Here is a 121,896-nt window from a genome sequence, read left to right as displayed (position 1 = left end):
GGTATTTATTAAGTACTTAATATGTGCCAGGCACTGTTCTAAGCACTGGGGTAGATACAAGATAATTGGTTTGGACACAGTCCCTGTACCACACAGGGCTCACAGTTTTAATCCCCATTTTACAGAAGAGGGAACTGAGACATAGAGAATTTGAGTGAATTGCACAGGGTCACCCAGCAGACAAGTGGCGGAGCCAGGATTAGAAGGTGTGACCTTCTGACTCTCAGGCCCATCCTATTTCCACTAGGCCATACTGATGTCAATTAACATAAAGAAAGAAGGAGAAGTAATAAGGCTTTATAAATAACATGAGTGATTCCTTATTCAGCACATTTAAAGAACAACGAGAAGCATACATTTTGTTCCCTACACTATTTCCTTCAGATAGAAATTGGCATTTAATGGATCTTCCCTTCAGTGCTTTTGAATGCTTTGAGAACCGGGTTATCCTCTGCTTTTAAGATTGAAGCCCCACCCATTATCATGACCTTGCATTTCAGAGGCTGCAAGTATGCTCACTGCTTTGGAGTTCACTGGACAGGGACAGTAGGTAAGAAAAGTATGGAACAATGGCTGATTCCTGCAAGCTATATTTAAAAGGTCCTGAACCTTCTTATTTTGCATGTGGAGTGAGGCCCAAAAAATGCACATTCAGTTGTTGAGATAGGAAGGAAGTCCAATTCTTTCTTCTTTTCTGCTTTCTTTCCTTTATTCTTTCTTTCTCCCATTTTTCTTTCTTCCCCCCTTTTTAATACCATTAAAGTACTGCATGCAAAGGAAAAAGTTTGTTAATGGCTTGCCAGGAAAAGCCAGATCTTGAAAAGAAAGCACTGTTCCAGGAAACTTGTGAACTTTCCTTGTTCTCAGAGTTCTTTCTTACTCTCTTCTTTTTCCTCAAACCATCTTGCTCTTTCTTATTTAGTCACTTGCTTTCACTTACTGCTCACAGTAGGTTCCTGGGAGCAAATTTCAATGGCTGACCCACAGCTGCCAGAGCAGAGAGGCTTTTGAATTCCTAGGAGAAAACAGAATCGTTAAGCCCAGAAGCCTCTTGGTTGGAAACCCATGTTCCAGATGGCAGGGTCGCAGCCTTCTGCCGTCCCACTGGACCCATTTGAGAAATTTAACTCTTCTTCATTCTTGATTTGCCAAAAATTTCAAGTCAGAGCACATTTTACTAACAGTAACCATTTTAAATATAGAAAGTTGGAGAAAGAAGCCTTTATTGTTTTCCTTTTAGAGCATAACATTTGCAAAGGCGTTTCTACTTCATGTCATCTTTCCTAACAGTAAATGTGGACCATTTCCCTCTTGAAAGGAACAGATTGCAGGAGGGAAATCCTTCCATCCATCTCTGAGGAGAAAGGAATTCACTCTAGGAGTAAACTGGTTCAGCCTGGGTCTGGATTAATGCAGGGGCTTTGGGGGCTGCAGCCCAGAATCCTGGGCTAAGGCTAGAGGTGCAGGGCCCTTCAGCCTTACAAGAGCCATGACCACCAGTGACCACAGAAGGCCTAGCCCCAGCCAACCTGGCTCCAGAGACCCCTGCCACCACTTCTGACTGGAAGCTCCTAAGTGCTAAATATCTCCCTTGGCCTCCCCACTCTGAGCTTGCTGTAGGCAGGGAACAGTGTGCACTGCACACAGTAAGTGATCAATAAACACGATTGAGTGATTGATCCTGGAAATTTGGAAAGGGGGGAGCACCCTCAGACCTACAGGGAGCAAAGCTTGATGGAGGATTTCCCCCTCACCACCCTCCCCATATGTTCCCCATCCCCAAATCCCTGAGGTCTGACGGAAGACTCAGTCGGTGGGCTCTGCAGGGAGCCATCACACCCAATCGGAGCCGCCACTGACAACAAACCTGGTGTGAAGTAGAGCAAACTTGGACCCGGAAGCTGATGGGGAGGGAGACAGAGACCCCTCTACTTTCCTCCCCTAACTGGTATATCCTTCATCAAGCAACTGACCAGGTCAGAGCCACTCCTTGAATCTGCCAGTGGCTGGGGCAGCGGTGGCATTCTAATCCACATGTCTCACAAGGGTCTCACCTCCTGTGGTCCTGGCACAGATCAATGGCAATAGCCAGCCTCCCGGTGTTGGACTGGGAGAGAGGTGGTGGGGAGTCAGCAAGGGGGTGGGTAAATCTTAGGTTCTCTGACTTCCTCGAGATCTCCTCCAAACTTCCTGTATATCTCCTCAGGCTCTGTTCTTCTTCTGTCATTCTGAACTCTTGCTCCCAGCCAGCTCATTTGGCTGCAGCTGATCTAGCTGGTGTACAAACTCACAGCCCTGGTCTCCATGGACATAAACCCCGCTCTCCTTTTCTTGTCACCATTATTCCCCACCTCTAACCCCCACCTGGCCTGCCAACCTCATCTAGGCCAAAGGCCTCCTCATTCTGTTCCTGCTCCCCAGGCTCCACCATTTGATTGTCTCTCTCTATTGCTGTATTGTACTTTCTCAAGCACTTAATACAGTGCTCTGCAAATAGTAAGCACTCAATAAATACAATTGAATGAATGAATTTCCCCTTTCAGGGAATGTGCCCCCAAAAATATAGGCCCAGTTCTTGGATATCAGGCCATCACTGAGGTCACTGTTATGTAATTAATGATGTAACATATAGTGCTATATGTCAAGGACTTTACTAAGCATTAAGCATACAAGAACCTCGCAGCACTTGTGTACATATTCTTAAGTTATATAAGTGACTTATTTATTCACATGCCAGTCTCCCCCTCTAAACTGTAAGATCATTAAGGACAAGGAATGTGTTTGATAATTCTGTCATATTGTACTCTCCCAAGCACTTGGTATAGTGCTCTGCACTAATAAGTGCTCAGTAAATACCAGTGATTGATTGATTGACTGCTAACCAGCTTGGAAACAGTCCCTGTTCCTACATGGGACTCAAAGTAGAACGAATCTTCACTCCCCATTTTACAGAGGAGGAAACTAAGGCACAGAGAAATTGAGTGACTTATGCCAGGCCATAGAGCAGGCAAGTGGCAGAGCTGGGTCTAGAGTCCAGACTTTCTGACTTCCAGGCCCATGCCCTTTCCACTAAACCAGGCTAGCTGCTTCCCAACAAGTCCGACTCAGTCAGAGTTGCAGCCAGGCAGTGGTGTTTATTGAGTCGTTACCATGTTCAGAGCCCTCACCTTGTACTCAGTGCTTGGGAGAGCATAATACAATTGGCAGACACATCCCTGCCTGATAAGTTTACAGATTCAGAAATTACAGAGATCTCTGAAGTGCTCATTCAGCTTGCCCCACTAGATCACTGTGTCAACCTCCTTGCTGACCTCCCAACCTCCTACCTCTTCCCACTCCAGTCCATACTTCACTCCGCTGCCCGGATCATCTTTCTTCAGAAACTTTCAGGACACGTCAGCCTCCTCCTCAAAAATCTCCAGTGGCTGCCTATCCACCTCTGCAAAAACTCCTCATCAATGGCTTTGAAGCACTCTATCACCTCTTCCCCTCTTACCTCACCTCGCTTCTCTCCTTCTACAACCCAGTCCGCTCATTTCACTCCTCTGGTCCTAACCTTCTCGCTGTGCCTCGATGTGGCCTGTCTCACTGCTGATCCCGGCCCACTTCCTATTCTGGACTGGAACGCCCTCCCTCCTCAAATCTGCCAGACAATAACTCTCCCCTTCTTCAAAGTCTTACTGAAGGCACATCTCCTCGAGGCCTTCATCTCCCACTCCCCTCTGTGTCGCCTTAACTTGGTCCCTTTGTTCTTCCCCTTCTCCCCGCCCCATAGCACTTATGTATATATCTGTAATTTTATTTATTTATATTCATGTCTGTTTATTTGTATTGATATCTGTCTCTCCCTTCCTAGACTGTGAGCTTGTTGTGGGCAGGGATTTTTCTCTATTGCTGTACTGTACTTTCCCAAGTGCTTAGTACCAGTGCTCTGCACACAGTAAGAGCTCAATACAATTGAATGAACAAATCTTACCTCACTGACTTTCATCAGTCAGTCGTATTTATTAAGTGCTTACAGTTTACAGAACATTGTATTAAGTGCTTGGGAGAGTACAATATAAAAATTTAACAAACACATTCCCTGCCCACAACGAGTTTACAGCCTCCTCCTACAGCCCAGTCTGCACATTCCGCTCCTCTAGCACCAGATTACTCACTGTGCCTGGATCTTGTCCATCTCACCACCGAACCCTCTCCCATGCCCTTCCCCTAGCCTCGAACTCCCTTTCCCTCCGTAGATACCAGACTACCATCCTACCCACCTTCAAAGCAACGGTAAAGTCACATCTCCTCCAAGAGGCCCTTCCCAATTAAGCTCTCTTTTCCCCGGCTCGCTCTCCCTTGTGTGTCATCTATGCACTTAAATCTGTGACCTTTAGATATTTGATATTCACCTCACCCTGAACCCCACAGTACTTTTGTACATATCTTTAAATTGTAAATTATTTACTCATAGCAATAATCTGTCTCCCCCGCTAGAGTGTGAGCTCATGAGGGCAGGGAACGTATCTGCTAATTCTGTTATGCTGCTCTGCACATAGTAAGCAATCAATAAATACCATTGATAGATTGACTGATTGACTTCAGGAGGAGACTAAAACTTAGAGAGAAGAGATACCAAGAGAGTGAGGCCCTGAAAGGAGAGAAGAGAATCAGACAGATGGATCTAGAAAGGAGAAAAATTAAATAGACACCAAGAACAGATAACAGAGACTGGGTGAATACAGAGAGAAATAAGGAATGACAGAGACAGGCAGATATGGACTGAGATTAAGACTAAGCCAAAGTTTTATCTTGGGTCCATTGCCATGTCTACCCTGGAATTGGGAAGGGTCTTACCTGGCATCATTTTCAATGGAGGGAACTGATCCCACTGTAGCCACAAAGAGCCTCAAATTCTGCTTCTCTAGCCACAGTGTCCTCACCTTCTTGCAAATACTATTGTCCTTGTTTTTCATATTGCTTTCATTGTTTCATCCTTCCTTATGTGTTCATCGCCCAACTCCTCTCTCCCCTCCCTGATTTTTAGCTTGTGAATTCCTTGAGGGTTAGGGATGGTGCTTAACTTTCCCCTATGTATTTTTGGCCAGTGCTTAGTATAATGCTCTGCACCAAGTGCTTAAAAAGTAATATTACTTTTACTAACACTCTCTGTAGTTCTGACTAGGCAGGCTTTCCACAGGCTTTTTGGTAGGGGGAGGGGAAGGGCTGGAGGACAGACAGGCTGCTGTTGCCCTGAGTGGGCAGAAAAGTGAGCCAGAGCTTATTCCAGCTCCCATGCCACCTCCCTTCCAGAAGCCAAAGGTGGATCATGTCAGGTCAAAGATTTCTCCTACAAATTACTGATCCTAGAAAATGATTGGCTCTGGAGTGCCATGAATTTGGTGCCCCAGGCATATCATTCATTCAAGTTATATTTATTGAGTGCTCACTGTGTCCAAAACACTGAACTAAATGCTTGGGAAAGTACATATAACAATAAGCAGATTCCCTGCCCATAATAAGCTTACAGTCTAGGGCAGCTGGTTATAGTGCAGGATTCAAGCTCCCCAACAATTTATGCTTTGGTGACAAAGTTGGAAAGCAGTTTGGGACAGTTTTGCAAGATTCTAAACTATATAACTCCATTGTCTTCCCCATTCCTGAAAACACCTTACTTGGGCCCTGAATGTGCTCAGAAAGGAGAATCAATCAACCAATGATATTTATTCACTGCTATGTGCACAGCTCTGTAGGAAGAGCTTGGGAGAGAACAATACAACAGAGTCAAATCCAGCTCCGTAGCTCCTAACGGCATCCTCACCTCCGTGACTGAGTCTGTTACCTTATCTGACCTTTTCCCTCCAGAGAGGGCCTAGTCATGCTGAATTAGGAAAGAACTGATTCTCCTCCAGGAAGATCGCGAGTCAATTATTTGTAGACTGTGCTCAGAAGCCACTGGAAAATGCCAAGATGGAAGCATAACACCAAGAGCAATCAATCTTGCTTCCAAGCTGTCATCTTAACCCCCGATCCTTGATCTAGAACAGTGATTCCCCAGCAGGGGCCTGGTGCCAAGTGAGACCAGTCATTGCAGTGAGTGCAGCCAGAAGCATGATAATAAAAATATTTAAAATCAATGGCCTCACTGAACATTTCACTCTTTGTGTATTTATGCCTCCGTACTTTTGATTTAAAAGCATTCGTCATCGTTACCTTAATTTTGATAAATGCAGTGACGGAGATGTTGTGGTAGCCAGTGGCTGAAGAGTTCATTTTGGACAGGGATTGCATCTACCAGCTCTGACGTACTGTACTTTCCCAAGCGCTTAGTACAAGCTCATTGTTGGTAGGGAATGTGTCCATTAACTCTGCTGTAGTGTACTTGCCTGTGTGCTTAGTACAGTGCTCAGCACACTATAAGCACTCAATAAATATCGTTGATTGATTGTTATGGGCCATGCCAAAATACTGTTTGAGAGCAGCCCTCAAGTTTCTTCTCCTTGATAAAACTTTAGAACCCGAACTCACTTCTGTTTCTGCCTTTAATATTCTTAACAAAAAATACATTAAGAGAAATCTTTGGAAATGGCATAGCAACTGGCAACACAAACACAACAAATTGGTTGGGAATATGGCACTAAAGCCTAATTTCTGCTTTAGCGGCTGTGTTTCATCTTCTGTAATTTTCTAATCTGTGAGCAAGGGCAACCACTAAATCTGCCGTTCTTTGTGCTTTCCTTTTGTTTAAAATCTTGCCTAATCATTGCATTCTGAAAATGACCCAGTTGAAACGTCCTTTACTTTCCACATTTTCATAAAATCTGATCCAAACTTCTCTCCTATAATCCACTGGAAAATAGTTTCAATTTGTAACGCAAACTGAGATGCCTAGAATTGGCACTTTTCTCAGCTAAAATCTCCATAAATCAAGTTTTCTGTGGCTAAGGTGGTTTAGTATTTGATACAGAGTGACTGGCTATGTCATTTTAGAAAGCCTTTCTAATGTTGTTTCAGCTGCTTATGTAAAAATATTAAGCTATCTCACCATTAGAGCGCTTGATTTACTGATGTTTAAAATGACTAAATTCCCTTTTCTAGACATCTGATTCAAACTTTTAATATACTGTACCTGGCTTAAGCCTCAAAAGCCATGTTTTAACTGCATCAGTAGCGGAGACTGAATGAAAATATTCCTTTAATCTGGCTGAGACTCCAAAAAAAAAAAAAAAAACCTGCAGAGAGTGTCATAAATAATTTTGCTTAAGTGAATGCTGAAATTAGGCAAGGCACCACATTGCTTGGCTCAGAGCGGCCTATTTGCAGCCAGATATGTAGAGAGAGTACCCCGTGGCCCAAGCCTAGCCTTTTCAGAAATGGAAAGCAGGAAAAACAATATGATCTTCTTTTAAAGTAGCATGTTGGAAGGGTCCCCAGGGATAAATATACCAAGACATTACTTAGAGCTGCAGCTTTAGCTGACCTCAGAAGAAAACAGTGTTTATAAGGACCCAGGAGCTAGGAAAGGCAATAGATAATGAATGAGATGTACTCATGTATTGCTGGCAAGCTCCCTGGATGGCACAGGGAAGTTAATTGAATTACCATATTACTTTTTATTACAGTGACCAAAAATTACGGAAGTCAACTGCACCCATTCCAAACACCCCTTTTAAGAAGGGACACTTTCTATTTTTATTCGAATACTGTTTTTGTACTCTCTCTCAAAAGCTTTCCTAATTTATCTGGGGTCAGAGATGACTTTTAGGGGATCAGAGATGCTTTTTCCCCTGAGAGAGAGAGAGAGAGTGTGTGAGTGTGTGGGTGGGTGGGTGTGTGAGAGAGAAAGAGAGAGAGAGAGAAAGAGAGAGAGAAAGAGAGAGAGAGATATGACTGTTCTGAAGTATGAAAGGAATGGTCCTATTTTCCCCCCACCACAGTCAGGTTAGTGTGTAGTTTGTGGCCCAGCACAGAACAGTTCTCTCTCAGATTAAATAAAGGAAATCTCTCTTCCACGTAGAGTTGGGGGCTCACCCAACCAAGTTTGCCAATTCCAGTAAAACCAGAGATGAGGAAGTGCACATATTTCTAAATGAATAAAAGACATAGGGAGGAACGGGTTCTAAAATGAAAAGGGAAACATATTCTGCCCTCTCTTCTTTCTACATAAGAAAATGCTGCAGTCTGAGCCTCCCAAACAGAAAGCAATCCCATATTTAGGATTACAAGAGGAAGTGACATACAGGAATAGGGATTATATTCTACCTCTAAGGATTCATTTTTGGAAACTATTTGCAGTGCATCATCTATACATATTTATAATACACAGACTTAGCAGTAGAAGGTATCGCTCTCTTCTAAAGCTATAATAGGGCCAGACCTAATACACACCCAGCAGACCACCAAGAGAGATAGAAGAGACAGAGAAATGAGCGGATACATCAGCGTCTGTCAGCTTCCAATCCAAGTCAGTCAACCCATAGTTAGAATGGCCGTGACAGCCCTCACCCATACCAGACGTTCATTGATATTTACTGAGTGTTTACTGTGTGCAAAGCACCATACTAAGCACTTGGGAGAGTACACCATAACAATAAACAGGCACATTCTTGCCTACAACAAGCTTCCATGGAGGTTTACAGTCACACACAGAATGCCAGGACATATGGTATAGGGCTATGATGTTATGGGTTCCATTTTCTGGAAGAATGCACAGTCCACATGTTTCAAGACTCTCCTGGGTGGTTGGGCGGAGGGGGGAGAATCCCCTGAACCCTCAATTTGTTCCAAAACTTTGACATTCCCCACTGAGGTCCAAGTGAAGTCCAGAGCAGCATCTGAGCAGTGGAGTATGGTGGCAGGAGCTGCAGCAGAAGGCCTGGCACCAGAAATTTAATGACAGAGAGAAATCAGTCTGTTTCCAGATCAATTCCAGGCAAAGGAAAACCAGCTGAAAACTGGACTGCTTAGTTTAAGTCTGGGCAAATGGACACCTCTCCCACAGGGTGCTTAGAGCATTCGTTCAGTGACACGCAGAGACAAGAGGGAGCAAGGAAGCCTGGTGGAAGAACCCCCTCATCACAACTGCAATGACTAGTGACTCCTTGCAAGATGGTGTCAATCTTAGCAAAATCCAGCTCCCAAGAAGTCCCTCGTCCATAAAACTCCACCCTGTGGACTGGCATTGATGGAATCTGCCTAGCCTCCTGGGCAAGAGGTCATGTGACCAGGTTCCCAGTAAAGTACCCAGCTGTTTCTAAAGAACTGGCACATGGAGTGCCTCTGCGGACTAGGAAGTAGAAGGTAATACAAGGCATTTAGCAAAAGCAATTCTTTAGGCGTCTCCTTCCATCCAAGTGTTTTTCTTCCAGTAGCAGTGTACCTCATTACCACAGCCATGAAGACCACTATTCAGAGAGACAGACTGATCAACAACTGCTGGGCCAAAAAAAACTGACATAAAAGACAGATAGAGATTGATAAACTAGCCAGTTCATAAAAAATCTGAAACACAAAAATCTTAGTGTCAATTTGGACCCAAATTGGAGATGGAAACAATCCTTCTGAAACCTTTATATTTTTAAAAATGGTGTTTGTATTTTATTATTTTCATTTTAATGGTATTCTTCCTGAAAGTTATATGATTGCAGCTTCAGCCAGGTTCATTTTTTTCATTTGACATCCAGGATCTGTTCTATAATTCAGCGATAAGCTCAAGAACAGTGCTAGTCTTTGGCTCATTTCAGCTGTGTGATAAAATGTGTGAAACCAGTGATATTCCCTGGGAAAAAAAAACATATTGAGCCTCCACAATACAAACCACCAAACACTCTTCCCTAGGCTAATAGTTATGAGCAGTTACTTTATGCAGAGCACAACACTAAGCGTACGGGGGAAAAAACAAGAGAGTTAATAGACATTATCCCTTCCTTCATGGAGTGAATAATCTAAATAAATGTCAGGTAAACTGAAATAGTGGTGTTTAAAGATATGTACATAAATGCTATGGTATAGAGGTGGGAGTGACTATTGATCAGGGGCAGGGAGAGCATTTTAATGTCATGTAGTCAGAACAGCATGTTTTAGTGGATAGAACATGGTCTAGGGATCAGAAGGACCTGGGTTTTAATTCCACTCGGCCACTTGTCAGCTGTGTGACCTTGGGCAAGTCACTTAACTTCTCAGTGCCTCTTACCTCATCTGTAAAAGGGGATTAAGACTGTGAGCATCACGTGGAACAACCTGATTACCTTTTATCTACTCCAGCGCTTAAAACAGTGCTCAGCACATAGTAAGCGCTTAAATACCAAAATTATTATTATTATTAGGAGCTCTGCAGTAGCTGGGAGATTTTAGGGTGTCAGATCCCACCCCTCAACATCTGTAGGCATCACCTCTGCCCCTTGAGCTCCTATACCCCACTGCCTCCACAGCTTCTGGGTGGATAGTGAGCTATTTCAACACAGCTGGCTTGAGCTGCATTTCCAAGATGTATCTTAAACCTTTTCAATACCAGTATTTTTTTTTTTAAGTGAGACATCAAAAAGGCATGCTGAGCCCACCCAGGGCTGAGAAGCACCATGGTCTAGTAGTGAATAGAGCATGGGCCTGGGACTCCAAAGGACCTGAGTTCTAATCTCTGCTCCGCCACTTCTCTGCAGTGTGACTTTGAGCAACTCACTTAACTTCTCTGTGCTTCATTTACTTCATTTGTTAAATGGGGATTAAGACTGTGAGCCCCACTTGGGACATGGACTGTGTCCAACCTGAGTAGCTTGAATCTACTCCAGTACTTAGAGTGCCTGAAATATATGCATTTAAATATCATAAAAAAGCCCAGATTGCTATAATTTTTGTACTTACTAGCTAGAGAAGCAGCATGGCTCAGTGGAAAGTTTACTACCTCAGGAAGTCTGTGTTTGTGACTGGCTGCTATTTATGTCTGTCTACTTGTTTGGTTTTGTTGTCTGTCTCCCCCTTCTAGACTGTGAGCCCATTGTTTGGTAGGGATTGTCTCTATTGCCGAATTGTACTTTCAAAGCACTTAGTACAGTGTTCTGAACACAGTAAGTTCTCAGTAAATTCGATCAAATGAATGAATGACTGACTTTGGGTGGCCACAGGAACCCTTCACCATCTGACCTGCTGAACTCTCCATATTTTGTTGTTTTCAGGCTACTGTTTTCATCTTTCCAAAAGTGTCTTTACCAAATCCTGATGCAATTTATTCTAGACTGAGAGCACCCGGAGGGGCAGGGCCAATGCTTAGTAGTTATTATTATTATGATTGTATTTGATTGCTATGTGCCAAGCACTGGAATAGGTACAAAATAATCAGGACGGACACAGTCCCTGTCCCACATGAGGCTCACAGTCTCAAGGAGAGGGAGAACAGATATTGAATTCCCTGTTTAAAGATAAGGACCCTTGATGTATAGAGAATTATAATAATAATGGTACTTGTTAAGGTCTATGTGCCAAGCACTGTTCTAAGTGCTGGAGTAGATACAAGTCAGTCAGGTTGGACACAGTCCCTGTTCCACATTGGGCTCATACTCTTAATCGCCATTTTATAGATGAGGTAACCAAGGCCCAGAGAAGTGAAGTGCCTTGCCCAAGGTCACACAGCAGACATGTAGTGGAGCCAGGATTAGAGCTCACATCCTTCTGACTCCCAGGTCCATGTTCTATCCCTTAGGCCATGCTGCTTCTCTAAAATGAAATAGTCACACATTGCTTTTGAAGGGTTGTTGCCCCATTTAAAGATTTGGGATTTGGCATACAACTTATTTTCACAAACCCTTATACTCTATTACCCCTATCTGTAATTTATTTTCATGCCTGTCTCCCACTGTAGATTGTAAATTCCTTGTGAGAACATAGTATGGTGCTCTATACACAGTTTAAGCTCTCAGATAGCATTAACTGAATGGTGTATGACTGATCTTTTCTCATATTTCAAGAAGGATATAACTACAGTGCATACTAAAGTTCTGGTGAAAACAAGGGAAGTAGCATGGGCTAGTGGAAAAACCATGGGCCTGGGAGTCGGAGGACCTGGATTCTAATCCTGTATCTTCCATGTATCTGCTGTGCTACTGTAGGCAAATCACTTAACTTCTCTGGACCTCAGTTCCTTCATCTGCAAAAATGTGGATTCAATTCTTGTTCTCCCTCCTACTTAGGCTGTGAGCCCCATGTGGATCCTGATTATTTTGCATCTACCCCAGAACTTAGTATAAACTTGGCACACAGTATTTAAATACCACAGTTATTATTAACAGTCATGTCTGATGAGAAAAAATGAGGTGAATCCTATAACAGCATTCCTCAGTTTTATACATATATAAAAGTGGGAGTCATCCCAATCATCTCTGACTGGCTTGGAGGGGACTCCCAGCGGGCAAAATGGCTGAAAGGTGTTTGTCAATAGGAGGACAGAGAAGAAGCTATTCAAAACAAAACACTAACTCAAAGTCCAGTGAAACAAACCAAATGAGTCTACCGTAACCATTAGTATGGTTTGGCATCTGAAACATATTGGTCCAAAGCACAGTATTCAACCCCAGCACAGAATCAGCAGCATGGCTCAGTGGAAGTAATTCAGAGCTGGACTGGGAGTCAGGAAACTTGGGTTCCCATCCTGGATCTGCCATTTGCCTGCTGTGTGATCCTGGATAAATCACTTCAATTACCTGTGGGGCAATTTCCTCATCTGTAAAATGGTGATTCCATTTTTTTCCTCCCCCTTAGACTGTGAGGCCCACGTGGAACAGGGACTAGAGGGGATTTGATTGTATTTTTTATGGTATTCATTAAGTGCTAACTATGTGCCAGTCACTTTACCAAGCGTTGAGGATAGATACAAGCTTATCAGGTTAGACACAATCCCTGTCCCACATGGGGTCCCGGTCTTAACCCTCATTTTCAGATGAGGTAATTGAGGCACAGAGAAGTTAAGTGACCTGTTCAAGGTCACACAGCAGACAAGTGGCAAAGCCGGGCTTAGAACCCAGGTCCTGACTCCCAGGCCAATGGGCTGTCTACTAGGCCATGCTGCTTATCTATATAGATTCCATTATATCTCCCAGGGCTTGGCACATAGTATGTGCTTAGTAAATACCACAAATCCTATTATTATTCGGGAAAAGCATCACCCCAATTTTTGGAGAAAACTACCTGGACAGATTGAAAAATTAACAGTCTAAACTGAGCAAGGATCCCACAATGAAACCCTTTTCTGACTTTGCATAGAGAACTTTTTTCTTGAATTATGCATCGTTCTGAATATTTGAATTATGAATGTATGAATTATTCATTATTTGCAGGATGACTAAGCCTTTAGGCACCCAGGTGTTAGAAGAACCACTTCTGAGCTGCCCGAGACCTGGCAGGGTTAAAGAGAAGGGTTTCAAAGCAGGCCTGGAGTTTGGGATTCCCTTGGGGGACCTCCAGGGAACCAGTCAACCACATACAGCTAGAGAAGGGAAGGGCATATTAGACAGTTAGGAGCCTCCTGTGTGACCTCTCATTCCCTAAAAAAGTCCCCACTGTCTTCTCTCCCTCTCCTCCGATCTGTAACAGCTGCTGCCCACTGGCACCACCTACATTTTAAACCAGCTGGAGACAGAGTTCTATGTGATAAGCCTGATGTATGTGCAGTGTAAGCAGGGAACACCTAATGATTTGGCTCCCGAACGATTCCCGGACTGGCCCCTGACCAGCAATAAAAGTTCATTCTGGCAAACTAAAAAAAAAAAAAAAAATGTAAAAGATCCTTTATAAAACCTCATTCTGGAAAAAAAAAAAGCTTTTAAAATATTCTTGGGTTAAGAGTATCAAAGTGACCATTCAAGCACTGGCCACTGAAAAGCAGAAGCAGCTTGGCCTACTGGAAAGACCGTGGGCCTGGGAGTCACAAGACCTGGGTTCTAATCCCAGCTCCACTAGTTGCCTACTATGCGACTCTGAGAGCAAGTCTTTAAAATTCTCTGTGACTCAGTTTCCTCATCTGTAAAATGGGGATTTAATTACCTGTTCTGCCTTCCACTTAGACTGTGAGCCCCACGTGGGACAGGAATGGTGATTAATCTACTTCAATTCTATCTTCCTCAGGACTTAATACAGTAGTTGGTGCATAGAAAACTCTTACTAAATACCACAGTTATTACTGTTAGAAACTGGTAGACTCCCAGGATAACCAATATTAACCAAGGAAAAGCAAAAGATAGAGAAGGTGTGAGTGTTGGGCATGTGGAGTGATTGTGTTCAGTCAATCAACCCAGTCACAGAGTCTTCCTGGGGAAAGCATTTATACTTTATTCATGATCATTGTTTCCTGTTTCAGAGGGAAATACAACTCCAAGAGCAGTGTCATGAGGGTTGTTAGTGATATGAAAACAAAGAACTTAGAGCAAGATTGAAACAACTGAAGTCAGCAACAGGTCATATTTTAAAAGACGAAAAGGGAAAGGTAGAAGAGAGCTAAAGAGAAGCAGCCCCTCCCAAAGACAAAAGAAAGACACCCTGATGGATGGGGGGAGGGGAGAATTGCAGAATCAGGACACTTTGATTGGGAAAGAGAACAATAAAAAGCAAAATTAAACCCTAATGAGGAAATTTTTAATTAAACAGCAGCAGCATAGGGCTTTTGCTGTAAATGGGGGAAAAAAAAATTACTGGACTAAATGTGTACTGTCACAGTGGTTTTTACTTTTTTTCAGGACCACCTGAATTAATCAGATCCCTGGCAATTAAAACAAGTTACAGACTTTGCCGCAACCGCCACAAAACCCTTTTGCTTCACAGTAACTCTGGACACACACTCTAGTAGTGAACAGGGCAGATCAGTATGCAGAGGGTTTGTTTGGTTGCCCGGGACCTAGGAGCCATAGCAATACAGCGCAGGCTCAGTTCCCTGAGGGGAAATTGAACCATACACAGAGTCAGCAGGGCATGAAAAGGAGACCTGGCAAAGGATAAATATACAGAGGAGCAGAGAGTCAGGGACTTAGTGGGTGTTGTGGGCACTCACCATTTGCCAGGAAAGGCCCTCTCCTGGGTAGCTATTCAAAACAGCCAGCTATAACGTAACCCCTTCAATCTCTGCTGATCTGAAGTGTCATGTTCTCACTGTCTGGGAGATAGAATTTCATCCCTGATTCTGAATTTGCCTTTGTGGATTAAGTTGGAGGACAATCTGAGCAGAATGGACTTTTTGTTTGCTTCTTTTGTTGCAGTGGAATTCTATTCTATCCCTATAGTTTAAAATCCCTCCAGCACCAGTTGTAGCTTCTCGAGAGACCACACTGGTTTCAGACCCTGGAAATATATTTGAACACCTCTTCCAGAGTGAATAGTAAGATAGAATGGCATATGGGCTCCACTCCAAGTTCAGCTGAATGTCCGAAAAGAATCCAAATTTGGCCAAATTAACGTAGTCTGATGAAATTCCAACTTCCTTCTCTGCTCTCCCACTTTCTCACCTCCACTCTCCAACCCTACAGTCTGCACATGGTTTGGGGCTGAAAAGCTTGAATGGAAAAAAACCGTGGGTGAAGAAAGCCTGAGGCTCCTGCGCTGTGTTGATAGATATCCTGGGTTCTGGGAACCATGTTACCTCAGTATGTCTTGCTACTGTCCTGGTGGGGGTAGAGGGAGTGGTGGGCACTAGATCCTGGAGAATTCTGCAGGTAGTAGTAATAAATTGAAATTTGAGCCCTTACTGTGTGCAGAGCATTGTACTTAGCACTGTATTCTCCTAAGCACAGTATAACAATGAACAGACACAGTCCCTGCCCACAATGAGCTTACAATAATATTAATAATAATGATGGTATTTATTAAGCACTTACTATGTGCACAGCACTGTTCTAAGCACTGGGGGGCTACAAGGTGATCAGGTTGTCCCACAAGGGGCTCACAGTCTTCATCCCCATTTTACAGATGAGGTAACAGGCACAGAGAAGTTGTTACTTGCCCAAAGTCACATAGCTGACAAGTGGCGGAGCTGGGATTAGAACCCAGGACCTCTGACTCCCAAGCCTGTGCTCTTTCCATTAAGCCATGCTGCTTCTCCCCAACAGAGGTGTAGTGTTGGTATGGTACATACCCCATTCTATGCAAACACTGCTACCCAACATTAATTCAGGAGAATGGAAATTTGGAGACTTTTGCTAAGTAAAAACAATGATGATAATAATGATTTCAATTCATATGGGCTTTTTCCAAAATGTCCAAAGCATCTCCACATCATTCTTTCATTACAACATTCCTTGGAGGGAAGGAAGTGGGGTGGGAAGGTAGGAAGAGGAGAGAGGGGGACAAGGGAGAGAGGGAGGGAGTATCCATGGGCATGTGAGCAAAGAAGGTTCATAGACTAATTGGGGCAAGACTATTGTTCTACTCTGTATTTTGGAGGAGAGGTAAATCTGAGGATTGTCCCCTATATCTGCCGCTCTCCTCTCTCCCTTCTCCACTCTATGCCATATCAATCCATCAGTGGTATTTAGTCTGTAACTCACTGTGGGCATGGAAAGTGTGTAACAACTCTATTGCATTGTGCTCTCCCAAATGCTTACCACAGTGCTCTGCACACAGTAAATGCTCAGGAAATATCATTGATTGATTTACTGCAGAGTTACCTTTTTTAAAAATGGTATTTATTAAGCACTTACTATGTGCCAGGCACTGTACTAAGTGCTGGGGTAGATACAAACTACCCAGGCTAGACACAATGTCCCATGTGGGATTTACAGTCTTAATCCCCAATTTACAGGTGAGTTAACTGAGGAACAGAGAAATTAAGTAACCTGCCCACGGTCACCCAGCGGACAAGTGGCAGGGCCAGGATTAGAACCCTGGTTCTCTGATTCCCAGGCCCATACTCTTTCCACAAGGCCACTCTGCTTCCCATGCAGAACACTGCACTAAGCACTTGACACAGTAAAATAGAGCTGATAGATAGGATCCGTGCCCTTATGAGTCTTATACAATTTAGAAGGGAGACCTCCGTTCTTTCTTGGCTCTGCCCTCAGGCAAAGCCACTGCTGCCCTCTTCTCCTGCTTCTCCCAGCAGGTTAAGGGCAGAAACAGAACCCAGCTTTCTCCAGGCTGCCAAACCAGCCACTGGCTCCCCAATCATTCATTCATTCAATAGTATTTATTGAGCCCTTACTATGTGCAAAGCACTGTACTAAGTTCTTGGAATGTACAAATTGGTAACAGATAGAGCCAGTCCCTGCCCTTTGACGGGCTTACAGTCTAATCAGTCCACCATAAAGGGCTCCAGACATACTGGCTCTCTCTGATGTTGATGGGGACAGGAACCAGATAGGGAAATATACTTCAAGGCAGTGGGTCTCACAGAGCCCACATCCGACCAACATTTGCCCTTCCCTGAAATATCCCTCTTCCTTCCACCTTTGCAATTCCCAGTGGTCCTCACTATGGGCAGGCAGGAGCCTGGCAACAATTACATCGATACATGTTGTCCCATGTGGCTTCCCTGGATGGCAGCTGTTCCCCCTCACCAATCCTGTTCCCCTCTCCCCCGTCACCCTCCCACCCCCCTTCCCTTCCATCATTCAAAGTTTCCTCTCCTCTACCCAACATCCTCCACTACTTATACTTTTTCAGTTTTGATGAAGCCCCGTAAGTGCTCCCCAACATGCCCCTGAATCTTCCTCTTTTCCCTGCAGTGTCCCTGCTATCTTCCTCTTCCTCCATGCCATCCAGATTCACTTATAAACATTTTTTGGCCTTGTTTCACTTCCACACCCACCTTGTGGTCTGGGCCCACCAAAGTCACTTGAGTCCATCAGGCCTAGAAGGGAATTGCCTGGCTGTCCCCAAACACACATCCAGGCTGGCCACATCCCCATGGCTTTGGCCAGCTCAGAAGAAGAGGATGCAATTTAGGAAAGCGGTCAACTGCTGTAGCTAGAGAGCGAAGAGGACAGGCTCAGGAGGACCTGGGAGAAATGGAGAGTGCTGGTTATGCAGGGAAATGGGGAAAAAGTTTTTAAGAGTACAGTTGCAAGGGGTGGATAAGTTTTAAGAACCATGGGATAATGTGAGAATGGATGGAAGGGATGAAGAGGGGGAGAGTAAGAGTGGGGGTTTCTTGGACACCACCTAAGGATGCCAGTTTAAGACATTATTACCAATTTACTTTGTGCATTTAAAGTTGCCATGTTGTGGTGAAATCGTGCTCTAAGGAGAAAGGGACCCAGCTCAAAGGGTATAGTGGCAAGAGATGGTCAAACTTTTCATCCTGTAAAATCTCCACCAACTACAGAAATGCTCACCAAGACAACCACCAATTTCCTTTGGCTTCTTGGCTAAACAAAGTATGTTCAAAACTTACTGATTCCCAAAGAGCACAGTGAACAAAGATATGCAAGTATCCTAAGAACTAGATGAAAACTAGCCTCTTATTCTAAAGCAATCCATTCTGCTAAATCACTGCTATAAACTTAAAATTCAAGTGCTCGCTCTGCTGAAATCAAACTCATAATAATTAATAATAATTATGGTATTTGTTAAACGCTTACTCTGTGCTGAGCACTGTTCTAAGCGCTGGGGTAGATACAGGGTAATCAGACTGTCCCATGTGGGGCTCACATTTTTTAATCCCCATTTTTATAGATGAAGTAACTGAGGCACAGAGAAGTTAAGTGACTTACCCAAGGTCACACAGCAGACAAGTGGCGGAGCCGGAATTAGAACCCATGACTTCTGACTCCCAAGCCCGTGCTCTTTCCACTAAGCCACGCTGCTTCTCTAACACTCTCACTCTAGGTTTCAAGGCTTTCCATCACCTTGCCCCTTCCTACTTCTCCTCCCTTCTCTCTTTCTACTGCCCACCCCGCACACTCCGCTCCTCTGCCTCCCACCTCCTCACCGTCCCCCATTCTTGCCTGTCCCGCCGTCGACCTCTGGGCCACATCCTCCCGCGGTCCTGGAACGCCCTCCCTCCTCACCTCCGCCAAACTCATTCTCTTCCCCTCTTCAAAACCCTACTTAAAGCTCATCTCCTCCAAAAGGCCTTCCCAGACTGAGCTCCCCTTTTCCCTCTGCTCCCCCTCTAACCCCCCTTCACCTCTCCTCAGCTAAGCCCTCTTTTCCCCCCTTTCCCTCTGCTCCTCCCCCTCTCCCTTCCCCTCCCCTCAGCACTGTACTCGTCCGCTCAACTGTATACATTTTCATTACCCTATTTATTTTGTTAGTGAGATGTACATCACCTTGATTCTATTTATTGCTATTGTTTTTGTCTGTCTCCCCCGATTAGACTGTAAGCCCATCAAAGGGCAGGGACTATCCCTATCTGTTACCGATTTGTACATTCCAAGCGCTTAGTACAGTGCTCTGCACATAGTAAGTGCTCAATAAATCCTATTGAATGAATAAAGGAGGTATACACAGGAAAAATTTTCAGAAAAATTCACTTTGTTGCCCATGTGAAAAGGGCTCTTTGCAAGTGACCAAACCTATTTGCCCAGCTCTCCTACAATGCAGGGATTGCATTCTTGCAGAACTTCACATAAAGACTCATACTGCAGTACCCCCATGCCCAGCCCTGTACAAATGTGCACTTCCACACTGTTAAGCAATATGCAAACATACATCTGTAGCCAAAAGAATATTCTCTCATTTTCCCATTTTGTTCTAGCCGGAATGGGTTCTGAAACATGTGGTATGGCAGTACTGAGCATACTTGCCTTGTACATGTCCACTGGCTCAACCTCAGAGCCTTTTTTTTTAATGCATCAAGGAAAATGGAGAAAATGTAAGCCTGTATCTGCAATCAAGTAATGAAGCATGCAATTGCATTTTCAACCTAATTAGATGTTTAATTGCATTCCTCAAACTGAGTAGGGACACTTGCATATGCAAGTGATTATGGCTTATGCAACAGATCTATATAGAACTTCTGCTCCTTGATTTCCTCCAAATATACTTTCTGATTTCCTTCTGGAAGACTGTTCAATGAATGAAACAGAGCTTAACTTTTACTTGAAATGTTTAGAAACTGACAAAGATAACCATTCGGGAATCAGCAATTGAACTCTGGCTGAACACAGTGGAAAAAAAAAAAGAGAACTGATTGAATAAGAGGGAAAAGAAAACATTATCAGCCTGAGGAACTGTACAAATGAAAGGAACTTAACGCCGAAGACTCTAACTTTCGGTTGTTCTCAGGGTTTAAATGAATACCACAAATCTGTGAGAACCCTTCCTCATATCACACATGCTTTCTCTTCCACATCGGTTAGAGAGAGTCTGAGCTGATCAAGAAGAAAGTATTTTTATTTTAAATAATTTTGATGGATAGCGATTTCCGAGGTGAAGATTCAGAAACTGGCAAAAGTATCTGTGAGGATCTTAAAGGGAATTTGCTCAAAGAAAATTAATAGTAGAGTTATCTAACATTTCTGTAAAATTTGGCTTCCTCCAGCTACTGCTGTTGATTTTGGTTTGAGGCCAATTTTTCTTTGGATAAAAGGAGACATGAACTGTTTGAAGTCATTTTATAGTGCAAATAGGAAGGACATTTGAATTAATAACTAAGAAGCTGGTCAGCCATGAGCAATTGCTAACGTAATCTCTCCCTGACTTTTCTTGTAAAGCTAATATTTTGCAAATCCGTGCTCAGTCAAAAATACCTCAACATATGCAGAAGTTCCATCTTGCATTTATATTTGTTATTCAAATCACCCTGAGGAAAATATTTTTAACTGCTGAGTACCTAATGCAGTTTATATGGAACCTTTCAAAATTTATCATTAGACCTCTTTAAGAGTAAGAGGGAAAGTTTATTTTTGCTATGATAGATGTGCATTTCCTTTTATATAGATTGGATTGATCTATGTATAACCAGAAATTATATATAGATTATTATGTAGAGTAAAAAATCCTTGGGGGCAGGAATTTTGTCTATCAACTTTGTTGTACTGTAGTTTCCCAAGCAGTTAGTACGGTGCTCGTTCCACAGCAAGTGCTTAATAAATCCACTGATTGGAGATATTTTTCCCCCCCTTTAACATTTTTATGATTTGCACAGCTTTCCTCCCTTTTGTCATATTTCTAAGTGGCTATGCCATTGAGCCTGGATCAGATGTCCACACTTGGACCCATAATGACCAAGAATTAGATCAGTTACTAAATATACATTCACAGTTCATATAACTTACTAGCTGATGCCATGCAGAGCACTACCTTGGGAATCAGGAGACCTGGATTCCAGTCCAGGTCAACCAGTAGGGGCTTTTGCCATGAGAGGTGAATTTTGACTGAAGAACCACCTAGAGACTTCATGTGAAGGGGACAGCCCCAGGAGGAATCCTGAAAAATCTCAGAGTAACATCGGCAGCAAAAGATCAGAGCAGCTACCAAGGCAATTGACTGCCAGGTCAGAGCACTGCAGCACAGCATCGGATTTTAATGAGATCACTTTGGCCATTAAAAAGCCTGTTGTTGGGCAGGGATTGTCTCTATCTGTTGCTGAATTGTACATTCCAAGAGCTTAGTACACTGCTCTGCACACAGTAAGCACTCAGTCAATACAATTAAATGAATAAGCTACATCCTGCCCACCTATAATTACACCTGTAGTATTAGTTAAGTGTTTACTTCACCTCAAGCACAATACTAACTACCAGGGTAGATGCAAGATAGTTGGGTCACACAGTCCCAGGCCCAGACGGGCCTCACATTCTAAGAGGGAGAACAGGTACTGAATCCCCATTTTACAGATTAGGAAATGGAAACACAGAGAAGTTAAGTGATTTGCCCAAGGTCACAAAACAGGCGAGTGGCAGAACCAGCATTAGAACCCAGGTCCACTGATCCCCAGGCCCAAGCTCTTTCTCCAGCTTGCACTCCGTGCCCCAGTGGGAACAGATAGCCACTGGTGCTGTGAAAGCCACTTTTACTGGAATTAATTCCTCTATAGGATTTCTTCATCCTGAAGTTTCAGAATTAAGACTCAGCTACTGCTCTGGCTAGGTGACTCCACCACCATCATCATCATGAAGATTCACAAGCCTTGAGCAATAGATGTCAATCCAGATAAATTAAATATTTTACAGATTCATAAGTGAAGAATACCAGCCCAAGTGTGTTTCCAATCTTTCCTGCCTTCAAACTTAATTCACACTTCTACTGAAAAAAGGGAAATTTCAACAGCTTCCAACAGATCTTCATCTGATAACCCTTTCATCCTTCTGTTATCAGATTAATATCCCAAAGAGCTACCCTGCTAATATTATCTGAGGATGAGGGTGATATTAGATCTGTCGTTTGAGTGTTCCATATTCACTAAGCACTCGATAAATAACCATTGATTGATTGGGAGCCTTGCTGTTGATCCACTGGAAGGAGCCCAGTTCTGGTTCTGAGCTCCTTCTGGTGCTGCCTGAGCAGGGAGTACCATAAATGGCGAAGGTGTCTGACCAAAGAGCCTGGGCAGTTCCATGACATGACCACGCCCAATGGTATTCTTGAACATATTTGGCTAACATGGCCACCGAAGACGGTAGCAGCTACTGAGGTAACCATCTTCTGGGCTACGGCATGATTTCGACTCGAGACCGCAGTCACTTAGACCATAAATGTTTCCTGGATGTAAAATGATTTGTGATGTGCTGTGCCCCTCCTCTCCCACTACTCTCCATGACCCAGTAGGAGAAACAGCTTGGCCTATGGTTAGAGAATGGGTTTAGGAGTCTTAAAGACCTGGATTCTAATCCTGGCTCTGCCACTTGCCTTTTGTGTGACCTTGGGCAAGTAACCTAACCTCTCTGTACCGCAGTTTCCTCATATGTAAAATGGAGATTATGACAATAAGCCCACTATGGACAGGGACTGTGTCCAACCTGATTAGCTTCTAAATACCCCAGTGCATAGTACAGTGGCTAGCCTTGTAGATTAACTCCTGCTCGTAAGTTTTCAGAACTGAAGTCTCAGAACCAAGGCTCATCTGGGAAATACCATCACCACATGTATTATATTAATGTCTATCTCCTCCTCTAGGCTGTAAACTAATTTTGGCCAGGGAATGTGTCTGTTCATTGTTGTACTTTTCCAAGCACTTAGTACAGTGCTCTGCACAGAGTAGGCATTCAATAAATATGATTGACTAACTGAAGCAGTGTGGCCTATTGGATAAAGCACATGCCTGGGAGCCAGAGGATCTGGATTTTTATCCCAGCTCTGCCACTTGCTGTCTGACCTTTGACAAGTCACTCAATTTCTGTGCCTCAGTTTCAACTATAATATGGGGATTCAATACCTGTTCTCCCTCCTAATTAGACTGCGATCCTCACATGGGACAGAGCCTGTATCTGGCTTGATTAAATTGTATCTGCTCAAGAGCTTAGAACTGTGCTTGACACAAAGTAAGCGCTTAATAGATACCATTAAAAAAACTTTATTTCTGGAACTGCAAATGGTTGCTTTAAAAAAAAAAATCATTTTTTAACTATTTCATGAAGAGTATTGAGTCTTCTAGTTCATTCAGTCACAGATCAATCATAGAACCAAAGGGCTAAAAGAGGCCTCAAGAGGTTTACTGCTTCAGGATAGAGCCTGCATCTAGTACAGTGTTTATATTGTAAGATCATACATGACAGCTGCTGAAACTTCCTTCAGTGAAATACATGGTATGAGGCGCCCTATGTAAATTATCTGGGTAAGTGAAACCTAAACTATGTTGTGGCTTGAATCATCCTGATATTTCAAGTCCCCAAAACTTTTTCCTAAAACTATTAAGTGATGAAGCCAAACTATATTACAAGGCTGAAATTATCTGGATAATTTGCATAAGATGATTTCCACTTTGAAGCATTAACTTGGTCTGTCTTGAGGGTCATGGTGATTCAGTGAAAACGTGGATGTTTGCCTAATAACCCCCAGGGTGACTGGATTTTTCTGGCAGGAGAAAAGAAATAATGAAAGAAAGAAAGTATAATAAGAAAAGAAATAAAGCGCCTTTCTTCCCCACCCCTAGCCCCACCCCCAGGGATGTCACATGATATGTCATCAATCCCCTAATAGCTCGCTCCACAAGTTCTGCCAAGAAGCCCAAACTTGACCAGCCTGTTGAGAGGAGGTAGTCCCACCCTGCCTTTTCCCTCCTCCAGCCAAACTGCCACTATTTCCAAATTTAAGTCTCTGTTGGAAATTGAAGATGCACTGCCAGGAACAAATTAATAAGGACCTAATCAAATGCACACTTTAGCAGTATAGAGGACTGAACATGAAAGGGATGTTTGACAAATAAAAATGTGTGTTTGATCTACTTTGGATTGACCTGAACAGCAGCAAATGAAAGCTTCAGTAACTAGACCTGGGTATACCCAACCACAATTACTCAAACAATTCAGATGAAAATGACTGAATTACTGCTGAGAAGATCCAATCTTTAAAAAAAAAAAAAAAAAGAGGTGAAAGCTCCTTCATCCCACTATTAATCCCCTGAGCCTTCCAGCAGCCCAGAACAATTTCCTTTGAAAAATAAGTATGGTTTCCACTGCCTTGTGTTGACTATATAAGTGCAGCCCTATTTCCTGTCAAGGCAGCTTATCGGAAGGAAACCTCTTTACTCAGAGAGGCTTGATTCTGTTCAGGTCTTATGTGACGCAGCTAAAAACCATCTTCATTTGAGGATTTTATCGTTCCTATTCAAAAAAACACAGTGCCTCATAGAGGTTTGTCAAAGTGCATGGCCAATTCATAGTGATAAACTATGGACTCACCCTAATCTGTTGTCAAGCTGAAAATAGAAATAAGTGGGGTAAATAGCCCTGAGACAGCCTAAAAGGATTACCTCACTCTACCTTACTGGTTGGGGAATGCCCCTATGTTATTGACTGATACTCAGCTGTAAATGCATTTCTCCTTCTAAAAGTCAAGTGATACTTAAAAAAAGGATTTGTTAGGTACCTTAGAGGCAATATTTATTTTTCTATTTCTGGTGAGGTCCAAAGATTTCATTGTTAGCCACATAAATATCCTGGACTTCATGCTTCCAAACTGGCAAAAATAGGGACGCTATTACAAACACAAGGCTTGAGACAAGAAAATATCCTGAATCCTACAGGCAGAAACTCCAACAGGGTTCGGTGACCAGAGACTCTTGAATCAGTAAAATAGGCAGGAAGGAGAATCTAGGTCTTCTGACACTTTGTAGCCTCAGAAACCACGTGTTTTAATAAAATCATGAAGGCAAAAGCTGCTCTTGAACAGCAAGACCTTAACTGTATTCTAAATCAGCTAGCCTAGCCAGATCATTTGTTTATCCTATCAGGGAGCCTTGTGACAATTCTAATTTTGAATTTAGATAAGTGCAGATTGCTCAGAAAAGCCCATGCTTTCTGGGTCAGGCTAAGCCCTGCCACAGGGCCTGGTCTGAACTTCTGAGACACAGACTGGAGATCCAGGAGATGACCTTTGGTTGGCCCTGGAGTGGTTACAGTGTGGTTGGGTTGGGCTTACAAGAGATGAGTATGCTCAATAGTAGTAGAGATAAGAATAGTGGTATTTATTCAGTATTTTAGTGAGTGTAATGCTCTGTGCACTTGGGAAAATACAACAGAAGTATGACATTTCCTGTCCACAAAGAGCTTACACTCTAACGGGGCAGAATGACATAAAAGTATTTACCAACAATGGAATCAGAAAAAGCTGAATTTTCACTTGAATATCTGGACATAAATAAATACCTGAGTCCTAGAGGTGGGAGTTGGGTTGGTCTGATTCAGGGAGTTGGGAATTAATTGGGGAAGGCTAGTTGGAAGAGGTGGGGTTTTAGAAGGCTGATGTTTGGCAGATTTGTGTGGGAAAAGGGAGTTGCAGACCAGGAATCTGAGGCCAGTGTGAACAAGAGGTTGGAGGCTGGTGACATGAAATGGGACACAGGAAGTAGGCTTGGGAAGAGCAAAGAGGTTGATCAGGGAAATAGTTGGTGAGGACAGCTGATCTGTAAGATAGAGCTAATGGTAAGTAGAATTTTGGAGTGGAGAGAGATGGGAAACCACTAGAAGTTTTGTTTTGGGGTTTTTTTCTTCTTTTTCTTTTTTTTGAGTGGGGAAGAAAATGTACTGAGCTACGATTTAGGAACATGATGCAGGTAGCAAGGGGGAGCATGGACTGAAGCAAGAGAGAGACAGGAGGTGGGGAAAACATCAAAATGACAGATACAGTGGTCTAGCTGGGATATGAGTGCTTATACCAGGGTGCCCACTGTATGGGTGGAGAAAAGAGATAGATGATGATGATATTTGGTTAGCACTTATGAGGTGCTAAGCACTGTACTAAGCAATAGAGCAGATACAAGATAATCAGGCAGAAACTGACCCCTTCCTACATTGCCCTCAGTCTAAACAGGAGGGAGAACAGGTATTTAATTCCCATTTTACAGATAAGGAAACAGAGGCCAGAGAGTTAAATGACTTGCTTAAGTTTACCCAGCAGGCAAGTGGCAGAGCCAAGATTAAAACACAGTTTCACTTGATTCCTAGGTTGGGGCTCTTTCCAGCAGGCCAAGCTACTTCATGATGCAGTGGAAGTGCTGGGGAGAAAATAGAGAGTAAATTTTTCTTAATGCAGGGTATATAACACCCACATTAAAGAAAGATGGGCCAAACCCCAATCATTCAGCCTTACAGGGCCAAACCCCAATTCCCAAGGTTTATCTAAAGCCTGTAGGCAGACATATAGTATTAATAGCTAGAACTCACTCCGCTCACTCTAGCTGCAAAAACCAACTGAACCAATGTTGGACCAGGCTGGGGTGGGTTGGAATTCTTCTCCAATAAAATGTAGAGTCCCTGAACAGCCGTACCAGTATGAAAATTGTCCCACCACCACGTCGGCAGTGACAGCCCCCACAGCCAGAGGAAGGCTGTAACAAGCCCCACCCCTAGTCCCTCCTGTCTCTGGGTCACCAGCAACCAGAGCTAGACTCTGAGTCCAGAGTTGGAGAAGCAGCATGGTGTAATGGATAGAGCATGGGCCTGGGAGTCAGAAGGTCATGGGTTCTAATCCCCGCTCCACCACTCATCTGCTGTGTGACCTTGGGCAAGTCACTTCACTTCTCTGGGCCTCACTTACCTCATCTGTAAAATGGAGATTGAGACTGTGAGCCCCACTGAGGACAGGAACTGGGGTCCAACCTGATTTGCTTGTATCCATCCCAGTGCTTAGTACAGTGCCTTGCAAATAGTAAACCCTTAAATACCATAATTATCATCATCACCTGGAGGCAGGAAATGGCAATAGACTTGATACAACCAACACTTCCTTGGATATCCATAAGGAGGGAACACCACTAGGATTAAAACCAGCACAACTCAGAATGACCAACATAGCCAACCCAGTGCTTATGCCACTCCCAGATCCCTACCACATGCCGAATCTGGTTTCTAGGAAAAGAGGCGACAGTGGCCCACTCGCTCATTTTCTCCTATCTCCTTGCCCTCTGCCCACCATGGGAGCTGGAACCAGGGTGGGGTGTTTCAAGGAGGAGGAAGGAGACTTCAGATCAGAGCAGGAAGGGAGGAGCCAGCCCAACCCAATAGCCACAGTGCAGTCCTAACTGATGACCCTGCTCCCTCCAGGCTAATGGTTGAACCACCAGGGAGCAGATGGACAGAGAGGAAAGGGGTATTTCCAGGGTGTTTCTGTCCCCTGTTTAACAATTGGAAGGGTGGTGGGAGGGTAGGGGGGCTGGGACACCCAGCCGTTGACCAAGCATCAAACATGACTCTGCGTGCACAATGGAACTTGAATTACATCATGGGTGTTGTGATGAAATTCTTTTTCTTTTAGTTTCAGCACTGATTGCAACTAAAAAATAAAAAAGGATCAATTTAGCTGGACCAGGCTGAACCTGGACCTGAATCTTAACTTCCCTGATTTACCCCAAGGATCCAAGTCATGGAGACAGGTTAGACATTGAGGCGGCAGAGAAGATACTGGCCAATCAGACCTGGCTCCAGGGTCCCAAGCTAAAAATAACCAAAGAGTTGACAAAGGTTGGCCAGTCCTGGAGATGACTGAGCAAATGAGACCATTTGTATGCACCCATTTTGGCCTACAGGCCCACTTGTAGCCATTCTGGGAAAATGTCTCTTTACTTCCATTTGCCAGATTCATTACACCTTCAGGAATCAGAGCGGAAGATTTAAGTGTTTCAGAGGATTTTTTTTTTTTTGCCAACTCCTGATGGTGTGAAGTGACGAGAGATTACAATTAGGAGGTATTACTTTCTAACCAACGCTCCTATCCTGTCTACTTTCCGTCACTTTCTGAGTGAAAACTTGCTCCAAACCATATTTGAGATAGGAACTTTTTCTGGTGCATTTTTCAGATAAGTTTAAAACCTGCATTTGGCAAGAAAGTGATCCAGTCTTCATTTCATTTTTTAAAAGAAGAAACTCTTTCTCCTAGTGAGTTTTCAAAAAACTAGTGTGTTGATCTTAGAAACTTCATGAGATTTGAATGCAATAAAAGCATGCCTAAAAGTAGCTATAATACGTTTACTTCCCTCCACATGGCAAAATTCAAATATTTGAAAAAGGCAAATACCTGCAAAAATATTTCAGCTTAAACACTGGCGGCTTTAAAATCGGTTTTCAAATTAATTCAGTTGGCAACCACTGTTTCAACACTGTCAGTGAAGAAATATGATGTGCACAAAATTAAGTGAAAAGAGAAGTGAGGATGGACTATAGAAGTCTAACAACCATGTGAGCTTGGTAAAGATGACTAGGATAACTACATATTTTGCTGACAAATGACTTATAAGCAGTTTATGAATTTGTTATTCCCAGAGGTAAAAGATCAGACAACCTTTTGTCATTTAGAATTTCTGTTTTTCTTCACAGTACTCTCAGTGGAATCTAATAAGATTCACTTTATATGCCAAGCAATATAGTTGGACATATACCCTGACTATGGGAAGAATCTGTCTTTGAAAGATAATGACATATGTACTTGGCTATCAAACTATGCTTGGACTCAAGTTGTTTATATTCAACAAGATTAGGTTGGGCTTTTTTTTTTGACAGTCCTCTTGATTTTGACCAGTTAACCATTTGATTCCTATCACCTCTATGTAGATGTCTCCCCAAATCTCTCTTGCTAACTCCTGGCCTCTTGTCTTCTTCAGAATCTTGCACTTCCTCTTGTCTCCAGGACATCTCCACAAAGGTGTCCTCTTTATCCTTAAGATTAACATGTCAAAAACTCCACATTTTCCCTCCCAAATCCTCTCCATCTAGCTTTCCCATCCTAGTTGAGAACACAACTATCCCCCATGCCTCTGAAGCCAACCACTTTGATATCATTTTTGACACCTATCTCTTTTTTTAAATTCTCATATTCCGTCTGTTTCTAGATGCTGTTAGTTTTACCTCCATCATATTTCCTAGCTCTACCCATTCTTCTCCAAATAGCTACCCTTTTGCTCCAGGGACTCATCACATCCCATTTAGACTGCTGGTCTTTCTAGATTCTTCACTGGACTCCCTGCAACCAGTCTATACTTCACCCTGCTGCCCAGCTCATTTTTCTAAAATGTTGCTCTGAGCACATTGCCTCATTTCAAAAAATCTCCTCTTTTCTGCACCGAGGAGAAACTCCTGACCATTTTTGCCTTTAAGACAGTCCGTTCTCTCCCTCTAACTTATCCACTCTCTTCATGCACTACACCCCAGCTTGTACTCTTCATCCTCCCACACTAACCTACCCACTATGCCTTGACCTTAACCCTCCCACCTCCGACTCCTTGTTCACACTCTTCCATCTGCCTGAAATTCCCTTCCCCTTCGAATCTGCCAAACCACAATTTTTCCCCAACTTCAAAGCCCTTCTGAAATCCCACATCCTTCGAGAGGCTCTCCACAATTTAGTTTTTCTTTTCCCCAGGTTATATCCTCCCAGTTACAACCTCAGCACATTTGCACTCACAACCATCTGTAGCATTTTTGTACATATAGAATTACATTTTCTGCTATCTAAGCACTTAGTCACATATCCATCTTTCTATTCTCCCACAACTATCAGCTTCTTTTCTGTAAAATTATTCTGTTTTTATTTTGCTTTTGTCTCCTTTGCTATACTGTAAACTCCTTAATGGCAGAGATCATGTTTTCTAAGACAGCGGTTCTTTCCCAAGCTTTTAGCATAGTGCTATTCCCAAGGTGGGTGTTCAATTTACCTTATTTATTGACTGGAATTGCATGGAACATCAATTTCCACTCCACGTCCAGGAAAGGGCCTCTTACCATGAGATGAGGAGACATCTTACATCAAGTAGGAGAGTCACACTCTTTTGGGGTTCTGACTCTCAGCTGAAAAGCCCGAAACAAACTGGCCCCTTCCACATCATTGACAGAGATTTATGGCACAACCAGAAACATGTGTCTTTCAGCCACACTGGAAACTCCCTTCCACAGCTCAGAAGGGCCAGTTTTGATGTGACTGGGCAGCTGCAGCTTCTGCCATTTGCTACTATCTGACACCTGGATGTGAGTGGCTGCTCCTAGCCCCCCACCCCTCCTAGAGCAGATTGAATTCTTAGCAATGGATGACAGGACTTACAGGTAGTAGAGGCAGCAGTAAACCAGTAACAGAAAAGGGGAAAGTATTCTACCAGCTCAACCCTCTACCCTTTTTCAGGTTTTTTTCCCCTATTTCCCCCTTCTCCCCCTGTTTCTCTCTTCTTACTGTCTAACCCATCTCCATTCTCACAACTCTTTTTCCCTTCCCCTTTTTGCTCTTTCGCCTCTTTTTTCCTTTTCTCTGCCCCACTCTCCAAGTAGATCTTCTTTCTGAAACCCTTTTCAGACCTTCCTGGACCCACCCCACCCCATCAAAAAATACTATATATTTTTTGCTAACAATCACGGCACAAGGCTCAGAAAGAGAGCCAAGGTGTCCTTCTAGACTGTAGGAACCTACTGGGCAGGGAATGCGTTAACCAATCCTGTTGTATTGTGCTCTCCCAAGCACATAACACAGGACTCTGCATACAGTATGCACTCAATAAATACCATTAATGATTCCTCAGGAGGTGTTCCTATAACCAAGAGCAAAATTAGATCTACCTTTAGCCCTAACTTTGGCCCAAAGTTACCCATTTCTGCTTATCTACTTCCACCTGAGTCTTGAGTCACAAAAGGACTAGGGTATTATGGGAAAAGGTGCCCCAAAAGTGCTTTTCTCTACACTTTTAGGAGTGACTGGGGTCAAAAGGCCAATAAGGTCCATTCTTCAAAGTCTTAAGCCACAAAATAATAATAATAATAATAATAATTAAAGTGTTTACTATGTGCCAGGCACTGTTCTAAGCACTGTACAAGCAAATTGGGTAGGACACAGTCCCTCTCCATGTAGTGCTCACAGTCTTAATCCCCATTTTACAGATGAGGTAACTGAGGCCCAGAGAAGTGATATCTGAGCTCGAGATACCCACACCACAGAGAGCCCTAGGAAGGTGGAAATGGTAGAGCCCCACTACTTGGTGGGTAACCCCCATACACCAAGTCCCAGACTAAGCCCCTAGTTTTCTCTACCCCTCCTCCCCACCACCCCTATTCCAACACTCTGCTCTACCCCCTTCCCCTCCCCACAGCACTTGCGCATATTTGTACATATTTCTCTATTTTATTAATGTGTATATATCTACAAAAGGAGTCAGAGGTGGGAGGGTTAAGGTCAAGGCATTGTGGATAGGTTAGTGTGGGAGGATGAAGAGAGTGGATAAGTTAGAGGGAGAGAGCGGACTGCCTTAAAGGCAAAAATGGTCAGGAGTTTCTCCTTGGTGCAGAAAAGAGAACATTTTTGAAGTGAGGCGATGTGCTCAGAGCAACATTTTACAAAAATGAGCTGGGCAGCTGGGTGAAGTAGAGACTGGTTGCAGGGAGTCCAGTGAAGAATCTAGAAAGACTCGTGGGCTAGTTTGGGATGTGATGAGCCCCTGGAGCAAAAGGGTGGCTATTTGGAGAAGAATGGGTAGAGCTGGGAAATGTGATGGAGGTAAAACTGACAGCATCTAAAAACAGACTGAATGTGAGAATTTTAAAAAGGAGATAGGAGTCGAGAATGATATCAAAGTGGTGGGCTTCAGAGACATGGAGGATAGTTGTGTTCTCAACTAGGATGGGAAAGTTAGATGGAGGTGGTAGGAATCGAATGGTTAACTGGTCAAAATTTTGATGCTATTGATGCCTGTCTACTTGTTTTGTTGTCTGTCTCCCCCTTCTAGACTGTGACCCTGTGGTTGGGTAGGGATTGTCTCCATCTGTTGCTGAATTGTACTTTCAAGCATTTAATACAGTGCTCTGCACACAGTAAGCACTCAATAAATACAATTGAATGAATGAATGGCACAGAGTGGGACTCCTACCTTCCCACCGGCTCCAAAGTGGCAAACTTTTTCTGTCTGAGTTTTAAGACTCCCCTGAAACCAGAAGACTCCCTCAGTATCACACCTGAAGAGTTTCCAGCACTCTATCGGGCTCAACTTCAGGAGGGAGAGTCAAGCAGAGGCCTACCCATTCCATTCCTAGCTTGAGCAGTGGCTAACGAGTGGAAGGCAGTCTGCTACAAGTCAAAACTCATCTGTGCTGGGCAGCCGCGGCTTGGGAGAGAGTTGAGGGTGGAGACAGGTTTACACTGCCCAGAAGAAGACAATGGTAAACCACTTCCGTATTTTTAACAAAGAAAACTCTATGGATACACTATCAGAATGATTGCAGATGGAGGTGGGGCATTCAGGGAGAGACGTGTCCATGGAGTTGCTATGGATCAGAGATGATTCAACAGCATAAGACAAAACTAGACCAAAAGACTGGCAACAGTGGTGCAGACTCAGTCCGTTGGGGCTGAGCTGATGGGGAGCCAGTAGCCATCCTGCATCTGCACAGTTCCGGGATTGAGATCTTTGCTGCTGTTGCCTCTCTACCTCAGAGAGGGCACTGGACAACTCTCTGGAGGTTACAGACTGCAAAGCGTCATTTATTCAATCGTATTTATTGGGTGCTTACTGTGTGCAGAACTCTGTACTGAGCGCTTGGGAGAGTACAATGCAACAATAAACAGACACATTCCATGCCCACAATGAGCTTACAATCTAAAAGGGGCCCATCTTGGCCTGGTGCCTGAAGTAGTTGTCCTATTCATTTCCCCCTCACCCCAGTCATCGAAGTATCTTCTTCCCTTGGCTTCTCCTCCCTGCCCTTATGAAGGCATAACAGCAAGGATGGACCCAAGATTACCCCATGTTCTGAGAAGTGTCTTTGCCATCTTGCAAGAAAACCATTTCAGTGTCCCAGTGACTACATGGATCTCTCATTTAATCAATCCACTCACTTTATGTTTAACTGAATGGCAATTTTTTTATTCATAAGATTAAACTACATATGAAGGGATGTTTCATGTCTCATTCTGCTGTTTTCTTTCACCAGTGGTCACAGGTTGCATTTTCCACTCTACTTTCCTGTCTGAACTTTCTCTCTCAACAGTATAATATTCAGGAAATTTCCGGAAAGGTTGAAGAGTAATTAATAACTGGAATGTCAGTTTTTCCTTATACAAATCAATCCCCACTTTTCACCAAAGTCACAGTATTTCCTGCTTTGTCAAGTTGGCTGTTTAATATGTGGCTGTCAATATTTTTGAAGTTGTTCATATGATCACTATATCACTTTAAATTTGTGGCCAGTGTGTAACATCTCCTGCCTTTCTTCAGACTCAAGCAGTCATTACTTTGATATTTCTTTCCTCATGAGAATAAGCACCATACCACAGATAGCTCTGAAATCACCCATCTCATATGCTCAATTCATGACTAAACCTTCTAGAGTACTGGAATTTTCTCATGACTTCCCAAGTGAATTTCATACACCACTTTTCTCCGTGTGCTATCTTGATGTAGAATTTCTGCTTTTTCTCTAGTACCATAGACTTCTAAATACTTTTACCCATATAATATTCAACCAAGGCTCCCAATTTGAATATACTTCATCATATACTCTCGATAATCATTAAATATTTCCCGAGAGCATAACGACGACTTCATATCCTACAACTTTTCAGACAGATTTATGGGCAATGGGTAATGGGAGGGAAAAAGTTGGGAGGGTTGGAAATTGCTTCCATAAAGCTGCAGTTGACTATCAAGGAAAGCTATCATTACATTAGTCCTCTAAGCACCCTTTAGAATCATCTTCAGTGATAGAATGCTAGCCTAGAAGAACCTATTGATCAAAGTATCTCATGTTTCAATATATTGATGGTATTTATTGAGCACTTACTACATGCAGAGCATTGTACTAAGTGCTTGGGAGAGTACAACAGTATTAGACAAGTTCCTTACTCATAATGATTTAACAATCTGTTCCCAAAAGGACTGGAAAAACAAGCCCCTGTACTTAAAGAGATGTGCCCCACACATTATTTTGTCAATCCTTACCAGCCCATTCAGATGAGTAGGGCCTGATAAGCCCTGAAGATAGAGACTTTCTGACCAACAGAGGTCAGAAGTATAGGACAGGATGCAGTCCCTAATGCTGGCCCCGAACCCTCAGGCCTTCCCCAAATAGTAGAGAAGGAGCCTCACCTGTAGCATCAGTTCTTCCAGGCCTCACATTTTCAGTTGCCTCGGCCCCTCTGCAGTCAAGTTCCTCATGGGTGACAGGATGTCCTAATAGAAAGGACACAAGAGAGTAGATTATAGACTCCCTGAGGGCAGGGATCACATCTACCCAATATTGTTTTGTACTTTCTTCTAGGCCATAAGCTTTTTGTGAGTTAGGAATGGGTCTACCCTCTGTTGTACCGTACTCTTCCAAGTACTTATAATACAGTGCTCTGCACACACTAAGCACTCAATAAATACCACTGATGATGATACTGAGTGATTAATACAGTTCCTTCCTCAGTAAATACCAGAGAGAGAGAGAGAGAGAGAGAGAAAGGTCCTCTGACTCCCAGGCCCATGCTCTTTCCACGAGGCCATACTGCTTCTTGTGGACTAGTGGAAAGAGTTCCTTGGAATTCAGAAAAAAAAGTCTGGGTGGACAGGAGAAGGAAGAATCGACCAACCATATTTATTGCATGCTTACTGTGTGCAGAGCACCATACTAAGAATTTGGGAGTTTACAGTACAACTGAATTGGCAGACATGTTCCCTGCCTACAGGGAGCTTACAGTCTAGCAGGGGAAACAGATGATTAAATAAATTACAAATATGGACAAAAAAGTCCTGTGGGGCTGAGGGTGAGGTGAATGAAGGAAGAAGGGAGTGAGAGCAGAGTGGGAGGGGAGAAGAGGGAGAAGTTGGGGGATGGGCTGTAATCAAATGAGGCCTCTCCTGTATAGCTTTAAGGTATCCTTCCTGTTATTTGCAAACGCACACAACAGTCCTAAGTCTTTCTGGCTCCAGTCCATTCCCCACTCCATAACTGCAGGTTTACCAGCAGTGCTTTGTGTTCATTTCAAAACCACCATTTCACTTGGCCATTGGAATTTACCAAAAAGTAGGAGCGACCCTCCCACCCCTATATAAAAAAAGGAGAAACTGTTTGTGCTTGTTGTGTGTCAGAGCATCTTAAAAATAATCAACTTCTGATTCATAATGAAAACTCAGGAGCTAATGCAACTTTTTCCTGAAATCTGCTTGTGTACACACAAAGCTTTAGTATCTGTGAGTGCAGTCGTGAAAGATTGACAAGACAAATAGCTACCAGCTTTGCCCTTTGCTTTTTCCTGATTTAAACAAACAGATCTGGACTATAGGGAACCCCTTTCTGGTCCCACACTTTTGCCAGACATGGTTGTGATTATACCCCAGATATGTTTCTACTTAAAGATATCTATCTACCACATAACTTGTTCTGGTTCAACAATCCAGGAATGACTTTCAAGTGATCTCTTTTTCACAAGTTGCCTAGACCAGTCTATGAACTGTGACTAGTGTTACAAGAGACAGAACTTACCCTCTCCCTCTCCACTACCCCTACAATGGAGGAGGGGGGAGGGGAGAAGGGAATAAGGCAGGCCGCTGTAAACCATGGCTGGATGCCAAGATGTTCCTCTCATGTTTTACTCCAAGGGAGATTAGATTTCCTCTCCTCCCAAGCTCTGGAAGAGTGGCTCCACGCAAAAAATCTCACTTCTCTAGTGGGTTGGGAAGGCATTTATTGGTACAACTGGGTGGCAGGATCTTAAAGTCAGAACTGGACAAAGGACTTGGATTGGCTGCCAGAAGAGCCCTTCCTCTATGGGCTTCCCCTTTCTCTTTATCTTGAATTGTAGCCCCACAACTCTGACTATGCCCCAAGGGCCCCAGAATTCCCCTGGGCTCTTGGTACATGGGTCAGTGTATTATGCATTTCTGTGACCTACACACCAGCTTGCTCTGTGGCTTCCATCAAAGGCTTCTGAGCGAGAAGTTGCTACATAAATACAGGAATCCTCACCAGTTGCTCACATCCTCCTTCTGGCCTGGAACTCCCTCCCTCTTCATAGATATCTGAAGATATCTGTCTTCATAGACAGATCACCACTTTCCCCACCTTTAAGGCCTTACTATCCCCTATTCTCTCCCCTTCTGTGTCACCTATGCACTTGGATCTTTATCAGTGGTATTTACTGAGCACTCACTGTGCTTGGGAAACCAGTCAATCATATTTACTGATTGCTTAGTGTGTGCAGAGCACTGTACTAAACACTTGGGAGAGTACAATATAACAGACACATTCCCGGCCCACAGTGAGATTACAGTCTAGAGGGGAGGCAGATAGTATAAATAAAATTACAGATATGTAGTAAGTGTAATAAGTGCAGTAGGGCTGGGAGTGGGGAATGAACAAAGGGAGCAATTAGGGCAATGCAGAAGGAAGTTGGAGAAGAGGAAAGGATGGCTTAGGGAAGACCTCTTGGAGATTTGCCTTCAGTAAGGCTTTGAAGGGGGAGAGAGGGGAGAATAATTGTCTGTCAGATACGAAGAGGGGAGGCGTTCCAGTTTAGAGGCAGGACATGAAGGAGAAGTCAGCGGCGAGATAGCCAAGACTGAGGTGCAGTGAGAAGGCTACAATTAGAGAAGCAAAATGTGTGCACTGGGTTGGAGTAGGTGAGTAGCAAGGTGAGATCACAAGGGTCAAGGTGATTGAGTGCTTTAAAGTAGATGGTAAGGAGTTTCTGTTTGATGTGGAGGTGAATGGGCAACCCCTGGAGGTTCTTGAAGAGTGGAGAAACATGGCCTGAGTGTTTTTAGAGAAAATGGTCCAGGCAGTAGACTGAAATCTGGACTGGAGAGGGGAGAGGCAGGAGAGGTCAGTAAGGAGACTGATACAGTAATCAAGGCAGGAGAGGTCAAGTGCTTAGACTAGCATGATAGCAGTTTGGATAGAGAGGAAAAGGCAGATTTTAGCACTGCTGTGAAGGTTGAACCGACAGGATTTAGTAATGGATTGATTTTGTGGGTTGAATGAGAGAGGAGTCAAGGATAACGCCAAGGTTACGGGCTTGTAAGGCAAGGATGGTGATGCCATCTACAGTGATGGGGAAGACAGGGTTTGGGTGAAAAGATAAAGAGTTCTGTTTGACATGCTAAGTTTGAGGTGATGCTGGGACTTCCAAGTAGGGATGTCTTGAAGGCAAAAGGAAATGTGAGACTGCAGAGGGAGAGAGTTTAGGGCTAGAGATATAGATTTGGGAATCATCCCCACAGAAGTGGTAGTTGAAGCCTTATGAGCAAATGAGTTCTTCAACGGATTGGGTGTAGATGGAGAAAAGAGGGGGACCCAGAACTGAGCCCTTAAGGGACACCAGCAGTTACGGGTTGGAAAGCAGAAGAGGAGCCCGTGAAAGATTGAGAAGTGGCAAGAGAGATAGAAGCAGAACCAGGAGAGAACAGTGTCAGTGAAGCTGAGGTCAGATACTGTGTCTAGGAGAAGGGGATAACTGACAAGGTTGAAGGCAGCTGAGAGGTCAAGGAGGATTAGGAAGTAGAAGCCATTAGATTTGGCAAGAAGGAGATCATTGATGACCTTTGAGAGGCCGCTTTCTGTGGAGTGAAGGGGATGGAAGCCAGATTGGAGGGGGTCAAGGAGAGATTTGGAGAAGAGGAACTTGACAGTGGGTGTAGGCAACTCACTCAAGGAATACGGAGAGGAATGGGAGGAGGAAGATGGGCGATAACTGGAGGGAGCTGTGGGGTCAAGAGAGGATCTTTTATAACAGGGGAGTCATGGGTATGTTTGAAAGCAGGGTATGTTTGAAAGCAGTGGGAAAGAAGCCCTTGGAGAGGGAACAATTGAAGATGGCGGTTGGTGGGGGGGAAAGGGGGAAAATGTTTTGATTAGGTGCAAAGGGATGGGGTCAGATGCACAGGTGGAGGGGAATGGGTTTTGAGAGAAGGCAGGAGGTCTTGAGATACTGCTGGAAGAGTTGAAGAAGGGGTAGGAGAGATTTTAGAGGGATCATGCCTGATAGTGTCAATTTTCTCAATAAAGTAGGTAGCCAGGTCATTAGGAGAAAGGGATGGGGGAGATGTGGGGGGTGGGGAGAGAGGGTTTGAGGAAGGAGTTATATATCTGGAACAACTGACGAGGGCAATGAGCATGGTTGTCAATAAGGATGGAGAAATCATTTTGCCAGGCAGAGGAGAGGGCAGAGTTAAACACCCAATTCCTTGAAGTGAACGAGATCGGCCTGATATCTAGAGCTCTGCAGCTCGTGCACAAGAGCGAAAGAGGCAGACTATGGAGGGGATCCAGGGCTGTGGGTTAGTGGTATAAGACTGACAAAGAGATAGGGTAGCAATTCTATACAGCTGGTAGACATGTTCCCTGGTCACAGGGAGCTCAGTCTAGAGGGGAAGATAAACATTAAAATAAATAAATTACAGATATGTTATGTTCTGAGGGTGGCCTGAATATCAAATGCTTAAAGGGTATAGATACAAGTGCATCAGTGACACAGAAGGAGAGAGACTAGCCTGTAAGTACTTGATATTCACCCAAGCCCCAGCCTCACAGCACTTATATATATATTATATATAACCATAATTATGTCCCTCTTTCTCTAGACTGTAAGCTCCTTGTGGGCAGGGAATATCATGTCTACCAGCTTTGTACTCTCCCAAGCACTTAGTACATTGCTCTGTACCCAGTAAGCACTCAGTACCATTGATTTATTGTTCTCTTCCCCACCTCTCTGCCCCACCACTTCTACCTAGGCATGTCTGCACCACTACTCACAATCACTTGTAGAACTTCTGTACATATCAGTCTACATGCAGTATTAAGCAATCATCTACATGTCCAATCTTCCTTCTTCCTCCTATCTGAAAATTATTTTTTGTTTCTGACTCCTTTACTAATATCTATATGTAAGCTCCTTGGGAACAGGGATTGTGTCTACTACTGTATCCAGGGATGCCAACTTCTGAGAACACCTTTTTACAAGCAGTAGGAATAAAAATGACTGGCAAACTTTAAAAAAAAAAACTAACAGATCAAAAGGGGCAAAGAGTTGGCATTCCTACAAAAGAAACTGGCCGGATTCACAACAAACTCCACATCCAGAAATGCACTGCTTTCAACCAAGTCTGTGGTGGGGAGGATTCTCCCAGAGATTCTTTCTGCCATTATCTGAATGTCAACCTACAATGTTTCCCAGCATCACAGTATTTTTTTGGGCCTTACAGACATGACCAATTTAAGTACTGAACTCCTTTTTGGTCCTAAAAATTGCTGATTGTGAAGCCACCCTGAGAGTCACCATTTAAGAACTGACTTCAACAAAGAATGCATATATCCAGCAGCCATTTCTGGAAGTCATCTTTTATCCTAAAACCTGGATCAAGGGCACCTCACCTGGGATAACCAACTCCCCTCTAAAGAGATTATTGTTATTATTACAGTATTTAAGTGCTCATTATGTGTCAAGAATTGTACTATGTGCTGAGGTTGATAGAAGATAATAAGGTTCCACATGGGACTCAGTTTAAACAGCAGAAGCAGGCATGGTCTAGTAGATAGAGGACAGTTCTGGGAGTCGGAAGGACCTGGGTTCTAATCCCAGTTCAGCCTTTGGTCTGTTTTTTGACCTTGGGCAATTCACTTCACTTCTCTGTGCCTCAATTCCCTCATCTGTAAAATGAGGATTAAGACTGTGAGCCTGATGTGGATCAGGGACAGTGTCCAACCAGATTAGTTTGTATCTACTCCAGCTTATAATGCAGTGACTGGCACACAGTAAGCACTTAAATACCATAAAGGAGGGAGAGCAGGTATTGAATCCCCATTTTACAGGTGAAGGAACTGAAGTACAGAGAAATGAAGTGACTTGCCCAAGATGACACAACATGCCAGTGGCAGAACTGAAGCTAGAATCCAGGTCTTCTGACTCCCAGGCCCACACTCTTTTCACTAGGCCACACTTGCCTTCCTGCATTATTGAATATTGACATAACTCAGAAAACTTTCTTTCTGGAAGACAAAAATGTAGAGAAAAATGTTCTCTCTCTGGTGCAAAAGTCAGGTCTTCATCTCCAGAATGGTTCTGTCCCTGGGATCCTACTCTCATTCTCACTGAGCAGAATCAGAAGCTATCTGAACCCTTCCCTTCATTTCCCTCCCTCCTGGTTCCCTGAAGTCACTTGATATTTGTGCCCCAAAATCAGTACTTTACGTTCATATATGAGAAGTTTTTAAAGGGAAAAATATTCCATTTTTATCAGAAAATTAAGTTCACTATGGGAAGATAATTAAGCATAACAAACTGGAGAGGAAGTGAAACTCGGTGGTAAATTTTATGTTTCCATGTTAACAATGATTTTTTCCATTAGGAATCAGGAGAACTGTGAAAGAAATAAACTACCATTTGAAGAGTCAGCAAATCGATAAAATTATTTAAAAAGCATTCAGGAAACATCTCTGCTGAACATTAGCATTTTCATACCAAAATGGAAGAGATGAGAAATGTTCTAGAAAACTATTTGTTAATAATGAAAAGATAAAACTGCTCTCTTGGTAGTGTGCTATTTGTAACTGGTATTTTATGATCAAGAAGGAATGAAAATACTGTGCCAAACCATGAGAGATATTCAATAACCTGTATCCTGGACAGGCAGATTATTTCCTCAGTAATTCTTGGACTCTTTATGAGATTTTGAAGTTACATAAACAATGGGCCCAGGATATTTGGGAAGCACAGACATTTCAAGAGATGGGCCCTCGTCATTTAGTAAGCACTGAAGACATCCAGTGCCAAGCAAGAGATGAAAAAAACTTTACCCCCAGGTACTCGCTCATGGAAACCTTTACCACTTCCAGTTTACAAAGTTTCATACTAACAGCATCATTTATCATTGATCCAAGTGAAAAGAAAGCTTTCACTATGTCAAAATCTATAGAATATTACAAACTAAAAATACTATGTAAATTGATCCCAAGAGAATTACTGGACCAAACCCACTCTAAATCTGATTATTATGGGAATTATAGCAGCCCAAGCAAAATGAAGTACAGAAACAGTTTAGAACCATTGGATTTATGAACTCTTTCCTCCGCTTTGTTGTTGTTTTTAAAACCACAGAAATGATAAAAAAAAATTTCACCTGTAAAGATAATTTCTGCAAGAGTATATCTGTCATATTTTGAGGACATAACGTCTATCCAAGCAAATGCTTAGACTTATTTCTTACTAATATATCCCTATGCTGCTACAAACTTTATTCATTTTTCTTCCTGGAAGATAAGTTTGAGTCCCTAAGATGATTCGGAATCATGCCTTTGCAGCTGAAGGAAGCTAACCTGACTCTCAAGGTAGAGGTGCAGAATCCCTCCTTGAATGGGGCCTATATTTAGTACCATTAATAATAATAATGGTCCTTGTTAAGTGCTTACTACGTATCACGCACTGTTGTAAGTACTGGGGTAGATACAAGGGCTCACAATCTTAATCCCCATTTTATGGATGGAGTTAATGGAGGGACAGAAAAGCGAAATGACTTGCCCTAACGTAACACAGCAGTGGAGCCAGTATTAGAACCCAGGTCCTTCTGACTCCCAGGCACATGCTCTATCCACTAAGCCATGCTACTCCTGAACATTTAACCAGTGAACATGTTGAATGTATCCCCAGTCTGGGGGTGAATTCCTCAGCTCTGATTCTGAGGATGAACAATGTTCTGTTTGTCAAACTCCCAAAAAAGCCCAGTGGTATAATAGAATAAGTTCTACTGTTCTACTTCACCCTCTCTATCCCATTGAAAGTATGGGTCTTTCTCCCCATCTCTAGATTGTAAGCACATTGCAGGCAGGGACTGTGTCTGTTCATTGTTGTATTGTACTCATCCAAGTGCTTAGTACAGGGCTCTGCACACAGTAAGATCTTAATACAATAGAATAAAATAATTATGAGCAATTTCATGTCCATCAGGCTGAATCCTCTGATCCTTCAAAAATGCTAAATCCAACTCCCCTCACCTAGAGGGACAGCAGGCTATTCTATCAATCACATTAACTGAATGCAGAGCACTGCACTTGGCTCTTGGGAAAGGACGGTAGAATTAGTGACTGATTAATGGCATTTATTTAGTGCTTCCCACGTGCAGAGCACTGTACTAAGCGCTTGGCAGAGGACCAATACAGTGGAGTTGGTAGATACCATCCCTGCCCACAATGAGCTTACAGTCTAGAGGGGGAGACAGTCATTAAAATAAAAGATTGATAAGTATGTAAGTGCCGTGGAGCTGGGGGTGAGCTGAATATCAAGTGCTTAAGGAGTACAGATTCACATGAATAGGCAATACAGAAGAGAAGAGGGGTAAATGAGGGCTCACTCAGGGAAGGCTTCTTGGAAGAGATGTGGCCTAGTGGATAGAGCAAAAGCCCAGGAGTCTGAAGGACTTGGGTTCTAATCCCAACTCTGCCACTAGTCTGCTGTGTGACCTTAAGCAAGTCACAAACTTCTGTGCCTCAGTTACCTTAAATGTTAAATGGGGATTAAAAGTGTGAGCCCCATGTGGGACATGGACCTTGTGCCTACCTATCTTGTAATAATAATAATAACAATGTTGGTATTTATTAAGCACTTACTATGTGCAGAGCACTGTTCTAAGTGCTGGGGGAGATACAGGGGAATCAGATTGTCCCACGTGGGGCTCACAGTCTTAATCCCCATTTTACAGATGAGGTCACTGAGGCACAGAGAAATTAAGTGACTTGCCCACAGTCGCACAGCTGACAAGTCACTGGAGGATTTGAACCCATGACCTCTGAATCCGAAGCCCGGGCTCTGTCCACTGAGCCACGCTGCTTCTCTACCCCAGTGTCTACCCCAGTATCTACCCCAGTGCTTAGTACAGTGCCTGATACACAGTAAACACTTAAATACCATTAAAAAAATGCACTTTTAGGAGAGTTTTGAAGTGGACATTGTATTGGTCTGTTGTATAGTTAGTGGGAGGGAGTTCCAAGCCATAGGTAAGTTATGGGCAAGGGATCAGTGGTGAGATAAAGGCAAAATGAGTAGGTAGACAGTAGAGGAGTGAAGTGTATAGGTTGGGTTGAAGTAGAAGAACAACAAAGAAGGTAAGAGGGAGAGAAATGATTGCGTGCCTTAGAGCTGATGGTCAAGGAATGTCTGTTTTATGCAGTGCTAAATGAGAAACCAGTGGAGATTTTTGAGGAGTGGGAAGACATGGGCTTAATGTGGCCTTTTTTTTTTTTGGTTTTATTCTGTTTTGTGGGGAGTTGGGGGGTTGGGTTTTTTTTGGAAAAATGACCCAGGAGGCAGAGAGGTTGGAGAATGAATGGAGTATGGACAGACAGTCAGGAGTCAGGGAGGTCAGCAAGAGTGTTCATGCAGTAGTCAAGTGATTCAATCAGCTTGGTAGCAATTTGAATGGAGAGGAAAGGGTGGATTCTATATATGTTGTGTAAGACCCACCAGGATTTGGTGACAGATACATGATTTCTGCCCTTGAGGAGTTTACAGTTCTGTGGGGTAGACAAAAACTAAAATGAATTAATTAAGAAGGAAAAGAGAGCTAGGTACAAGTTTATGATATGGCTGTGGAGAGAGACCTCTGAGCTTTATCTCCTGGAATGACCAGGTCTGGCTGGAGCCAGGCTAGAATCGACAGAAGGAGGGAAAGGGTGATAATGATAAAATAATAGTAATGATAATAATAATTAAGCACTTACCACGTGCTGGAGTAGATAGATATAAGATAATCAGGTCCTATCTGAGACTCCACAGTCTAAGTAGGAGGGAGAAAAGGTATTGAATCCCCATTTTGCAGATGAGGGAAGCAATTGTATTTATTGAGCATTTACCATGTGCAGACCGCTGTTCTATGCTCTTTGGAGAGTACAACAGTATAACAGAGTTAATAGGCATATTCCTTGCCCTCAATGAGCAGACTAGAGGAGCTGAGGCACAGAGAAGTTAAATGACTTATCCAAAGTGATGTGGGCTAGCCGTGATTATGCTGTTAGCACAGTTGTTGCTTTTCTGTTCCACTCTAATACCTTCCCCATTCTCCATTTGATACAGTTATATGTCTGGTTCATGGGCAGAATAAGGGAGAGGACAGAGAGCCATCTTTCTCTACAACACTGGAGGGAGGATTAATTGCTGTGCCACTAGAAGGCTGTCAGACTCAGTAGTCACAGTATCAGAATTTTTATAATCCCATCATTGTACAATTAGAACATATTTGACTAATGCCTACATTGTGCAAATATTGGATAAATATGAGAAACAAAATTAATGCATTAATAAGACTATTATTCTTGAGGAATGAGAAATAATGTAGAGAGAGAACACACACATTCTCTCTATACACACACACAGCCAGTCTTCTGATGAAATGTTCATTAAAAAAAGAACAAAAAAAGATAATGCTTATTAAACCTAGGCAGAGTACTACCACAATGTGAGAAAATTCACCTTCACATCTACTGTTAATTTCATGGAAGCAGCAAAGCTCTAAGTTAGCAGACCATGCCTGAAAATTTCCACTTCATAGCACTTCTTCATTCTTATGGATTCAGTGGGTGTTCACTAAAAGATAGTTGGCTGATCATAATGCAATTAATATTAATAAAAAACAGACATTGTTGGGAAATTATAGCTTTTATATTAGACTCTTCAATACTTTTTTTTTCCATTTGCTCTAAATTCCCATAGATGTTACCAAAAGTCTACCGACCTAGGGAATAAGGAATTTGTTTCATATATCAAAGGATTTAAGGTCAAATTATTATAACCTTGTAATTTCTTCCCCCCTCCCCACCCACCCATCAATGCAATGTAAATTCAGACCACATTTCTAAAGAAAAATAATCTAATCATTTCGTGTGTAAAATAAGTTAGAAACCACACAACCACTCAAAAAATGTGACATCTAAGGAAGCTGATATCCAAAAGATTTCCTGGGAAACACCGGGAGCAAGAACTCATTTTTACCTCTTCTCCAATTCCCCTGGAGAATCATGTGCCCTATACAAGATCAATTTCTTCATGGATTTGGAGGATGCTCGCTCTCTGGGGAGGAGAGGAACTTCCCTGAGCTCAGTATTCTATTTTTGGGGAAAGGAGAAGAAAGAGAGAGAGAGAGGAGAGTCCAGCAGCTACAGATATCCTCAGGATGAGTGCAGTTACCCCCAGTGAAGCAGTAGTAATAGTATTTATTAAGCCATCATTGTGTGTGGAGCACTGCTCTAAGTGGTCTAGAGAAGTAGCATGACCTAGTCGATAAAGGGTGGGCCTGGGATTCAGAAGGACCTGGGTTCTAATTCCAGCTCTGTCGCTTGTTTACTATGTGACCTTGAGCCAGTTATTTAACTTCTCTGTTCTTTAGCTACCTCATCTATAAAATGGGGTTTAAGACTGTGAGCCCCATATGGGACATGGACTGTGTCCAATTTGATTACCTTGTATCTACACCAGTTCTTAGTACATTGTGTGGCACATAGTAAGCACTTAGCAAATACCATTTAAGAAAAAGTCCTGGCAAAGAACACACAGGTAGGAATTAGACACAAACTCTGTCTCCCAAGGGGTTCACAGTCTATGAAGAGAAGTAGGGAAAAAGCAACTGGAGACAGATACTTCAGGAAGGATGAAACCATCAATCAGTGGTATATACTGAGCACTTACTGTGTTCAGAGCACTGTACTAAGCACTTGGGAGAGTACAATATAACAGTTGGTAGACATATTCCCTGACCACAAGAATATTACAGTCTACAGGAGACGACAGCAGTTTGGTCCTAGTGACAAGGGCCTGGGAGTCAGAAGACCTGGGTTCTAACCCCAGTTTCACCCCTTGTCTGCTATGTGACCTTGGGCAATTCACTTAACTTGTCTGTGCCTCAGTCACCTCATCTGTAAAATGAGGATTAAAGAAGGAATGTGAGTCCTGTGTGAGACAGGGACTGTGTCCAATCTGATTAGCTTGTATCTACCCCAGCGTTTAGTACTGTGCCTGGCACATAGTAAGCTCTTAAATACCATAAAAATAAATACATTACACATACATACATAAGTGCTGTGGGACTGAGGATGGGGTGAATAATGTTTGCAAATCCAAGCGTAAAACATAAAATATTAAAGCAATACGAAAGACAAAGGACGAATGCACAAAATAAAAACAAAACAAAAAAATCAGTAAGTTGCTGTGGCTAGAGGAGCAGAATTCCAAGTGCCTTATCTCACTGCAGTGTAGCTGAGTAGAATAATCACCCTGGTTATACTGCTGGCAGCTCCTTGGCCAATTTTTGACATGGTCCTGGTCCCTCCTCCTGTGAGGCCTGGATCTCCTGGGAACACTCAGATACAATGCTGCCATAGAGCACTCAGCCTGGACAAGAGAGCACAGAACGATCGTCCCCGGTCCATTCACTTAGGCCAGAGGTGCCAGGTTTTCTCAAGTTTGGATCAGGCCCTACCACTTCCAAGGGACAGGGATAAGAGTGTTGGCATTTACCAGGGGAAGGGAAGTAGAGAGGGAAAGAAGGAGGAGGAGGAAGGGGAGGCAGACAGCAGAAGAAATAGGCTACTGCTAGGCTCCTGGGCCATTCCAGTATCTTTTTCTCCCCCGCAATCTGCACCACCATCAGGATAGAGTCAGCATCTTCTATAGAAGTTGCTCCTCACCCCCTCTTATCCCTGAGTTGGTCCCAATTCAGCCCTTCTAGTTCCCTCTTCATTTGGGTCCCAACAGGGTCCAAACATGGCGGGGTCAATGGTGACTAATGCAAAAGAAACTTACAGGACTAAATCTCTCCTAAACCTGTGGCAGACTGTGGCCTCACCAAAAGAGAGGACCCCCTGTCTATCGTGTGTCCACCCCCCTCCCAGAATTCCCCAAACATTCCCAGGATCAAGAAAGATCAAAAGAAAGACAACCTGTCCTGCACCTAGAGGCCAGTCCTGTTTCTCTTTGCCCAGAGGGAAAACAGGATCTCTTTAAGCCAATAACTAACTTCTTAAGTCTCTGAACTTTTTGGCTGGGACAATTTTGTCACTCTTCCATCTTTGGATGGCTATGTGTTCTTTCCTTGATTTAAAAAAAAAAATCTTTAGAGGTTGGAGACCATAAAATGCAAATTACAGTCAACAGTCATTCTTCAGTGCTGTCTTGCCTGGTAGAGAAATGACCAGATGCCATTTGTGGACTTGAAGCAAAACAAAGCACAAAAATTCATAACTGGAGGCCCATAAATGGACATAGGACTCACCATTCATTTATGCCAGTCAGATTGATATGGAAACCCTGCCCACAGCCATAGCCACACACAGTCGCAGGACTCTGCCCAAGCTGAATGAGCAATGTAGTTATTTAAGAACACAAGGATGTTTCCCTAGTGCTTGCTCATCTGTTCACTCACAGAACATCACTCGGAACCCTTCAAGCTACATTCAGGCAAGGCAGTTACTTATCATCGGCCTTGCTGGCAAAAGGCCTGACTGTAGTTGAACCTGAGAGAGCCTCCAGAAAGTGTCAAAGGAAGCACAAATATCAATCTTGTTTCAATGCATTTTAACCATGTTCATTTATGAGAAAGCAATATGGAATAATAGGCCATTGTTATACCGTTGTAATATGTCTTTCAGATGTTGCAAAGTCTCCAGAGAACCTAAGTCTGTAGAAATCTTAAGCATAAAAAAGTAGGTTGAATTATGACTTTTCAGAAACTTGCCTTTCCCAAAATGCGGACAGCTGCTTGTCTCAAGATGACAGTATAGAAAAATAATGTACCAAACCATATCATCAAGTGCCTAGTTCAGTGCACTCAATACATACTATCACTACTAATTCTCCCAGTGGTATTTATCAAGCACCTACACTTGGAGCACTGTATTAGGTATTTTATTTTACCTGTATTTTAAAGTAATCTTTAAAAGAGGATCTGAAGAGATGTAAATAGTACAGTCCTCTACGGTGCCACACAGACCAACACAACAGTATGGCAGCATCATGTGATACTGTGTCAGATCTCAAGAGATAATCTGATCCAACTTTCTGGAGCCTAGTGTCAGGGTTAGCTTTACACCATCTGGCTTTTTTTCCCCTTTTGGTAAGCTCTCTGTACCAGGTAATATGTCTACCAACTCTATTGGTAGACATCCCCCTCCACTTCTTGAGAAGCAGTATGGCCTAGCAGAAAGCATATGGAACTGAAAGTCAAGGGACCTGGATTCTAATCCCAGGTTCACCACTTGCCTATTGTGTGACCTTGGGTAATTTACATTTAACTTCCCCATGCCTAGGTTTCCTCAGATTCCTCCTGATTTATTTCAATTACAATTACCTTATGGTAGCTCTACCATTGGCTTGAAGAGGTGAGCTAGGCTTACTCAGAAACCCAGACGGCTGGGTATTGTCCCAAAAGAGGAACAGAGGAGTGAATCAATTTAGACAAGGGTCAGTGTCTTTGGAAGGAGAAAGGGGAGAGGAATGAGAAGGACCACTATACTTCACAAGTTCACATATCCTGCAACTGAAGCTGGATTCTTAAAATAACAAGGACACTTAAAATAAGAAATTGGACAGGATTGGACTGGCATTATTCTTTGACTACTTAGATAATGAAGAACTATTATACACACGAAATAAATATGCATGAAACCACTGATATATCACCTTGGAAATTCAATACATGTCTAGGAACCTAGAGGAGGAGCTCAGTGAAAGCCACTTTTTTTCAAACACAATCACTCTGTAGGAGCAGTGGAATTTTCTGCAAGTAAATGCTCAACAAATACAGTAACTGGAAGAAGAACCAGATCAGAATTAGCCACTTAAAGCTACCACATTTGGTCTTTCCCACATTTTAATCAGTGGGAATTCAACAATCACCAGCAATGTTTGCAAGCTCTGCAGTGGCTACCCTGTTGTCTAAATTCCTTTTCTGTGAAGGAAAAAGAGGAGGGAGTGCATAAGCAAGCTACTAAGGGTGCCTAAGGGACATAAAATGTTCTGAATGATCTTATTGGTAGGAGAAACTATTAAACATGAAGTTGATGCTGGGATTGGAACAGAAAAACATAGCATTTACTTGGATTTTTTTAAATGAAAAGAGCTATTTTGAAAAGCATGTGTTTTTCATAACATACTTTACTTTCTACCAATAGTTCTAGGGTTTCTATTAGACAGAAAAACAAATTATAAGTCTGGCAACCACATAGATAAAAGGGTGGGGGGAAAAGTAGTCTCCATAAGTGAAGCAGATTTTAACCAAAAATAAAGTGATGACAAAATGCCACGGCATATTGACAGCATTGTTAAAACTTCCAAATTATAGTTAATGATAGCTAACTGATGCCTTGGAGGATTAGAGCACATGAATTTTTGACTGCTGATGAAAAAAGGGGGAAAAAGAGAGAGAGAGAAAAAGCATGCTTCTCAAAAGAACTGTGGTGTTAAACTGATCCAAATGAGAGCCACTGTAGCTCCCAGTGTAAAATAATTACAATTCTAATCCACACGGGTCCAGTTGGGAGACCTTTTCCAAACACACCCGAGTCTATCCTTTCAGTCTGTTGGGAACAGATATAACACCCTGACGGTAGCTCTAGATCCAAATTCCAGAGTCACCGGTTCAAGTCAGGACTCTGGTCCCTGAGCAGGTGGAGTTCTGCTTGTCCAAGTCAGGCTGTTTCACTAGGGTATTGGGTATCCTTTAAACTCTGGGAGTGGCTGTTCCTTTTAAGCAATGTAATCTTCACCAGGAAGTGTCAAACTAAGAAACTGAGCGAGGTGGAGGGGGATGGGGACATTTATGGATGAGTGGTTTGAGAGGAGAAGCATTAGTAAGTCTGCTCTCCAAAGGAAGGGTTGAGAACCCTATTTCATGACCTCAGAGAAGTTGCCATTGGCTAAAATAAACACCAGCCTGTGACATTGCTAATGCTTAGTGAGATCCCTTTTGAAGTAGACTTTTGAGCTTCCTGTGAGTGATGGGTTGGACTCTAAGAGGACTTGGTTGTCTAGAAGAAGAAACAGCTCCAGCTCAAGGAAGGTCTCAGGGAAGCACAGGGAGCTCAGTGGCACCACCTTCAACATATAATTGGCATCAAGAAAGTTGGAGCCACGGGGCCTTTGTCAGATGGCCGAGATGTGAAACTTCGAGAGAAAGACAAGAATCTAGAATTGACTATTTGACAATTAAGCCTTAAATACATCGTTGTTACTACTACTAATAATAGAACTTTAGCGCTTACTATGTGCCAAGCACTGTTCTAGGTGCCAGAATAGATACAAATTAATCAGGTTGGACACTGTCCCTGTCCCACATGGGGCTCACAGTCTAAGTAGGAGGAAAGAGAATTGTATCCTCTTTTGGCAGATGAGGTAACAAGCACAGAAAAGGTCACAAAGCAGACAAATGGCAGAGCCCAGGATTAGGACCCAGGTTCTCTGTTTCCCATGCCAGTGCTCTTTCCACTAGGCATGGAGGACATACATAGCTAAAAGACTTATGGGAGCCAAATTTTTATTATTGGCTCCCATAAATCCCTCATTTCTTTCATAGCCAAGATTCGATTGAAATATATCTTGGGGCATGTCAATCATCAGTGACATTGATAGTTGTCAAAATACTCCCCAAACTGATTTCCAAAACTAATTGGGATCACAGCTAATTGAAGTCATCAAACGCTCAGATAATTGTGTTTGACAACCTCCATCACCATACCCTCCTGACTTTTCTGGACTTCCAGGCCTTAAATTTTTCCAACCTAACCAACCCAATCAGCCTCGGTTTGAATAAGTCTTACCCTAGATTTAAATGATGTTGAAAAACACATCTTAAATGACAAAAACTTAGAATCTTTTCTGTAAACGCTTGTGGTGCAACAGTGCTTTCTGAGGTTTGTGATTCTGTGGGTCCCTGACAAAGAACCTACAAAACAAATCCAGACTCTGACCCATGCCAAAGCCCTATTTTAGGGCATGTTTAAGATTCAATTTGGGGTTCGGGATACTTAATCATGTAAAGCTGCACCTTAGCGGCTTTTCATCGTCTGAACATCATGGTCCTTTTGGCTGCTTCTCTCCATTTTCTGCATCTCTCTCTGCTTCCCACAGATGGGATAGTGTTTCCTATCCACAGGAATGGAAATAATAACCACTAGTTCACTTTCCTCTTCTGTGGTCTGAGTTTGTGTTTGTGCTCCTGACTCCTTCCTCCCACACTCGGTCTCTCCTCCTCAGCTGGGTGTACATGCAATATTGAATTGAAATGAAGATAAGGAAAGATTTAAATAAACTGTGACTGGAAATCATGGAGCAACTGAAGGAGCAATACTGAAAGCAGCGGGCTTTTTTCTGGGGGAGACTACAGTAGGATAGTCATGCTCATATGACATGGCAGGTAGAGGGACATATTGCCTTTTTTAAAACATGAAAGCCTTTCTAGGGGGTTTTCATTTGTTATATCTTGGGAGATACTTTTATTATTCTGATTCTCCTTCCCATAGTGGATTCAATCACTCATTTATTCAGCACTATATAATTACTGCATTCTACATGGGGAGCACTGTACTGGGTGAATTGGGAAGAGCACAATAAAAAGTAGGTGACATTCTCCCTTGCCCTTCAAGAACTTACACACTAATGTAGAAGCAGCAGCATGGCTTAGTGGATAAGAGGACAGGCCTGAGAGTCAGAAGTACCTGTTCCTAATCCCAGCTCTGCCACATGTCTATGTGACCTTAGGCAAATCACTTAACTTCTCTGGGCCTCAATTACCTCATCTGTAAAATGGGGATTAAGAGTCCCCATGTTGGACCAACCTAATTCAATTTTATCTACCCCAGTGCATAGAGCAGTGTTTGGCATATAGTGAGTACCCAACAAGTACCATAGTTATTATTAGGAGCTTACAATCCTTTTAGGTGAGGAATGGAAGCAAGCTAGCATCTGTGCACTGGAGGGAATTGCTCAATCCCTACCCATAAGCCGCTTGACCTTGCTTAGGGCTCTGCTAATTCCTGGCATTCAGAGTTCAGCAAGGCGGCATCAAAATTAGATCAGGAATGGCAAGCAACCAGAAAGTCTTTGGAATCCCCACTTTTCTCTGTCCAAGAGGTTTCCTTGGGCTAATGATGAAGTGTCCGTGGAGCCTCCCAGTACCAGGAAAACATATCTCCTCCAGCTGAGAGAAAGCTTGGATCAAAAGGGGAACCCAGAAATGGGTACAAAATGTCTTTCTCCTCTCCAAGATGAGAGGGCACAGTCTTCTGGCCCTTCCAGACCCAAAGGGAAAACTCAAGCCATTGTTGATTATGCATAAAATTGCTCAACAAATACTATTATTACAAAAAAAAAAAAGAGGACCCACTAACAATCTTTTCAACTTCTTTTCCCCAGGGTGTCCCAATGTAGGCAGGCCTGGGGTCTGAGTCCTATCCCCTTTGAAGTTTGGTATACACCTCCACTGAAACATCCTGCAATCGGTGGGCATTTTTTGCAAAACACAAAAGTGAATATGGTCATTTTTAATTCCCTAGAGTATGTATGGCATCCTGCAAGTTATTATGGGCATTAACTAGTTTGTCTTTCCAATAACTTCTGTGCCCTCACTTAGGCAAGCGATCAAAAAGGGGTCCAAAAGGTTAAGTGAATTGTCAAAGGCCCCAGAGCCATGCCAGACTAATTCCCACCTGTGTATTCTCTCAATGGTTAGTACAGTGCTGTGTATACAAACAAGCACTTAATAAATACTAGTACTACTACCAGGGATGAGATGTGGAATTTGCTAGCCCCCAACCTTATGCTTGTTTCGTAAAGGTACAGAATTTTTAATGAGGTCAGTGATTTTACAATTAAAAATTGAGTATTTTAGCACATACAAAGATCTACATCATGTGCATTTGAATTAATTTAGGCATTTTTTCAAAAGTTTACATTCAGTGAGCATTTACATTCAGTTTACATTGATAAATATAGTTACTATGAAATCCACTTTTACTGTGTCTCTTGGAAACCATTGGCTTTCATTATTGTGAGAAAGGAAAAGAAGTCTATAATCACTGGGTACATAAGGAAATGTAAATCCTAGTTTCCATAATTAATACAAACACTATATACAACTAAAAAAAAAAGTACCAGAAGGTGCACATGAGTTTGTAGGTGGTAACAATAATAATAAATCCTGGTATTTATTAAACACTTGCTATATGCCAAGCACTAGCATAGATAAGAAGCAAGCAGATGCAACACAGTTCACATACAGTCTAACGAGGTGAGAGAACTGGTGTACAGATGAGGAAACCAATAACTGGAGCCAAAGTGACTGGCCCAAAGTTACAGAACAGGCAAGTGGCAGACCCTGAATTAGAACCCAGCCTGACTCCCTAGTCCGTGCTCTTCTACTAGGCCACAATGCTTGCAGAGATTTAATAGTAGCATGGCCTAGCAGATAGAGCACAGGCCTGGGAGTCATAAGGGCCTAGATTCTAATCCCAGCTTCACCATTTGTCTGCTGTGTGACCTTAGGCAAATCATTTCACTCCTCTGCCCCTGTCTTACATTTATATCTCTTAAATGAGGATTGAAACTGTGAGTCCCACATGGGACATGGATTGTGTCCAACCTGCTTAGCTCGTACCTACTCCAGCACTTAGTACAGTGCCTGGCACATAGTGAATGCTTAACAAATACCATAAATAAAAAAGAACTATGTCAGAAGACACACTTAGTGATATGAAGCATATCAACGCAATAACTCTTTCAGGACTTGTCTAAACCAGCTTTAAAAAAAAAACTTAAACCAAACTGAGAAGTCAAATGGTGCCAGGGCTCTCCATCTACTTGTTTCATTGTTTCGTGAAAATACTGGAGGGAATTAGAGGGAACAGAAAAGCAAAAAGTTAAGGTTTTAAAAGCGTCTAAAGCAAAAGTCACCATTAGCAACAAATCACTATTGAGGAGTACTTCCACGGGCAGGTGTAGGCAAATACATGTTTTGCCTCGGGCTGCTAAAGAAACTCTCCTTCTGAGCTCAGGGATCAGCCCTGTTTGGGTGGGTGAATGACTGTGACAATTATTGTCAATGGAATTTATTGAGTGCTTACTATGTGCAGAGCACTGTACAGGTGCTTGGAAGAGTACAATACAACAGAATTAGCAGACATATTCCCTGCCCATAACAACCAGACAGACTATCAATCCCAAGGGCTCAGAAGAGTTTAAGAGCCAAGACAGACAATTTGGTCATTACAGAGCTTTGTCAAAGTCACAGCTTCAGAACAGTGCCAGAACTGCATGTTCTACCACCTAAGAGCAGAAACTGCTCCTTTTGTCCAAAGTCTTTTATTGGATTTTTGGTTATACATTAGACCACATGTGAAGGGGCAGAAAAGTAGTGTTTTCTGAATTACTGCCATTTGTGAACATTCAATCAATTGTGCTGACCTTTTACCTCACCCTCTCAGAAGCATAACTGTCATTGACTTTTATAAGAACATGCATTTACCCTACAGAGGACAGATCAGCTATTATCTTTCACTAGTCCCTTTGAATGACTTGATATGGAAAAGTCAGGATTAAAGACAAGTCATTTTTAATGCCAGGTTTTATGTTACCTCAACTTGAAAATGATCTAAAAGGTAGTTTTTATGGACAGACACATTAGAAGTTAGGACTAATTATATTGTTCTTCAAAGGATCTTAATAATACATGTTATATTTCAATATAATCACATGATTTGAAGCTTGTAAGTGGTTCCCTTTCCACAAGCAGAGATGAACTTTTGTCACAAAAAGGTAGTGGTGGAGCTGGCCTGACACAATCTTATTTTTTTAAATGGTATTTGTTAAGCACTTACTCTGTGCCAGGCGCTGTATTAAGTCCTGAGGTAGATACAAGCTAATCAGGTTGGACAGAAGCAGCATGGCTTAGTGGAAAGAGACCGGGCTTTGGGCAAGTCACTTAACTTCTCGGTGCCTCAGTTACCTCATCTGTAAAATGGGGATTAAGACTGTAAGCCCCACTTGAGACAACCTGATTACCCTGTATCTACTCCAATGCGTAGAACAGTGCTTGGCACATAGTACACGCTTAAATACCTTTATTATTATGTCCTATTTGGGGCTCACAATCTTATTCCCCATTTTATAGATAACAGAACTGAAGCACAGAGAAGTTAAGTAACTTGCACAAGGTCACACAGCAGACAAGTGGCAAAACTGGGATTAGAACCCAGTCCTTCTGATCCCCAGGCCTGTGCTCTATCCACTAGGCCATGATGTTTCTCTATCTGGTCCCATCTTTAACCATATCACAGTCATAACCAAAAGTCTCTCCCCCACTAAACTGTAAACTCCTTGTGGGCAGGGTACATGTCTACCAACTGTAGTCATCCAAGTGTTTAGTACAGTGCTCTGCATACAATAAGTGTTCAATAAATACTACTGATTAACTTTCTAGTTCATTGTATGTAGCTTGTTAAAAGCTCACTGCATTTTATATCTGTCTATACTAGCAAAAAGACTCAGCAGGAATCTACACTTCTGAAATAGGATCCCAACTCTATGCTCTCAGTGTCCTCTGACAAGAACTCTGCCTAGTATAATCAGTGGTAATAAATACCACTGATAAATAAATTTATTGAGTGTTTACTGTGTGCAAAGTACTGAACTGAGTGCTTGGGGGAGTAAGATACAACAGAGTTGGTAGACACATTCCCTGCCCACAACGAGTTTGCAGTCTAAAGGGGTAGACATTAATATAAAGAAATTATAGTATATAATTTATATATATATATATATAAGTGCTGTGAGGCTGAGAGTGGTGCAAATATCAAATGCCCCAAGGTCACAGATCCAAGTATGAAGACAAGGTAATGGATAATTCCTCTGCTAGACCAGTGAGAAGCAGGGAACTGTAGTTAAGAAAATCTCAATCCATTAAATTGTCTCCACTCCTGGGAAAACAATTCTTGCCCTGTTTGTGAACTTTAACTACATGTTCCCAAGTACTCCCAGAACACGTCTCTACCCTCAGAAGGCACTCAATAAATACTGATAATGATTTAGCTCAACCTCACAAAGACCAAAGAGTTATCATCCCATTTTTCTTTTTTTTTCTTTTTTTAAATATACCCAACTTCTTCCCATGACCACACTAGCCTGCACTACAGAGACAGCAGAAAACAAAGCCTAGCATTCATTACTAATGGACAGCCATAAATTGTTACTGGCTATCACAGATAACCCTTATATTCTCTTCTTTACTTCTCTGTAATCTCCTTTGTAAATGAAAAGGCTGTTACAGTAACCAGGACCATCAGGGATGCCATCTGCAAAGATTACTTTTAAAAACAGCAAGAATAAAAATGTCTCAAAGCTTTTTTACTGACGGATGACAAGTGGAGGAGAGCAGAGGGGGTGGGGAAGATGGCAAGTGTTGTCAACTGAGGGCAGCCGGCCAGACTCACAGCCAACTCTGCTTGTAAAAATCGTTCTTGGCAGTTGGCAACAATGTCTCCATGTGGGACCAGGAACCGGGCCCCATCCTGTTGGGGCTTGGAGTTCCGTCCAAAAGTAAATGGGCTACAAACACAGTGGCGCCTTGGCAGGGTTAGGCACATTTCACCTCTAGCCCTTCCCCTCCTCTCTGCCATCTACAGCCTCGTTCTGCCCAGAGGTTCAGGGGAGGGGAAGAAGCTAGTAGCTAGACAGGTTCCTGATCACACTGGTTCAGCCCCACCTACCTCCAGCTTTCCTTTCAACCTATTTAAGTATTTAAATCCTTGCTATGTGCAGAGTAGTGTATTAAGTGCTTGAGAAAGTGTAGTAGAACAGAATTAGCACTTTCCCTGCCCATAATAAGCTTTCAGTCTAGAGGGCTTTGCCTACCTGGAGACTCCCTCTGCACCAGGTCCATTCAGTCAGTCAATCCTATTTATTGATCACTTACTGTGTGCAGGACACTGTACTAAGCACTTGGGAAAGTACAACAATATTCAGAACAAGGGGCTGCTCTGGGACACCCTTCTCCCCTCCCCCGGCCTCCCTCTTCCCCTCTTGCTCCATCCCAGGAACCCAGTCCCAGCCAAGTTAATTACCCTCCCAGCCAGACGACATTTACCGCCCTGATTCCTTAGCGACTGGCTGCAGTCCAATTTACTCCTAGGCTATCAGGCCTGCCTTATGCATCTGACCCCACACTCCTCCCCCACCACCAAGCTTCCCCTAAATTCAGCAAACATGAGACACAATTCAACACCCTTTGATGATGGGGGTGGGGTGGCAAGAAGGGGGAAGGGACAGAAAGTTTCCACTCAGCTGGATAGTCTCCCCTGCTCTTCCATGACTACCCTACCTTTCAGCTCCATTTTCTCCAAGCAATGTAACCTGGTTGCCACAGCAACTCCTGCCAGGCCTGGAAGCAGGAGACAGAAGAGACACAAGAAACACAAGAGAGTGTTGCAAAACCTCCAGCATGGTGCAGTGACAGACCATGGGCCTAGGAGTCAAAAGGTCAGGGGTTCTAATCCCAGCTCTTTCAATTGCTGTATCACCTTGGGCAAAGCACTTTGCTTCTCTGTGCCTCAATTATCTCATCTGTACAATGGGGATTGAGACTGTGAGCCTCATGTGGGACAGGGACTGTGTCCAACCCAATTTGCATGTACCCAGGTTCTAGTGCGGTGCCTGGCACGTAGCAATCTCTTAAATACCACAATTATTATTACCACCACCAGAAAGGCTTGAAACTGCAAGAGATGTGAGACCACCAGAAAGATGTAAAGATGCAATAACCAAAGTGTTCCTGTCCCCAAAAAAACAGAAATGGGACTTCATCCAGACCCCCAAAGATTTCAGTGAAGAAGCCAAACAAGTTTAGACTGTGAGTCTGTTATTGGGCAGGGATTGTCTCTATCTGTTGCCAAATTGTACATTCCAAGTTCTTAGTACAGTGCTCTGCACATAGTAAGCGCTCAATAAATACTATTGAATGAATGGTGGCTGGGGTAATCATGACACAATCAGGGTCTCTTCTGCCACGAGCCTAGTATCACAGATATCTGTATTTATGGACATCCAATTTACATACAGACACTACCAATTTCAGCTCATTTTCATAGACTGCCCAGAAATTTCTGAAAAGTTGGAAACTCTGACTACAAGGTGGTCAAGAGATTACCTGTGAGGCTGATGGAACAGATACTTGGATCAGTTAAGTGAGAGCTCTAAAGGAGGATTTAATTTGTTTTGGGGTGAACTCACAGAAAATAGCAAGGTATTCAAGAGTCTCATATCATAGAGTGCAAGCCCCAAGTTGAGTCTCTTGGAAAAAAAAAAATGGTAGCATTCCCTAAAGTTTCCCTTGCAGTTGTAGCAGTTGGTTTTAGAGTGACCAGAAGTTTTCCTGTAGGTTGGACAGCCCTGATTATCAGGGTTTCTTTCTGCCATCCAAACTGACTAAACCAAGACCATTTTTGGCTCAAATGGTGGGAGGGAACTGGTTGACCTTGGTGACAATCAGTTGTTAGTCCAGAAAGGAGGAGAGACAGGGTAGTCTTTTCTGCCGTCTTGTCAGTGGCCACTATCGCATGACAGTTGTGATCACACTTGTTGGATCTGTGCACAAATAGGAGTTTCCTGTTGGAACTTCTGCAGATACTTTGTGATTCCAGATCTCCCAGAAATTCCTGTTCATATACAGTCCCAAGGCCAATATAGGTTGCTTCTTTCTGCCAAGGCCACTATGATTGCTTCTTCCAGGGTTGTAGCAACTTTGCCTCAATGCCCCTTCCATCTAGTTGCTCTAATGGAGGCAGTAGTGGGAGAGTCCCTTTCTCCCTCTTTCCTTCACTTTCTCTTCCCCCTTGTCCTTTACTATCATTCTTTCTTCTTCCTCTCCCTGCTCTTTCTGGCCCCTCTCTCCTTTATTGTCAATGCCCCCCCCCCCAATACCTAAGGGAACTTAATTTTGGTTCATCTTATAAGATGGCCACAACAGCAAGAATATAGAATCTAGCCCAGGGATAAATGAATAGAGAAGAAAGAGGGCAGATTAATGGGGTGGGAAAAGACTGGGAGTTGGAGAACTCTCCCCATCTCTGCTTCATCAGCCCCAGCAAGCAGCCTACTCTGCACCTGAGCTACTGCCATCACCACTGAAACCCAGAGAGCCATCTTGCTGTTTCTGGCACAGCCACTCTACAGTTCCACTGACCCAGAAACCACTGACAGCATCTTTGGCTCAGAATGGGGCTCCTAACCATGGCAAGAAGCCACCTCTCTTCTCCATGGCTTATTTGCTGCTGCCCCAGGTAGAGAGCATCATCTGGATGGGCTGAGCATGTGTGTGCTCATGGGAGAGGGAGACAGAGAGAGAAAGAGGAATTCCTTCCTGCATATACTTCTTCCTTCTCCCTCCCTCTTATCTCACTCTGTTTCTCTGCATGTTTACCTGTCCCTCTGTCTGCCTATAGCACTCTGCTCTTGCCTCCCTCCCTTTCTCTTTGCCCTTTCTGTTTGTTTATTAAGTCCCTATCTTATCTTCCCCCAGCATGGTTATTTGGTCTCTTTCATGGGACTCCTGTCCTTATTCAACTTGGAACTACAGAAAACATGGTCACTTAAGAAGAGAGGCTCAATAAAGCCTCTAAAGCACACAAGGCCTAGTAGGAAGAGCTCAAAAATGTGAGTCAGGAGGCTCATGTTCTAGTCCCACTTTTGACACTTTTTTGCTATATGACCTTGGGCCAATACTTTCTCTGGGCCTCAGTTCCCTCATCTGTAAAATGGGAATAAAATATCTTTTTTTCCCCTCCCCCTCGGACTATGAGCCCTACATGGGATAGGGAACTGTGCATTACAGCTCTCTGTGGGTAAAACAAAAGAGCATGGGCCTGAGAGACAGAGGACCTGGGTTCTAATTCTGACTACCACTTGTCTACTGTGTGACCTTAGGCAAGTCACAACTTCTCTGTGCCTCAGTTAACTCATCTGTAAAATGGGTATTCAATACCTGATCTCCCTTCTACTTGGACTGTGAGACTTGTGTGGGACAATACTGTGTCTGATTACCTTATATCTTCCCAGAACTTAGAACAGTCCTTGACATACAGTAAGTGCTTAACAAATACCATTACGATTATCACCTCTGATGTACTCTCCCAAGCATTTACAAGTGTTCTGCATATGGTAAGTATTCAATAAATAATTGATTGTACCCAGTGACAATGTATGGATCCAAAAGTCAGAGGGTGAAAAAATGGGATAGAAAGAGCATCAACTCTTTTGAAGTGTGGACCTGGAGAAGGTTTTTGTGAATATCATGGACTGGCCAAAAAAAAAATAGATTTTGAAGCAAATTAAGCCAAAGTGGTGTTTGGAAGGCCAAATGACAACTTAGATTAGCATAATTTTGACATGTAATCAGGAGGACTAATTCTCTGGAGATACTAATGCTAGGAAAAGTCCAGGGAAAATGTGGAAGAGGCAGACAAGCAGTTAGATGGACAGAGGCCATAACAACGATAACGGAAAGTTATAGATTATGGCAGAAGACAGGACGTTCTGGAGAAAATATACCCATAAAGTCGCTATGAATCGGATATGACTTGAAGGCACTTAAGCACTTTGTGTATGTTTAAGCATTAGTATTAATACCATCATTTGTTGGAGCAGGAGTCAAGAATTCATGGCTCCGCTTGGTACAAGCTGTAGCACGATACCAGGAAGGGAAGTCCGCACGGTGAGGGTGATACCTCTAACTTCTTCCTCACAGCACTCTCGGCAGGAAGAAGCTTGCCCCCCCTCACTGTTTGAGCTGGAAAGGGGTCACTGGGGACTCAAAATGGTGGGTCTGCTCTTTGATCTGTCAGTCAGTTAATTATATTTATTGAGAGCTTACTGTGTGTGCCGATCAATGTACTAAGCGCTTTAGAGAGTACAATATAACAATAAACATATTTGACCTCTCCCAGCTGTGAGGTTCCCTCCGTCCTCACCAGAGGACAGGGTGAGTTGTAGCTGTACTCGCTCCCTCCCCATCAGCAGTGCCTGAGTAAACAGCAGCTGAGATGGGCCAGCCAAGCTACCCCTGCCTTTGCATTGGCACAGCATTGGGAGCTGCACGCTACACAGGAATTTGGGGGAAAAGAGTAAGGCCGTCCCTCCTCAGGAGCCACACATATTCTGAAGGAAAGGATTCAACCACACACACGTCTGATCTTGACTGCCGCCCATAGGGGTGGCATCAGTAGCACAGGAAGAAGAGGTGGTGGAAACGAGTGACCAGTGACAGCAGCAGTTCCAGTGCCCTGTCACTCTGGCACCTGCCCTCCCCTCCTTCCCAGATGAACCAAGAATAAAATTTGGTGTCTCTCCTCAACCTCCTCCTCTCACTTTCTTCTTCTCCTACCCCTCACCACTTGTGCTAAAATTGCACAATTGGCACACCAACAGCTCAAAGGATTCATTTTGTTTGGCTCTTCAGTCTGAAAAGTTCGTCGGCGCTTGTGTTGGAGGGAAGCTTGACATAGCCGGCTGAAGCAACCTGGAATCTTGTAGTTTGACAGATTACGATCCACTCCCCCTCATGCGTTAGCACCCACAAGGATGGATGGGCCCCGGGGCAGCTGCTTCTGAGACACCCCTCCACTCCCTCATCAATCCTCCCCATCCCTTTCACTTATCAGTGCCTTCAGACAGAAGAGAGGGCTATTGATGCCAAGAGGTGGAATTCCCTGTCAAACAGGTTAAGCACTCCATTACAGTGTCCTCTCCTACCTCATCTCTTTACTCTCCTACTACAGTCCAGCCCGCACACTTCACTCCTCTAATGCTAACCTTGTCACTGATCTTGTCTATCTCACCGCTGATCTCTCACCCACCTCCTGCCTCTGGCCTGGAACACCCTCCCGCTTCATAGCCGACAATTACTCTCCCTCCCTCACCACCTTCAAAGCCTTACTGAAGGCACATCTCCAAGACGCCTTTCCTAAAGCTTTCTTTCCTCTTTTCCCACTCTTTCTGCATCACCTTGACTTGCTCCCTTTATTAATTCACCACCCCCCGCCCCACAGCACTTATGTATATATCTGTCATTTTATTTATATTAAAGTCTGTCTCTCTCTAGATTGTAAGCTCACTATAAGCAGGGAATGTGACTGTAATATTGTTATATTGCACTTTCCCAAGTGCTTAGTACAGTGTTCTGCACACAGTAAGTGATCAAAAAATACACTTCACTGCCTAAGTAGATCCCTGACATCTTTTGCTTTCTCCTAGTACTAATTTCCCCCCCACACACACACAACCCTGCTCTGTCCCAATAAATGGTATTTATTGAGCATTTACTATGTGCAGAACACTGTACTAAGCATTGAGGGTTCAATATAACAGAGTTGGTAGACATTCCCTGCACAGCAGAAGCTAATGACTGTGCCGCGAGGAATAGAGCAGACAACAGCAGTGATAGCAATTTATTTTCCTTTCCTTTTTACATTCCTCTCCTGGCTGCATTCAAGGTAAGAACTGGGTTGAATTGAAATACACTAACTTGGGTATTAAACTTCCCTGACTAGATATGCTTAACTAGTCCGTCATCATACTAAGGCTTATTGTGTGTATTTTAGATATATAAAATTACAGCTGGTTGATAGAATTCCTTACACATCTAAATGGTGCCCCACAGGATTTGCAGTAAACTGTAATGATTATAGGGTTCAGCTTGAAATAACCAAGTCTGTTTTGTTCCCAGAGGAGGAAGAGCACCTAAAAGATCCAAAGCACTTTACAATCCCCTTCATTTTCTCCTAAAAGAACTTCTTAACTTTTGACAAAGTTTAATCAATCAATTGTATTTATTGAGCATCATACTAAGTGCTTGGGAGAGTACAGTACCACAGATTAGCAGACCTGTTCCCTGCCTATAATGAGCTTACAGTTTAGAGGGGGAGACAAACATTAACATGAATAAATACATAATTTAAAGATATGTACATAAATGCTGTGAGGTTGGGGTGAATATCAAATATCCAAATGCTTCTTAAATCTCTCATTTTGCTGCTCTAGCAAGGCCCCCAGAGGCAGTTTTCCCAAACCTCAGTCCTTTACACAGTGGTTTCATTTTGCTCAGGGCCACTGTCATACTCTATCTTGGTATAAACGGTCTTTTGCCATCAGTGGAGTTCTGATTCAGAGTGAGTTGGGGGATTGTCAGATATTTTCACAGTTTGTGTCTCCACAAAGAATTCCCTTTCTGTTGGACCAAAACAGTGACTGAGCTTTTTTGTGGCGCCATTTCCAGTTTTCCCTGACTGCTTTTGCAATTTGATACTCCTGTGCTGCTTTTCTTTATGATAACAGGATTAGGATAGTTAGGAAAATCATGCTATCTAAAAATAAAGCTGGAGAAATCCCTTCAATGTGTAAATTTGGGCCCAAACTGGAAATGATCCCAGAAAAATTAGGATGGGTGGAGAACGAGCTTCCCTTCTATGGAGAAAAAAAGAAAGGAAATACAGTATAAAAAAATTTTGTGCCAGGCTTAGAGGGGAGGGAGGAGAGGGAAAATTGGTGATCTTTTCAATGCAAACTAAATTTTGATATTATATTTGGAAACATGATAGATCTTGCTTTGACTTATTACTGAAGTACACATTAACCTGGAATTTATTTTAACATAACTCACAGATAAATCCTGAATTTCCTATTTTTCACACTCCACTTATTTCTCTTCTTTTCAAAATATCTACAAAAAATGGCATTTCTTCCTCCAAAAGCTTCTCTCAGGGAAATGGGAGCATGTGTGCAGGAAGACATGGTTGGGAGTAAAGGGACCCACATCCACTGAAGGTGGCTCAATCATTAGCATTTATTATCTAGTGTGTACAGAGAACTATACTCAGAGTTTGGAAAAATGCAAGAGAAAAGGCATGATTTATACCCTCAAGCATTTTACAATCTGATAGGAAAGATAGGCATAAAACAATTTACAGATTAAAAAATAGAGGAATAGAGGAAGGGGCAAATAGATACCTAGTGAGCATATGCTTAAATAGTAGGGTATGTAGGTCGACATGAAAGGGCACTGCTGATTGCTGCAGGACTCAGAGTCTAATCATGGCTCTACAACTTGCTTGCTGTGGGCCTTGGGAAGTCACTTAACTTCTCTGTGCCTCAGTTTCCTTATTGTGGTACTTAAGTGTTTACTATATGCCAGGCACCATACTAAGCGCTGGGGTAGATACACAGTAATTGGGTTGGACACAGTCCCTCTCCCACATAGGGCAAGTCATCCCCATGTTATAGATGAGAGACTGAGGCATAGAGAAGTTAAGTGACTTGCCCTAGGTCACAGCAAAAAATTGGTAGTCAGGATTAGAACCCAAATCCTTCTAACTCCTGTGTTCTATCCACTAGACCACACTGCTTATCTGTAAAATGGGGATTTAATACCGGTTCTCCTCCTAGACTGTGAACCCCCCATGAAACAGGCACTAAGTCTGACCTAATTAACCTGTGTCTATCTCATAATTTAAAACAGTGCTTGACACATAGTAAGTGCTTAACAAATACCATAATTGTTATTGAGGAAGCTCGAGACCAGAGTTCATGGCCATTGGCTAGGCTCAGGGGAGGCCCAAGCAAGCTAGAGACATCTAGAAAGCTGGATGTGGGTTACGGGATGGTGGTGAAAATGTGGGAGAAGCAGCTGAAGCACCAGTGCTGGGAAAGCAGATCCAGAAGAGGTGGAGACCCCTTCAGGGAGTATATGCGGGCACAGGGAGAGAAAAGGTGAGGACTGAAAATTTAGGGAAAAGGAAAATGAGGAGGATTAAGGGGAATAGAAAGTAATAAGGTTGCTATGAGCAGGGAACATGTCTACTAACTGTTATATTGTCTCTCCCAAGTGCTTAGTAGAGTGCTCTGCTCATAGTAAGCACTCAAAAAATACCATTAATTGATTATGGAAGTAGGCTTTAGAAAGAGAAGGTTGATGAGAGGAAGAAAAAAAGGAAAAGTTTATAAGCCCGGTAAGGGAGGCAGAGAAAGCACACACACACACACACCCTCCCCTCCCATCAGTGGATGGGAGGAAACACAAATGGGAAAGGCCCAAGAGGACAGAAACCACTAAGAAAAGAAGCAGATTAAGGAAAATGCTAGAAGGGAAAAGACTGGGAAAAGATGGAAAAAACCCAAACACATGAGTCAATAAAACACCAATTACATTTTCTTTTAAAACGCAGTTTGGCAAATGCAGCCACCCTGCAGTTGGTTATATAAATGGTTACTTGGTGCATTTATCAGAATCAGATTTCCCCAGAGGCCTTATTGAGTTTTGTCCTGTGGCTCAGGGGAGTTGAGGAGATGGAGAAGCACTGTCCACTCCAAACTGTACAAGCTAGCATCCACAGACCACACCTGCTGGAGTCTCCCTGCTAGCCCATAGAAAACTAGTTGATTACCGTATCAGCAGACTCACTAAGAAACTGGGCACATCTCATTTCAGAATGATATTGCTCAAGACATAGGCAGCATGATTCAACTCAGTTCCAAGCATCTTTGACATCTTTCTGACTTCATCCCTCAACATTCAATATTTATTGAGCTCTTACTGTGTGCAAAAGCACTGTATTAAGCACTTATGCACCAGTCATACTACCCAGACCTCTCCAACTGGTCTTGAATGACAGCATCCTCCTTCTCCTGTCTGGTCTCCAGCTTCCAGTCTTTACCTGCTCCATAACATTCTGCCCATTGCAGCACTGCAAAGGTCATCTACCACACCTGCTGCTTTGACCAACTCTTTACTAGAGAGAATCTCAGAGCACACGATCTCCTTCTGTATCAAATGCAGACTGTGGACTCCAAAACACCCCACCCTGCTCTCATTTCCAACTCTACAGCCTACATTCCAGTCAAGCTTCCCTACTTAAACAGCCCCCAGACCTAGGCCTCTTTTTCTTCCCTGCAAGCTCTGGCTCCAACTGTCCCATAAGCTTGGAACAGCTTCCTGGCTTCTCTTTTATGACTCAAGGCCCACCTCCTTCAGGGAGTTTACCCTGGCTAACCAGACCCATTTTCCAACTGGTCAAGGACATGAGTTCTAATCCAAGCTCTGCCACTTGTCTGTTGAGAGACCTTGGGTAACTCACTTCACTGTGCCTCGGTTACCTCACCTGTAAAATGGAGATTAAGAATGTGTGACACTGACTGTATCCAACCTGATTAGCTTGTATCTTCCCCAGAGCTTTATACAGTGCCTGGTGCATAGTAAACACTTAATAAATACCACAAAAAAGTCAACCCATTAGTATATGTGCAAGTATGGGTCAGTACTTATGTCTCTTGATTTTGCTTGACCATCTTATCTCTCCTATTACATTACATATAATTTGAGGACAGGAAGCATATCTGCTCTTCAAAGTGTTCCCTTAAATTGGAACCTAATACAGCATGCTTTGTACCCTATAGGTGCTCAATAAAAAGAGAAGCAGTACTACCTACAGGAAAGAGCATGGGCCTAGGAGTCAGAGGACCTGGTTCAAATCCTAGCTTTGCCACTTGTCTGCTGGGTGATCTTGGAAAGTCACTTAACTTCTCTGTTAAATTACCTCATCTGTAAAATGCAGATTAAGACTACAAACCCTTTATGGGACATGGACTGTATACCACCTAATGAACCTGTATCTACCCCCAGCGCTTAGTAGTGCCAGACACATTAAGTGTTTAAATATCATTTTAAATAAAAACACTTAATACCTTAACCAAGTAAAATCCAGGAATTGGTCCTATGTTATTCAACAAGACCACCACCCTGTTAGTTTTATGAGGGCCTCTTTAACTGCTAATACTAGAAAGTGAAGTGTCAGTGGAGGGTGAAATCAAACAGATGTTGGAAAAAGCCCCCAAAACCAACTACCACTCATTCAGGGCACTTTATTAGGCATCCTGACTGTCAGGAGAGTAGGTTGTTCCAAAGCAGACACAGGGTTAATGGGGGGGGGGGAGAGGGGGAGTGCCATTTTGGAGTCCCTCCCCATAGAAATCTCAACTTCCATAGCCCTTCCCCCTCCTCCCTAATTGCCAAAAAGCTCCAAGTGCCCTCATGAGAAGTGACCAGTGGTCTTCCACCGTGATAAGTTATGTGGAGGATTCAACATTATAGTGAGAATATCCTAAGATGATCTTTGTGGACTTCAATTCTTGATATCAGTAAAGGTTTTCATTGCATTATTTTAGTCACCACAGAATAAGAGTGAGGACAGCCACTGAAACAATTCTTTTGAGCTATGACAAAATGTCTTCTCAAAACAGAACCAACTGCCAGTTATCCCTTTCAACTTAGAGAAGAGGCTCCAAGCTATGGTTAGAAATTATTTCTTTTCCTGAGTCATCTCCAACGAGCTGGCATTAATTCACTTCTAGTGTGTGATGGGTTTGTTTGTTTGCATGAGTCTTCTGGATTCATAACAAAACCAGCCCCAGATGCAGCTGTCCTAGCTTGCTGTTTGAACTCCCTTGCACATTCCAGAAGCATGTTCCTATGGAATGTCCAGTTGAATAAATAATAGGACCAGATGTGGCAGGTACAGCCAGTCCAGAGCAGGGCATTTACTGCCCACACCTGATACCTCAATTCACAGTTAATAGTGTTGATTTTCTAGTGGTTCTAATTAGGCTTCCAAATTAACACCCAATAAGAATGAATTATTCACCTTTACCAGTTCTCACTGAAAATTGATAAATTGGTCTTGCCTTCCCTGTTGAAATGTTACTGCCTTATGGGCAGGGAGGAGCAGAATGACCTAGTTGAGAGAGCACAGACATGGGAGTTAAAGGATCTAGGTTCTAATCTTGACTCCACTTGTCTGCTGAGTGACCTTGGGCAAGTTGTTTAACTTCTCTGTGCCTCAGTTACCTCATCTGTAAAATGGGAACTAAGACTCTGAGCCCCATGTGGGGCATGGTCTGTGTCCAACCTGATTGGCTTGTAGATACCCGGGTGATTAGTACTGTATCTGGCATATAAGTACTTAATACCATAATAAACAAAACAGAGAGACATGCCTTATGCTTCTGATATATCTTCCTATTAGAATCCAGAAAACAGTTAGGGGTTCCTCTGGAGACAATCTAGGGTCATGTGGCTAGAGGCCATAAAGTCAGGACATCTTCTAATCATCTGCTGTTTAGGAGGCTAGAAGTCAGGTATAAACCTAGAAATTCTACCTAAGGTGCCAATGCAAAATCTGTAGGAATTCCAGTGGCCATGACTGAGCCACACCCCCAGAACAGACAAGAAAAATAAGATTTAACACTGAAGGGGATGATTCATTAGATAGTATATAAGGTAAAACCTGAAGGATTACAGGACTAGTTAACATACCATTCACCTAGAAATCAATTTCAACAGGTGGTCATATGAACTGAGGACTAAGTTGCTGGAGAGAGCCCTGAAAATCTGAGTTTAAAGTCAAATTATCCATTCACTATACCTATCTAACCCCCATTAACTCTCCTCCCTATCCCCCATGTTTCTTGGAAAAAGAAAGATAACTTACCATATGAGATGAATTAGATCTTTTATTTCTTCCAAAAGAAGTCAAACCCTATCTCATTCCCAGCTCTTATCACAAAAAGCTAAGCTTTTTTTCCCCCCACCTCACCCCCACGAGAGCTCAACTCCAGTGCCAATTAAGTGCAGGGGTGGGCTTTTCACTCTATTGGCCCGTGTCTTTTCCAGATAATTCCATGCACCTGGAAGGGGTGGGGAGGGGGAGGAATCTCATTCCTTCATCTTTAACCTGTTCCTGACCCAATCACTGCTCTTCCTATCACTGAAACCTGCCTCTCCCCAGATGATGCTGTCTCTCCTGCCATTCTCTCACTGGTATATGAACTTTGAAGTTCATATCATCCATAGCATCCTCTATTACCCACCCAAGTTACTTAATCACAGTCATCTACACAGTTGTCTACATCCACTGCCTCTTCTTCTTGGGTTCAAATTCTCTCCTTGACCCCCTCCATTCTGGCTTCCACTCCCTTTCACTCCACAGAAACTGCCCTCTCAAACCTTCCTGCCAAATCCAATTGCCTCTATTCCATTCTAATCATCAACTTCTAAGATACCTTTGATACTGTTAAAAACTCCCTTCTCCTAGAAACAGTATCCAACCTTGGCTTCACTGACATTCTCCCCTGGTTCTCCTCGAAACTCCCTAGCTGCTCCTTCTCAGTCTCTTTTGCAGGATCTTCCTCTTCCTTCCCCCCGCCCCCCCCCCCCAACTGTGGAAGTCCCTCAAGAAGCAGCATTGCCTAGTGGATAGAACACAGGCCTCAAAGTCAGTAGAACCTGATTTTTAATCCAGCTCTATCACCTGTCTGCTGTGTGACCTTGGATAAGTCACTTAACTCCTCTGTGCCTCAGCTACCTCATCTGTAAAAGGGACATTAAGACTGTAAGGTTCATATGGGACAGAGACTGTGTCTAACCTGATTAGCTTGCATTTTAATAATAATGGTATTAGTTAAGCACTTACTGTATGCTAAGCACTGAGGTATAAAGGGTAACCAGGTTGTCCCATGTGGGACTCAGAGTCTTACTCCCCATTCTCTAGATGAGTAACTGAGGCACAGAGAAGTTAAGTGGCTTGTCCAAGCTCACACAGCAGACAAGTGGCAGACTCAGGATTAGAACCCACATCCTCTGACTCCCAAACCCCTGCTCTTGCCATTAAGCCAAACTGCTTCACTGTATCTACCTCAGCACTTAGTATAGTGACTGGGATATAATAAGCACTTAATAAATACCATAAAAAGGCTCAGTTATAATAAATTATAATCATTAAGCACTTATTGTGTGCCAAACCCTGGGGTAGATACAGGGTAATCACACTTTTAATTCCCACTTTACAGATGAGATAACTGAGGTACATAAAAGTTATGCGACACAGCAAAGTGACAGAGGCAAGATTAGAACTCCCATCCTCTGACTCCCAGTCCCATACTCTTTCCACTAAGCCACACTACTTCTCTTACCTACTTCTGCTTCCCCTTCTATTCTCCATCTACACCCACTCCCTTGAAGAACTCATTCACTCCCATTGTTTCAGCTACCACTTTTATGCATATAATTTTCAAATCTACATGTCCAGGCCTGATCTCTCTCTCTCTCTCCAGCTCTGCTGCCCCGCACAAAATTACAGCTATATGAGTATGTGCTGTGGGGCTAGATTGATTAATTGATTGATCCCCAGATGATTCCTTGCACCTGGAGGAGTTGGAGAGGGAGAAGACTGATGATGATTCCATACAGCTGGAAGTGGTGGGGGAGGGGGAGGGCTTTATCAACTGAATGGCCAGCTGTGGCTTGGTCAGTACTTCCCAAGTAAGTGCTTAGTACAGTGTATTGTACTCAGCAGCTGCTCAATAAATGCCAGTGCTACTGATCTAAAGACCCCAATATACCATAGTGAAGCAGTTTGGCTTAGTGGAAAGAGTATGGGCTTGGGAGTCATAGGATGTGGGTTCTAATCCTGACTGCCACTTGTCCACAGTGTGATCTTGGGTAATTCACGTCAATTCTCTGTGCCTCAGTTATTTCATCTGTAAAATGGGGATGAAGACTGTGAGCCCCACGGGGGACCTGATTACCTGTATCTACCTCAGAGCTTAGAAGAGTGCTTGGCACATAATAAGCACTTAACATATACCAACATGATTATTTATTTATTAGTGCACCATGCTATGGTGCTAGTAAAGGTTTGATTCACAGCTACTACTAGAGGTATTTTCTTTTCAAAATAAAAGCTTAGGTTCTGAAGAATACTACCAAAGTTTTAGGAACACTGGAAAGGTATAATTTTCATGGGCAGACTTCATGATTTACACACTTCCAAAGATAAAACTGGAATGAAATGAGCTCTCATCTCTAGGTTTGGGGGTTCTTAACGAACAGTATGTAGGGTTGCAAGGATTGTGTTGTAAGGATTAGAGAAGCAGTATGGCAAAGTGGATAGAGGACCAATGTGGGAGTCTGGAGGATTTGGGTTCTAATCCTACTTCCTCTGCTTGTCTGCTGTATGACCTTGAGCAAGTCACTTCATTTCTCTGTGTCTCAGTTACCTCATCTGTAAATTGGTGATTGAGACTGTGAGCCCCATGTGGCGCAGGGACTGTGTCCAACCTGACTTGCTTGTATCTACCCCAGGACTTAGTACAGTGCCAGGCACATAGTAAGGCCTTAACAAATAACTTTTTTGTAATACTCAGTTACATCAACCCCAGAGGAGGAAGAAACTTTAAATTTCTTGATGAAGATTTAGTTTGTTTTCATTTTACTCTAAAATCCCCTACCACAGAGTTCAAAAGAAACCCACTAAGGTAAGTAATTCCATAATTCAAGGAATTTTTTTTTAAAGTTAACAGGAGGGAGTGTGTTCAAAGCACCTTTTGAGGCTGTGGAATCAACTGGGTAATGTCCTGCTTGAACTCATAGAAATATCACCCTTGGGAAATTCACTTAACCCTTCCACACAGCAAGAACAAAGGTGTAAATGGGGGTTGCACCCACCTAGAGGGGCATATCTCACTGCCCCCCAAATTCCCTATCTGTCACCATCCTGCTGGTGAAGGCCAGGGACTGGGCTCTCTGTGGGGGAAGCAGTGGGGAAAATGAGAGCTGTGGCAAGACAGGTAAGACCGTTATGTAAAGATGCCATCCCTTGGGGGCAAAGGAATAGGTAAGAATAGGAATAATCAGGGATTCAGAAACACACTGTATCTTCCCCAACCTCGACACTTGTTTTGAGAATTTCAGAGATATTCACAGCTCAGTGGCATTCATGGAGTAACTGGCCTGTCTCTCCCCTCTCTCCTTTCCCCTCTCCCCCCCTTTCCCTCTTCTTCTTTCCCCCTTCCCCTCTCCTCCCCCTCCTCCTCCTCTTTCTTCCCCTACTCCATGGAAAGTCTCACTGTTGCTGCCTGCATCCCTGACTCCTAAGGCTCAAGATTGAGCCCCAGTCTCTGTCTGTTTCTTCCTCTCTCTCTCTCTCCCTCTCTGTCCCCCATCCCCATCCACTCCACACACACACACACACTCACAGAAACTGATAAACTTACCCCCAGAAATATCCTCAGATTGGAACAGCAACAGCTACAATAGGACAAAGTGAAACAGCAGTTGAGGACATTCCCTTAGCCACCTTTAATGCTAGCTGACTAAAATTGCCAGAGGAGACAGAGCAAGAGACGAGCCAGGAGGTCATCACAGGGAGACCCTCACAAAGCAGACTAGCTCTATAGAGCAGCAGAAGACGTAGAAGTCATTGGCCTCCATCATCCCTTCCTCGACCCCCTCCACTTCAGCTGACAGGTTGATTTGCAACCCTGGTTCCTACGGGGTCCATTCGGAGATTTCAGATCAGTCAGTAGCCCTGGTGGTGGGTACATACCCGGCTTTTCAAACCTTTTCTAGTTGGCTCTGCTGCTCCACTGTTCTCTACACTGAAGACTTTCCTGTGGGTGTGTGTATATATACCAGCCTGTGGAGGTGTGGTGGAGGGTGCAGGAGGGGTGTTTTTTTCTGTTTCTGATCTCCCTAGGATTTCCCTCTGGATTTCCCTGTCATCTTCCCAAGCATTCCTCGGTTTCCTGTAGTGTCCTTCTGTGGCCTCTGTTGTCCCCACTTTACAGTTTCTCCCGTTTCTCCCTGCCTCATCCTCTAATGTATGCTTCTTTACTTTTCCCCCAGCCCAGATTTTTCCAATGGGGTAATTTATTTTGTGAATGAAACAAGGACTTCAGCCCCCTCTAACAGTGTCAATCATATCCATTCACAGGGATTCACTTAAAACAAATTTTGTTCACTATTAAGAGACTTTGAGGATTTCTTCCCTCCCCTGGAGGGTAAAAAACAAAATAATCTTTTACGTTTTTGTGTGTGTCACGGGTAATGCAAGTTGACAAGTAACCCAAAGGAAGAGGAAAAGAATGCAAGGAATCTCTACTCATTTTTGTGGGGGCTTTCAAGAGCAAAGACAGGATTGTTTGTGAATATTTTATTACAGGTCAAAGGGTAGCCATAATTACAGCAGTGGAGTACAGGGCCAGAGGTTGTGGTGGAAGCCATTACCAGTGACTGCACCACAGAAAGAGGATGGAATTCAAAGAGGGCCTCAGGTTATCAGCATGGATCTGGAAATGACCCCTTCCTTACCCAGATGCTAGGAGGAATTGTCACTGTAAACAATGCATTCTTTACAGGGAGCTTTAATAATTAGAATTCAGTATATTCTTGTTGAACATCAGGGTTTTATAAGAGTGCCCAGTAAAGTTAACAAGTGTCAGTTAGTAACCAGGCACTTCTAAAAAACTTTGGCACCACAGTTGTTTTGAAAGATATTTTCACTCTCAAGACATTTGTAAGTTCCTGAGGGCAGCAACCATGAAATAATAATAATAATTTTTTTAAGCACTTGCTATGTGACAAGGACTGTACTAAGTGCTGGGGTAGATACAAGATAATCAGATTAGACACAGTCCCTGTCCCACAGGGTTTCTCAGACTAAATAGGAGGGACAACAGGTATTGAATCCCCATTTTACAGTAAAGCACAGAGAGGTTAAATAACCTGCCTAAGGTCACACATCAGGCAAGTGGTGGAGTCAGTAGAGAAACAGTATGGCCTATTAATAATAAATGTGTGTGACCTGCCTAAAAGTAAGAAATCAGCGAGGTAAAGCAGGAGGAAGAGAGCTGATCTCCTTTGGAGAGCCTTCAAACTTTCCCAGGTCTCTCCATACTTAAAAGCCCTTTCTAGATCCCACAGGCCCCTCCAATTATTTTAACCCCATCTCCTTGTTCCTAACCTCATTTAAACTTCCGGAATGGGTCACCTATAACTTCAGCCTTCATTTCCTCTATACAACTCTCTATTTGAGAAGAACTTCCCAGCTTTCTAAATAGTGTAAGCCCATCAGCTATGTCTAGCACTTATGTATTTATTTATATCCATTCTCACAATACAGGTATATCTATAATTATTCAATTCTACATTCAATTATTTATTTTGATTGCACTGTAAAAAACTTTATGTGTCTCTCCTCAGAGGCAGGTAATGTGTTTTACACTTGCCCAGGGCTTAGTACAATGTACTACATTTAGTGAATGCTCAGTAAATGCTATTACTACTACTACTAATGATATCAGCGTGGTCTAGCGGAAAGAGCACGGGCCAGGGAGTCTGCGGACCTGAGTTCTAATCCTAACTTCTCCCCTTACCTTCTGTGTGATCCCGGGCACATCACAACATCTCTGGGTCTCAGTTCCCTCATCTGCACAGTAGGGATTCAATATCTGTTTTCCCTCCTCCTTAGACTGTGAACCTCATGTAAGACCTGATGAGCTTGTATCCACTCCACTGTTTAGTACAGTGCTTGGCACATAGTAAACGCTCAACAAATACCACAGTTATTATAATTATCACAATTACTAGTTGAAAAGCTTACCCTTCCTTCTTTATGCTCCTAGGAAATAATCGTGGTATTAAAGTGCTTATTTTGTGCCAAACAACAGTTTGGTAACACAGTGGATGCTTATTCATTAATATCAATGTAATAAAGAGATACCTGCTCTTCTTCTTGCTGAGACTGTGAGCCCCAAGGGGGACGGTTGCTCTGTCCATCCTGATGATCTTGCATCTACCCCCATGCCTGGAACAAAGTGCTTAGCAAATATTATTATTACTATTATTATTCAAATAATATTACTATTATTAGATGAGATGAGCATAGTAATGCAGCATGTGAAAAGTATTTAAAATTTTGATGACGTTTTAAAATAAAGCAACAATGCACTATTCCTGGTATTAGCAATCAATACAATTCAAGAGAAGCCTAGGAGAAGCAGTGAGGTCTAGTGGATAGACCACGGACCCGGGAGTCAAAAAGACCTGGGGTCTAATTCCAGCTCCTCTACTTAACTGCTGTGTGACCTTGAGCAAGTCACTTAACTTGTCTGTGCCTCATTTACCTCATTTGTAAAATGGGATTCAGACTGTGAGCCTCATTTGGGACATGGACTGTTTCCAACTTGATTAGCTTGTATCTACCCCAGTGCTTAATAAAGTGCCTGGCTTGAAAAAAAATACCATAATGAACAAATAAATTAATGAATAAAGAAAGAAATGAAAAGTCTCAGTCATCCATCATTCCTGGCAGGAAACTCCACCAGCTTTGGGGCAGGGAGGCAAAGAGGAGAAGGAGGAGGAGGAGGAGGAAGAAGAAAGTATTTCAATGATGTACATCATAAAATGTGCCTGACACCATGCTACGCTTACTTCCTGTTGAAAAGTGTAAAAGTGTAAAATAGAATGTTTTCACGCACAGGAAAAGAGATAAGTCTTTAAAGTCTTTAAGTCAGGGGTATGAATACCAAATGTGCTAATGGGGCATCTTTCAATTTTTTTAATGGCATTTGTTAAGCACTTAGTATGTGCCTGGCACTATACTAAGCGCTGAGGTAGATACAAACTCATCAGGTTGTACATAGTCCATCTCCTACATGGGGCTCACAGTCCTCATCCCTATTTTATAGATGAGGTAATAGAGGCACAGAAATATTAAATGACTGGCCGGAAAGCAAAGTGGCCTGGAGGATAAAACATGGGCCTTGGAGTCAGAAGGAAGTAGGTTTTACTCCTAGCTCCACCAATTCTCTACTGTATGACCTAGGCCAAGTCAATTAACCTTTCTGCACCTCAGTTACTTCATCTGTAAAATGGGGATTAAGACTGTGAGGCCCATGGGGGACAGGAGCTATGTTCAGACTGATTAGCTTGTATCTACCTGGGGGCTTGGAACAGTGCCTGGCACATAGTAAGCATTTAACAAATATAAAAAATGGTCACACAGCAGACAAATGGCAGAGCCAGGATTAGAATTCAGGTCCTCTGACTCTGAGGTCCTTACTTTTTCCAGTAGGCCCAAGCCGCTTCTTAGCTTGTACCTCATTTCATTAGAGCCTGTAGGATCTAACTAAAACATCCAACTCTCTCTTTCTCTCTCTGTATATATATTTGTGTGTGTTGGGGGTGGGGCTGGGTGGCACATCCTGTTTTTGGCAGAAAACTTTGATTTGGGCAGAAATCTATATAGGGCTTAACCTAACACAGCCTGCCAACCAACCGAACATTTGCAGAAGTTGTGCCAGGCAGAGAGGAGCATCTTTTGAGCGCGTTCTACTGGTCCTGTCTCTGAACACCCCCAGGGAACCCTGATATCAGTATGCCACCCGATCAGTGGGAAGCATTTCAACCTCACCACTGCCCCCATTCTGCCTCCTTTTTTTCCCCACCACCCTGGGTCTTCTCAGAGCAGGGGTCTCCACAGTGCAGGAACTTTGCAGCAGGCAAGATTAGGAGCATGGAGTGGATAGCTCTACTGTGGAGGGCGGAGGAGGGGACTTGATCAATCAATATTGAAATAGTACCTATAGAGCACGTACTATATGCTGAGTAATAAGCACTGAGAAAATAGCCCTAATTTTCCCATCCCATCACGACCATCCTTCCTGTCTTCCAAGCTTGTAATCTTGGCGTTATTCTTGACTCTTCTCTCTCATTAAACCCATATATTCGATCTGTCACTCTATTCTGTCAGTTCAACCTTCTCAACATTGCTATAAATCTGCTCTCTCCTCTCTTCCAAATTACTACCACACTAATCCAAGCATTTATCCTATCCCACCATGATTGCTGCATCAGTCTTCTTGCTGACGTCCCAGACTCCTGTCTCTCCCCACTCCAGTCCATACATCACTCTGCCGCCCAGGTCATTTTTCTACAGATTGGTTCAGTCCATGTTTCCTCACTCCTCAAGAACCTCCATTGGCTGTCCATCCAGCTCCACATCAAACAGAAATTCCTTACTGTCAGTTTTAAAGCCATCAATCACCTTGCATGACTCAGTGGAAAGAGCATGGGCTTGGGAGTCAGAGGTCATAGGTTCGAATCCTGGCTCTGCCACTTGTCAGCTGTGTGATTGTGGGCAAGTCACTTAACTTCTCTGGGCCTCAGTTACCTCATCTGTAAAATGGGGATTAAGACTGTGAGCCTCATATGGGACCACCTGTTTACCCTGTATCTACCCCAGCACTTAGAACAGTGTTCTGCACATATTAAGCGTTTAACAAATACCAACATTATTATTATTATTATTATTATTATTACCTCACCTCACTGCTCTCGTAATACAACTCAGCCCACACATTTGGATCCTGTAATGCCAACCTACTCACTGAACCTTGATCTCATCTATCTTGCCACCAACCTCTTGCCCACATCCTGCCTCTGGCCAGGAACACCCTCTCTCTTCATTTCTGATAGACAACTAGTCTCCCTGCCTTCAAAGCCGTATTGAAGGCACATCTCCTGCAAGAGGTCTTCCCTGACTAAGCCCTCACTTTCTCTTCTTCCACTTTCTTCTGGGTCACCCTGATTTGTTTTCCTTATTCACCCCCACCTCCCTCCCCCAAACCCCACAACACTTATGCACATATCCATAATTTATTTATTTATATTAATGTCTTCCCCTTTAGACTACAATCTCAGTGTGGGCAGGAAACATACTGTACTCTCCCAAGTGCTTAGAAAAGTGTTCTGCATACAGTAAGCACTTTTAATAAATACAATTGATTGAGAGTACACTGCAGTAGTCTTGGTAGACACGATATAATAACAATAATAATAATAAAGCTGGTATTTATTAACTGTTTACTATGTGCAAAGCACTGTTCTAAGCACTGGGGGGGATACAAGATGATCAGGTTGTCCCACAAGGAGCTCACAGTTTTAATCCCCATTTTACAGATGGGGTAACTGAGGCACAGAGAAGTGAAGTGACTTGCCCAAAGTCACAAAGTAGACAAGTGGCAGAGCTGGGATTAGATCCCATGACCCTTGACTCCCAAACCCAGGCTCTTTCCAGTGAGCCACGCTAATTTCTGCCCTCAAGGAGCTTGCAATCTAGTTGGGGAGACAGACATTAAAATAAGGAGATATACATATGTACTATGAGGGTGGGGAGAGACTCAAAGTGCTTAAGAAATACAAAGCCATCTGCTTAGGTGAAGCAAAAGGCGGGGAAAAGAGTTAGGGAAAATAGGGGTTTGTTGGGGAAGGCATCTTGAAGAAGAGGTGCTTTTAGAAGCGTTTTGAAGGAGGAGAGAGTGATGGACTTGAAGGAGCGAGTGATCGTCTTTTGGATAAGAAGGGGGAGGGAGTTTCAGGCCAGAGACAATGTGGACAAGGGGCCGTCGGCAAGATAGATGAGATCATGGTTCAGCAAGTAGGTTGGCATTACAAGAGTGAAGAATGAGGGCTGGGTTGTAGTGGGAGATAAATGAGGTTAGGTAGAAAGTGAGAGCTGACTGAGTGCCCTAAAGCCAATACTAAGGGGTTTCTGTTTGATTTATACATTATAAAGTACTTATTCGTATTAATGTCTATCTCCCCCTCTGGATTGTAAGCTCGTTATGGGCAAGGAACATGTTTGCCAATTCTGTTGTATTGTACTCTCCCAAGCATTTAGTACAGTGCTCTACACATAGGAAGAGCTCAATAAATGTTATTGATTGATGGATGGATTGATTGAAGCGGAGGAAGATAGGCAATCATTATTTTTTAGAAAAGTGATCCAGGCAAAAGAGTGAAGTATGGACTCCCGTGGGGAGATACAAGAGAAGGGAGTGTCAGCAAGGAGGCTGATGCAGTAGTTGAGGTGGCTTATTAGTGCTTGCATCAGTGCTTGAAGAGGAAAGAACTGATTCTAGAGATGTTGTGAAGGTTGGGCTGACATGATTTGGTGCAGACTGAATATCTGGGTTGAATGAAAGAGATGGGTCCAAGGTAATATCAAGGTTACAGGCTTGCGAGACAGGAAGGATGGTGGTGTTAGCTACAGTAATGGAAAGTCGTAGAAGGGCAGGGTTTGGGCTGGAAGATGAGGACTTCTGTTTTGAACATGTTAAGTTTAAGGAGTCAGCGGACATCCAAGAAAAAGATGTCCTAAAGACAGGAGGAAATGTAAGACTGCAGAGGAGAGAAATTGAGCTGGAGAGGTACATTGAGGAATCCCCTGAGAAGAGAAGTCATGATTCTCTAAAGGAGTGGGTGTAGTTAAAGAACAGAAGGGGCTCCAGAACTGAGCCTTGAGGCACCCCCACAGTAACATTATTATTAGTTAGAGGGGAGGCCAATGTCATTCATTCAGTCAGCTAATCATATTTATTGAGCGCCTACTGTCATATTTATTGAGCACTTACTGTGTGCAGAATATTGTAGTAAGCACTTGGGAGAGTACAATACAATAATAAACAGACACACTCCCTGCCCACAGTAAGCTTATCTCTAGAGGACTATCATTGTCAGTAAAGCTGAGATTAGCCAGTGTTTCCCAGAGAAGATGATGGTCCACAGAGTTGAAGGGAGTTAAGAGGTCTCCAAGTGTCACTATTTCCTCCTGCCTCTGCACTGTGTGGCTCCAGAGTTATTGGTTTGGGGTTGTTGGTTGGCCACTATCCCAGCTGGTCACAGACCTAGCCCGCACTCTTCCGAGGTTAAAAAGGTGTCTGACTCTGGAACAGATCCTGGGACTCTGCCCACAAGTCCCAGGACTGGACAGTGATTAGTACAGTGTTCTGCACACAGTAAGTGGTCAATAAATTCCACTGGTCGATGGATCAATTGTCTGACTGAACCTTGGAAAGCTCTAGAAGGAATTCAGCAGCTGGTGGAGACATACTCATTCATTCATTCAGTCATATTTGTTGAGAGTTTACAGTGTGCAGAGTACTAAGCACTTGGAAAGTACAATTTGGCAACAAAAAAGTGCAATTCAGCATAAGTAAGGGTACCCTCCAACCCTCAGAGTACATAATAAATATGTCAACATAGCTGCATAATAATAATAATAATTGTGGTATTTGTTAAGTATTTGCCATATGCAAGGCACTGTATGCACTGAACTGGGGTGGAAACAAACAAATTAGGTTGAAAACAGTCCCTGTCCCAAGTGGGACTCACAGTCTTAATCCCCATTTTCCAGATGAAGTAATGGAGGCCCAGAGCAATGAAATGACTTGCTCAAGGTCACACAGCAGACATGGGGCGGAGCCGGGATTATAACCCAGGTCCTTCTGACTCATAGGTGCCAGCTTCAGGAGGAGGAAGAGGCCAATGTCCCCCTGAGATAGGCACCAAGGGGGTAATGTCATCAAGTCCATTTTTTTTACGGTATCTGTTAATGCTCACTGCGTGCCAGGCACTGTACTAAGCGCTGGGTTAGATACAAGATAATCATGTTGGACAAGCTCACAGTCTTAATCCCAATTTTACAGATAAGGGAACTGAAGCACAGAGAAGTTAAGTGATTTGCCCAAAGTCACACAGCAGGTAAGTGGTGAAGCCGAGATTAGAATTTACCTGTGCTCTACCCACTAGACCATGCTGCTTCGCAGGGCAGGGCAGACAGGCAGCTGTTCCTCTCCAGATTCATTCATTCATTCATTCATTCATTCAATAGTATTTATTGAGTGCTTACTATGTGCAGAGCACTGTACTAAGCGCTTGGAATGTACAAATCGGCAACAGATAGAGACGGTCCCTGCCCTTTGAAGGGCTTACAGTCTAATAGGGGGAGACAGGCAGACCAGAACAGTGGCAATAAATGGAGTCAAGGGGAAGAACATCTCATAAAAACAATGGCAAATAAATAGAATCAGGGTGATGTACATCTCATTAAACAAAATAAACAAAGTAAATAGGGTGATGAAGATATATACTGTTGAGCGGATGAGTACAGTGCTGAGGGGGTGGGACGGGAGAGGGGGAGGAGGAGAGGGAAAGGTAGGAAAAGAAGCTTTATCTGCGGAGAGGTGGGGGGTAGAGGGAGCAGAGGGAAAAAGGGGAGAGCTCAGTTTGGGAAGGCCTCTTGGAGGAGGTGAGCTTTAAGTACGGATTTGAAGAGGGGAAGAGAATTAGATTGACGGAGGTGAGGAGGGAGGGCATTCCAGGACCGCGGGAGGACGTGGCCCAGGGGTCGACGGTGGGATAGGCGAGACCGAGGGATGGTGAGGAGGTGGGTGACAGAGTAGCGGAGCGTGTGGGGTGGGCGGTAGAAAGAGAGAAGGGAGGAGAGGTAGGAAGGGGCAAGGTGATGGAGAGCCTTGAAGCCTAAAGTGAGGAGTTTTTGTTTTGAGTGGAGGTCGATAGGCAACCACTGGAGGTGTTTAAGAAGGGGAGTGACATGCCCAGAGCATTTCTGCAGGAAGATGAGCCGGGCAGCGGAGTGAAGAATAGAATGGAGCGGGGCGAGAGAGGAGGAAGGGAGATCAGAGAGAAGGCTGACACAGTAGTCTAGCCGGGATATTATGAGAGCCCGTAGCAGTAAGGTAGCCGTTTGGGTGGAGAGGAAAGGGCGGATCTTGGCGATATTGTAAAGGTGAGACCAGCAGGTCTTGGTAATGGATCAGATGTGTGGGGTGAATGAGAGAGACGAGTCAAAGATGACACCAAGGTTGCTGGCCTGAGAGCCGGGAAGGATGGTCGTACCATCCACGGTGATAGGGAAGTCTGGGAGAGGACCGGTTAACAGATCTGCCTCTTAGAGTGGAAGAGGTGACAGAGGTGGAGCTGAGATTCAGGCTCTATTATCCCCTCCCAGAAAAGGAAGAAAAAGGAGGCAGATGGCCCCATGCCTCTTTTTCCCACCCTCAGGGCCTCAGGCCCAGGGCAAAATGCCCACATTGGATTCTTGAGTCTGGCTCTTGTGGAAGAAAAACCTCACAAACTCTATGTTGTGTTTAGAAAGGGTATGTCAGAGACATGTTTATTACTCCTAAGGGTTCATCCAGCACTAGTAGGGAGAGGAGTTGAGCAGCAGAGATTCCCCCTGCTAGTCGAGGCCAGCTTTCCGTCAAGCGATAGAGTTACTTTATATACAGTTGGTACGGTATTCATAATGATCAGAATACAATAAGAGAAATACATTAGGATAGAAAGCAGTGAGTCCCTGGGGCATTTTCTGTTTAGCTCTGGACCTGCTTTGATAGGGTGATAAGCAGGGCCAGGGGCTTGATTAGTTCAAGGGAGGGGTTTTACCATGTTGTAATGTGCTTGACTCAGATAGAGTTTGGCTACTCCATTTGAATCAATCATGAAACCAAGTTGAGTCAATCAAATAGCCAAGTTACTTGAGTCAATCAAAAGGACTAGTTATTTGAGTCAATCAGATGACTGGGCTTGGCTTCGAGTAAATCAATTAACGGAGTAGTTTGAGTTAATCAAACTACTGGGTTTATAATAATAATAATTATTATTATTATGGCATTTAAGTGCCTATTATGTGCCAAGCACTGTTCTAAGCACTGGGTAGGGGAGGATACAAGGTAATCAGGTTGTCCCACATGGGGCTCACAGTCAATCTACATTTTCCAGATGAGGTAACTGAGGCACAGAGAAGTTAAGTGACTTGCCCAAAGTCATACGGCTGACAGTGACAAGTGGGTTTGACTTGATTAAATCAAGTAACCAAGCCTGGAGTCAATCAATCCATCAGGCACCCCCGGAGTGGTAAAGAGGGCCTAGGCAGAGGGAAAGGTCAGTGAGAGAGAGGTGGACAAATGCAAGACCTTGACCATTGTGCTTCTACACCCTGTTGCCCGCCTCGGTACCCCCTAATAATTAAAGGGAAGCCGAGATTAGTACCCAAATCCTTCTAACTCCCAGTACAGTGCTCTCTCCACTTAGCCATGCTGCTTCTTTCCTGTTCCACTCACAACTGGGTGACCCTGGGGACTCCTCAGGACTCAGAAATCCAGAGCCACAGCGCTTGCAGAATTGCCTCTACAAACCATTTCCCAGGCCAGCACTTTACTCTGTCTCCATGCGTGCAACTGCAAGCAAGCAACAACAGCTACTGCTCCAATATGTCCTGCCTCTGGCCTGGCACTTCCTTCTCCCTCTTCATATTTGACAGACCACCATTCTTCCCCAACCCTCAAAGCCTTATTTAAATCACATCTCCTCTGAGAGGCCTTCCCACACTAACCCCTCATTTCCCCTCTCCCTCTCCCTTCTGCATCGCTCTGGCACTTGGAGTTGTACCTTTTATCCACCCCACCATCAGCCCCACAGTACTTATGTACATATCTGTAATTTACTCTCCCCCTCTGGACTGTAAGCTTCTTGGAACCAGGGAACATGTCTACCAAATCTTTTATATTGTACTCTCTCATTCACTGAGTACCATATTCTACGTACAGTAAGCACTCAATAAATATAATTGATTGATTAGATTATGTTGACCTTCCTCTTCCCTTTTCTTTTCCTTTTACCCCCTTTCTAGTTCCCTTCTTCCACTCTAGCTCCCATTCTGTCAGTTCCCTCTTTCCACTGCACCCTTCCCCTTCATTTCTTACTCTTCTCTTAACCTCACTTTCCTCTCTCCCTTTTTTTCCTTCCCTGTGGTTCCCTCAAAGCTCCATCCCATTTCTCAGCCCCCCAAATACCCAGCTCCAGGTTTTACCCTCTTAAACAAGTGGGCTGATAAGTGGAGGAGCCAGGATTATCATCTATGATATTTCATCTTCATCATCATCATCATCACTGTATTCATTCAGCACTTACTATGTGCAGAGCACAATATAAGCACCTGGGAGAGTAGAATACAATAGAGTTGGCTGATATGTTCCCTGCCCACAATAAGCTTTCAGTCTAGAGGGGAAGACAATTGTTCATATAAATAATTTATAACATATAATTTAAAGATATATATATATACACACATATATATATATATACATGCTGTGGATTTGACAGTGGGTCAAATATCAAATGCCCAGAGGCCACAGATCCAAGTGCAAAGATGATGCAGATGGGAGAGGAAACCAGGGAAAGGTGAGTTTAATCGGAGAAGACCTCTTGGAGGAGATGTGACCTTTGAAGGTGAGAAGGGTGGTGGTCTGGTGTTTATGGAGGGAGAAGGAATTCCATGCTAAGGGGAGGACATGGAAAAGGGATCAGCAGTGACATCGATGAGATTGGAGCACAGTAAATTGGCATTAGAGGACCAAAGTTTGTCGGGGTGGGTTATCGACAGAGACAGGTGAGATAAGGAAGGAGAGGGAGAGCTGGTTGAGTGCTTTAAAACCAATGGTAAGGAGTTTCTGTTTGAAGCAAAGGGAAATGGGAAAAAAATGGACTGAACTTTTTTTAAGAAAAGCAATCCAGACAGCGGAGTGAAGTGTAGACTAGAGTGGGAACAGACAGGAGGCAGTGAGGTCAATGAGGAGGGAGATGCAGTAATCAAGGCAAGATAGGATAAGTGCTTGGAACAGGGTGGTAACAATCCCCTGACTCCCAGGCTCTTTCTCTTTCCACTAGGCCACATTGCCTTTTGGATCAATAAGACACTGAACTTGACAAAGGGAGACTGAGGATAAAGTCTTGGTGTGGGTGTGAGGAGGGCTCTGATTATATTGCCTGAGGTCTTTCTCGCCTTCCCCTGTCTCTCCTTGCTACAGCTTGGATGCCAGTTCTTGGGGACGCTCTGCATGGCAGGCCTGCACTTTCCTAATCACAAGGCTCACTAGCTGGCAAATAAACCTAACTGAAACTCACTTGTGACAACTGATGATCAAATTCGAGTTTGGGGGGGTCACCACTGGTTGGAGAGGCCTTCAGAGACCTAGCCTCAAAGCCTGGGATTAAAAGGGAAAGTTGGGGAGAAAGAGAGAGAGTGAAAAAGATGAGAAGGAGAGACAGAGAAGGGAGAGAGAGGGCAAGTATGAGAAACTGCTGAGTCCCCTTTTGCTGTCACCAAAATGGCCCTTGCCAAACCAAAACTTCAAATAAAGTTGGGGAAGATCAGATGGATTAGGGTCAGGACTCCTGACTTAGCCACTGAGGAGTGGCAAACAACCCCCGCAAAATGTGACCTTCCAGGTTGTTTGGGGACATCTGTGGTCCAGATTCTGAGAGCCTTTTTTTCAACCTAATGGTAGAAACTTCTTAATGCAATACAGTCCGCACAATATTATATCCACTAACAGTGGGTTTATTCTGACAGATTCAGTGAGGAATTTTCTACCAAAAAATGATCTTCCAAAAATACCGTTGGCCTAGCAATCCTGGCTATTGATTAGGATTTCCATGGAGGCACTTTTCCTGGCTCGTTTATTGAAGTGACCCAATGTTGCACTCTCTTCCAGTTTAAAATCATTCTTTGAAATTCTGCAGGATTGTTTTGGCAAGGTTAGGACATTTTCCTTCCAGTTCAAATACTTTTTTGAAATGTTGATTATCAATATGAACGGATAGTTTTTAAAGTCTTATTTAAAGATATAAGCCATACGATTTCTTTGAAACCTGACATAACCGAATGCCAAACTCAGATATATGAGCCTGTAGTAATGTTACACTCTAATTCGCTCATTACAAGTTTCAAGTTCAAATCTTGCAATAGGTTGTCTCTTTCAATACATTTCCCTTTAGGAAGGGCTTCATCCAAGTCTCAGTCAGGCTGTTCAGACTGAGGAACCATTAAAAGCATAAAAGCACCTCCTAATCACTTCCTTATCTCAAATGTCCTCCTTGTACTTTACTTTTAAATAGATGATCTGTTGGAAACCCAAAATCCTGACAGTGTCATGTAGGAAGGAAACCAATAAGTAGTGAAACAATACACTTTATAATGCAACTTTTCTCAGTTCCTAACTTACGGTAGAGCTCTATCAATGCTTTATTTATATATAATATTTTTACATTCTTTACCATCTTAACCCTTATAGAAATTCTCCATGAATTTAAAACTGGAATCTGTTTCCTAGCTTTTCACATTTTCCTACAAAAGTTGTTCATAAACGGTAGGTCATTTACATTTAAAATAACAAAGAATTGAAATATTTATTTTTAAAGTAAAATATGGATTGATGGAATCTGATAGTACAGTTCTTATTTTAGGAAGGTCTAACGGCACTCAAAGTGGCTCCTAAAGCCTAGAAATAATTTAGAAAAGTGGCCTGGCCTAGTAGAAAATGCACAGCACTGACAATCAGGAGACCTGGGTTCTTTTCTCAGCTCTCCCACTTGCCAGCTGTGTGACCTTTGATAAGTCACTTATCTATTCTGCGGTTCAGTTTCCTCATCAGTAACATGGGATTGAACATTTGTTTTGGTTAGACCCAAAGCCCAGGGTGAGACAGGCATTGGGTCCAATCTGATTATACTATTTCGAGCACAATGCTTGCTGTTTAACATATACCAAATTATTCTTAAAATAGACCAGAAATAAAGTTTGGTTTTACCCTGACTTTTTATAATCCATACCAAACAATTCGTATGAAAAAGTATTCATTCAAAGGAGAGTGTACTTGAAGTATTTCTGGATTATGGTGAGGTGATATCTGATATGCTTGATATTCTGAAATTTCTGATGTTCTAAAGCTTGGCCTATTGATCTTTAATTTATCAGTAATAATAAACACTTTGTGGCAACTGCAGCAACATATGAACAATAGCACGCTTTGAATATGATCAGAATAATTCTTGCATTTTGCTCTTGGGTCACTTTGTTGGTAAGTGATTTTTGTTCCGAAAATTTTTGTGTGTAATTCACCAGGTTGCTGCAGCCCCGCCGACCTTCTCACTGGTTGCCCTCTCTGCCCCAGAGGCACATGATGGGAAGGAGAGAGTGCAGGTGACTGTGCAAATCTGTAGTGCTACAATCAATTCTTCTCCTTCTTATTATTAACTATAGCAATAACTACAGTATTTGTTAAATGCTTACTCTGTGCAGAGCACTGTACTAAGTTCTGGGTAGATACAAATTAGGTAGAAGGACTGTCAGTCAGAAATAGTATTTCTTGAGCACTAACTGTGTTCAGAGTACCACACTTAGCTCTTGGGAGAGTATGATGAATCTGTATTTTTATTTGTATTGATGTCTATTGGTATTGTTGTCTGACACAATACTGTGAGTTCATTATGAACAGGGATTGTCACTCTTTATGGTTGTACTGTACTTTCCCAAGCGCTTAGTACAGTGCTTTACAGACAGTAAGTGCTTAATAAATAAGATTGAATTAATACAATGCAACAATAAACAGTCTCATTCCCTGCCCTCAAAGAGCTGTCCCACATGGGGCTCACAATTTAAGAGAGAGGGAGAGCCGTATTAAATTCCCATTCTAACATCTCCAAAACTGAACTCCTTATCTTCCCACCTAAATCCTGTAGTCCCCGATTTTTCTGTCACTGTAGACAGCACCACCATCCAGGAGCCCACCGGGACTGACATCAATGGCATCTCTTGCCACATTTAGTTGGCCCCATCAGATATGTCTGCCTGTCTCAGTGTTGGAGTTACTCCTCCTTTCCTTCTATGTCTCTTTTTCTCTGTCTTGTCTCCATCTCTCCTTGCTTCACTGTGCCTTTCAGTCTCCCTTTATCTGTCTCTTTTCCCAAACCTGTCCTTTTCTTATAGAGTGCAGGCCTGGGAGTCAGAAGGCAAAGGGTTCTTATCCCAGCTCAGCCACTTGTCTGCAAGTCACTTCACTTCTCTGGGCCTCAGTTACCTCATCTGTAAAATGGGGATTGAGACTGTGAGCTCCAACTGGGACAAAGGACTGTGTCCAACCCGATTTGCTTGTACCTCCCCCAGTGCTTAGTACAGTGTCTGGCACATGGTAAGCGCTTAACAAATACCATAGTTATCATTATTATTATTTTATTATTTTTCCCTTATTTTGCCAATGATCTCCTTCTTGCCAAATCTAAGGGCCTCTACTCCATCCTAACTCTCCTTGACTGCTCAGCAGGAACTGACAGAGTGAAACACTCCTTTCTATTGGAAGCACAATTTAACCTTGTGTTTAATGACACAGTTCTGATTCTCCTCAACTTCTCTGGTTGATTCTTTTCAGTTTCTTCACCAACTCTTCTTCTGCCTTACACCCTCTGTAATTGTAGGTGTCCGGCAGAGTCCTATCCTCGATCCTCTTTTCTTAATTACTCTCTCTTCCTCCTCACCTCCCCACCTGGGAGCACATAAGTGCTTAGTACAGTTCTTTGCACATAGTAATGGCTCAATCAATACCACTGAATGATTGACTGATCAGCTCCCATAGCTTCAACTGCTACCTCTATGTGATGATTCTCTAATCTCTCTCTCTCTGTAGCCCTAATCTTTTTCTGTCTCTGCAATCTTGCATTTCCTCCTGCAGATACCGCCAACTCAATATGTCCAAAATTGACATTCTCATCTTCCCTTCTAAATCATTCACTTCATCTAATTGTCCCATCATATTTAACATCATTTTTCAACCTATATTTCAGCTCCTCTCTTGACTCCTCTCATCTCTTTCAACTTCCACATTGAAGCTTGTTTCCATATCTTATCAATTATTCCTCTCCAACATGCCCAAAATCCACCCCTTCCTCTATATCCAAAAGGCACCCTCCTGGTACAGGGTCTTGTCATATGACATGGCTTGACTGCTGTGTGAGTCTCCTCATTGAGCTCCCTGCTGCCAGGGCCTCCTCCTCCTCCTCTCCAGGCCATACTTCATTCTGCTATGGAGATCATTTCTGTAAAATACAGTTATACATAATTTTCCCACTCCTTAAAAAATCTCTGAAAACTCCTGACCATTTGGCTTTAAGGCACTCAACAAGCTCTCTCTCCCAAGCTTATCCAGTTTTCTCTCTCTACATCCCAGCTGACACACTGGTCTTCCTCAAGCTAACCTACTCATTGTTTTGCTTTTATCTCTCCCACAGCAAACCTCCAACCTAACACTTCCTCCCCCTTTACATCATCATCATCATCATCATCAATGGCATTTATTGTGCTCTTACTGTGGGCAATCAAACAGTTGTATTTATTGAGCATTTACTGTATGCAGAGCACTGTGCTAAGTGCTTGGGAGAGTGCAATACAACAGAGTTGATTGAAATGTTCCCCACCTATCTGACAGATCACTTCTTTCCCCAGCTTCAAAGCCCTTATGAAACCATATCTCCCCCAGGATGCTTTCCCTAATACATTTCTAATCTCCCCATTTCATAAATTCCCTAAAACCGCATCAGCACTTCTGGGCCACCTAAGCCCTTGGCTACTCACCCCCAGCCACCCTCCTTCCACGGTGGCACTTATGAACATATCTTCAGTCTCTATTACTCTCTTCTATAGGTAATTTATTCTAGTGTCTGAATTTCTTTTTTTTAATGGTATTTGTCAAGTGCTTACTATGTGCCAGACACTGTACTAAGCACTGGGGTAGGTACAAATGAATCAGGTTGGACTCAATCTCTGTCCCACTTGGGACTCACAGTCTGTAAAATCCCTATTTTACAGATGAGGTAACCAAGGTTCAGAGAAATTAAGTGACTTGCCCAAGTTTGCACAGCAGGCAAGTGGCGGAGCGGGGATTAGAACCCAGGTCCTTCTGACTCCCAGAGCAGTTATCTATCCATTAGGCCATGCTGCTTTTCACTAGAGTGTTAACTCTTTGAGGACAGGGTTTATGTCTACTACTTCTATTGTAATGAATGAGAAGCAGCGTGGCGCAGTGGAAAGAGCATGGGCTTTGGAGTCAGGGCTCATGAGTTCGAATCCCAGCTCTGCCATTTATTAGCTGTGTGACTGTGGGCAAGTCACTTAACTTCTCTGTGCCTCAGTTCCCTCATCTGTAAAATGGGGATTAAGACTGTGAGCCCCACGTGGGACAACCTGATTCCCCTGTGTCTACCCCAGCGCTTAGAACAGTGCTCTGCACATAGTAAGCGCTTAACAAATACCAACATTATTATTATTATTATTAAGTGCTTTGTATGGTGCTCTGACCAGGGTAGATGTTCAACAAATACCTTTGATTGATTGATTGATTGATTGATTGATTGCACCATTGGCCTCCCTCCTGGAAACCCCCTCCCTGGATGCTTCCACTTTAGATTGAAGAGCCGATCACCTTACCCGATCAATCCATTAATCAATGGTATTTACCAAGCACTTGCTGCTTGCAGAGCACGGTACTAGACGCTTGATCTCCAGAGCCCAACCCAAGAATGCTGGTGTCCTGCTAACACGTCTACTTTTTTGACAGTTGATATGCAAATTGTACATTCCAAGCGCTTAGTACAGTGCTCTGCACATAGTAAGCGCTCAATAAATATTACTTTATGAATTAATTTTGGAGTTTTTTTCTACTTCATCCCACTGCCATCATGGTCATCTTAGGGGAGTCCCCAAGAGGGCAGCAAAGTGAAGAGAGCAGTGCAGCAATGTGGAGAGCCCAGTAGTTCTGGGTTCAACTGTCATTCAACTGACTCCCAAGCCCATCAGAAAGTACAGTGCTCAGTGCTTAGAACAGCGCTTGGCACCTAGTCAGCGCTTACCAGATGCCATCATTATTACATGAGCACACGATTATCATTATCCAGAAATCCATTTCAACAAATGATTTTCATTTGACATAGAAAATTTTCCAAAAAAAGAACTAGTCAGCAATTTCCCTCCCGAAGAGTTAACAGGATGCTTGCATTCGCACTTTACGAAACATGTAGATTGAGGCTTCTTTTTTTTTTTCCAAATGAGCATTGGTTTTGCCCCATGCATGCAAAATATCTACCTCTATTTAGACAAGTAAGTTGATATAAGCGACGTTTATTCATCTGGAGGCCGCGGTATTTTTAGCCAGAAGAAAAATATTTAAGGAAAAACACTAGGAAAAGAACAGTATTCTGGTTCAGTTTAGAGGAATGTTGGTTCTGATGTACTCTTAAAAATGTGTCAGAATTCTTGTGAAATCAATCTAATATCAAGATTGAAGTAGTAGCAATGGTTTCATTGAACACCTACTGAGGCCAGTGCACTGTGCTTAGCACTTGGGAAGGTACAACAGAAGCAAAAGACTCATTCCCTGCCAACTAGGAGTTTGCAATCGAACGGAAACTTGATGAATAACAACACTTGCTGAAAAAAGACTCTGAATTATATCAGTGCATAGACGGGTGGACAGTTAATGTGGAAAACCTATACTTTCATGAAAAGGCAATATACACATCTTCAGAGAAGTACGTTTTGAAAGCTAGACTTTCAGACCGAAATATACATAGACTTAGCTAGTGTTTCAAGTGAAAATGCAGTTCAGACTTAATCAGAGTTTTATGTTTGCTACAGCCTGCTCTATTTACTAGGTAAATATAGACTTAAGCAGGCTTTTGAAAAGAGTATTATATACCTTACCTAAAAGAGAAGCTACTCCTGTCCATTGGATAATTAGGCTGTCTGAAAATTTTCTGTTAAGCAGATGAGAAATACTGTAATTCTCAGAGAAATATACCTTATCAATTTTACTGAATTGGGCAATTTTAAAAAATAATCCCATATTGACTGCTTGGTCATTCGAGACTTCGGATAAAAAAATATATCCAAGCCAAGATTAGGCATATATATAGCCCATGTCCAACATATCATCTGATTTTACCTGATTCACCACTAAATCCAGCAGAAGTTTAAGCCTCTATGATATCACAGAGGAAGAAAATACCCATATAAGGAGTTCTTTTTACAATAGATACTATAATTGTGTTGGTTGGTATTGTGAACACCCACCCTTCAATGCATACACCCCTCAAAAACTTACTAGAACTTGCATAGTGGCTTTCCAGTCCAAACCATTGGCCACCTGGCTGTAGGAAGTGGAAGATGTACTCTCCCAAGTGCTTAGTACAGTGCTCTGCACACAGCGCTCAATAAATATGATCGAATGAACTGAATGAATGAAGATGAGGAAGCAGCATGGCGTAGTGGATAGAGCATGGGCCTGGAAGTCAGGAGATCATGAATTCTAATCGTGATTTCACCACTTGTCTGCTATGTGCTCTTGGGCAAGTTGTTTCACTTCTCTGTGCCTCTGTTCCCTCGTCTGTAATATGAGGATTAAGATTTTGAGCCTTATGTACATATCTGTAACTCGTTGGGCACAGGGAATGTGTCTGTTGTTATATTCTTCCAAGTGCTTAGTGCAGTGCTTTGCACACAGTGAGCACTCAATAAATACGATTAAATGAATAAAAGGAAGAAGGAAGAGGGAAAAAACCCACCTCCTCCAAGAGGCAGTCCCTGACTAAACGCTTTTCTTGATCAGATCTTCCATTCTGCACTTTTTTGATTAATGATTTATTTTTCTACTTTTTCATATATTTATTCCTTTTCTGATTCCTTTTATTATAAAAACAAGGGCCTGGGAGTCAGAAGGACCTGCGTTCTAATCCCGGCTCCATCATGTGCCTGCTATGTGACCTGGGACAAGTCACTTCACTTCTCTGTGCCTCAGTTACCTCATCTGTAAAATGGGCATTAAGGCTGTGAGTCCCATGTGAGATGGGGATTTTGTTCAACCTGATTAGACTGTAACTACCCCAACACTTAGAACAATGTTTGATGCATAGTAAGTGTTTAACAAATGCCATCATTATTATTACCTGTGATTTTCTCTGTAGGTGTATAATCTGGGCACCTTTTTGATAAAAAATGCCTTGAAGGTAGAGACCATACCCTAAAAATAGCAACAATAAAAGGAATGGTATTTAAGTGCTTACTATCTGCCAAGCACTTTACTGAGAGCTGAAGTAGTGACATTGCAATCAGCTAAGATCAATCCTTATCCCACAGGGGGCTCAGTCTATGAGAAGGGAAAACAGGCACTTATCCTCCATTTTCCAGCTGAGAAAACTGAGACACAGTGCACTCAAGTGATTTATCCAACGTCACATAGCAGGTCAGAGTTAGAACCCCGGTTTCCTGACTCCCAGCTCTGTGCTCTTTGGTCTAGTACGGTGCTCTGCATATGGTAAATGCTCAAGACTAATGATGATAAGGATGATGATGGAATGAGAAAATTAAATGATTGAATTAAATCTAGATGTTTATCAAAAGATAAAGCATGGTAATTCCATAGCAACAGAAACAAAAATCCAATCAGAAATCTATCAAGCAGTAACCCAGATTCCAATGCCAACAGCATCTGTATATCAATACATCATCTGATCGACAAGGGGTAGAATAGCTTTTCAAGCAAGGGGGGAATAAAGCAGAGTCAATCATCAGCAATAGAAACTATGATTATTGGTTCTATTGAGAAGATGGTAGAATGGTGGAGAAGGTGTCGTTGCCTGAGCACGTAGTATAGGGCACCCCCCTTGCCCCAAGCGAACACTCAAGAAAAAATAATTATGGCAATTCTTAAGCATTTACTATGTGCCAAGCACTGTTTTAAGCACTGGATAATAATTATGGCATTTTTTAAGTGCTTACTTTGGTCCAAGCACTGTTCTAAAGCACTGGGGTAGAGAGAAGGTAATCAGGTTGTCCCTCATGGGGCTCACAGTCTTAATCCCCTTTTTACAGATGAGGTAACTGAGACATAGAGAATAATAATAATAATAATGTTGGTATTTGTTAAGCGCTTACTATGTGCCGAGCACTGTTCTAAGCGCTGGGGTAGACACAGGGGAATCAGGTTGTCCCACGTGGGGCTCACAGTCTTAATCCCCATTTTACAGATGAGGGAACTGAGGCACCGAGAAGTTAAGTGACTTGCCCAAAGTCACACAGCTGGCAAGTGGCAGAGCCGGGGTTTGAACCCATGACCTCTGACTCCAAAGCCCGTGCTCTTTCCAGTGAGCCACGCTGCTTCTCTACAGTGAAGTGACTTACCCAAGGTCACACAGCAGACAAGTGGCAGAGCCGGGATTAAAACCCACAATCTCTGATTCCCAAGCCTGGGTTCTTTCCACTAAACCATGCTGCTTCTCTGAGCCACACTGCTTCTCTAAGCCACTATTAATCAATCAATAGTACAGTGCTTTGCACACAGTAAGCTCTCAATAAATATGACTGAATGAATGGTATTTATTGAGAGTTTACTATGTGCAGAGCACCATACTAAGCGCTTAGTAGAGTACAGTGCAACAGAGTTGGTGGACACATTCCCTGTCCAAAACAAACTTACTACCCCTGTCTAAACAGTGGTTTCATGACCAATTCAGGTGGCTGGAGGAAGGGCTTTAAAGATACATGGAAACACAGGTTTAAATGACGTATCATTGGTAAAGGTAACTGAGAAATCTTGACTGTCAAAATGGAAGGATGCAACCAAAAAGGACCAAGGGATTCAATGATAATTGTGGTATCTGTTAAATGCTTACCATATGCCAAATACTGTACTAAGTGCTGGAGTAGATACGAGATCATCAACCCAATCTAAGCACAACTGTGGTGCTACTGAAAGCTAAAACGCAGGTCTGTATTCAGTGACAGAGACTGTATAGTCTAACTAGAGATCAACTTATAAATTCTACCAGTGTAGTAGAGGCTGCAGATTAGTTTATTTGATGAGTATAGGCTTGTTTTCGTTCACTGGGAGTAGTACTGGTCAGGAAACCATTTTCATGACGTGCAAACCTCTAAAATACATATATTTTCAGTTGTGTTTATGAGTTAAAAGATTGTGACTAACATTAGCATTCCCGAAAAGTCTTTTTTAACCTTCTTTTGAACGGAAGGCTAAGTTTCCTTGTATGCTGGGAGTCTGTGATGAAGAAATTTTTTTTCTTCTTTTAGGGATGGATTGTCACCGGCTCGTCATCACCATCATTTCCTTGCCTCCTCACCCCATCAACACATCTGTCCAGGACCCCTGCATTATAGGCTGGTGAATGCTCTGGATCTGCTAGCAAACTGCCGCCAGACTAACAAACTCCAAAAATTCTGGTCTTACACTTCCTACCCTGACTTATTAGCCATGTAAAGAACATCAGTGTTCCAAAAGTGTTCATTTTAGCCACAAGCAGCACTGACTTGTGGGGATGGCCTACAGCTAAATGGCCCCAGATGTGACTGAACAATACCATTATTTAGGTGATGTCCCAGACTCGGCTGAGTTGAATCAATCAACCGATCATATTCATTGAGCACTGGGCCTGGGAGTCAGAAGTTTGCGAGGAGAAGCAGCGTGGCTCAGTGGAAAGAGCCTGGGCTTTGGAGGCAGAGGTCATGAGTTCAACTCCCGGCTCTGCCACTTGGCAGCTGCTGTGGGCAAGTCACTTAACTTCTCTGTGCCCCAGTTCCCTCATCTGTAAAATGGGGATTAAAAGTGTGTGAGCCCCATGTGGGACAACCTGATTACCCTGTATCTCCCCCAGCACTTAGAACAGTGCTCGGCACCTAGTAAACGCTTGCAAATACCAACATTTATTTTTTATTGATTTAATCCCGGCTCCACCATTTGTCTGCTGTGTGACCTCAGGCAAGACACTTCACTTCTCTGTGTCCCAGTTACCTCATCTGTAGAGTGGGGAATGAGACTGTGAGCCCTATGTGGGACAGGGACTGTATCCAACCCGATTTCCTTTTATCCACCCCAGGGCTTAGTACAGTGCCTGGCACACAATAAGTGCTTAACAAATACCACAGTTCATTCATTCAGTCAGATTTATTGAGCACTTACTGTGTGCAGAGCACTGTTCTAAGTGCTTGGGAAAGTACAATAGAGTGATAAAGAGAGACAATCCCTGCCCACAACAAGCTCATGTGCAGAGTACTGTACTAAATGCTTGCGAGAGTACAACAGAATTAGCAGACATATTCCCTGCCTGTAAGGAGTTTACGGTCTAGAGCTGAATTTGATTCTACTCCCAGATTCACGGGGTTGTGCAATTTGGTGACCACATGGGTGCCAATTGGAGCCTGCTTTCCTTGCCATCCGGTCATATTTATGCACCTAGAATTTTGTGTGTGAACGCAGTTCCTTTTTCAAACAGATAATATGTATTTTATTTTTTTCAAGTTCCATGTTTCCTCTCCTTCATTTAGTCATCATTTATTGAGTACTAAATACTAGGCACTTGGGAATGGGAATACAAGAAGATAAAGAACATAGTACTGACCTCTAGAAGATTACAATCTAATCTTTTAGCGACAGAATTGCCACCAGTAACATAAACTTTTGAAAGCTTACTCTTTGTTATTTCTGAAGAGTTTTGTTGCGGAATAGCATTCTGACCTCAAATCTCAACTACCCAGATTCTTCTAGATACAAAACATTCCTGATTCTCTGTTTGAAAAAATCTCACTCTCCCCACCTCGCAGGCCCTACTAAAATCCTATCTCCTCCAAGAAGCCTTCCTTGATTAGCCTGTCTTTTCCCCTCATCCTATTTGTCTTCCCTTCTGCATCGTCTCTTCCCTGAAAAGCAGCATATCCTAATAGAAAGAGCATGGGCCTGGAAGTCAGAAGACCTGGGTTCTAATCATTTATTCATTCATCCTATCGTATTTATTGAGTGCTTACTGTATGCGGAGCACTGTCCTAAGTGCTTGGGAGAGTACAGTATACAATAAAGAAACATTCCCTGCCCACAACAAGCTTACAGTCTGGAGGGAGAGAGACAGACATTAATATAAATTAATTACAGATATGTACATAAGTGCTGGGAGGCTGGAAGGGGGGATGAACAAAGGGAGCAAGTCAGGGTGACCCGGAAGGGAGTGGGAGAAGAAGAAAGGAGGGCTTAGAGAAGGCCTCTTGGAGATGTGCCTTCAATAAAGCTTTGAAGGGAGGGAGAGTAATTGTCGGATTCGAGGAGGGAGGGCTTCCAGGGGCAAGATGTGGGTGAGGGGTCCAGTAAGATAGATGGAGGCACAGTGAGAAGGTTAACATTAAAGGAGCAAAGTGTATGGACAAGGAGAGGTAGGAAGGCGCAAGGTGATTGAGTACTTTAAAGCCAATGGTGAGGAGTTTTTGTTTGATGCGGAGGTGGATGGGCAACCACTTGAGTTTCTTGAGGAGTGGGGAAACGTGGTCTGAATGTTTTTGTAGAAAAATGATCCGGGCAGCAAAGTGAAGTATGGACTAGAGTAGGAGACTCCTGACTCTGCCACTTGTCTCTGTGTGAGCTTGGGCAAGTAACTTTGTGCCTCAGCTACCTCATCTGTAGTACAGTGTCCTGTATACAGTAAGGACTCAATAAATATGATTGATTGATTGACTGATTGAGTTTTAAGACTGTGAGCTCTTTTTGGAACAGGGACTGTGTCCAACCTGATTATCCCTGCATCAGCCCCAGCACTTAGTACTGTACCTGGAACATAGTAAGCATTTTAGAAATACCATTAAAAAACAAACCAAAAAACCCTTTGATATTCACTACCCCTAGTCCCCCAGCATTTATGTACATCTCCATATGCTCTGCTGCTTCCCCTATCTGTAATTTAACATCTGTCCCCCCTGCTAGATTTGCAGGCTCCTTGAGGGCAGGGAGTTCCCCAACTACCTAATGCAGTACCCTACACACAGGAGCCACCGAAGAGTTATGATGGCATTTATTAAGTGTTTTCTACGTGCCAAGCACTATGCTGAACACTGGATAGATACAAATGATCAGACCAGATACCCTCCCCATCCCACATGGGTCTCAGAGTCTTAGAGGAAGGGAGAACAGTTAATGCCAAGCTATTCACTGTACCTTGATCGATCTCGTCTATCTCACCCCCCAACCTCTGTACACATCTTGCCTCTGGTTTACAATGCCCTCCCTCTTTGTATCTCACAATTACTCTCCCCACCTTCAAAGTCTTATTCATTGGCTTGGTCGATAGACCACGGGCCTGGGAGTCAGAATGACCTGGATTCTAATCCTGGCTCTGCCACATGTCTGCTGTGTGACCTTGGAAAAGTCATTTAACTTCTCTGGGCCTCAGTTGTCTTATCTATAAAATGGGAATTAAGAGTGTGAGTTCTATGTGAGACAGGGACTGTGTCCACCCTGATTAACTTGCATCTATCCCAGTGTTTGCCACAGTGGTTGGCATATCGTGGCTCAGTGGAAAGAGCACGGGCTTTGGAGTCAGGGCTCATGAGTTCGAATCCCAGCTCTGCCACTTGTCGGCTGTGTGACTGTGGGCAAGTCACTTAACTTCTCTGGGCCTCAGTTCCCTCATCTGTAAAATGGGGATTAAGACTGTGAGCCCCACGTGGGACAACCTGATTCCCCTATGTCTACCCCAGCGCTTAGAACAGTGCTCGGCACATAGTAAGCGCTTAACAAATACCAACATTATTATTATTATTATATAGTGAGTGCTTAAGAAGTACTATTATTATTATTATTATTACTATATCCTCCAAGAGGCCTTCCCTGACTAAGCCCTCATTTCTTCTTTTCACACTCCCTTCTGTATTGCCTTGATTCCCTCCCTTTATTCACCCTTCCCTCCGCCCCACAGCACTTATGTATATAATTTGATTTGCTTAGTTCTATTTACAGTGGCAAAACAGGCAGGTAAACTTATAATGTAAATAAAAATATGCCAACGGATAAAATTTCCAGAGAAGGCATAAATAAAGCACGTTTGCTAGACCGAAGAAACAATATTTTTTCTTGGATGTTATGGTTTACCTCCTGAAGGCTGTTTAGCCTAGTGAGAAGTCCCTGGTTATGGAATGTGTGTAGCTAGGAAACATAGTCCCTAAAGACAGTAGAGAACCGAGATGTGGTTCATTCATTCAATCGTATTTATTAAGTGCTTACTGTGGGAAAATACAATACAGCAATAAAGAGTGACAATCCTTGCCAATTGAAGAGACTCTAAAAGCCAGTACAATATACCCAACTTTTAATAGCTGAAAGGATAGCCAACCTCAACTTTGGTCCCACAGAGAAAATGCTCAAGGTCATGCATTCTCTAGGGGTTTGATGGCCACACCCTCCCTCAAAGATTTAGGAGGATCGATTCCATCATGCATAGCCCTAGAGTAAAGGTCATTAGCACTGATGCTGGAATTTCTGAGAAGAAAGGCTTTGAGTCATTCACTCTGAATGAGGGAAGGAGGAACTGAGTCCTGGGTGCTTGAGCAAAGAGGGAGCCTCCCTCAGAAAAAAGGGAGTCCTGATGTGGCCAAGGTCATCTTGGAATAATAATAATAATGTTGGTATTTGTTAAGCGCTTACTATGTGTAGAGCACTGTTCTAAGCACTGGAGTAGATGCAGGGTAATCAGATTGTCCCACGTGAGGCTCACAGTCTTAATCCCCATATTACAGATGAGGTAACTGAGGCCCAGAGAAGTTAAGTAACTTGCCCACAGTCACACAGCTGACAAATGGCAGAGCTGGGATTCGAACCCATGACCTCTGACTCCCAAGCCCGTGGAATAAAAGTGTGTGTGTTTGTGTGTGTGTGTATCTGGCAGCTGGAAGTGAGTTGTGTGAAACTTAACAGGCCTCCAGCTCTCAGAAAGTTTTCATGAGCTAAAGCGTTCATTTTACTTTTTCTCATCTTTGACAGCTTTCTCCTGAATTGGAATATTGAAGATCATGGCTGGACTGGGATGCCGGGTGTTTCACCTTCCCTACGGGTAGACATGATCCCCTTACGTTTACATAATCCAGCCTAGACTGAAGTAAAACAGTTTGAATGAGTGAAACCCTTCCTTCAGAGACTAAGGTCTGTCAACTGTGGCACAGCAAGGAAACCCTGACTTCCTGAGTCTCAAGCCTGTTACCAAGAGTTTACTACATCTGAGATCAGCCTGGGCTGTGGGGTGAGTAGAAATGTATTTCAGTAGATCACCTCTGTAGAAGTGCCGGATTCTTTGAAATTTAGAGCTTTATTTGGGGATCCAGGCCATTACCAAGCAGACCATTTTTTTCTTTCGTAGCCCAAGCCTGAATGAATTAAATCAAACCCCCAAACAAAAGAAGGTAACTTCATTTTTAAAATGAAAAAGGGAAAACAAAACAACTACTAACGAGGTATCGCAAGAGCGACTTCTACAAGACAGCCTTTTTATGTGAAATTACATCATTACTTCTCCAAAAAATTGTTGGGCGGTGATTTGCTGTGGTTTCTAAGTGAAATTCAACAAGGATTTAATAATAAAAGTAATGCAACTTTTATGGCCTAAAATTACTTAATCAATTTCCTACAAATAAAATATAGCAATAATCCTTCAGAGAGGCCAATTTTGAAATTTGGAAGTGTAGTGGTTTTTCAGTTACCAGTGAATGAAGTTAGCCAAGACGGTGAGCCCTGTCTGGGGCGGGGCCTGTGTCCAACCTATTTTGTTCCCAATCCAGCATCTAAGGCAGTGCTTAGCACAGAGTAAGCATCTAACAAATGACTAATTAGAAGAATCTTTATTATTGCTTTTGTTGAAGTAATTTTAATTTTCTTTATCCTTAATGACCAAAGCACCTTGGGCAGGCATGAAGTTTTGAGTATTTCAATCCCTAAAAGAGAAATGAGAGAAAAATCAATTATTCTATACTGACCGTCTTAAACCCGCCACATGGCAGCAGGATGGTGTTGGCAGCCTGTGGCCTCAGCTGCTCCCATGGCACCTGTTGCCAGGCAATCACCTGGGTCTCCTCACCCCCTTACCTCCCCGGGTGGTTGTTAATGCTGTTCTCTTTTGTTTTTCTGTTTTATCTTTACGGATTCAATCTTTCCTTATGCACCGGTTTCCAAACTTACAATCTCCCCTTTTAGATTTTGGGTACTTTTTTCCCCTTTTCCTTCTGCCACTGTCATGGTACTGGCTGGTAGGGGTGGCTTAGTGGGCAGCGTGGCTCAGTGGAACGAGCCCGGGCTTGGGAGTCAGAGGACATGGGTTCTAATCCCTGCTCCGCTACTTTGTCAGCTGTGTGACTTTGGACAAGTCACAACTTCTCGGTGCCTCAGTTACCTCATCTGTAAAATGGGGATGAAGACTGTGAGCCTCACGTGGGACAACCTGATTACCCTGTATCTACCCCAGCGTATAGAACAGTGCTCAGCACATATTAAACACTTAACAAATACCAACAACAACAACAAAAATCTTGTGTTTGTGTGTGTGTGTGTTTTGTGGGTCTCAGGGAGTCCTCATCCAGTATTTGGATAGCCAAACATCAGGGAGAGTATGATCCTTTCTTAATGTGAAACTTCACTGCACACTTCCAAGGAGCTTGATACAGTGCTTTGCACACAGTAGGCTCTCAATGGATACCACTGAATGAATGAGTGAAATAAGCAGCCAAGATATGGAGTACAAAAAAATAGTTTCTAAATTATTTCCAACACTTTGATCAGGACACATTTCGTTGGGCATTTTTGGGATGGAAAAAGGACTGGGAAATCATTATCATCAACATTTAATGAGCACCTACTGCGTGAAGAAAACAATACTAGATGCTTGGAAAACATACAGTAGGAGGGAAAAAAAGTTTATGTCCAGAAGGAGGTTGCAATTCATTCAATAGTATTTATCGAGCACTTATTATGTGTAGAGCACTGTACTAAACGCTTGGGATGTACAATTCGGCAACAGATAGAGACAATCCTTGCCCAATGACGGGCTCTCTATTTAGGGAGACAAGTAGATGTCGACTGTCCAATTATACAGTATAATATACTCTGACGGGGAATTGGGGGATGGGGAATAAGTTTCTTGAAAGAAAAGTCACTCAAGTGAAGTCTTCACTAGGACTAGTCCTCACATTTAATAATGATGGTATTTGTTAAACGCTTACTATGTGCAAAGCACTGTTCTAAGCGCTGGGGGATACAAGGTGATCAGGTTGTCCCACGTGGGGCTCACAGTTTTAATCCCCATTTTACAGATGAGGTAGCTGAGGCACAGAGAAGTAAAGTGACTTGCCCAAAGTCACACAGCTGACAAGTTGCAGATCTGGGATTAGAACCCATGACCTCTGACTCCCAAGCCTGGGCTCTTTCCACTGAGCCACGCTGCTCACATTTGTAAGTAGTACAAGGAAGAAAATACTTAATTAAGGCTACTCTGGATGAGAAGGAAGAATAGCAGAATAGCACTGAAAGGAGACATCTGCTAGCGACATGAATATTTTTGATATGGATGGAACAATGTAGCAGTGTTTGCGATTCCCTGAAACCTTTTTAAGCTTTCATAAATAATTCTGTATTAGGAGAAACTCTTTTGAGTTGTTACCCTGAAAAATCGAATCTAGCAGGTTGCCGTTCTAGAAAATTTGCAAAATATGAAACAGATGTCACACCTCATCCAGACCTTAAAAAGATCACGGCTCTGCCACCTGTCAGCTGTGTGACTTTAGGCAAGTCACTTAACTTCTCGGTGCCTCGGTTACCTCATCTGTAAAATGGGGATGAAGACTGTGAGCCTCACGTGGGACAACCTGATTACCTTGTATCTCCCCCAGTGCTTAGAACAGTGCTTGGCACATAGTAAGCGCTTAACAAATACCAATATTATTATTATTATCTAACATTCAGGTTGCTTCTTCAAACTCATTTCTGTGATTTTTCTGTTCTAAACAGCACTGATTTCCTGTAAAATGGGGATAGCCAATCCCCCTCCCTCCTACTTAGATTGGGAGGCCCAGTGTGGGACCTGAACTGTGTCCAACCTGATTACCTTGCATCTCCCCCAGAGCTTAGAACAGTGCTTGGCACATAGTAAGCACTTAAAAAATACCAATATTATTATTATCTAACATTCAGGTTGTTTCTTCAAACTCATTTCTGTGACTTTTCTGTTCTCTATGGCACTGATTTCCTGTAAAATAGGAATATCCAATTTACCTCCCTCCTACTTAGACTGGGCCCCCCCCCACTGTGGGGCCTGGACCGTGTCCAACCTGATTAATCAACCTATCTACTCTGGTGCTCAGAACAGTACTTGGGGCATAGTGAGAGCCATCAGCAGTGGTATTGATTGAGTGCTTCCCAGGCGCGGAGCACTGTACTAAACGCTTGGAAGAGCACAAATACCATAAAATAATAATAAGTCTCTGACTTTTGATTTCTTGGCAGCCCGCATCGCCTTCCCGATGGTCTGCAGGGGTGTGTCCTCTGCCCCGCCACCTGTTCGAAGTGTGTCGCATGGAAGGGTGCCCAAGGCATCACTTTCACCCCGGCTGCCGGGGTCCAGCTGCTCCCATCTCTGAGCCAGTGGGGCCGGGGCCGGGTCTGGGTGCGGATCCAGCGGTCCCTGCCACCCCGATGTGGAAGCAGTGCCCCGCTTTCCCCTCGGCTCCCCTCAGCACCCCGTTCCCGGGCTTGGTCCCGGGCCCCCACACCTTCCTCCCCAAGGCTCTGACCCAGGTCCCATACCTTCTTCCTGGGGCTCTGCTTCCCGGCCCCACATCTTCCTCTCCAGAGTTCTGATTCAGGCCCCACACCTTCTTCCTAGGGTCTCTCCTTCTGCGCCCTGCACCTTCTTCCTAGGGGCTCTGACCTGAGCCCCGCACCTTCTTCCTGGGGCTCTCCTTCCTTGCCATGCACCTTCCTCCTCAAGGCTCTGACCCGGACCCCACACCTTCGTCCCCGAAGCTCTGACCCAGGCCCCGCACCTTCTTTCTGGGGCTTTGCTTCCCAGCCCCGCACCTTTCTCCTCGGGGCTCTGATCCAGGCCCCACACTTTCTTCCTGGGTCTCTCTGCTCCCCACATCTTCCTCCTCGAGGCTCTGACCCAGGCCCCACACCTTCTTCCTAGGGTCTCTCCTTCCAGGCCCCGCACATTCCTCCCTGAGGCTCTGCCCCGGGCCCCGCACCTTCTTCCTGGGTCTCTCCTTCCTTGCCTTGCACCTTCCTCCTCAAGGCTCTGACCCAGGCCGCGCACCTTCTTCCTGGGTCTCTTCTTCTGCGCCCCGCACCTTCTTCCCCGGAGCTCTGATCCAGGCCCAGCACCATCTTCCTAGGGTCTCTCCTTCCACTCCCCGCACCTTCCACCTAGGGGCTCTGACCCAAGCCCAGCACCTTCTTCCTGGGGCTCTCCTTCCTTGCCATGCACCTTCCTCCTCGAGGCTCTGACCCGGGCCCCGCAGCTTCCTCCCCGAAGCTCTGACCCAGGCCCCGCACCTTCTTTCTGGGGCTTTGCTTCTCGGCCCCACACCTTCCTCCCCGGAGCTCTGATCCAGGCCCCGCACCTTCTAACTGGGTCCCTCCTTCTGCACCCCTCACCTTACTCCTCGAGGCTTTGAACCAAGCCCCGCACCTTCCTCCTGGGTCTCTCCTTCCGCACCCCGCAACTTCCTCCTCGAGGCTCTGACCCAGGCCCCTCACCTTCTTCCTGGGGCTCTGCTCCCCGGCCCCGCACCTTCCTCCCGGAGCTCCTTCCCACAGACCTGCACCCCCCCACCTCGCCCCATCTCGGCAGGCCGCAGGAGGGGACGAGACACCCCAAGCACAGTGCTCTGCACATAATAAGTGCTCAATAAATACTATTGAATGAATTAATGACAATCCTCTGGGGAGTTGGAAGGGGCTGGCCCAGGGCAGAATCAGCATGGCTACGTGGCCAGAGCCCGGGCTGGGGAGTCAGAGGTCATGGGTTCTAATCCCGCCTCCTCTGCTTGCCAGCTCTGTGACTCTGGGCCAGTCACTTCTCTGTGCCTTCAATGATCTCTGGAAAATGGGGATGAGGACTATGAGCTCCACCTGGGATAACCCGATCACCTTCAATCCTCCCCACCGCTTAGAACAGTGCTTGGCACCTAGTAAGCGTTTCCCAAATGCCATCATTATATTATTATTATTCTCTTTGCCCTCAGTGACCTCCTCTGGAAAATGGGGATGAAGACTGTGAGTCCCACCTGGGACAACCTGATCACCTTCTATCCTCTCCAGTGCTTAGAATAGCGCTTGGCACCTAGTACATTTTTCACAAATGCCATAACCATATTATTATTCTTCTCTGTGCCCTCAGTGACCTCCTCTGGAAAATGGGGATGGAGGCTGTGAGCCTAGAAGAGCACTCAGCACCGAGTAAGCGCTTCCCAAATGCCTTCGTTATATAATTATTATTCTCTGTAACCTCCTCTGAAAAATGGGGATGAAGGCAGCGCGCCTAGAAGAGCGCTTGGCACTTAGTAAGTGCTTCCCCAAAGCCATCATTAAAGTATTATTATTCTCTCTGCCCCCCTCTGGAAAATGAGGATGAAGACTGTGCGCCTAGAAGAGCGCTTGGCACCTAGTAAGCACTTCCCAAACACCATCATTATATTTTTATTATTCTCAGTGACCTCCTCTGGAAAATGAGGATGAAGACTGTGAGCCTAGAAGAGCACTTGGGCACCTAGTGGGCATTTCACAAATGCCATCATCATATCATTATTATTCTCTGTGACCTCCTCTGGGAAATGGGGATGAAGACTGTGAGCCTAAACAGCGCTTGGCACCTAGTAAGCGCTTCCCAAACACTATCATCAGATTATTAGTATTCTCTGTCTCCTCCTCTGGAACATGGAGATGAAGACTCTAGAAGAACGCTTGGTTCGTAGTAAGTGCTTCCCAAATGCCATTATCATATTATTATTGTTCTCTATGCCCTCAGTGATCTCCTCTGGTAAATGGGGATGAAGACAGTGAGCCTAGAAGAGCGCTTAGCACCTAGTAAGAGCTTCCCAACCGCCATCAGCATCATATTATTATTCTCTGTGTCCTCCTCTGGAAAATGGGGATAATAATGATAATGTTGGTATTTGTTAAGCGCTTACTATGTGCCGAGCACTGTTCTAAGCGCTGGGGTAGACATAGGGGAATCAGGTTGTCCCACGTGGGGCTCACAGTCTTAATCCCCATTTTACAGATGAGGGAAATGAGACACAGAGAAGTTAAGTGACTTGCCCACAGTCACACAGCCGACAAGTGGCAGAGCTGGGATTCGAACTCATGAGCCCTGACTCCAAAGCCCATGCTCTTTCCACTGAGCCACGCTGCTTCTCCGTCACACTGCTGCCTTCTCCGATAAAGACAGCGTGCCTAGAAGAGCACTTGGGCACCTAGTAACCACCATCATTATATTTTTATTATTCTCTGTGACCTCCTCTGGAAAATGGGGATGAAGACTGTGCGCCTAGAAGAGTGCTTGGGCACCTAGTAAGCACTTTCCAACCAGCATCATTATATTTTTATTATTCTCTGTGACCTCCTCTGGAAAATGGGGATGAAGACTATTGGCCTAGAAGAGCGCTTGGGCACCTAGTAAGCGCTTCCCAACCACCATCATTACATTTTTGTTAATCTCAGTGACCTCCTCTGGAAAATGGGGATGAAGACTGTTGGCCCAGAAGAGCTCTTGGCACCTAGTAAGCACTTCCCAACCACTATCATTATATTTTTATTATCCTCAGTGCCCTCCTCTGGAAAATGGGGATGAAGACTGTTGGCCTAGAAGAGCTCTTGGGCACCTAGTTAGTGCTTCCCAACCACCATCACCATATTTTTATTATTCTCAGTGCCCTCCTCTGGAAAATGGGGATGAAGACTGTACACCTAGAAGAGGTCTTGGGCACCTAGTTAGCGCTTCCCAACCACCATCATATTTTTATTATTCTCAGTGCCTTCCTCTGGAAAATGGGGATGAAGACTGTACACCTAGAAGAGGTCTTGGGCACCTAGTTAGCGCTTCCCAACCACCATCATTACATTTTTATTATTCTCAGTACACTCCTCTGGGAAATGGGGATGAAGACTGTGTGCCTAGAAGAGCGCTTGGGCACCTAGTTAGCGCTTCCCAACCACCATCATCATATTTTTATTATTCTCAGTGCCCTCCTCAGGAAAATGGGGATGAAGACAGCGCACCTAGAAGAGTGCTTGAGCATCTAATAAGTGCTTCCCAAATGCCATCATTATATTTTGATTATTCTCAGTGCCCTCCTCTGGAAAATGGGGATGAAGACTGTTGGCCCAGAAGAGCTTTTGGCACCTAGTAAGCATTTCCCAACCACTATCATTATATTTTGATTATTCTCAGTGCCCTCCTCTGGAAAATGGGGATGAAGACAGTGCGTCTAGAAGAGCGCCTGGGCACCTAGTAAGCGCTTCCCAACCACCATCATTACATTTTTATTATTCTCAGTACACTCCTCTGGGAAATGGGGATGAAGACTGTGTGCCTAGAAGAGCTCTTGGGCACCTAGTAAGCACTTCCCAAATGCCATCATCATATTTTGATTATTCTCAGTGCCCTCCTCTGGAAAATGGGGATGAAGACTGTTGGCCCAGAAGAGCTTTTGGCACCTAGTAAGCATTTCCCAACCACTATCATTATATTTTGATTATTCTCAGTGCCCTCCTCTGGAAAATGGGGATGAAGACAGTGCGTCTAGAAGAGCGCCTGGGCACCTAGTAAGCGCTTCCCAACCACCATCATTACATTTTTATTATTCTCAGTACACTCCTCTGGGAAATGGGGATGAAGACTGTGTGCCTAGAAGAGCTCTTGGGCACCTAGTAAGCGCTTCCCAACCACCATCATCATATTTTTATTATTCTCAGTGCCCTCCTCAGGAAAATGGGGATGAAGACAGGGCACCTAGAAGAGTGCTTGGGCACCTAATAAGTGCTTCCCAAATGCCATCATTATATTTTGATTATTCTCAGTGCCCTCCTCTGGAAAATGGGGATTCATTCATTCATTCAATAGTATTTATTGAGCGCTTACTATGTGCAGAGCACTGTACTAAGCGCTTGGGATGAACAAGTCGGCAACAGATACAGTCCCTGCCGTTTGACGGGCTTACAGTCTAATCGGGGGAGACGGACAGACAAGAACAATGGCACTAAACAGCGTCAAGGGGAAGAACATCTCGTAAAAACAATGGCAACTAAATAGAATCAAGGCGATGTACAATTCATTAACAAAATAAATAGGATGAAGACTGTTGGCCCAGAAGAGCTTTTGGCACCTAGTAAGCATTTCCCAACCACTATCATTATATTTTGATTATTCTCAGTGCCCTCCTCTGGAAAATGGGGATGAAGACAGTGCGTCTAGAAGAGCGCCTGGGCACCTAGTAAGCGCTTCCCAACCACCATCATTACATTTTTATTATTCTCAGTACACTCCTCTGGGAAATGGGGATGAAGACTGGGCGCCTAGAAGAGCGCTTGGGCACCTAGTAAGCACTTCCCAAATGCCATCATCATATTTTGATTATTCTCAGTGCCCTCCTCTGGAAAATGGGGATGAAGACTGTTGGCCCAGAAGAGCTCTTGGCACCTAGTAAGCACTTCCCAACCACTATCATTATATTTTTATTATTCTCAGTGCCCTCCTCTGGAAAATGGGGATGAAGACAGTGCGCCTAGAAGAGCGCTTGGGCACCTAGTAAGCACTTCCCAAATGCCATCATCATATTTTTATTATTCTCAGTGCCCTCCTCAGGAAAATGGGGATGAAGACATTGCACCTAGAAGAGTGCTTGGGCACCTAGTAAGCACTTCCCAAATGCCATCATTATATTTTGATTATTCTGTGCCCTCCTCTGGAAAATGGGGATGAAGACTGTTGGCCCAGAAGAGCTTTTGGCACCTAGTAAGCACTTCCCAACCACTATCATTATATTTTTATTATTCTCAGTGCCCTCCTCTGGAAAATGGGGATGAAGACAGTGCGTCTAGAAGAGCGCCTGGGCACCTAGTAAGCGCTTCCCAACCACCATCATTACATTTTTATTATTCTCAGTACACTCCTCTGGGAAATGGGGATGAAGACTGTGTGCCTAGAAGAGCTCTTGGGCACCTAGTAAGCACTTCCCAAATGCCATCATCATATTTTGATTATTCTCAGTGCCCTCCTCTGGAAAATGGGGATGAAGACTGTGGGCCTAGAAGAGGTCTTGGACCCGTAGTAAGCGCCTCCCCGCGCAGGCGGGGCCCGAGGAGGAGAGGCGGCGTCTGAGATCTCGCGAGACTTGTCCGCCATATTGTGCGAGAGGATCCTGAGGCGGCCGGGGGGGGGGGCGGGGAGAAGAAGGAGGCGGCGGCGGCCGGTCCTGCCCCGCCGAGGAGGAGGAGGAGGGAAGAAGGAAAGAGCCGAGCTGAGGGGAGCGGCGGCGCCGCCACCCACCCACCCCACCGACCGGTCCTCCGCCGGGGCCGAGGGGGCCGAGGAGGCGGCCGACGACGACGAGGAGGAGGAGGAGGAGCTGGCGGCCGTGGCGGCGGCGGCGGCGGAGACGGCTGCCCTAGTGGGGGAGGCGGCGGCCGACGACGACGACGAGGACGACGAGGAAGAGGAGGAGACGGAGAGGGGTAAGCGGGCGGCGAGGGGGGCCGCAGCCCGACCCCCCCCCCCCCTGCACACACACACACGCCGTCACTGCGCGGGGAGGGTCCCTCTCTGTGGCCCGGTTGTCCATGCCAAGCGCTTAGTCCAGTGCTCCGCACACAGGGAGCGCTCAGTAAATGCCATGGAATACGTGTGTGTATACACACACACGCACAAACACACCCCCGCCTCGGTCCCCGCCGGGGTCGAAGCCTACACACACATACCTACCCAACACACACATAAACACACACAACGCACACATACATACACAACACATACACACATACGTATATGTGTGTATGCATGTACATATATACAAACACACACCCCCTCCTCGGTCCCCGCCGGGGTCGAAGCCTGCGAGTGCCCCCCCCATATACGTACACATACATGCGTGTATATATATGTATGTATATGCACATATACACACACACACCTCGTTCCCCGCCGGGGTCGTAGGGTGCGAGTGGCCCCCCTACACACACACTCATATACACACACACACCCCCCGCCTTGTTCCCCGCCGGGGTCGTAGGATGCGAGTGACCCCCCCTACCCCCCCACGTGTATATATACACACACATCCATACATGTATATGTATGTATACATATGTATCCATATATGTATATATGTGCACACACACCCCCTGCCTCGTTGCCCGCTAGGGTCGAAGGGTGCGAGTGCCCCCCCCCCGTATATATACACACACATCCATACATGTATATATATGTATGCATATACATATATACACACACACACACCCTGCCTCGTTCCCCGCCGGGGTCGAAGGGTGCGAGTGGCTCCCCCTACACACACACACGTACACACATACATACATACGTGTGTGTTTATAAATATATATGTAGAAGCCCGCGAGTGGACCCCCCCCACATACATGCACACATACACATGCATACTTGTGTGTGTGTGGGGGTGCGCTTGCATATATACACCCCCCCGGCCTCGTTCCCTGCCGGGGTCGGAGCCTGTTTGTGGCCCCCCTACAACACACACACATACATACGTACATATATACGTGTGTGTATATCCGTATATATACACGTATGCACATATATACGTATACACACACCCTCCGCCTCGCCCTCCCGCTGGGGTCGAAGCCTACGAGTGGCCCTCTACACACACATACATACGCACATATGCATACACACGTGTATATATACGTATGTATATAGATATACAAACGCGCGTGCATATACATACGTGTATATGTGCGTGCGTATGTAGATATATACACACACACACACGTACATATACGTATGTATATAGATATATACACACACACACCCCCGCCTCTTTCCCCGCCGGGGTCGAAGCCCGCGAGGGGCTTTAGCGAGCTGGCAAGGCCCCGTGGAAAGAGAGGCTGCCTTCCTCCTTCCCTCCTGCTCCTCCTTCCCTCCTGCTCCTCCTCCTCCTCCTCCTCCCCCCCCCCCCGTCCCCCCGGGCCCGGCGGTTTATTTGGGGGGGGTGTTTGGGCGGGCTCCCCGGGACCGGTCCTCCGTCCGGGAAGCTTTGGGAGGGTTGGAGGGGGCGGTCGTCGTTGGAAGCGAGGGGCCGTGTAGGGGGACACGGCCGGGGGAGGGGAGAAAGGCCGCCCCCAGGCCTGCCGCCCGCCCGGGATAGGGGGGGACACCAAAACCGGGCCTGGGGACCCCCCCCCCCTCCGTCCCCCCTCTTCGGCCCTCGGGGGGAAAAGTAAAAGACGGCTTTGGGGACGGGCCGAGGGGCAGGAGCCCTACGCTAGTCGTTCAGACGTTTTCTGCACCGCTCCCTTGGGTACACAGCGCCTTACTCCGCGCCCGGCGCTGTCTTCGCCTCCCTTTGCTCCATCCCCGGCTTGCTGCTTTTTGTCAGTGGGCGCGACGCCACTCTGCCTCTGGTCCCCATTTCCCAAGAGGAGACTGTATGCATATATTCATATATAAATATATATGTGTGTGTATATATATGCGTGTAGATGTGCACATCTGCGTGTAGATGTGTGCATATAAGTACATGTATAGCTGCACATGTGTGTGTTTTTTGTATATTTGCACGTGTGCATATGTGTATGTATAGGTGCATGTGTGTGCGCTTGTGTTTGTATATTTGCATATGTGTGCATGCATATGGGTGCATATGTATGGGTCCATGTGGGTGTATGTGGGTGTATGTATATGTGTATGCATATACGTGTATATATATATACACGTCTGTAGGATAGGGATTGTCTCTATCTGTTGCCAAATTGCACCGTCCAAGCACTTAGTACAGTGATTTGAACACAGTAAGCACTCAGTAAATATGATCGAGTATAAATATGTATATAAATCTTTAATGCGGGCTCCCCCCACACCTTCCCTTCTGCCTCCATCGCAGTCCCTCCCAGTTGGATCGGTGAGGGTCCCGAGATTGCCGGACAGGTGACAGGACAGGTGGGGTGGAATGGGGAGGGGGCCGTGTGTGTGTGTGTGTGTGTGTGTGTGTGTGTTTGGGTTGGAGGGAGGGAGGGAAGGCCTGGGTTGTCTGGGGCTCCTCATTCAGTGTTTGGATCTCCAAGCGTCAGGGAGCGGGCGATTCGCTTCTTGTGTGTTTAGATGTTTGGCCCCGTTTGATTCCATATATAGTATATTTGAGTTGTCAGGGTTTCCATCCTTCAAGTCCGCTTAATTGTTGTGGAGAAATTCTTGAAATATTTCTGATAAGAGGGGATTCTAGGAGGGGAGTGGGAATTCGCAGCTTCACTTGGGTCCCTCTCTGGTTAATGAGATCCAGGACCCCGATCCAGGTCCTGGAGGTGGCCAGGACCTTTCATTCTTTGGAAAGTTCGGGAAGGTAAAGGGCAGAGGTGCCAGTCAACAATAAGGTAATACCAATTTTGACATTAGCTCGGCTGTGTTAAACAGGTTGGCGTGAAGTGTCACCTTAAGGTCCAGTTCATTCATACTTGGGGGGTGGGCAAAAATATCTAGTGTAGCTCGAAGATGCTGTACAGTCTCATTGGCAATTTGGGGATCTGACATTTTGTAGAGCTGGCATATTTGCCATTCTTTAGATGGAATAAAATTGTGCGGTAAGCAACAGATTTGACACATCTGACCGTTTTTTGAGTTTTACAATTCAGTACATTCAGTGTACGGTGATATTTAGGTAACACCTGGGAAATTGATTTAAATTGGCCAGTAAAACACTAATTCTCTTTTCAGGTGTTTGGTAACAACGCTTGTAATTTTCCATTTAATCCTAATGTATTTGCTGCCTATATTCCTAGAAATAATGACTGTAGTCTGTCAAGTATGTGAGCTGCGGTTTCTGAATAAGCTCTCTGAAAAAGCTCCGAAATTTGGATCGAGAAATCATATAGATCCTCTTTTGTTATCACTCGCAGTGGCCAAATACGTTGAATATTGGTATTGTCAATGTATTAGCAGGAAATAGAACAAAAATTCCAGTGATTCAGAACTTCTTGGGGGAGGTGTGGGGGGTGGGGGGAGAGAGAGCTGGAAACAATGTAATTGGTTCCTTAAAGGTTTCCCTTTAAAATACAAACCTTTAAATGAGTATTAGGATGAGTTAATCAGATCAGTTACATTATGCATGTTACCATAGATCCATAGTAATTTTTCACGATATATGTGAAATAACTTTAAATTCCCAAAGCACAATTCCATGAAAAACCCATCATTTTGAGGACTTTGTGCTTTTATATATATTTAGTGCATTTTTCCGCAAGTAGATCCCATCTCTACTAATGAGGTACATGAGAATTTTCCACCTATTGGCTTTCAGAAAATTAAATATCAATTAAAATAAAGTTTTAATGGAAACAGAACCTACATTCGATCTCCTCTCTGGGAGAAAGAAGCCAGCCCAGGCTCATGTCAGTCTTGCCTTAGGCTAAAGTTTTGGTAGGACTCCCTTACAATGAACACATTTAGTGAATTTAGGAGATTGGGTTAACTGTGCGCAGCTGAGTCTGCAAACTCAGTTGCCCAACAAATGCAAATCTACACACAATGCCTTTTGGTAGTTTTTTTAGCTAATCCTGTCAAGTTGGTTATGGGTTCTGGAGGAATAGTGCATTGAGTGTGTACTACTCATTAGCATGATGGATAGATTTATGCCAGGACAGACCAGAAACGTATTTTGCTATTAAATGCTTGGGACGGCCGAAGGTGGCCTCTTGCCCAAGGAAAACTTTATCATTTCCAAGGAATGGTTGGATTGAGGAGAAACCTATATTTCATGTTTCATTTTGTTGGAAAATCAGGTTTCATCCAGCAATGTACACAGAAGTTAGAACGCTTTATCCTGCGAACTATAAGCTAGATGTGATTTGTGTGTCTTTTGAGAACAGGGGACAGCACTTTTTAGTAATTTTCTGTATCGACACTGTTTTTAAAACCTGCCTTTAGTTATTAGGATCCAAATTAGCTTTGATGATCAGTACAATTTAGGAAAACTCGCTTTTATTTCTCAGACTTAGAGTGCATTGTAAAATGAGATGAAGAGGGTGATATTTGCATTTGTCTAGGAGTTTGAAAGATCATATTTTAGAATTGGGCAAGTGTAAGGGGGTGGGTGAATTCTATTAACCCAGAAGTGAGTTGCTAATGTTCAGAATATGAAAATATACGTGTGTATATATATGTACATACATAATGGATTTAACATACATTGCATGTTAAGATCCCCTTGCCACTGTGGCTCTACGTCTATTATTTTGATTTTAGTTTTGGTCCTTTTGCCATTTATCAAAAATAATTGGGAATTTGAAACCTGTAGCCCCCCTGCTAAATTCTTGGGTATCTGTTACTGCATTTGCAATTAGTGTATTCTTTCCCCGTGGCTTGTACTTAGTCCAATGTGAAATTGACTGTGAAGGGGTATGGAGATCAAAGGATATATTCATAGTGTTTCACACATTCAAATTAAGTTTCTTTTGGCATATCCATGGAAAGCTTTCATCGGAGAGCATTATCAGCCCTTGGCAAATTTCACAAGGTGTATATCTAGAAGCTAAGCATCAGTATTAGATATAGATGCTTCACCTTTCCAGTATTTTTTTTCATTGCTGGGAGACTTGTATAGAGAGAGGGCTTTCTCAAGATTCTAATCAGATGGTGTGATCTCTAAATTTAGGAGACAGTCACATTTAGTAATTTTCATAACTTAGAAATTTTCCTTTATTTGGTTTGTGTGTTTTGGCAGTGACGATAAGAAAGTTAGAATTAGGTACCTGGAGATGACAGTACCTCTTTCTTCAGTGGAGCTCTAGATATTTTGTATGTGTCGTTCGACTGAAAAAAAATCCTTTTTAAATTTGGTAAAAAAATACTTTGCTGGTGAGAAAACCAGTGTTAAGCAGTGTGCTCCGTCACCTAGTGAGTTGGTGAATTTAGAAGTAAATTTCAGGTCCTTTAACTCTAAGCAAGTGTCCTTCCTTCCAGTTTTTGTCAACGTGGAACCCCCTCCCTAGTCAGTGACCTTATGGCCCAAATAAAAGAAAATGAAAGCAAATATAAAACATTCTTTTAGGAAGGAAGTGTTTATCTTGCCCCTTTAGAACTGGTGACCATATTTTTGTGCGCCTTCAACTGGGACTGTCACCATTGCCGGAGGTTGGTGAAAAGAAGAGTGGCACCTTTTCTGAAACGATGGGGCTGGAGTTGGCTCTTCACAGCCACTGCCCCAGCCCTGAGATGGTTTACAAGCACCTGCCTCCCTCTCCTCCTCGTTTCCTAGTCTGGGTTCTCGATATTTGCCTTCACCACCTAAGATTTGGCAAGAGGTGTTCCTCTGAAGATTTCAGGTGTTGGTGGTAACAGCACAGTGGCACCTGAAGCTTGCACAGCTTCCACTGGATCTCGCCTCACCCGCGGTGACTGCCGTGACTTGGGGTCGGGCCCGCGGACCAGTGTGGAGGGTGTCAAGGCCCGGTGTCACCCTCTCTTCCTTTGTTGGTCGGCCACTTGGTGGAGATTGCACCGCCTCTCAGCTCCAGAGGAGACAGGGAAAGGAGGGAGTCACTGCTTGAAGTTTTTTTTTGTTTGTTTTTAGGATCTTTGAGTACCCTTGCCCAGCTGTTTCTGACTCCTGGCTCCCTCCGCTCCTTCGGCTCATGCCTGTTTAACATGTTGGTGGAGCAGGCCCTAGATACCTCAAGGGTTTGGCGGGGGGTGGGGGATTTCAGTGGCAGAACTATCTCGGTGTACAAGGATTGTTTCCTAACCGCAGTTCTCAGAATCACTTGCTTTCAGCCTGTGATATTGATATTCCTGGACATCTCAGAATGCTAATGGCCTCTAGCACCTCAGAACATCTCAGCTTGTCCCTGGAAAACTGATCCGTAAGGGTACCTTACTCAGGGCTCTCCTTGAGGGCAAGGATGGTTGAGTCTATGCATATAGTGACTGGTTCGTTCTTTTACAGAACCTCCTGGTTCTGCTCTAAACCGTGAATGATTGGTTCTGGCAGTTTTCGTAGTTTTTCACATTACCTAACACAACGAGTTCCAGCCCTCGTAGCATCCTAATTAAGTTTTAACTTGGAGCAGTGGGTACGGTATGTGTTTTTATTCTTAAACTTGGATGCTCTTTAATGTTAGTCGTATTTAGTGTGTGCAGAGCACTGTACTGAGCACCTGGGAGAGTACTCCCCAACAGAGGTAGCAGACATGATACCTTTCCATGAGGAGCTCACAGTCTAGAGGAGGGGCAAGAGGGATTAAAATAAATCACCAACAGGAGAAATGGGAGAGAATAAGGATAGGTATATAAATGCTGGGGGGCAGTCTCACTAAACTAGTGTAGATTATTTTGTAATTAATGTCAAAAGGTCCATTAATCTTACTTTTTAAAAATTAACTGATTTAAAGCAAAGAGGAAGGTGTTTTTATTAATAAAAAATGGCTTTCCTTCACATTCAAAAGTGATGCTTCTGAAAGTGAAATTTCCCAGTAATTGAAAGTGGAAAGCCTGGGGGTGGGGGTGGAGACCTGGCTGTCGATCTCATTTTGATAAAATTAAACTGGTGCACTAACTTTACAGTGCATTAGTTACAGTACTGATCTTCTTTCGTATGGCTGAATAAATCTTTGTTGATCCTTATAGTATCTTTTTCATTTAACCCCATTCTGTCTCTAATTTACTCTGGTTTTTTGGTTCAGCATAGAGTAAGGAACTATAGTTGTCTATACAGTGGTGACCCATTTGGATTTCCACTATTACCAGTAATTCCTTGCAGTCAGCAATGAGCTGTTATCCCATGTTGTAGTGTATGCTAAATAAGGTATCTTCTTGTAGTAATGAAGGAGCATTGAAGCGCTTATCATGTGTCAGTCACGACCACAAACACAATCATATCTCCACAGGACTTATCCCTGGAGGGAGGGAGAATATATATTTCATTCCTATTTTACAAGTGAGGAAATTGAGGCCCAGGAAGTTTGTGGCTTACCCTAGATCACATGGCAGGCAGGCAAGTGGTGGAGCCGATGCCCGGAGGACCCAGAGCCGATGGATTCCCAGTCCTATGCTTTTTTCCATAAGCCTTGCTGTGTTTAAACTGATCACCTTGGACTGCCCACATTTTCATGTATCCAGGTCGTGCCTGGATAAATGAGTTTGTACTATATTTCTAGGAATCACAGAGTGCTGAAGGCATTGTTCCATGTAAAAGCATAGAACGTTTAAGAAACAAATTGACCTTTCAACCTGACTTACCAGGGTGAAAGTCAGCCTTTCAAACATAGGCCTCCTTTTATCATTCAGTCAGTAGGATTTATTGAGCGCTTGCTGTGTGCAGAGCCCTGCACCAAGAGCTCAGGAGAATATAATGCAACAGAGTTGGTAGACGCGTTCTCTGCCCACAAGGAATTTCAGTTTGGAGTCTTTCAGCCCGTCAGTGGGCAGGGACTGTCACTATCAGTTGCCGATTTGTACATTCCAAGAGCTTAGTACAGTGCTCTGCACATAGTAAGTGCTCAATAAATACTATTGAATGAATGAATGAAGGAATGAATCTCAACTATGTAATCGATTAAAAGTTGTTGATGGGGAGGTGGGTTGAATCAGCTTGTTGGGATGACCAGCATTTTTGCCACTCTGCATATGGAAAATAGGATATAAGTATGCTTGGTTTATGAAATTTTATCATTAAAGGTATGGTGGAAATCTAAAAGAGGACTTTATATCTTTTTTTCCCAATCCCTTTGAAGGAAATTTTGCTTGAATTGTCAATTTTCTTTAATAGGTAATTTCACATTGATGTTTTCATCTTTTGGAGACAATTGATAATTTATGAAGGCCTTTTTAAGGGGGAGTGGGGAAAGAAGGCATTTTCCTTCCCCTACATAATGAGACTATTTTGCAAAATATTTAAACCTTTGAACGTCAGCTTTTTCCCGTTCTCTGACAACTTAATGTGGTTTGCTTGATGAATAATAACTCAGGCTTTGCTGAAAGTTATCAAGATTTATCAGGTTTGAAGGCTTTTAGTAGAGTCATGTCCACTCAAAGTATTCATTCCTGCAAACATGTTTGAAACACTTTCACAAGCTCCAGTGGAGATAGTTTTAAAATTTCATATTATGGCATGTTACAGAAGTAGAGAAGTGAAGAACTTCTAAAACCTGTAAAGTCAGAGTTTAAAATTAAAACGATAGGATTTAGCAAGCAGTGCATACATTAGTATCCTTATAAAGAAGTCTTTTTTAAAAATTCACAAACAGGTACACAGAGGCAAAGGCAGTGTAAGAATTTGTAGTATTTTAATTGCCTTGTTAAAGAAAATCGTATTCTTGTTTCAATTATGGGAAAGTAAACAGGCCCAGAAGGCCAGGATGGAAAGCCCAGAGGCCAAGTGATGAAGTGGTTGTTAGAAGTTCCCAAATGTATTTTGGATAAAGAAAAATGAGAAACAGCTATCCTGATATTCTTGATGCAGAAACACTTTTGTTCTCTGTAGGCACATGACCATTGTAAAAGAAAATAGAATGGATTGCATGAAGTCATCTCACTGGTTAATGAGATTGTATTCGGCTTATTCCTCACTAAAGATTATGGTATTAACCACATCATCATTTTCACCAGTTTTATTCCAACGCAAAGGGAAACGTTAAGGCAGTTTTCCCAATTTGTGGGTTGAGGAATGGCCATTAGCTCGTGGAGAGAAACAGCTGAACGTGTCCCTGAGCTGTACGTGGAAGCTGTATTGCAAAAGACTGTGGGGAATATAGGTGCAGTGTTGGAAGAGGAGACAAGAGGGAGTGGAATGAAAATGTTCTAGCCTCTGCTTTGGAAACTCTAAGGAAAGATCAAGAAAGATCAGTTTTTTGACCAGATTTTTTTTCCTTTTTTTTATTTTTGGTGGTAATAGTAATACTTGTGATACGTATTAAGCACTTACTGGATACTAAGCCCTGTACCAAGAAAATGCTGGGTTAGATACAAGATAATCAGGTTGGACAAAGTCCCTGTCCCTCAGCGGGGCTCAATTTGTAGGAGGGGAGAACAGATATTTAAGCCTCACTTAATAGAGGAGGAAACTGAGGCTAGAGAAATGGACTTGCCTAAGGTCACAGGGCAGGCAAATGGTGGAGCTGGGACTTTTCCTGCCTTCCAATTCTGTGCTCCTTCCATCAAACCATGTAGCTTTTCAGTCTTCAGTGCGGCTTGCCTATTTTCTTTTTGTCATAATCATGATTGGTAATAGCACCTGGACTTAAGGGACAGCAATTTTTAGTAGTTTGATAGCTAAATCTTAAGAACCACAAGAGATGACACTTTTACTCTAATCCCGGCTCCACCACTTCTCAGCTCTGTGACTTTGGGCAAGTCACTTACTTCTCTGTGCCTCAGTTATCTCGTCTGTAAAATGGGAATTAAGACTGTGAACCCCACGTGGGGCAACCTGATTACCTCATATCTACCCCAGCGCTTAGAACACAACCTGATTACCTCGTATCTACCCCAGCGCTTAGGACAGTGCTCGGCACATGATGAGCACTTAAATACCAGCATTATTAGTAGTAGTAGACCAAAATTATGACTTGTTTTGAAAAAACACACATTTCACATGCGATCTTTATAGCCTTTCAATCAATCAGTGGTATTTATTGAGTGCTTTCTGTGTACAGATCACTGCACTAAGCACTGGGGAGAGTACAAGGTAACAGTTGGTTGACACATTCCCTGCCTACTACAACCTTACAGTCCTTGTCATAGTAGTAGTGGGGCCGTAATGGAGTGTTGAAAGTTTGAAGACTATATTTCTTCATCAGTTTCTAATTGTGGCCTTAGATAATACCATGCCAGTTTCATAAAATTTAATTTTTCCTAGTTTTGATGCATACACGTACATTTCAAGACCCAAAGCCCGAGACTTCATCCAGAGTCATTTTAATTGGATGGTTCCAAGTAGAGTCGTATTTATAGCGGTCCAGATTCAGTTGTTGCTTGCTGACAATTGATTTTATTGCCTCATTAGTAGACTAAATTCATTTTGTGACTTTCGGTCCTAAGAAATTTCCTTGAAACGAACAATTCTGATGTCAAAGTAACACCTAATGGTGCAAGCAGAGTTGATGGAGCTGCAAGCTTCCTTCCTGTTGAAACTGGCCAGCAGACCAATCCAAACTGTAGCTTGTATTTCTGCAGTACAGAGCCAATGGCAACTCTGTGGAATGTTTTTCCACTCTCCATCAATGAGTCGGGAAATTCCAGCCAACATAAATGAGATCCTGAAATCTGCAACTCAACTTTGCAGAATATAATTCTCACCCTGAAAAAGATTTGTGTTTAGCCAGAAAAGTAGGCAGAAGCAATAACATTAATGAGAATTGTAAAAATGTTTATACCTGATTTGAACTCCCTCAGGAATCCCGAGGAAAGGACAAAACAAAATAGTCAACCCTTTTACAAATGCCCCAATGGCAAACTTCATTTTTAAGAACATTTTAAAGTGTTTTTATCCGAATGTGGTCCCAAGATAAGCAGTCAGTTTCAGTGTCACAGTTTGAGATGACCAAACGTAAATCTCGGTCCCCAGAAGGTTCATGAAATTGAGTTGACTGACTTTAATTTGTTTGTTATATAAGCTCCCCGTTTGCAATTTCTTGAGAAGTATAAATTCCATTAGACTACAGTTCTTGCCCCTTGTTAAATGTGTGGCATGGAAACTATGTTGTATAGTATGTTGCTCTCCCTTCTTGAGCTATTTGGCCCTGTTCATTTATTGCCATGTATAAATAAGCGGCACTTTTTGATCAGCCTCTTATTAATAATGCCTTCAATCTTACCAATACTGCAAATGGATACCCAGGCTCAGTTAATAACAACAATAATAATAATAATGGTATATGTTAAGCGCTTACTCTGTGCCAAGCACTGTTCTAAACACTGGGGTGGATACGAGGTAATCAGGCTGTCCGCCATGGGGCTCACAGTCTTAACCCCCATTTTACAGATGAAGTAACTGAGGCACAGAGAAGTTAAGTGACCTGCCCAAGGCCACAGCAGACAAGTGGCGGAGGTGGGATTAGAACCCATGACCTTTGACTCCCAAGCCCATGATTCCACTAAGCCATGCTGCCTCTTAATGATATTGAATATGCAGGTACTTAGTAGAATTTTGTTATAATTTAGGATTTATAATTTTATTTTTATAGTATTAAGCTCTCACTGTGTGCCAAGTACTGTACTAAGCACTGGGGTAGATACAAGATAATCCACCACTTGTCTGCTGTGTGGCCTTGGGCAAGTTACTTAACCTCTCTGTGCCTGTGACCTCATCTATAAAATGGGGACTAAGACTATGAGTCTCATGTGGGACAGGACTCTGTCCAGCCCAGTTTGCTTGTATCCACCCCAGTGCTTAATACAGTGCCTGGCACTGGTAAGCACTTAACAAATCCCATCGTTAGTACTATTATTAATATTATTGTTATTATTGGATTGGACATAGTTCCTGTCCCACAGTAGGGCTCATAGTTTTAATCCCCATTTTATAGCGTGGCTCAGAGGAAAGAGCCTGGGCTTTGGAGTCAGAGGTCATGAGTTCGAATCCCAGCTCTGCCACCTGTCAGCTGTGTGACTTTGGGCAAGTCACTTAACTTCTCTGTGCCTCAGTTACCTCATCTGTAAAATGAGGATGAAGACTGTGAGCCCCACGTAGGACAACCTGATTCCCCTGTGTCTACCCCAGCGCTTAGAACAGTGCTCTGCACATAGTAAGCGCTTAACAA

The 121,896-nt window shown here is 43.6% G+C and overlaps 1 long non-coding RNA gene across 1 annotated transcript; it reads right to left on the bottom strand.

The window, feature by feature from the left end:
- Positions 1-302: 302 nt before the first annotated feature.
- LOC114809213 lies at positions 303-69,175 on the bottom strand. The gene is made up of 3 exons (XR_003756974.2): positions 69,054-69,175; positions 34,610-34,693; positions 303-1,015 (listed from the first exon to the last, which is right to left on the bottom strand). It is a non-coding gene; the product is annotated as an uncharacterized LOC114809213 (long non-coding RNA).
- Between the last annotated feature and the right edge of the window lie 52,721 nt (positions 69,176-121,896).

This window comes from Ornithorhynchus anatinus, chromosome 2 (assembly GCF_004115215.2).
Source record: "Ornithorhynchus anatinus isolate Pmale09 chromosome 2, mOrnAna1.pri.v4, whole genome shotgun sequence".
Taxonomy (NCBI): Eukaryota; Metazoa; Chordata; class Mammalia; order Monotremata; family Ornithorhynchidae; genus Ornithorhynchus; species Ornithorhynchus anatinus.
The sequence above is the reverse complement of the archived record's forward strand: the minus strand, read 5'-3'. Positions and strand labels throughout refer to the sequence as shown.